Genomic DNA, 144,179 nt, shown 5'->3' on the forward strand with positions numbered 1-144,179 from the left:
ATTGCTTCTTTGCGGAGTAGTGGTGCATCCACATCTCCGCCACGTGTGGATCTATTATGCACAGCAATACCTTGAACACGCAACACATCTGGATTCCCGTCATGTGTCTCACGCACATGACGAAAGACCGTGGTATCCCGTGCATTGCGGATGTCTGATAGGTGTTCGCCAAATCTCCTCCTAAGCTCACGCTTGGTCTTGCCTACATATTGTAGGCCACATTTGCAAGTGATCAAATACACTAGACCCACCGAGGAACATCTAATAAAAGGACCGAATATTATATTTCTCTCCAGTAGAAGAACTGGTAAAGAAAGCTCCTTTATTGATGTACTTGCATATAATGCAAGAACCACAGGGGAAGTTGCCCTTTGCTGTGTTTTTAAGCCAAGTTTCAGGCGTAGGACAAGTATAAAGGCTGTGCACCAGTCGATCATGTAGATTGGAGCCACGTCTATACGTAACCGAAGGACGGTCAGATATAGATGATCCGATGTCTGGATCCGACTGGAGAATAAACCAGTGGTTTTCCAGAATTTCGCGGACCTGACGGTGGGCCTTGTCAAAATTAGCTAGGATACGCGGGGCAGAATCAATATTAGTTCTAATTTTAGGGACCAGCAATTCATTCCGATTCGCACTCATGGTGTGATGATATGCCTTTTTCAAAGTGTGTTCTGGGTAGCCTCTATTTTTAAACCTACATCTTAGGTCCGATGCTGCGGCCTTAAACTCACCAAGCTCTGAACAATTCCTCCTGGCCCTGAGGTACTGTCCTTTCGGAATACCACTTCTCAAGGCCAGGGGGTGTCCACTCTCCCAATGTAGGAGACTATTAGTGGAAGTTTGTTTTCTGAAGAGCTTGGTGGTAATTCTCCTGTCCCTACCTAGAGAAATGGTCAGGTCCAGAAACGTTATCTGGCTCTCTTGCATTTCAGATGTGAAGAAAAGGCCGACCCTATTGGTATTCAGGGTTTCCACAAATTCCAAAAATCCAGTTTTAGTACCATTCCACAGTATCAATACATCATCCAGATATCTAATCCATAACTGGATACAGGATGTGTATTGTTCCATCGTGTCCGTAAACACCACCTCCTTCTCCCACCAGCCCAGGAAGAGGTTTGCGAATGTTGGGGCACAGGGACTGCCCATCGCAACCCCCCTGAGCTGGTGGTAGATACGTTGATCAAAGAGGAAGATATTTTGTGTCAGAATGAAATTCAAGAGTTGCATAATGAAGGCATTATGGTGACGACAATGATCACCCCTCTGTAGGAGGAAGGTCACCACAGCCTCACATCCCAAATCATGGGGTATGGAGGTGTACAGGGCTTCAACGTCCAAACTCGCCAACCATACTCCCTCATCACAATAGATACCATCCAACCGCTGTAACACATCCATGGTGTCACGGGCATAGGATGGCAGGCTCACTACAAATGGACGCAGAATAATGTCCACATACGTACTAATATTTGCAGTGAGACTGCCGATGCCCGAGACAATAGGTCTGCCTTTCAAAAGGGGGCCTTCTTTGTGTAACTTAGGCAGACTATAGAATGTAGCAAGGACAGGGAATTTAGGTAATAGATATTCATACTCTGCCTTGCTAATCAATCTCTCCTCCATTGCATCACTTAATATTGTCACGAGTTGGGCCTTAAAGGTAGATGTAGGGTCAAAACCCAGAATATTGTAAGTCTTTTTATCCTCCAGGAGTCTGAGACACATCATGCGGTATTTGTCCTGGTCCAAGACAACAATATTGCCACCCTTATCTGAGGGCTTAATGACAATATTGGTGTCCCTCTCCAGTTCTTCTAGAGCAACCCTTTCCTCGTGGTACATATTGTCGTGTCCCATAGATAAACCATCAAGTTTCTGGAGATCACGAGTTACCACACTTAAAAAGGTATCAATTGGGGTATTATCATTAAGAGGTGGGAACATTTTTGATGGATTTTTAAGGTCCGTATATGGACCATCACCTATGTTTCTGTCCCCCTCCTCCGATAAACCCACCAGAAGGTTCAGATCCTGGAGCTCCTCAACATCTATCCCCAACTCCTGACACTGTCGTTTATTATGCATGGAGAAAAATTTCTTCCACTTCAGTTTGCGCACATACAATTGTAGATCTTTAATCCAGTAAAACAGATTGAACCCATTGCAAATAGTTGTTCCAATAGCGCTTGTCCATCTATATAGCTACAGAACCGCACACAACTGTTGAACAATACAAATGCACTATAATATACTTTCGGGCGGGGAAGGGGATAGGCCAATTTTAGACTGTTGCGCCGCAAACTGCGCCTGAAATACGCCTAGTATAGGCGGATTTCAGCATCATAAATGACCTCCTATATTGTCTACTGTGCCTTTAAATATTAAAGCTGTGTTTTGTTTTATGCCATCATCCCTTTCAGTAAGGTTAGGGATACAATGACTGTGTTATAGAGCAGTTGTAATATTGCTGTAAGCCTCTTTACTTCCATAGACCATCCATTGATGACCAGATGGTAATTGATCCCTGATCTATTTTGAAGCACCCCGTTCAGGATAAAATGTGGGATCTTATAGGGGGGTGGGATCTGCTATGTTATATCCTTGTTTATAATGTTGCTTCACGTGGTCTTGCCTGTCTTTTTTTGTATTTTTCTTATATTAAAGGAACACTAAAAATTTAATAAAACGTATATTGCAGTAAGCATGCAAACTGTGTTTTTTCCTTGCTAGGGTTATATGTGTGACGGACCTGTGGTCACATGGCCATTCAGTACTCAAGTGGTGAGGTGATTAATGTGGGGTTTGGGACAGGAGGCTCTGTAGCCCACCTAGAACCATTGGTGTTGGGACCCTGCATCCTGATGTTAACGTGGGCAGAGACATAGTGACATATCAGTCAGTGTCCTTGGTGCCAATGGTCATTGGGTACACATCAATAGGCCTTTTGTTATAAATATGAATTTTTTATGGTATATTTTAAAATTCAATACAGAAGCCTTTGGGAAAAATGACAAAAAAAGTCACAAAACACCACAAAAACATCAAAAACTAAATACTGTGTATGTAGACAACAATATCAAATATTTGTACTTTTCTTTTTAAGAGACAGTTTTTTTTCTGTTCCTGTATTTTCTATTTTCTATATCTTTATACATTTTAAAGAACTTTTTTTAAACTTTTTTTTAATATAGTCACACAAGACTTGATCACTAGGGGCTATGTCACATGTCAACTGTAACATGGCATGTTACATTTTGGAAGCATTTTTGAAGCTACTTTTCCCTTCAAAGTCAACAGCACAAAAGGTCAAATACATTGATGAGTGGGAGGTATGCTACTGATCTTCCACTGTGTTGACTATTCCGGCTCGGCACAGCCATCTTACCTGACTGTCAGTCAAGGAGGAGATGGAGGGGCTGTCAGAAGGAGTAAGAGAAAGGGTACACAAAGTGGCTTGGACCCACCCTCATTGCACTTAACTGCTCATTTGCATATGGCTTGAATGTACTTTTTCTCTACAGTGAAGCAGAGGATCACTAAGTAAAATGTATATTTGCATTCAGCTGAGCTAGCCCTACAAGGCATTGTAACTGTGTCAGGTTCCCTTTCATCAAATATTTATTGTAAATTTTCAGTTACCAATTGAACCTTTGTGTTTGAGACCCACAACCCAACAAAGAAATAATGGAGTCACTAGATTTTGAAAGAAGTATGGTTTAGAACATGTAAAGACAAGTCACAGGGGAAATCCCAAAGATTTGAAAAGATGTGAAGGAAATGGCTGAAATCCAATATGTCATGTTACAGTATGAAACTGTATATCAGATTCTGCTGTTTTCCTAACTCCCATAGCAGTGAATGAGAGCTAGACCAACAGCGTAGCACAGCTAGCTATGCCGTTTCTGTAATTAATGAGTTAATAGGTGCAATGTAGCTTGCTGTGCCACGCTATTTGTGCAGCTCCCATTCACTGCTATGGGAGTTAGACCTCATACACGCAACCATTGTTTGGGTCCACTTCTGATCTGAATTTTTTGTCAATCACGCGTGGACACGTTCATTTCTGTCTACAGAAAATATGTCATCTGTGTGCTGTCCGCATCCGTATGGCCATTCCACATATTATAGAATCAGTCCTGTTCTTGTCTGTTTTGCAGGCAAGAATAGGCAGTTCTATTAGTAAAATGTGGACCACAAAATGGATATGGTCATGTGCATGAGGCCTTAGGGAAAAAATAGAGCGCAGCCGGCTTGCACGTTTCCGTATCTCACAGTTTATACAAATGGTTACTAGACTTGCCATGAAAGGATGTGTCACCGCCAGTTCTGTGAGAAGGTCTGGCAGAGGTCCTTCTCTATCTCTTGCATGACATTCTTTGTTTTGGTTTCATTTTGTCATCTCCTTTCCTTCTCCAAGGTGTCACCTATTTAGACTAATCATTTCCCTTTATATTCCCTCCCATACTGCCTCACTTTGCGGTTTATACTACTTCCTGGATGAAGTGTTCACTGCTGGAGGCTGTGTTTCCTTGCTGGCTTGATTCTAGGTGACCCTGACTCCATCCATATTAAGTGCAGGGAGCCGGTGGTCGTTTCCCCTCACTATTATAGGGTTTTCAGGTGTCACACAGTCTTAGGTACGTGGGCATGCAATCGTCTACCATTGAGACCCTTGCATGGGCATAGCAGTCAGGGAGAGCTCTTAGGGTTTTATAGGGCTCACCTATATGCTCCTTAGTTTGGGATCAAGCCAGTCGGACGTTTATTCATAAGTTCCAGCTAGCTACAACATCATCCATGACATTATGAGATGGGAATACCGCTTAAAATTTTGAATTTTTTTTTTTCTCGTGGGGAATTGGTGAATTTATTGTTATATGTTATGTAAAATTTTCAGAACTACATTTGGCTACCACAAAAAAACTAAACTGCTTATGGGATTCTACTCAAAGTCCACAACCAAAAATCCAGCTCACCATATATCCATCTTCATCCCTACACGGAACGAACCAGGCAAGTTCTCAGTCCATAGACAATGTAAAAAAGTTCCAGCACTTGTAAATCATTTCGTTGCTTCGTCTTTATTTTCTGTAACAAATTACAGCATGTGGACACCACCTTTCACCATCGCACAATTGACACATTTTGAACTATAGAGTTATTAGTAGTAACGACTAATAACGCTTTAGTTCGAAATGCGTCAATTGTGCGATGGTGAAAGGTGGTGTCCACATGCTGTAATTTGTTACCGAAAATAAAGACGAAGCAACGAAACGATTTACAAGTGGGGACACACACATCAGGGGACACAAATCCAAAGTTACAATAGTATAGAGTCAAAACAGTAAAAAAACTATCAAATGGTTCAAACATATCGCTGCACCAACAATATTTACTAGTTAGGTGCAGGAAATTGATGGACAATACAGTGTTAGTCAGAAAATTTAAGTGATACTGTATATAAAAAAGCTAGGTGGCCCCCCTCAAAGAGATAACTAAAGATGAACCAACTCGGTAATGATACATATCAATATTGATACAGAGTATATTACCGCACTTATGATCAAACAAATAAGAATGTGGTATGCAATCAATTAGGCCCAATGGCCCACCCATGTATACTCAATATAGGGTGTACAGCCCCACAGCAAAAAATACAAGATGTTGTTAATGTGATATTTGTTGTCCCTGTGGGCAGTACATCCAAAATACTTGCGTGTCCCCGTATTGTAGCCAGACTTGGGTAGATACACCCAGGAGTTCAGAGGTTAGGTCAGATGGCCGAGTAGATAGCAATCACATGGTGTATCAGATACGTAATGCAGGTCAGGAGAGTAGGCTGACCTAGCTAATAAGTGCAGTAATACATGGGATATCGCCGTTTGCTCCTTTGTCTCGTTCTCATAACCGAAAACGACCGCCAGAAGTACAATCGGGAATTCTTGGTGTAGTGCGTCGATGTGTGCGCAATTCCTCCAAAATAACATCACAGAAACATTCTCAAGTAGGATCCAATAATGGGCCTGCTTCCAACAGCTAGGCATGGTTTATTTATACCAGAAGATGGGAGGCAGTCTTACAATCATGACCAATGGAGACAGGTTATGGTATGAAGTAATTGGCTGGAAGGCGGTCTTACAATCATGACCAATGGGGAGACAGGTTATGGTATGAAGTGATTGGCTGAAAGGCTGTCTTACAATCATGACCAATGGGGAGACAGGTTATGGTATGAAGTGATTGGCTGGCGAAGATGTGAATGATCGTGCAAACATAAGTTAATCACTTCATACCATAACCTGTCTCCCCATTGGTCATGATTGTAAGACCGCCTTCCAGCCAATCATTTCATGCCATAAGCTGTCTCCCCATTGGTCATGATTGTAAGACCGCCTTCCAGCCAATCACTTCATACCATAACCTGTCTCCCCATTGGTCATGATTGTAAGACCGCCTTCCAGCCAATCACTTCATACCATAAGTGATTTGCGCCCTTTCCGTTGCCGCGCTTATCCTCGTGGATGAAGAAACCTTTGTTCGACGGTCCCCATCCCTCCCGCCTCAGCCGGCGCCATGACACTGGTATCCTGCAGTAATACCAGGCTGGGCACAAATCAGCTACAGGTCGGGACGATCAGACCATGGTGCAAAAGTTTCTGCGCGATGCGAACGCGAACAAATCTGTGCATCTCCATAGTATAGATGGTGACCATATGGCAAACAATACATTTTCCACAACACATATATAGAACACCAGAAGTCCTCACTGGGCATTTCATGGCCAGTTTGTGGGTGCATAGCAGGTGAATGGTACCGAGTATCGACTTACAAATTACAGATTCTGGAGTCAGAGGTAAGTGTTCTACACATGTAGTATTATACTTAATAGGGCTTGCTGGAGCTGACAGATTCCCTTTAAAGGAGTCCCATTCATCAACTGCTTGTTCTCCCAAACGTCTGCTATACAAATAAAGATGTTGAATGGAACAAGACAGGGGGAGGGAGAGAGGCTGAAGCTCATAAAATAGGAGGACTCAACCAGGTTATGATATACATAAACAAGATGGAACCAACACCTGCTTGATTTCACCACTTATGCACACTTCCAGCACTTTAACTAAAGCAGGTATACAACTTAGGTCAGGTAACTCAATCTTACAAGAGTCCCACTTGGACCAATGCATGCTGTGGGTTCGCCACTCAAGCTGCAAGTGGCATGGTAGAACAGTGAACCCTGAACTACCTATCCCAATGTCCCTACCTACTTGCACAATCTGCCCTAGTCATCGGCCCACCACTGGTCAACAGTCCCTTTCTAGATAAGCGCGAGGGCCTGTAAGGAATAAAGAATCTAGTAACAGCTCGATGACCACACTAAGATACAAGCGGAATAAACAAGCCGGATCAAAACAGCAGATAGCAATAAAAACTGAATTAGAACATCAAAAACTGGATACAGAAATCAAAACCAGGATAGCAATCAGAGCAAACCAGAATCCGAAATGATACCAAGCCAGAAGTCAGAACCAGGAGGGCGCTTTAGGATCCAAATTGTCAGCCAAGGTCTAAGCAGGCTCATAATACCAGCAGAGTCAGGATAAGATTAAAAACAGTAGTGAGGATTATTGGGTCCATGGCCTAGAAACTCCCCAGATCTCAATCCCATTGAGAGGCAGTGGTCATTCCTCAAAAAGCAGGTGAACAAACAAAAATGTAAAATATGTGATGAATTCCAAGCACTAATTAGGCAAGAATGGGTTGCCATCAGTCAGAATTTGGCCCAGAAGCTGATATCCATGCCAGGGTCAATTGCAGAAGCTTTGAAAGGGAAGGGTCAACACTGTAAATACTGAGTCTTTGCCTTAAACCTGATTTATTTGTGAATAAACATATGACATACATATAACTGTGCTTCAGTATACCATAGAAACATCTGACAAAAAGATCTAATAATACTGAAGCAGCAAACCAAAATTTGTTTCAGACTAAAAATGTTTAGCCACAACTTTACTAGGAGCTGTAGCATTGACACTATCTATGGATTGGCTGACCGTTAAGGAATTAAAGCTTACTGTTTGCTTGCTGCCCTGGTTAAAAGACACTCGAACAAAGTGTCTAATGGTGAAAAAAAAAATATACTGGTAAAAAAAATAATACGCAGAGCGCAACATGGAATAATACCCATGTGGTAATGGTGCCAATGAACAGAGAGACAAGGGGGGGGGGGTCATTTGATGTTGTGTTAAGCCACAACAACTGCAGTGGGAGTTTATATGATGCTCTTCAGGCAATAGATCTGCTGTTAGGCTCAACAAAGCACTGAGTATTAAGTAAAGGATCCTGGTTGACCATATCCAGCATTGCTGGAAACTAGTCTTCAGACCCCTTTCCACTAGGAGTCCTAACAGGTCCGGCGGATGACTTGCCCACTCTTACCATCTCCTCCTTCAGCTCCCTCAAGAATTCCAAATGGTCTCAAAGCAACTTGTCAGACTGAGGCACTGCAGCACAACCCTCTGGGTCTTACTTTGATAATTGGTTTCAAAGATTCTTAAGAACTGCTGGAGACTTTTCCCTTCACTTTGAGACTTTGAGCTCTACTATATAATGTTTTGTGCAGTTCAGTTGCACTGCTAAAGTTCCCATAAGGGACTTTAGTTTTTGTATGATGTCATCTAGGGGTGGCCATTGTTTTACAGGTATCACAATCACTTCTTAGCGAGCATTAACTTTCAGCAATTTCAGGCCAGGTCTGATTTGTAGGCCTCTGGGACTCAATACAACTATTTCACATGTTGTAGATATTCAACCCAGTCTGTTAGCAGCATGGCCGCTGCTGCCCCATAAGAAGGGTTGTGCTGATTAGAATTAGCACTACATTGTGTGTCCATCTTCGTACCTGGGTCCAATTTGATTTGTGACACCAACTGTAACCAGATTATGATATGGATAAACAAGAGTACTTCAACACTTTTACCAAAACAGCCACACCATATGTCAATTCAAATAAGTGAACCAGCTTTTAGCTAGGGGCACCTGTCACCAGTTTATGCTGCCTTCATAAAACTAGTAACAGTGGTTTCCTATTCCTGTGCTAGTATGCGAGGGCGCAGAGAAACCAACTCCTCTCCGCTGCCTCTGTGGTGGCCCGCTCTGTTACATCATCCTGTGACAACGGGATTCTATCAACATACTCACCAACATAGGCTCTAAGAAGCAGAATAACGTGTGGCATGTGTGGAGGAGGATTCTACTGAAACTTCGATCAAGCTCCAGGAACTACTCAAGATGGTAGCAAATCTCAATGAGTACGCGGACAACTTGGAAAACCGATCTCGCCACAGTAATCTGCGGCTAGTCGGAGTGCCAGAGACTGTTTCTCTCTGCCATCTGTTTAAACATGAACTGCCTCAGGACTTGGGCCTATCAGACTGGTGGAAGGTGGAGAGGGCACATCGTGTGGATCCCCTCAGAGATCATCCCTCTGATAGGTCTAAAACCTCCTACCAGAGACCGAGGTAAGTAATTTTCAATTATCAGGACTATACGGATAAAGAGGACATACTGAGGGCTTATAGAATGTGGCGGGAGCCTCTGGTGTTGCTGGAAGTTAAGGTACTGCTAGTTGCTGACTACTCTGCAGAAGTTCCAAGGAAGCGTAGAGCCTTTAGTGCTATATGTTCATCTTAATATAAGAAAGGAGCCAGATTCCAGCGCTCCCCACCGGGGAAACAGCACAAATAATCCAGAGCGAAGTGATGCCCGATTCCTGTTCTGCAGAGCTTGGACCTTTCTATCCATCTATATGAGGTACCTAGGACTCTCTGGACATTTGAGAGGTTTGAGGGGACACTTTTCTTTGCTCTGGCTCAAGAGGAGTCTTACAGCTTTTTATATCCAGCTGAGGAGAGGATCTGCTGCGAGTACCAGAAAAAAGGAAGTCGCACAATTTTATATGATTCAGTTATGCTTTTATTATGTTTGTGTTTTTATATCTTTTTTTTTTTACTTTGGGCCTACTGTATTTAGGGGTATATGTGTAGCTGACCTAGTATGACTGATGAGTGGAGTGTTACTTTGCTGGGTTATAATTCAATTTTTCCGGGGTCGTTCTCTGTTGGGCATGTAATATTTCTTTCTCTGATGTTTATAACTCAGGTAATGGATCTTTTTAGGGCACTATATTATGAAAACTTTTTGGAGAAAGTTAAGGGGTTGCGCTCCCCTAATAAGCGACAAAAATTCCAGCGACATCTTAAATGCCTGAAGGCGGATATTGCGCTTTTGCAAGAGACCCATCTCACATTAGAAGACTTCTCTAGAAGGAACAAATTGTGGGTTAGGTCAGTTTATGGCTCACCAGCAGTTGAGCGTAAGGCTGGAGTGCTGGTATTGATAGGGAGACCCCTTTCTCATAAAGTACACCCATTGGAGGCTGATGACCTGGGGAGGGTGGCGCCTTTACAATGTGTATGCTCCTAATAAAGGTCAAAAAGTGTTCTTAGATTCTCTCTGCACTAAGCTGTTAATGGATACACACCTGGCCAAAGTAGTCGGCGGAAATTTTAATTATGTAATGTGCCCACAGGACCTTTTGTGATGGGAGTAGAGGAAAGGAACACTGTATTAACTGATTTTGTATCCACCCTGATCCTCACAGACAGTTGGAGACTTCACAATCCCCATGGCTGAGAGTATACACACTATTCTCACGCTCATGATGCTTGGTCTCATATAGATTACCTGTTTTTTATCTCTGTCGGTTTTAGGTAAGGCATTTTTAGACACATTGGGCCAGATTTATCATTAGCTCAAGTCAGAATAATGGAGTGAAAAAGTCGCAAATTTTTGCGCAATCGCTTAAACTGCGCAAAAATTTGCGACTTTTTTCTGCTCTGCACTATGCTCGTTAGTTTTCTGAAAGTGGGCGTGTTTTCTTATGTAAATGAATCTCAAGACAGATTTACTATTGGGACTATTTAAAAAGTCGCAAAAAAGTCGCAATTTCACTCCAGTGAGGACCATGCTTATCTTATGAGACTTTTTAATAGAACATGCGACTTTTTCATAAAAACGTGTGACTTTTTTGTAAAGATGTGCGACTTTTGTAAAGCTGCTTACTGACGGATAAACTGCTACCGTCAAACCACATTTATTATAGTCTTAAAGGGCCGATCATAAATCTGACTTTAGCCATATGTGAAAGTGGAGTGAGCTGTCAGAGTCGTGATAAATCTGGCCCATTGCCTTTGCCAAAGATCACGGACGTACAGCTGGCTTCTCTGAATGCCCCCTTGACTGCAGCTGAGATCCAAGCAACTATAAAATCCTTTCCATTGGGCAAGGCTCCAAGCCCAGACGGTTACACTTCTGACTTTTACAAGGCAATGAGTGTTCAAATAGTTCCAGTCCTTACTACATTATTTTCCTCTATGTTATCAGGGAGTGGACTGCCCGACCAAATAAACACTGCCTTTAAAACTTTAATTCCGAAGGAAGGAAAGGATCCGGGGAATCTGAAAATCCTTTCCAAATTGCTTGCTAATCGGTTGATCTCCCATGTTCAGGTGGGATTCGTTAAGGGTAGATTGGCGGTCATAAATATCTGAAAGGTGTTAGAGTTGTCGGTTTACGGTCCCCCTCTAATATTGGTGCTACTTTGGAATCAGTTTATCATTTAAACTATCTCCCACTGATTGCCAAAATATTGCAAGAACTGAAACAACGGCACAATCTCCTGTTATCATTGATAGGAAGGAATCATCTTCTTAAAATGATGTCTATGTCCATATTGCTCTATCCCTTGCAGACGATTTGCCTGTTGCTCAGACATACTGATATAACCAAGCTTTTACAGTGTTTCTCTGGCATGGCAAACACCCTAGAATTCAGCTGAATAAGCTCATGGCCTCTAGAGAACACTGTGGTATAACTTTCCCTGATATTAAAGTGTATAACCTGTCATGTATATATGGCTAGGCATATCTCAAATTGGATCAATGAGACTAGCCATTATTTGTCCCTGGAAAAAGGTTTTTGCGCTCCCTGGTCCATAGGGATGCTAGGCTACAGTATATTCCTGTATGGGTCAAACAATCCATAATCATAAAAGATACTATAGCAGCCTGGAAAATTCTCAGGAGAATGAACAGGTTGCCCTATAGGATCTCTAATAAAATCTCCCGGTGTGAAATAATCTGGAGTTCCTTAAGGGGCTTACCAAAAGCCCCTTCGCAGAATGGAGGTCCAAGGGTATTTCTTCAGTAAACACATTCTTCATGATTCTGAGCCAAGAGGTCTCTCGTGAAGGGCTGATCTCCCAATTTTCTCTGCAACCATTTCAGGTCATAAAATGCGCCCACATTAAGGCGGCATTATTATCGACCCTGCTGGTATTGCATAAAAAGACAGCCAGAATGTTTTAGATAAAATGTTACAATTGGGAGGCCATAGGGTGTCAGTCTCCACTATTTATCATAGGATGCATCAGAAGCAAACCCATTTTAGGGGGACTCTGGGACTTTCAAGGATGGTCTGATCAGTTGGGGTATACAGATTTAGATACTAAGATCAGAAAGGACTGGTTGGTGGTGAGGCGCCATATATTAAATGAAGCACAGAGAGATACTCAACTGCAGATCATCCATAGGGCCATTTATGGCTTTAATTTGCCTCTGCATATTTTGGTCAATTGTCCCAAGTGTGGGGTAGGAAAAATTGATTTATACCATGGGTTATGGTTGCACCGAAAAAGTAGGGGAACTTTGGAAGATTTTTAGAAATATATGAGGTCGAAGGATTGATTTGAGTCCTCAACTGTTTCTCTTCATTATGACGACATGGGGGACCTGACGGTATCTCTTCCTCATCTGTTCGGTTTGTTTGGTGACTAAACAATGTGTTTTTCAGAGTTGGTTGCAGACAGAATCCCCTAAGTCTTCGCTATTGTTGACCAATTAAAAAAGCTCTTACATATTGTACGGTTGGAGATGGAAAGACTAAAAGACAAACGTACAAAAGGGCTTTTTCCTAAATCGAGAAGCTTTATTCTTACTCACATGTGCGATTCAGAGATAAAACATCTTATGCAACCCTTTTCTTTGACGGAATGGTATCTGGTGGAGCAGATGAGGGGTAGACTAGGCAGTTTTGTTTTGTCAGGGGAACCGGTCGGGATTTGCTAGAGGGGATAATTGATGTACCGTAAATGCCATTGTGTTATTTTCATTTGCCCTTAATGAGACTTTCTACTTTACTGTGTGGCCGGCTATATCTGAGTATTTACCCCAGAAGTTATGTTATTGTAGGCCTGTGGTTTCCCCCTCCCTTTTATTTTTTTTGTTACCCTTATGGTATTTTATTGTAATCTTCTATTGTACGTGTTATTGTTTAGGGTCTGTGTACACTGCTGTTTTGTTGTGTTAATAAAAATGTAATTATAAAAAATAGTGACAGACTGCCTTTATTTAGGATCTACAGTACTTCTACTTTAGGATCAGTCACCAGATTTCACAAAAATGCTCATTTTATGGATGGTGACAGATCCCCTTTAGGGCTCATGCACACGACCGTTGGTTATTTTCTGTTCTGCAAATTGCGGATATGCAAAACACATATACCGGCCGTGTGCATTTTGCAGAGAGGAACAGCCGGCCCCTAATAGAACAGTCCTATCCTTGTCCACAATTCAGACAATAATAGGACATGTTCTATAATTTTGATGACGGCACGGAATGGACGTGAAGATGCGGACAGCACACAGTGGGCTATCCACATCTTTTGCAGCCCCATTGATGTGGACCAAAAATATGTTTGTGTGCATGAGCCCTTAATATGCCAACTCCCTCCTCCCCTCTGCACCCTGATGCTCTGCTGAGTGGCCCTCCAGTCTCTTCCTGTTACCCCAACCTTGAATGTCAGAAGGAAGACTACTTCTCCTTCTGTGGCAGGACTTTGGCATAGTCACATTGCTAAGCTTCACTGCCATGACAGTACCAACACTATTGGCTCAGAAGTGCCTCTTTCCCACTGTAAGTAAGGTGGAGACACATGAGGAAGTAGAATCATGGACACACTTGGGGCAGATGAATGACAAAGAGGAGCGCACAATAGCACACGTGGACACAAAGAGAAGGGGGCACTTAAAGAGGCTCTGTCAGCATGATCAACCCTATTAAACCAAGCATACTGCCTGCTAGGGATCATCATGCGGATTAAGACTATAACCTTTGTCTGACTGCTGGCGCTGCCAATGCATCAACATAATTTAGCTGGTGAGCCCCCTAAACAAGAAGTGTAAGATGTGATACATAATGATTAGCGGAAACAGCATTTTTCGATAATTTTAACTGTCAGCCTAGCTCAATGGTTTATTACAGTGTTAAGACCAGTTATTTTTGTACATGCACAAAAGATATAGGCAGGCAAGCTAATAAATAAGAAAATAATTTTATTAACGTTCCTAAAAAGATAAATGCACATATAAAAACACACATTTCTGTGCAAAAGAGGAATTTGGGAGTTAACAAAAATGGCGATAAATGTTCTAGTTCATACTTTGTATAAATACAATAAGCACTGCGATTGAGGTGCAGTTGAAAACCCCATCTGAAAAATATCATATGGTTTTATCATAATTTGCTTTGATTTATCAATGCGCTAATTGGCTGCACAATGATTGATCCGTACAAACTGAGCAGGACATTAGTGCATTTCAAACCAGCACCAAATCACAGTAAAACTGCATTCAGTTTTTCAGATGCAGCACCTCAACCTGATATCATATACCAGCTTAAAAGTATGTGCATCATATTAAATGAAGCAGAACTGACTGATTTAGGGTCGGTTCAAGCAAGTCCTAAACTGTCAACATGGAAACAGACGGGGCGGACCGGCGATAGATCCTACATGGAAATCTCCTGGTTGGCTGATGCCCAGGTAGCAGCTCAAGTCCGCCTTACGGTCACCAGCTTATTAACTAATGCTAGGAGCATCTGGTACTCAGGTGCCCTTCTGAACGCAACTGTATCAAGGTCCTCAAGACAGTAATACAGTTGAATACTGTGGTGAAGGCGGCAGTATTTCGTGCTGCTCTGTGATATTTGATTTTGCTAGGGAGTTATTTTGTGCTGCAATACAGTGTTGCAGGCCCTGCCTACTTCTGTTGTCTCTGCCTACTTGTGTTGGCCCTGCCTTCTGTCCTTTTGAACCCACCTACAACATGGGGCCACGTTTATTTTTTTATTTTTCAGGGGCCATTTTAAGTTCCCAGTCCGCCCCTGTAAACAGAACGAAATTACAAGGAATACTTTAAAAAAAAAAACAATATGATAAATACATTTACTAATAATACGTAGTAGCTTCAAGTTTTTGCTTACTTGGATCAATTAATAACAAGGATCTAGTAGTAAAAAGTTGCAAAAGATCAAATAACCCATAAAGATGTTCAGTTTTAAAGATATATCTATAAAACATTATAGATTTTCATGAAAATTGCCAAACCATTAAAACCAATAACTGTGCTTAGAACATGAAGGAAAACATACTAGGATTACAACAACATGATGCATGATGGATGGATCTCACACCGAAGTAATAAAACATACCACCAATAAACTAGCACACCATAACGCTTCACCATTAAGGAGTAAAAATTGATTTGAGGCCATTGAGGGTGGTTTCATACACAGCTTTTTTTTTTTTTTTTTAAAGCGACACCAGTTTTTGAGCCTCAAGCCAGTTTCTACCTATACTTTGGAATCCAATTCTAGCTTGGTTCAAAAACTGCAGCATTTTGTTTCCAAAAACTCCATGTGTGTAACGACTAGGGTTGAGCGAATCGAGCTTCGTATCATAAATCTGAAATTTATTTGTTAAAAAAAAAAAAAAAAAATTGTTGGTAACGCTGTTTCCATTCAGGATTAAACTGTATTTGCTCTGTGTAGCCAAACTTTGTCTCCGCCAAAGTTGTGCAAAACTTCGGTGAATTACTACATTGTTCGCATCTGTGTAATTAAAAAAAAATTATAATCGGAATCTGAAGTGGGTTTTGGTAACAAGGTACAAGCCAGTATTAAAGCCTGCTTCGGATTCCTATTTTTAAATGTTTTTAAATACGCACATAGAAACACTGTAGTCATTCACTGAAGTCTCGTGCAACTTCAGCCAGCAATTGCAGTGGTGAGCAGGTGTAATTACAAGTATGGCATGCCCATTCACTTCTATAGGACAGCTTTGTAGTATTCACTTGAACAAACAGAGCTGTCCCATAGAAGAAGGCTCGGACTGGCCTACAGAGGTATAGGTGAGCAAGGTGATCTCATCAATAGCAAAAAAAAAAAGGATCCTTTAAGGGGCTTCAGCAACTCCTACTTATAAACGCTAATAAGCCATATGTAGTGAAAAAAATAAAATAAAGTAAAAGAGCATGGGTTCTGAAGTCATGACCCACAATCCTCTTTGCTTTCAGCTCTGGGAAACCTTTAAAATTTTACGGAAACACTGAAGCCCTGATTTATCACCGAAAATATAATATCAGGTATTCCATGTCATAGTGTCATCTGGAGCCACAGATTTGGAACATAAGAAAAAAAAAAAAATATTATAGTGTTTTGTAGGTCCCAGCATGTATACTTCCTTTCCTCATTCAGGTCCATGATTCTGCTGCTGCAAACATCTCTAAATATTGGCAATAATGTTCTTTACTAGTTGAGTCTTTGGCAGAGGAGAGTCGATCTTTCCAAACAGTACAATGAATCAGGCTGATTGTCCGATGCCAACCAAGAGTGCTATCAGGAAGGCCAGATTTCCAATAATGAATATGTTAAGAGCCAAAATCTCAACTGGTATCTGCAACAGAAAAAAAATTATATGTGATTATTTAAGTCTCTAGCATTCTAACAGTCTATTCAGTAGGACTATCAGCTGTGTATCCACCTGACTTCTCCACAACGCAACTGATGGTCCCAACCCCATTTATAAGGCAAGAAATCCCACTTATTAAACCTGACTGGGCACACCTGTGAAGTGAAAACCATTTCAGGTGACTACCTCTTGAAGCTCATCAAGAGAATGCCAAGAGTGTGCAAAGCAGTAATCAAAGCAAAAAGGTGGCTACTTTGAAGAACCTAGAATATGACATATTTTCAGTTGTTTCACACTTTTTTGTTATGTATAAAACTCCACATGTGTTAATTCAAGGTTTTGATGCCTTCAGTGTGAATCTACAATTTTCATAGTCATGAAAATAAAGAAAACTCTTTGAATGAGAAGGTGTGTCCAAACTTTTGGTCTGTACTGTACATATATATTATACACACACACACACATATATACACACACAATCACACAAAAAGTTTGAACCTAAAATGCACTCTAACCATTAAAGGTGAACTTAATGTGTCCTTCTCTAAACTTTTGAATGTACATGTCCAACTGCTCAGTGTTTCAGTACTTTTTGCACAACTATCATTATCATATGTTCTATGTGATGTTCAAGATTATGATCTTGTAAGCATAATAAAGAAGCGTTGGTCATTGGTTCAGAGACTAAGACGCTGCAAAGGAGGAAGGATAAGGAGGAGATTGGAAAAAGCAGCATAAAAAGAACCAGTGATTTTTTTGTTACCCCTAAGCTTTACTTTATTGTAGCGCGGACCCTAACCCCTTTTTTTTTTTTTTTTAGGAATGTATTTATAACAAAGTAATATTTAAGTATTTTAATTTTTTTAATTCCTGGAGAGCTCTTTTAAGTCCCCTTTCCTTGTGAAAAGGTGCCTAACCAATAGGTTTGAGTCTGCTAGTGTGCTGCAATGGTGTACCGTTATATGTTTGTCTACCCTTGTACTGACTTCTGCCTATTTCCCAGATCTGACCCTTTGCTGTCTGTTTTTACCCTCGTGTGATCTCTGTACCGACTGTGCTGCCTACCCAGACATTGGACCGCTCGTATTCTGCCTGCCCTGACTTTAGTTTGTCCCAGACTATGGTTTTGACAGATTCCTTGGTGCTTCACACCAGTGTGGGGCAGCAGTCACTTGTATCCCCAAGCCAAATCTGTTCAAGTGATACAGTGGGTCCACACTGGCTGTGTCACACAGATGTTGGTGAAGAGAAAGATTAGTAGTTGGACTGCAAAACACTTACGGTCATGTGCATGAGGCCTGCCAGTCAAATGAGCTTTCAGCAGACAGCTATTTAATATGTATGAACAGCCTTAAATAACTCGATCTGCTGATACATATTGCATGTCTACGGCAAGCTGCTTAGGCATGTATTATACTAGCAGATGAGGCTGATATTTGCCGGAAATTAAGAGTTTCTTCCTGATCGCCTGCTTGTCAATGGAGGAGACATGCAGTGATCTCCTCCACAGTATAGGGAGAAGCGATTACTAATGCCATTGCTTGTACCCATACAAAACCATTATTTGCTGACAGCAGACCATGATTACATGTCACGATTTGCTGCTGCCAAATGATTATTTTTTTAGTCTGCTTAAAAACTGAGATTGCCTGATAAATGAGCACTTGCATCGGGTAATTGGTGGCACTTTTACACAGGCAGATCATTGCTAATGAGCATTCCTGCGAACACTTCTTAGCGATGTTCTGGTCGACTATCCGCAGGTAATACAGCCCTTAGTTGTACTTTATTATTTTGATTTAATCTTCTCATTTAGTACACAAAGTTGTGCAACGTTCAAGGGAATATGTAAAATGGTTGTAATTTATAACCAAAATATTATAGAGATTACCTTACGGTTAACGTTTTCATATATATCTGTGAGGGGGGGAAAAAAAAATAAAAAATCAGAAAAGTTTACAATCATTTGTATTTAATTCAATAGGAAATAAAGAAGCCAAATACTCGTAGGATTATTACATCAAATTGAAAGTGTATGAATAACATGTAGAATGTAACATCTAATCAACATCCAGGATGGGAACAGAGAAGATCAAAATCGGGAGAAGATTTATACATATAGAGTACCACATAAGACATATCTGCCAAGCCGGCCACCCACTGTGATAGCATCTGTTTAACAGTCAGATTAGAATAACCTTATTCAGATACTGGGAATACGTGAAGAGTTGGGTCTGAAGCCAGTGGAGTGGAACCAGGTCTTTGGCCACCACAATCAAATAAGTAACAAGATTAGCACCAGGAGGAACTAAAGCAATCTTTTTAAACATGAAGGTGAAATTGGGAGACCTCTATGTTTTGATGGTTTGTTCAATGTGAGACCAGTAACACTTTATCAAGGGGCTTTGCCACCAAATATGTAGAAAGATATTATCTGCTCAGTGCATTGCCAACATTCATTTGAGGCTGACAGATTATATGCAATCAATCACTCATGTGTATATGCCATTTATAACTAGTGGAGAAACCATAGGAGTGCTTTAGAATTAATTTGGTATCAGAATCTGATAATGTTATTATAAATGTCCTTTGCATTTTTCTTGAAGATACAGATTTAGTAACAAGAACTTTTTCAAACTTTTTGTCCTTTTCCTGAATTATATGAAACTATGAGAGGGGCACAGTGTTAATAGTGTAAAAAAGTAGGTTGACAATTTGTGAAGGGATAAGGTTCGCTGGAGCACAAGGAGAAGAATTAGTAGCCATAGTAGGCTGTAGATTTTCCCAAACCTCACATGAACCCCTCAGTCATGGGTTGAAAGATACCTGTTCACAAACCCTGGATGTGGGGGCTATAAATCATTAAAGGGGTTGGCCACTTTCTGGTTACTGTTGACCACTGTGTTTGTTTGATGATTACGTGACACTTACCAATATAACCTTTGTTGATATTCTGTTTCATTTTCTACATCTCATGGAGGTATGCCCCATTGTTGGCCAAGACTTTTGCACTGTCCACACAGTGGTCCTGTCCATAAAATGGCTGCTGATGGAGGGTCATGTGACCAGGCAAAATAACCCCATAATGTAATGTCTCCTCCATTCAAATACACTGCACTTGTACTTTTGGGAGTGCAGGTGCAGTGTGTTTGAATGGAGAAGACATCACATGGAGGCAATTTGCCTGGTCACATGACTCTTCAGAGGCCATTTTATCCGCAGGACCTCTATGTTGACAGAACTGCGGATTTACCCAGTAAGGGGAAAAACTGCACATTTACCCAGCAAGGGGGACATTCACTTATAAATCAGAGCAAACAGCACAGAATATCAACACAGGCTATATTAGTAAGTGCCATATAGTCATCCCACCTACACATTGGTCAACAGTAACCAGAAAGTGGCTAACCCCTTTAGGAAAGTAGAGGCCGTGGACTAATTGTGGCAATAAAGCCATATTGGGGTTCTTACTAGGGTGAGTGTATTCCAGCCATCCATTTTAGCAGAACAGTAAAGTAGTAAGCCTGGATATCTGGTGATCCAACACCCATAGGTATCTTACGGTGTGTGAGTAAAGAATGTGAAAAGCATTGGTCATAGAGATGTAAAGGGAACACGTTTAATAGCCATCTGCATTAATTATAAAATCTTGATGCAATATACGCCTTCATCAAATGTTTCCTTTATATCAACAAGATCAGAGGAAGGTTATAGTTCAGCTAATAATCGCTTGGTCTACTTTCACACTCGAGTTTTGGCTTTCCGTTTATGAGATCCGTTCAGGGCTCTCACAAGTCACGCAGTCCAAAACGGATCAGTTTGCATTCTGATGCATTGTGAATGGAAAAGGATCTGCTCCGAAAGCATCAGTTTGCATCAGTCCATTCCACTTTGGAGACAGACACCAAAACGCTACTTGCAGCGTTCTGGTGTCTGTCTGATGAAACTGAGCCAAACGGATCCGTCCTGACACACAATGTAAGTCAATGGGGACGGATCCGTTTTCACTGATACAATCTTGCACAATAGAAAACTGATCCGTACTCATTGACTTTCAATGGTGTTCAAGACGCATCCGTCTTGGCTATGTTACAGATATTACAAACGGATCCGTTCTGAATGGATGCAGACGGATGTATTATCTGAACGGATCCGCACAAAACGCAAGTGTGAAAGTAGCCTAGGTTGTGCTAGTCCAAGTGACTGAAATAGAGTGGACCTTTGTATGTATCTGGCTGTCTGCAATGGTAGCATGATATTCAGTACTTCAGATTTAGTCTTCGTTCACATCACCGTTCAGTCTTTCCGTTCTCCTGCCAAACCCAGCTGGCTTACACTAGCGTTAAAGTTTTGAGTTCTGTCATAGGGGCTCAATACTGGAAAAAAAAAACGCTTCAGTTTTGTCCCCATTCATTGTCAATGGAGGAAAAAAAAAAATGAACTGAAGAAAACAGTGCTCCAAAATGCATTCCGTTCCCAGACCGGAGAGAAAACCGCAGGATGCTGCGGTTTTCTTTCTGTCCTGGGACGTGGAGCAAAACGTCATGACCCCCAATGTAAGTCAATGGGGACAGATCAGTTTTCTCTGGCACAATATGCCACAATAGAAAACAGATCCGTCCTCCATTGACTTTCAATGGAGTTCAAAACGGATCCGTTTTGGCAATGCTAAATAAATGTTAAAGATAATATAACCGGATCCATTCAAACGGATGCAGACGCTTGTATCATCTGTAACGGAAGCGTTTTTTGCTGAACCCTGCCGGATCCAGCAAAAACGCTAGTATGAAAGTACCCTAAAATAGGCATAGAAAATGATGAATCAGATGGAACTACTGATCGTTGCGCCTCAATCAGCACCTGAAATACACCCAATATAGGTGTATTTCAGGATAATGAATGACCCCCCTATGTTTTTTCTTCCAGAATTGAGGTTATAAAAGGCAAGCTCGTTCAGTGGGGGTGACGCAGTGCATTTACATACAGTGATCACCTCCACAGTATGAGGATTAGGGATTGCTCGTCCTCATCCAGCTGCATGGTTTCTGGGTAGGAGACTGCTGTTTAGACAACACGATCTGCTGCCCAGAAACAATAACTCCGGTGCCTGCACGAATTTCTGTTTCACCTGATGAACGAGTGTATCGCTCGTTCATTGGGTAATGTGCTGCACCTTTACACGGGCAGATTGTCGGGAAGGCGTGTCCGCAGGAATGTTTGTTCCCGATAATCTGCCCGGTTATCTGCACATTTAAATCCACCTTAAATTTCTAGTGGTCGAATGGGAACGGTTATTTCTTATTATACTGGTACCCCACCAGTGCCGGCCATTAAAATAACATATACAGTTAATTGTACAATGTCAGCTTTGTAGCCTCTGGAAAAAAATTAAATATATTTTGTCCAGCAATCTTTGTACTGAAACAACCTCTTTTCAGATTAAAGCCTCTCACTTCCCAGAGTATAGCTAAAGGGAATGTGTCATCAGAAAATGACCTGCTATCTAAAGCACTTTTTTATGTTTAACATTTTTTAAAACAAAAAATCCTACAGTTTTTGCACTGACCACTAGGTCTAATGATTGGCACCACTTCTTGGTTTGTACAGATTACTTTACTGCAGTTAACTCATTCTAATCCTGCCTGTAATGATATCACCTCTGTGTATAGATTCGACAGGATCCTCTATTCACAGTAGGTGATTTTCATAGCGTATCTCTTCTTTCCTTGTACAATGACCTCTGCACAGGTCACAGAGCATGCCTAGAAAACTCTCCCATAGAAGTCCATGAGATCCCCTCCTGACCATTGTATCTATGGACCATGGGGTTGCAGTAAAGCAATTTGATGCTGGGTAAATGCTGTTAAAAGGGGTATTCCCATCACAGACAATGGGGGCATATCACTAGTATGCCACCTCTGGGACCCACACCTACACTGATAGTGGAGCGGGGAAAGTGGTGGAGGATGCACTGCTCATGCTCAGCCGTCCTCCATTCATTTCTATGAGGCCGCCAAAAATAGCTGAGCACTGCCAGCACAGCGAAGGAACACTATACCGGCACTGCGCATGCGCGAGCTCGCTCATCGCGAGATTACGGCAATCTATAGTTGATGAAAGGAGGAAATTCGGAGGACATAGGCGGTGCTGGGCTCCTTCACAGGCGGGCGTGGCTGGGCACGAGGAAGGTTAGTACAGCCCCTTGGACACATACAAGACTAATGTACATATCTATAAAATCATTTTTTAAAGAAATTAAAACCACACAGCCCTATAGGACAGGTATATTGCGGACATGCTAGCGGCGATCTAGCTGTGCATGTCCGCAGCTCTATAGCCCAAAACTTGGTGACAGAATCCCTTTAAGGTGTTGTCCAACGCTTTTCAAGTGATGACCTATCCTCATGAGAATCCATCACTATTTGATCAGTGGGGGGCCTGACGCCACGCTGATCATCCATTCTGCAGGACCACGAATGCTGGAACTACAGAGCTCCCTATGTCGGATGGAGCTGTGTAATCCTGGTGCAGAAGCGAATGCAAAACAGCTCATTAGTGGAGTGCAGGGTGTCAGACCCCCACTGATTAGATACCGATAGCCTCTCCTCAGGATAGGTCAACGTTTTGTTCAATAACCCCATTAAGAGAATTTGCATTAGAAGAATATTATGTACAGCCATTCCAGTAAAAATAAGTGACCAACATGAGATGTTAGTACTTCTATATAGTAGAAAAATATGTTGTTCCGAAACTTCAGACTGCTGTGCAAGGGGAGCTCAGGAGTCATGCCTTTGGTACGGCATACTTTATTAATACATTATTTCTTTAGCAGAAATTAATATTGACTATTACAGATTAATAACAGTACCAACCTTTTGTTCTTAGGAGCGTGTTGATTTCCAGGATAATATAGAAGAGGACTTCCCATGCAAAGAATCCTCCCATTACCTGGGGCAACCATGGTCTTGGTGATATCATTCGATTAAAGCCAAGAAAGATGGCAGCCACTAGGGGGAATGAGAACATAGCATTATGTGGTAGAAGTAAATTGATTTGTAATTATAGCCATATAACACTGCATTTAAAAATATGTAGCTACTTACTATGTTGTTTATCTTGGCATGTAATATCTTACCTGCTAGGATTTTTATCACAAGGGCATTTATGCTATGTCCCCAGTTGAAGATGAAACGTCTGCAATTATAATAATACATTTACATTTAGAAACTTTATTGTTAGATACATTATCAAAAGAGCACAAGAAATTCAATTCCTAAAACAGTTGCATAAACAAATATTACAGTATCAACATATGTTGAACTCATGAGATAATGGTCGGTCAAACTGGTCAACCCTCTCCTTATCCTCCTATACGTATGCATGCTCCGCTCAGCCAAGGACACATGTAGCTGCTGAAAGACTCGTCTGGCAGCAGCTCATCTCTTAAGAACAAAATAATTGGGCAGTTGAAAGATGCACCTAATTTATTAAGAGGTAGATGCCTCTTAGACTGGAGCTATAACTTACGCCAGTTTCTGCTGCACGTTATAGTAAAATACGGTGAGCTGCGATAGGCCCTGTCCTTCTTCTAATTCCTACCCCTTTCACTTGCAACTTTAGAAAAGTGGTGAGAAACTCAGAAAGTCACACATTATTGAGCAAATATGGCAGGTACCATAATTTGCGACTTTTTTTTTACGTCACAATACTGGCATAAAATGTCCCAAATGTACCCAATCCTTATCTCACTGGACATCCTGTTAAGGGAGAACAGGGAGGCCCCATACACATTAGATGGTCAGCTGAGCTTGTCAAAATCAATCAGTTCGGCCAGCAGATCTAATGTGTATGGCCATCTTTAGAGTGCTCTGTCATAAGACATTTTTATTTTTTTAAAGAGGACCTGTCATCATCTGTTTTAGTAAATGCTTACATTCCCCATGTATTAACAATTCTGGAAAATCTTTTCTTAAAAATCTGCATTGTGTTGTTCCTATGTTTTCCCTTCTGAACTGTATGACCATTCTTGTTTTGCCAATTCGGTGTGTCCTACACTGAGTGACACTGTTACCGCTGCCTGGATGTATGGATGTACTGTATAAGGAAACACCCATTGACAAGGGATATGGTAACGCCTAGTTGTCATTTCTAGGGAGCGTAACAAAGGGCAAAAAAGGAGATTTTTGTATAACTTACCAGTTAAATCTCTTTCTCGCTCTTCCTTGGGGGACACAGACCTTGGGTATAGCTCAGCTCCCTAGGAGGCGTGACACTAAGTAAAACTGTTAAGCCCCTCCTCCATCAGCTATACCCTCAGCCTGGAGATAGAGGCTACCAGTTGCGTGTCCAAGTAGTGAAAGGATAACAACCAATAACGGAAACAACCAGCCAGCAACCCAACGGGGCGCCAGACCATAACCCTGTAACCAAACACAGAAGGGTGGGTGCTGTGTCCCCCAAGGAAGAGCGAGAAAGAGATTTAACTGGTAAGTTATACAAAAATCTCCTTTTCTCGCCCATTTTCCTTGGGGGACACAGACCTTGGGACGTTCAAGAGCAGTCCAAGAAGGGAGGGACCACAAACCCAAGGCGGAACACCACCAGAGCATCAGGAAACCGCTGCCTGCAAAACCAGGCGGCCCAAAGCAGCATCCGCTGATGCATGCGTATGCACCCTATAGAACTTTGTGAAAGTGTGCAGAGAGGACCAAGTGGCTGCTTTGCACAACTGTTCAGCCGAGGCCCGATGCCTCTGCGCCCAGGAAGCTCCGACTGCTCTGGTGGAATGAGCAGTGACGCCGAAAGGCGGAGGTCTGCCCTTGGCTCGATAAGCCTCAGACACCGCCAGTTTAATGAAACGGGCAATAGCCACCTTGGAGACCGCCAACCCTTTGCGCGAACCCTCCGGAACCACAAACAGGGAGTCCGTGCGCCGAAAGGACCCGGTGACCTCCAAGTAAATCCTCAACGCCCTGACCACATCCAGACGGTGCAGTTCCCGTTCTCTGGGGTGGGAAGGAGAGGGACAGAGCGACGGAAGGACGATGTCCTCATTGATGTGAAAGGCGGAGACCACCTTTGGCAGGAAAGTCGGGACAGGCCGAAGCACAACCTTATCCTGGTGGAAGATCAGGAAAGGTTCGGAGCAAGAAAGAGCCGCTAACTCCGACACCCGTCGGAGAGACGTGACGGCCACAAGAAAGATGACCTTGCAGGACAGAAGGCGAAGGGAGACCTCCCGTAAAGGCTCGAAGGGGGCTGATTGGAGCGACGAGAGCACCACATTCAGGTCCCAGGAAGGAACTGGAGGGCGGCACGGCGGAACAGAGTGAGCCACCCCTTGTAAAAAGGTCTTAATTGGCCCTAGAGGGGCCAGGGGACGCTGGAGAAGAATAGACAGCGCCGAAATCTGACCCTTCAGAGAACTGAGGCACAGCCCCAGGTCCAGACCCGACTGGAGGAAGGACAGGATTGTGGGAAGAGAAAACCGGAGAGGTGGGATGCTCCGGGACTCACAGAACCCCAGATAGGACCTCCAAACCCGATAGTAGATCCTAGAGGATACGGGCTTACGAGCCCGGATCATGGTGCGGACTACGTCCGCGGAGAAACCCCGTCGCGTTAAGACGGCGGTCTCAATAGCCACGCCGTCAAACGTAGCGAGCCTAAATGCTCGTGGAAGATCGGTCCCTGAGAGAGAAGGTCTTCCCTGGAGGGCAGTGGCCACGGTGCGTCTGCCAACAGCAACATTAGGTCGGCGTACCAAGACCGGCGGGGCCAATCCGGGGCGATTAGAATCGCGGGGACGCCCTCTGCCGCGATCCTCCGAAGAACCCGTGGCAGGAGGGGAAAAGGAGGAAAGACGTACAGAAGGGAGAATTCGCGCCACGGAAGGACGAGCGCGTCGGCGCCGTATGCCTTCGGGTCCCGTGCCCTGGCCAGGTATAGGGGGACCTTGTGGTTGAATTTGGAGGCCATGAGGTCCACGTCGGGGCGACCCCAGCGAAGACAAAGGGCTTCGAACACCTCTGGGTGCAGGGACCATTCTCCCGGGTCGATGGTGGACCGGCTGAGGAAATCCGCCGCCCAGTTGTCCACCCCCGGGATGTAAATCGCAGATAAGGCCGGCACGTGCGTCTCCGCCCAGAGGAGAATGAGGGTCACCTCTTGCATCGCTGCAGCGCTGCGAGTGCCTCCCTGATGGTTTATGTATGCCACAGCCGTGGCATTGTCCGATTGGATCCGAACAGGGTGGCCCCTCAGCAGATGGGTCCAGTGTCTGAGGGACAGAAGAATCGCCCTCAGTTCCAGAATATTGATTGGAAGTCTGGACTCCGATAGAGACCAAACGCCCTGGACGGACCGGGGAGGGAAAACCCCCCCCCACCCCCGTAAGCTGGCATCTGTGGTAATCACCAGCCAGTTCAGTGGAAGGAAGGACTTCCCCCTTAGAGGGATATGCAACCACCAGCCGAGGGAAGCCCGAGCCAGGGGAGGCAGAAGAAAGGTCCTGTCCAGACTCCTCGGTGATTTGTCCCAGGCCGACAGAATTGCCCTCTGAAAGGTGCGGGATCGGAATTGTGCGAACGGCACCGCTTCGAAACAGGCAACCATCTTTCCCAACAACCGCATGCCGGATCTGAGGGAAGGGCGGTGATGACGGAGGAGACTGCGAACCGACCCGCGAAGGGCCAGACGCTTGTCCGACGGAAGGCGGACCTCCGCCAACTCTGTATCCAGGAGCATCCCCAGGAAGATCAGCCGTCTGGAGGGGGTAAGGGAAGATTTGGGGTGGTTGATAATCCAACCGAACCGCGTCAGGGTCTCCGGAGTGAGTTCCACACTGCGGGATGTCTGAGAGAAGGAGGGTGCCTTGACCAGGATGTCGTCCAAGTATGGGAGAAGAAAAACACTTCTTGAACGTAGAAGGGCCAAGACAGGGGCCAGGACCTTGGTGAACACTCGAGGAGCCGTCGCCAGACCAAAGGGAAGGGCGACGAATTGGAAGTGATCGTCCCCCACCGCGAAGCGCAGGAAGCGGTGATGACATGGAGCAACCGGAACGTGGAGGTATGCATCCTGAATGTCGATTGAGGCCATGAAATCCCCTCTTTCCAGGGAGGCCACTGCGGACCTGAGAGACTCCATCCGGAATCTCTGCAGTCGGAGAAAACGGTTCAGGCGTTTTAGGTCCAAGATCGGACGCACTGAGCCTTCCTTCTTGGGAACCACAAAGAGGTTAGAGTAGAACCCCCTGAACCTTTCCGTCGGAGGCACGGGGGCGACGACACCCTTGTCCATTAGAGAGTGAATGGCCGCGAAGAAGGCGGCCACTCGTACGGGATCTCGCGGAGGACGGGATCGGAAGAAACGGTCTGGCGGAATGGACGCAAATTCGATTTTGTATCCGCAAGATACAATCTCGAGCGCCCATGCGTCTGAGATGTGGGCCCGCCATACGTTCCTGAATAGGAGAAGGCGGCCCCCCACCCGGGTGGGTGGGGGCGCACCTTCAGGCAGAGGGCTGCTGGCCTGTGGGAGCCCATGCAGGCTGGGACTTGCGCCAGGTAGGTTGCGTCCGAAAAAACGGCTTCTTGCGTCTATCCTGGGCTGGGCCAGAGGAAGAAGAACTGGCCGCGGGTCTAGACCCGGTGGGCTTGCGAAAGGACCGAAAACGGGACGAACCAGGGCGACCACGGGGGGCGCCCATTGGCCTGGACTGGGGGAGGTGAGTACTCTTCCCACCCGTGGCCTCTGATATAAGTTCGTCCAGACGGGTTCCGAACAGGCGGGAACCCGTGAATGGTAGGCCGGCCAAAGAGCGTTTGGAAGCGGCGTCCGCCGCCCAAACCTTCAGCCAGAGTTCCCTCCTGACAGAAACTGCCAGGGCAGAGGAACGGGCAATGAGGGCACCCGCATCAAGGGAGGCCTCACAGACGAATTTTCCGGCCTGAACAATTAGTTGGGCTAAGGAACGGAGGTCCTGAACAGGGACGTCCGACCCTAACTCCCGTTCCAGTTGCAAACCCCATTCAGAGACCGTTTTGCCAACCCAGGCGGAGGCAAAGACCGGTCTAAGGGCCGAACCAGAGGCAGTAAATATGGCCTTGGAGAGGGATTCCGTACGACGGTCCTCAACAGACTGGAGGGAAGATCCGTCCTGTACAGGAATAGTAGTGCTTTTGGACAGGCGAGCCACGGGAGGATCAACCTTAGGCGGGGATGTCCACGTGGTCACAGAATCCGCTGGAAAGGGATAACAAATGTCCAGCTTTTTGGGTGTAATAAAGCGGACGTTAGGCCGAGTCCAAGCCTTGGATACCACAGAAGAAAAATCAGCGAGTATGGGAAAAACCTTGGAGGCCTGTTTGGGGCGGAGAAAGGACACGCCGGCCTGTTCAGAGCTGGGGGGGTCATCGTGTAGCTGAAAGGTATCACGGATGCTAGTGACAAGATGCCCCACCGCGGACGCCAATTTGGACGGAAGCTCTGAGTCCATGTCCACGTCCGAATCCGCCAGTTCTCCCTCAGAAAGCGTATCCCTTTGAGAGAATAGACTTGACTGAGCTCGCACGCATGGCGGAGAGAGCGAAGCATCTGGAGAAGATGTGCGCTCAACCCTTGAACGTTTCTGAGTATGCCGGGCCCTGGAAGATTCGCTGCGAGGCAGGGAACCAGTGGGGTCGGCAGAAACGGTAGTCCCAGCGGGTGCGACAGGGATTGTGGCAGCCTGCGGGAGAGGCGGTCTATCCACGAGACGGCCCACTACGTGTGTAAGGCTTTCCACCGCCTGAGACAGAGACCTAGCCCAGTCAGGGGGTTCAGAGGCACCGGGGGGCGCAGCGGGAAGCGGGCCCTGCACCGGGGCCTGACATGCAAGGCAATGCGGCTCAGATTGCCCACGCGGAAAAAGTTCCTTACAGGCGGTACAGGCATGGTACCAGGGTTTGGGGGCACCTGTGGGATCTGACATGCTGAAGTGTGGTTGTACTCTAATATAGAGACCACAAAGGGTTATAGCAGCTATGACCAGGAGGGTTAGGAGAGGGTTAACTGTCCTACCAGTGCCTCAGAAGAACGTCAGGAGATGGCCCAGATCAGCAGCAGCAGAGAAGCAGTGAACAGCAGTGAGCAGCAGAGAGCAGCAGAGAGCGCCCACAGAAGCCGAGCGATGTACACAGGAGGTTAGAGTCCCCCACCGTGTCCCAGCTTCCTGTCAGGAGTGAGGAAGCGCGGGAAACCTCAGCAGAAAGCACGGGGAACAAGCTCCGCCCCCTCCAGCGCTTGAAATGTCTCCTGTGAAGGAGAACGTAGCTCCGCCCCCAAAATGACGCGCGCGTAAGCCCCGCCCCCTACCGGGACCGCTAAGCCCCGCCCCCCGTTCTCGGCGGGAAGGGGGAGAGAGAGAAGAGAAAAATGGAGTCAGCCCTGAATGAGGGGGAGGGGGGGGGAGAAAGATAGCAGCGTGGGGGGGAACGGCGTGGGGGTGCTGAGGATGCTGCTGTGCTGCATTGTCCTGCAGATGAGCGCTCAGAATGAGCGACCACGGGTGCCCCCCTTACCCAGAGGGGTAGATGCTGCAGATAGGGACGGGGTATGGGCTGGAATAGCCATCTCACCGTCCGACGTCTTCACCCTCACGTCCTTTCCAGCAGGGTCGCCCCTTCAGCCACTGGCACCGCAGTGGCAGGAAGCTGGAAGAGGGGCTTGGCGTGCGGGCGACCCCCTAGCTGGCGGGATGTAGGGGAGTCATTGCTGCCCAGATCCTCCTATTGCTTCTGTGGGGGAGGCAGCAGTGCAGATAAGTTGGCACTGGCGCAGCTCAACCCCGGGAGAGCAGAGAGGTCTAATGCGTCTCTGGTATCCCTAGGAAAAAATAAAATAACAAAATTAGAAGAAAAAGTAAAAATAACAAGGAGAAAACAGCCCTGCAGTAGCAGGGAGTGTCTTGCCTCCTTGGACACTAAGCTAAAACTGGTAGCCTCTATCTCCAGGCTGAGGGTATAGCTGATGGAGGAGGGGCTTAACAGTTTTACTTAGTGTCACGCCTCCTAGGGAGCTGAGCTATACCCAAGGTCTGTGTCCCCCAAGGAAAATGGGCGAGAAAGACTTGTTCCAGAATTGTTATTTCATAAGTTGTACATATTGATACTAAAATACACACTTCAGTATAGCTGACAGGTCCTCTAGAAGCATAGGTGTCGCAAACCCCACAGGAGCCAAGAATGGGGTTGGTAGTGGCACTGTTTGAAACTGTTCTTCACAGTGGCAATTCTCACTCCCATTATCCCTAGTGCCAGGGCAGTGTTAGCAGGGTGCACTTTTTTTCCCCTCGGGGCACACCCAGATGTTAGGGCTTCTGCCTGATGGTAGTTGGGGTTCCCTTTGTTTTGTGCATTTGGTGTGGGTGCAAAGCAGGAGATGTAGGAGCAGTGGCCTAATGGGAGTTGTAGAGCATCCAATGGTATCAAACACAGTTCCAAACATTTCACAGGGCAAATAGTCCCAGATATAAATGTATAGATATAAACAAGGATGGGGGTTGTAGTACTCCTACACCCTATCTCACCAAAGTCTCTTTCTCTGCTAAATCTAAGGCATAAATAATGTTCCTACAAGATTTAATGTAATTCCAGAATGAGGGATTAAGATGAGCCTGGCTTTGACAGTGTCCAAGTGTGAAGGGTGTCTTAGCAATGATCCCCTCATTGCAGTAAAGCCTTAAATAGTGAATACTTTACTGACTGACTCCAGTGGTCAGCCATGCCTACTCTGGGCCTTTTTCTCTGTAAATCTCTCATAGTTTGTAGTTCTCTGGGATGCAGGATTAGCACTGTGAGGAGTGAGCACATGTATCTTCTCTCACTTCCTCAGCCAACACACAACTACTCATTAACCTGGGGCGGGATTAAGTCCATCTCCTAGCTTCCTGTGAGGGCAAAAGCAGGATTGTTAACCCCCACAGAACCATACAAAACTATGATGGGTGTGTCCAATACATTAAATATCAATTTGCCAGTACCTTATACTGGGGTACTGCATAGGCATCTATAAAGCCAACAGTTCTTATCATAGTTCCTATCAAGTTTAAAGGTGCCCATATACCTTCAGTAGCTGTCAGCCAGCAGCTATTCTACCATAAAAATACACAAAAATGCATTTTCTAAAGGGAGAGATAAATAAGGCATCTTTCACACATCAGTGATTGATCAGCGATTGTGAGCCAAAACACAGAACAGGTAAAAGTTTGCAAACCTTTCCATTTTGTAGGTTCCATTCCTGGTTTTGGCTTACAATCACTGATCAAACACTCACTGTGTGAACACAGTCTAAGCCACTGTCAGGATCAGGCATGTTAAAATCAAACATGTAGTCCAATTTCTTTCCTCAATATCTGCCATCAGGGGAGAGCTTAGACACCTCATACAGAGTTGGCTGTTCCCACCTAAAATGGTGTTTTGACTGACTCTCCTCTAAGGCTCCATTCACACGTCCGCAAATGGGTTCGCATCCGTTTCGCAATTTTGCGGAATGGGAGAGGAGAATCTCTATGGGGACGGAATGGATGCATCCGCATTTCTGGAGCGCACTCCCGATCTTCTGGCAATTGCGGACAAGAACAAGCATTTCTATGGGAGTGCCGGCCGGGTGTATTGCAGATCCGCAATATACTACGCTCGTGTGAATGGAGCCTTAATGTGAATAGGCACTTTCTAAAGGTTTTATAAATGTCCTGGCCTTTGTGCAGACCTTTCCAGATTTCAGCAATCACAGAAGAACTTTAAGGTAAGCCATGTTTGTTTAGTATAAGCAAAGAACTATAACCTGCCTAGAAAGATTTACCTTTCATGCTTAGGATCTGGGCGGAAAAAAGCAGCAATGGGTTGGAAGAACGACAATATCATAACTATGCAGCCAAGGACTGGATGGGCTCCCTGTAAAGAGAAAGAGTAAAGGCGGTGTGGGCTTCTCTCATTATTATACTGCCGCTTGTGCAGAGAGAACAGGAAATTCAGAGCCCCATGTTATAACAAATATAGCCCCCACCCCTAGATTATATTATATTATAAATTATAATTTTGCGAACATAATTATACAAACAGGGACTTGAGCTTTGGTGTAAAATAATTGCCTACCTGGCCACAGTTCAAATATTTTCGTGGGACTACTCTACAAACCAAAGCTTAAAACGGGTGTAGTTTATGTGAAGTTGATTAAAGGGGTCACCCCATGACTAAAGTAAAAATGAAAATCAGGCATCATATACTACATGACACTGCCCGGTGCCTTCTCAAACAGCTGATCCCGACACCCAGGATACTGATTACCTATGCAGAGGAAACGTCATTGATATTAAAATACTTACCCCACTCCATTCACGAACGTCCGCAAACACCATAATGAATGCTATTATGGTCAGAATTACTGTTAATATCATGAGAATGAGATGAACCTGTAGACAGAACACAAGAGAATGAAATACAAACTTTATATAAAACCAAATTACAGTGTAGGCAGATGGTGAGGTTGTAATCAGGGCTTCCTGAATTTACAGTATAATCACTTCAAAGGGATTAAAATGCGTACGAAAATAACCATACTGTAGGTTTTAGAGGACGGTTACAGTGTTCCTGTGTGCATTCAACACCACATATGCCTGTTTCAGACAAGTCGCGTTGCCATGGCATGACTATTTTAGATTCGAAATTTTTGCTGAAAAAAGAAAAAACCTGTCTTTGTTGCCAAAATCATGTGCAACTTGGGACCAGTGATACAATCTCAACAGCATCAGATATATATATTTTTTTCTGTCACAGTGTCATGGTTGCGTAAGGTCGCTGGTTGCAACACAACCGCCAGATCTCAGTGTCCCCTGACATGTTACCCTAAGGGCTCATTCTCACGACCGTGGTTTGGTTCTGCATCCGAGGCGCCTTTTTTGCAGCTCAGGTGCAGACCCATTCACTTCAATGGGGCCGCAAAAGATGCGGACAGCACTCCGTTCCATGGCCCCGCAAAAAATATAAGTGCTATCCTATTCTTGTGGCCAAGAATAGGCATTTCTATAATGGGCCGCCCCTTCCGTTCTGCAAACTGCGGTAGGTACACGGGCGGCATCCGTGTTTTTGCGGACTGCAAAACACGGCACAGTCGTGTGAACAAGCTTTAAGCCTGAGGCTGACCAAGTTACTGTTAATGAGAAATGTGCGTGTATAAGATCATAAAAGGATAGCAGTAAAATGATCAATTATATGAATAACTTTAAGTATACAGAGTGGTACCTAAGAAAAGATAAAGGTGGAGAATTAGGGAAGTTGAAAGTGTCATAAACAGGAATTTTCTTATTATAATATGAAAAAGTGTGTAGGGGAGAAGAGACGCATTCAGACAGTATAGGGGGAGGGAAGGGGGGGGTAGTTGCCATAGTTACTGTGGGAATGACAAATGCGATGTTTGTATTTTTGGCTAATACTTGCTGTACTTGAGCTATATGTCATACTGTACTTATATCAATGTCCAGATAATCTGTAACTTTAAATCCTCACAAAAATGGAATAAAATGTTATTGAAAAAAAAAAAAAGTGAATAAATTATATATGACAAATGTAGCCCTAAATACTGTAGGTAAACATAATTTAATCACTTCTTGCATGTTGATATCATTTATTTCTGTCAGGATTAACATTATTGTCGATTATAAGTTATAACACTTAACTCCTAAATGGAGATGAGTGAATCTATTCTAAATGAATCAGATTTGTCATGATTTTGACAAAAATGTTCTACCAAACGAATCTGCAGTTTTGGCGATTCCCTTTGGATGAAGTGCTCAATCCAGTACCCGCCTTTTACTGTTACAAGGCAAGGTCTAACAGGACAGGGAAGATAAAGATGGAGAATATGGATAATATCTAGGGATGAGCGATTCGACTTAGGATGAAACATCCGAAGTTGATTTGCATAAAACTTTGTTCTAATAGCAATAACTTCATGAATTAATTTGTACTGTAAAAAAACATTTACCGAATTCTGAGCGGATCTTTATCCATTCAGAATGCATTAAGGGCAAAGCTGATCCGTTTTGGACTGCTTGTGAGATCCCTGAACGGATCTCACTAACGGAAACCAAAATGCCAGTGCCACAAGATAATTGAAGAGGTCCATTGCTCCATCGCCTCACAGAAGACATGTTCCCTTTCGCACCAGCCCAGGTAGAGATTGGCAAAAGTAGGGGCACATGGGCATCCCATTGCCACTCCCCTGAGCTAGTGGTATATCTTGCGATCAAAGGTGAAGATATTATGAGTTAGTATGAATTCAAGCAGTTCGATCACCAATTGATCATGTGAGGACAAATGTGACTCCTTTTCTGCTAAGAATGTTTTTACTGCCTGACAGACCTTATCGTGTGGTATTGAGCTATAGAATGCTTCTACATCAAGGCTGGCTTAGAGTGCATCAGTGTCACAGCAGATGTCATTCAGACGTCTCAGGACATCCATTAAGTCCCTGACATATGATGGAAGAGTCATCACGAATGGCCTCAGTATTTCATCAATATATACACTGATCTTCTCTATGAGACTGCCTACTCCTGACACTATAGGCCTGCCCTTATGCAGAGGAAATCCCTTATGGATTTTCGGTAGGCTGTAGAATACTGCTAGTATTGGATGTGTCGGTAGCACATTCTGCATTGCCTTCTGTAAAATGCTGGTCAGTTTACACTTACAGTTCCATCGGATTGTGGTCAAGCTTTTTATAATATAGTTTATCATCCAGTAAGCGCATACACATTTCCACATAACTTGTATAATCTAGGATCACTATATCCACCCCCCCCCTTATTTAACATTTTCAAAGCCACCAAATCCTTCTTATTGACATCCAGAGGGGAGTATTTATTTATTGGGGGATTTTTCCTTGATGGACCGTCACCTATTTCCCTCCTCCTCTCTTCATAGAGGTCAGCAAGTAGCCCAACATCGCGCAGTTCTTCTGATTCAATGTCTAATTTTTTACACCGTTCTTTGTCATTTGTAAGCAAGAACTTGCGCCATTTAAGTTTTCTAACAAAGAGAATCAGGTCCTTAACCCAATTAAACGGGTTAAAGTGACAGTCTGGGACAAATGAGAGGCCTTTACGTAATAAATCCATCTCTGATTTAGGGGATGTTTAGAGATGTTAATAATCTGCAATTCCTCTATCTCCCCAGTGTGTTTTATGTGCTCCTTCTCTTCCTCAATTGATAGTCCGATATTGGAGGCGTTACTTCTAAAAAAAACACCCTCTATTGACCCTATCACTTCCTCCATGTTCTCGACCTCGACTCTGGTATCTACCTCTCCCTCTCCTTCTTGTAAACAAGCTACTGTTTATTTGTGTGTCTGATTCAGTCTCGTAATCAGATGATGACTGGTCTATCTCACTCTTAATATTAGTCTTGATATCTGGCTTTGCAAATCAAATATTTTCCCTTCTTAAAATCTTTGGTGTCCCTTATGTACTGGAAATGGTTCCTTTCTTTTAGAAAACCTGTGAATCTTTCCACAGCTTTTTGTAACGCTAGTTCCTTTTTACCAAAATCCGCCACAGAGGAGAATTTTTTAGCTGTTTCAATACAGTCTTGAAGTTCAGATGTATTTTTAGCTAATATTTCCCTTTCCTTTTCTAGAAGCAATTTCATAAGGCACAGGGATGACTCTTTTTCCCACTTTCTCATAAACGACTCCGATCGTACCCTTATATTTGGTAGGATTGGGTTTCTTAAGCCATGTGGTACTATTTTTTTTTTCAAGTAGGCCTCTTGTGTCTGCACCTCCCACCAGGAACGTACTTTATTTTTATATACCCTGGTGAAATTTTTAAAAACTGATGTAATACTTAATGTTTTGGGCTGTGCTAGAAGTTCTTTATCTGAGAATACTTCTTTGGGATTTCCAAGCCAACTCTCAGAATCGAAGTCCCCTGACAAGAAGTCTGTCATAACTAAGGACTCAAATATTGAGGATTCACTTAAGAAATGATACATTGGTTTGTGTTACTATCAAAACAAAATTAATTTCTGCCTGAAAAGGAACGCTTAAAAACTTTTTTATTTAAATTATTAAATAAAATAGGGGGCACTGCCTCCGATTGGAGAGGAAAAAGTTCAGTCTCCAGAAGCGTCAAAGCTTGTTTACTGTAAGAACTGTGAAGCTGTGGAATAGACTTCCTCAGGACGTGGTCACAGCAGGAAAAGTAGACAGTCTTAAGGGATTAGACGAATTCTTAAAAGTAAAAAACATTAATGCTTATGAAAAAGTGTAGAAATCTGAGTCTCAATTCCTTTTGGGATTCGCATCCCAACCTATCCCTTGGTTGAACTTGACGGACGTATGTCTTTTTTCAACCATATTAACTATGCAACTAATATCTTTAAAAACTTGGCTATCCGCCAAAATACTTTGATCAGGCCGAGTACAGAAGGGTGGATACTGTCAGTTTAAATATTTGTCACATAGTCACCCTTCTGTCACACAAACATTGCTGCCCATTATGGAGATATATGAAGACATACTAAGATAGGTGTGTTGTATCCTTAGATACTAAATCCAGGGGGCATAGAAACGTGCCGAGTAGACGCAGAATTATACAAGGATTTATGTAGAAGTAGGACAGTGGCGTACGGGAGTGATTGGAGCTTGCGGTTAGCGATGCTGGAGGCTTTATAAGTAGAAAACAATAGCACTCACCACTATATAAAACATCCCAGTATAGCTCCCTAAGAGTCATTTGTTATCCATGTTACAAAAGAGCAGAGACATTGTGTGGGGATATAGTTTTTAAGCGTTCCTTTTCAGGCAGTAAGTCAATAATTGCTGCATAATAAATATATTGCCTTAATCTCAAGTGATAAGATTTTTGGATACAGTCAGCAGAGTCAGCTTCCACTCCTGTTCAGGACATTCTACAGTGAGAAAATCATGTACAGTACACTACAAATGATGGGGCAGAGAAAGTGCCAGTAAATGGTTTGATGGCTCTTACTTCCTTTTGGCTTTACCAAGTAAGAATAATACAAAACAGCCCCAACCCCAAAAAGTCAAACAACTTTATCAATATGTTAAAGGAAGGAAGGAAGGAAGGAAATGCTTAAATTTCGAGTCTTCATCTCCTGTATTTTACCTGAAACCATGCTGCCTTCCCAAGGAATGGTTTTCCAGCCGCACTCTTCATATAGCGAGCCATCATCATCCCAATGGTCCCAGTGGTCATCCAGGCAATTAGCATAAGGGCACCTGAAAAACAGATGGGCCAATGTGTCCCGAGTAAAGATTTGTTTTGGGTCTGATTCTATCAAATCGGTTGGAAGATTCAGTTGAGGTCTGAATATAATAATATATAAAATTCGACCAGAATCAAAACTGATACATTTATTTTTAGAATTTCCTCTCTTCCTTTTAAACCTTTTAATGCAAACACAACATTAGTAAATCATTTTAGCTATGCAAAAACACATGGTTGATAGAGGTCACAAACAGCCTGAAAAATGCTGCACAGTCAGATTCGTTATGCTTTTTAAAATTAAAAACTTTCCAAAAACTCTCTTATTGGGTGAAGATGCACTCACAGTAGTATTGGAAGAAGCAGTAGCTAGTTTTGAACAATCAGTCCAAAAATTTTGCTTTAACAGGGGCAGATGCTTATTAACTGTAGAATAATTTACAAACTGGAGAAGGTTTGCAACAGTTTTTGTTTAGTTTTTTTTAAAGGCAGCATAAAAAAGGACTCTCTTTAGTTGATAGCGGTAACAAACAACCTGTTTAAAAACACTGTCAGATTCATTATGCTTTTCAAACTTAAAAACTTTCCAAAAGTTGTCTCTTATACTCACCATGACCAAGCACTACTTTACTTTCTCCACTCTCTGCCACAGTTGCCAAAAAACTTCTCAGGTCAATTTTACTGTCCGTTATCAACTCCTTTGTATTTTTCTGGATTTGACCTGTGCACAAAACATTACATTCTTAATAACATTTATTGAATACACTTAAAAAGGACTGTATTACTCATTAAAACCAGATACTTAAATACATCAATATCTCTTTCTTCTTTTCATACATGAACTTCTATTTTGCTCTATAAACAGCAGTTCATAGATTTGCTTTACAGCAGCCACATTGACTACTGAGGTTAGTGTCTGGCAATGACTTATTGAGGAAGAATTATCAAAACTGGCACAAAGGAGCTCTGAAAAATAATAGAGGGAATCTGGGCAACTAAGCCTTTTTTTTTTTTTGCATCAGTCTTGATTAATCTTTCCCATTGACTTCCATGGGATAGTTTTGTGTGCATAGTCATTGACTCATGCAGAGTTCACTGTTTGGGGAGGGGGAGGAGGTGAGCCATCCCATCATCTACTGTCAATAATGGATTCTGTGTCATCTGCCTCTAGATTCAGAATAGATGCGTTACCTGTCATTGTAATCCTGGTTTTGATAATGAAATGTGAAGTGATCTCTACATAACAAGGAAGCGTTGGCTAATTATGACATGACTACTCAGAAATGATCTCAACAGAACAAAGGTAATTATGAAGCTCAGTGGTCAGCGTGAAAACTGCACAATTTCTTGATTTTCAAAAGAAAAATATTTTGTGTTGGAGAAAAATGAATTGCTGCATTAATTCACAGTATAGCACTGACATTAAAATGCAATGCACGGAGGGGTGGGGCCTGGCAGCGTTGGTGAATGCAAGCAGCTAAGTGAGCTCTGCTGTGGACCGACTAGGAGCGGGTAATAAGCTTTCCAAGTGAGCCAAAATGGGGAAACTTAACAAAAAACAAGTCCAGAGACACCCCTAGCTGAAGCACTTGATTCCCTGGTGCAAGAGCTATCACTCGTCACTGGAAGCAGGACTTCCAGTGGCAAGTGATAGAGTAGAGGCGGTGGAAACATCACAGGGCGCCATGGCCACGATTAAATAGGCGGTCTCCAAAACCCTTGAGCACTCCCAAGCCCACTTAAACTACTTCTACAACCTCAGGACAACCGTGGAAGGTGGAACAACCTGAGGCTCAAAGGCTTCCAGGAGTCTATTCTACCCGACGCCATCATGGAAATCGTAACGCGTTTCTTTGCAGACCTACTGGGCACAGACCTAGCGACTGACCTCATATTAGACAGAGTGCACAGGTGACTGGAAAGGCGATGACCATGTTGCAGCTGGTATTCCACTACTGCCCTCTACTGCTCACAAAGCCTGGCCACCATGTGGAACGTGGAGTTCCAGCGCGTGCTCACATCGCACAACAGTTGGTGCGCTGGCAATTGCAAACGCTGCTGCAGCGTTGCCAGATTGGCAGCAGCTGTAAATGACTTTCGGAAATGGGCACACACGTGGCACACCTTCACCAGTAGCTCAGACAAATTGGGGTAGGTTTTGAGAAAAAGCTGAACCACTAAGTTGAACACGTGGGCTAGGCATGGTATATGTGTGAGCTTGCCGAGCTCCAAAGCTGCCACCAAGTTATGGCCATTATCAGACACAACCATGCCTGGTTGTAGGTTGAGTGGCGAGAGCCACAGCTCAGTCTGGTCCCTTATACACTGCCACAGCTCTGCGGCGGTGTGCGGTTTGTCACCTAAGCAAATTAGTTTCAGTAGGCCTGTTGACGCTTCCCCACTGCAGTGCTACAATGTTTCCAGCTACTGACTGATGGCTGATTGGTGCTGCAAGATGAGAATTCAGAGGTGGAAGTGGAGGAGAAGAGGGGGGGGGGGGGGAGGTTGCAGGGTTGCAGCCACTAATGTAGGTGGTAGAAATCCTGATGAAAGTAGGACCCGCAATCCTTGGCGTCAGTAGCATCTGTGCCATACCAGGGTATGACTCGCTCCCGGCCTCTACAACGTTCAACCAGTGTGCCGTCAGGGAAATGTAGCGTCCCTGGCCAAAAGCACTTGTCCATGTGTCAGTCGTTAAGTGGACCTTGCAAATAACTGCTTTGGTCAGGGCACAGGTGATGTTACGGGGCACATGCTGGTGTAAGGCAGGGACGGCACACAGGGAAAAATAGTGGCGGCTGGGGACTGAGTAACGAGGGACCGCTGTCGCCATCAGGCTGCGGAAAGCCTAAGTGTCCACAAGCCTAAATGGCAAAATTTCCAGGGCCAGCAATTTGGAAAGGTGTGCATTTAGTGCTATGGCCTGTGGGTGGGTGGCTGGGTATTTGCACTTTAGTTCAAAGGACTGGGGTATGGACATCTGGATGTGCTAGCTGATGGTGCTTGCGACAGTACAGGTGCAGGGCGGGAGGCATCCGGGCCTGCATCTTTGACAGGGGATTGGCCAGCACGTAACACAGGGGAAGAGGCAGTGGTGTGACCTGCAGACACTGATTGTGGACCCAGGCGTTCGGCCCACCTATTAGGGTGCTTTGATGCCATTGGCGGATCATTTTGGTGGTGGTGAGGTTGCTAGTGTTCACGCCCATGCTCATTTTGGTACGGCACAGGTTGCAAATAACAATTCTTTTATTGTTCGCACTTTTCTCAAAAAAGCGCCAGGCTGCTGAACACCTACCCCATGGCAAGCGAGGTTGCCACAAGTGCTCCGGGGAACATTTGCGGGCCTGTTAGACTGATTGCCACCAGCAGCGAAAAAAAATTATACTGAATGTCACTGATATTTAGGATGGGCAAACGTTATACAGGAGATGTAGCACAGGTAATGTCGCTGCCACCAGCGGCCAAACAATTGCGCTGAATTTCACAGCACAAATGTGACAACAGATGTAGCAGAGGTTGTGTCGCTGTCGGCAGCGACCAAATAATAGCATGCAATTTAGCGCAGGTTGCACTAATAATATATATTGCAGCCAGATAAAGCAATAGTTAAAATGACTTTTGGGTCTCTAACACCTTTCACCAGTAAACCCTGCCTAAAAAACAAAACCAATACCTTTCCCTACGCCATCTATCCCTTCTGCTGCAGCTCTCCCTGACTAAGACTGAGCCGAACCACGGGTCATCGGGTGCTATATAGCACCTGACGACGCCTTCCGGCAAGCCAATCACTGTAATGCCAGTAGCCAACATGGCTGCAGCATTACAGTGAGTGCCAGTACCCCCGAGCACGTTTATTGGCTGCGTAGCAGGCAACAAACGTGCGGCAAGGAGACTCGAGCATCGCGCTCGTGCACACCGCGGTGTTCAGCCGAACACCGCGATGTGCTTAGCATCGCGATGCTCGAGTAAAAAAACAGTTTGGCCGAGCATGCTCACCCAACACTAGTCATTATACAAGAAAAGAATAGACAAGCTTTGACAATTACCTATGGTAAATTTTGGATCCAGTGTTATCTATTCATAGAGGTCATATATGCCATTCTAAACCCCCCTGTCATGATAAGCAGATAACTGCAGTACAGTGATCTGTCTAGACCAAGAAGTGATACCTATTATTGGGTTTAGTGGCCAGTGCGAAAACTGCTGGATTTTTTTTGTTTAATTATAAATTATGACATGGGATGTTAAAAACAACAAAAAATTCTTCAACAAATATGTACAACAGATCATTTTCTGATGACACATTCCCTTTAGGAACTCACTCAAATATCAAGATCTAAATAATTTAGTGATTTTTTTATTTTTTTGACTATTTTATTGTGTAAGCAACTCAATAGGTTTACTCACCATCAGCACTTGATGGGCCACTGACCAGGAAGATATAGTAGGTGGGATTTCCACTTGATCGTTGTTGTAGTAAGATGCTCTCTGCAGTAATAATGGAACATTTCAATACGCCATCTTTGTAGGATGACACTATTGATCCGGCTATGCTCTGCAACACAAATAAAATGCCATTTAATGATGAATTTCAAAAATAATTGGGAAGTTTTACCAAGACTAGTGTTCCCATACAACAGTCTTTATCCCCTGTGTGTTAAACTTATTAAAGGGGTTCTCCGGGAATTAATTAAATAAAATTGCCACAGAGACTCAGCTGAAGATGTTATCAGCTGTATTCAGAGACATAATCCATGACAAGCAGAGCAGAGAGGAGGATGAGGCAGCTCTTTAACTCAGTGATGTGAAGTAACTCGTCCTGTGTGATTAGGGCAGGTTTTGTGTATACTAATAGGACGGCGGCCATTTTATTTCCCATGATGACTGCTGCCCAGACAAACAAGCCATTATAGCTAATGAAATGGATTTGGATATATATTTATAATAAAGTCATATTTAAGTATTTTTCATTTTCTTAATTCCTAGAGAACCCCTTTAAGAGGCAGATGCCTATTATTAATTCAGGCATATCTCTGCCCCCCTCCTTGCACAAAAAATCTAAAATCTACAAAGAACCCCAGTGAGTGTTAGCCTACTCTCACATTACCGTCAGCAGGGTCCGGCAGGCTGTTTCGGCAGGATCTGTACTAACACTAGCCCATGCGTGCCGCTGGAGGTCCGCTCCAGCCCCATTCACCATAATAAGTATTTTCACTTTCTTAATTCCCAAAGAAACCTTTAAAGGGCAGATGCCCATTATTAATTCAGGCATGTCTCACGTCTCCTTGCACCATAAACTCAAATCTACGAGAGCCCCAGTGAGTGTTGACTGATTATCTACATCTGACAGTCCAAGGTGCTTCCACACAGTTTTCTGTGATATTCAGAAAAAAGTGGCCTCATCCTAAACTAAGGTATAACTTACAGGGCAATCATCTGTTAACTAAACAGCCAGCTTCCGCAGCATGAAATGCTATTATACATCTCAATTGGTAAGATCATATGTATAAAGCAGGGACAGGATGTATAATTGGGCAGAGAGTTAAATGGTTTTATTGGGTATAGTAGTTTGGTAATAGGTGGCAATTTCAAGAAAATAGCTGAGACCTGTAGTTTCATATGTCATTCTAGTAGCATGTGTTGTATGGCCCAGTCCATAAACCGTCTTGGATGAAAAAGGTCTTAAAAACTGCCCTATATGTGCAAGGTCTAAAGTTACAGCAATCTGATTGGTACTATCTGAATGGTTTGCTAGTAGGAATTGTAAAAGAAAATATAGCCTGACCCTTTAGAAATGAGAGGTACGTTCTTTAAATCCTAGTATTCAATGCATATTTTTAAAACAGACTTACAATGTTTCTGAGTGTTGGAGCGACAGTTCCTGTAGTGTTAGCTCTCTGTACCAAAATGGATCCTGTAGAGTTCGTTGTGCAAATATAAAAATCATCGTTCCCCTAGAAAACATAATGGGATATATTGTAACTTTTCATTTTGTTTAAAAAAAATTGCAGTAAACTCTACAATATGTTCAGTATTTGAATCTCAACATATACAGTCAAGTCACATTCTTATGACCACCAGCTAATATCCAGGGTAACCCCCATGTGCAGCATGGACAGCATCTGGGAGTGACTCAGTAAGGTCCTAGTAGGTCACAGGTATATGGGACCATGCTGACTGCAGTGCATCCCACAGCTGCTGGAGGGTCCTATTATTACCTCCTCCTCTGCCTACAGCCGGCGGACGTCACGAGCGGCAAGAGAAGAAGTCAGACTGGGAACTGGCCCGCACCTGCTCACTCCTCTGCCCATTATGGGCAGAGGAACAGTTTTTCCTATTGCGCATGCACTGGCCAACTAAAGACAGCTGGCCCGCCGTCCTCTGGTGCCACTCGTGACGTCCGCCGGCTGGAGGCAGAGGAGGAGGTAATAATAATAGGACAGAAGGGCGGGCCAGAGGGCTGAAAGAGGTGTGTTTTTCTGGGCCCATCGCCCAGTAACGCCGCCCCCGGGCACCTTCAGAAGCTCATTTGCATACGTTTTCCATGATCTGGACGAGGGACACAGAAAAGAAAGGTAACATTGTAATGAGGGTCAAAGAGTCTATCACCTGATCTGAGCGGTCTAAAACGCTCAGATTAGGTGAAAAACTCCCTTTAACAGTGGAATTTTGACACGGATAGCTGTGCTGAAATTCTGCCTATAACTCACTGCCGGCCACATCCCTTCTGCCTCCCAATTATTTCAATGGGAGGCAGTGTTGAGGATCATGGAGCGACAGCTTAAAGCTGCAGAAAGAAGGGACATGCAATATATCTTATTTCAGACAATAAAATTAAAGGGTCACTGCGTTTTCATAAAACTTTTGATATACCATAGAGACATATAAAAAGTTTAGATAGGAGGGGACCTGATTGCCGAGACCCCCACTGATCGCTAGAGTGAAGAGAAAGAAGCATTTGTATATCTCTGTCTCTCCTCACTGCAGGAGATGAAAGGGAGATGGGCCCATGGACTTCTACTGAGCCCACCTCCTACAGTGAAGACAGTGTCTCAGCGCGCAGACTCCCACCAGTCAAAGTTGTTGATGCTGCAGCCAGGGCCGATTCTATCTTGTGCTGTCAATCCAACATTCCCCCAGCCAGAAAAATGCAGCACTAAATATCGCTTATGTCCCCTCCTCTGATGTAGACGTCTCTGCAGAGTTTGCTCTACAGACATCTTAAGTTCCTAACTTTTCATCCTCCCCAACATAGTGCCCCAACAGCATTATCCTGCTGCTACCCCCAATACTGTACCCACTGTGCACCCAAATGCCCCCAAATACTATCATGAAAACAAAAATAGTGATATATATATATATATAATCCTCCCATATAAAATCCTCCCCACAGTAGTAGTGCCCCTACAGTGATTATGCTCCCCAAAAGTGCCTCCATTAGTAGACGAGCCCTCCATATTGTACCCAATAATAATAATGCCCCTATATTAGTAATAATGCTACTAGAGCCACCGACAAAAATAAGGCCCCCTATAGTGCTTCCAAAGGTAATAAGGCTCCCTTAGCACCCACAGCAGTAATAATGCCTATAATGGTGCCCTTAGGAGAAATAAGCCTGATCTATAAGGCACTCCTATAGAGCTCCCAGGAGTAATAAGGACCCCTATAATGACTGCAGTAGTTTTACTGCCCCTTACAGTTCCCCCAGTATTTATAATGCTCCCTGTAGTAGCCCCAGTAATTATTCCCTCCGTAGTGCCCCCAGTATTTATAATGCCCCTCTGCAGTGCACACCTGTCATTATAATGCACCCTGCTGTTATAATGTTCTCTCTGTAGTGCCCCAGAAATTATTATGCCCCAGCCCCTCCAACATACAGTTGCATGTAAATAATATTACATCCGCTCTCCAGCCACCTCCAATATCATCACATCACTGGTCCTTCATTCCAACTGAGCTCTGCCTCCTGCACTGATCACATGATGGAGATGTCATCACGGGTCCTTTAGCTCCTGCAGTGCAAGTCCTAGTCTGTAGTCACTGTTGTTGCAGCGTGCCACACAATATTCACTGTGCACAGTGGATGCAATGTTCCCAGTATCAGTGGTGCAGCTGAGCAGGTGGCCCCCCCTTAGGGATGGGGACCCTGGGTAATTGCCCAATTTGCCCCCCTAATGCCAGGCCTAGATGCCCCTGTACAAACATGATCAGATGCCGCTGTAGGTAGAAAATAATTGATATCTTCTGCTCTTCAATAAACCATTATGAACCTCCCTTTACATGCACTCTAGTTCATGCCTTTTTGGCATCATATGGGTTAGACCTACTGCTAGTCCAGAAAAGTTGAACAGCATTCATCTGGCTAAACCTAGAACCAAGAGTCAGTGCTCATGCACGCTGGGGTATATTGGCTCCATACAAGGCATCATGTAGCACCTATAGTAGCCCAAATACTGTACATCTGTAAGTCTTTTATTCAAGACAGAATATGTCTCTTGTTTTTGTGTGAATTTTTCTAAAGAGAACATTTTACAAAAACTGAACCAGTATCTCAAATGACAGTGACTCAGACTGATGCCAGACAGTATGTAAAGGTGGAAAAAAAGTTAAAAGGCTAAATAAAAGGCAATAAATTATTAAAAAAATATATATAAAATGTTCACGCACCATTTCTTGATCATCAGAAAACCCAATAGCCACATATCCAGTTGTAGGGCCGCTCATCTCAAACACATATCCAACGTTAGCGGGAACTGCGGACATGAAGAGGCAGTTGTTGTCATCAGGACTGCAGTTTGTTGGATCAGACAAGCAGAACTTCTGAGAACCACATGGGGTGTTAGACATCTTCAACTATACAAATAAAAGGAAATGAGGATTATTGTCATTCTCAGCACATTATTTTAAATCTAACACAATGCAGAACCTCCTCATAAATATGCAATCAATTAACTATGGACAACAGAACAAGAAAAGGACTTGGGGTATTCTGGTTACAAGTAAATTAAACAGCAGCACACAATGCCAGATAGCAGCTGCAAAAGCAAATAAGATTGCATTTTACTCATTTTGGGCTAAAAATCATTTTTTCTAATTGATATTTAAACAATATTGAGCTGTTCCGTCACAAAGGGTTAACTATCTGTCTAGCTGTGAGAATCATACTCTCGTCTTCACTGTGTCTAATGAACCTTATCTCTATGGCGAATCAATTACTATAAGGTCATAAACACTTCTTTAAAGAGGACCTGTCATCACCACAAAATGCAATACAATCTGACAGCACCATATTATAGAGCAGGAGGAGCTGAGCAGATTGATATACATTTCTGTGGGAAAAGATTCAGTAAAACTTGTAATTTACACATTTATATGTCTGCATTTTTGCAGCTCTGTAAAAACCTATTGGTACAGGAGGGAGGAGTAATCAGTGACTGACTACTATCTCTGTAGGCTCACTTATACACACAATGCTATCAATTACTGATAACACCCCATCCTGCAAAAATATAAATGTATAAGTTACAAGTTTTACTGAATCATTTCCCCACAGAACTGTATATCAATCTGCTCAGCACCGTCTGCTCTGTGTCCCCCTGCAGATTTCGCGCTCAGTATGCCAATACTGAGCATCGGTACAGGGAGGAGGAGACAACGGTTTCTTAATGGGTGTCTACTTCTCCCTGACTGTGCCGCGATCCAATCACAGCGGAGAGCATCACAGCCAGGGAGAAGGCGAGTTTTTTTTCTCCCTGGCTGTGATGCTCTCTGCTGTGATTGGATCGCGGCACAGTCAGGGAGAAGCATACTGAGCGTGAAAATTACAGGGGGGCACAGGAGCGATATATATATATTTTTTAAATCAGGCAGGGTGGCAGCATTAGCTACACTGCAAGTATTTATCCCAATTAATATAAACCCATGAAAGGTACTCTTTAAGGAGCCAATAGCTGAGCTGCTGGACGGAACAGAGAGAAAATTCAGAGCCTGCTACAAGAGAAACTCAAGGCTGCACAGAGACAGGGGTTCAAAATGTTTAATAAAGACCAGTTAAAAATTTTTTTTTTTTTTATTTCAAAATGAGTACAATGCAATACTAATAATAAAAAATTGTCCCCAAAGGTGTACACAGCTTTTAAGGAGTATAAAAGTGATAAAACCTTGTAATCTCAACGTAATATTACTCCTTTATAAATCCCTGGTAAGGCCTCATCTTGAATATGGGAGTCAGTTTTGGGCTCCATATACTCTAATCATTATAGCAGAGCTGGAAAGAGTTCAGAGATGGGTAAACCAGAATATTAAATGGGGTGAACTGTCTTTCTTATTATAGAGGCTTATAAAAATTGGGCTTGTTCAGTTTGGAAGCAAAGATGCCTTAAAGGGCTTCTGTCACCCCACTAAAGTCATTATTATTTTTTTGGGCTACTTAAATTCCTTATCCTGCGATATATCAATATATAATGTTCTTACTCATTTTCCTTCAGCAGTTTCTTAAAAAAACTGACTTTTATAATATGTAAATGACCTCTCTACCAGCAAGTAGGGCGGCTACTTGCTGGTAGCAGCCGCATCCTCCTTTCATAAAGACGCCCCCTCCTCATGTTGATTGACAGGGCCAGCGAACGTGCTCGTCTTCTGGCTGGCCCTGTCTGCGTTCAAAATCTGGCGCCTGAGCCGTACCTGTCTTCAGTCGGCGCAGGCGCACTGAGAGGAGGACACTCGCTCGGCCGCTCCATCCTCAATGCGCCTGTGCCGATGACGTCACATCTACACCCGGTGCAGGCGCACTGAGGAAGGAGTGGCCAAGCGAGCGTCCTCCTCTCAGTGCGCCTGCGCTGATTGAATACCGTTACGGCGCAGGCGCCAGATTTTGAACGCAGACAGGGCCAGCCAGAAGACGAGCGCGTTCGCTGGCCCTGTCAATCAACATGAGGAGGGGGCGTCTTTATGAAAGGAGGATACGGCTGCTACCAGCAAGTAGCCGCCCTACTTGCTGGTAGACAGGTAATTTGCATATTATAAAAGTCAGTTTTTTGAAGAAACTGCTGAAGGAAAATGAGTAAGAACATTATATATTGATATATCGCAGTATAAGGAATTTAAGTAGCCAAAAAATAATAATATATGACTTTAGTGGGGTGACAGAAGCCCTTTAAATGAGACCTTATGTACATGTATAAATACATATGTGGTCAATACAAAGAACTGGCACTGGATTTCTTCATTCCAGGATTTTACAAAAAGCATTGATAGTTACAATTATTCTTGTATAATTTTTATGAGGAATGTTGAACTTGTTGTTGCCTATGTAACTCCATGCATTGCATTGGTAAGAGGACTGTGTTCATTTTTAATATTTGATCCCGCTCATTCACAGTTATGTACGCCATTTCTAGACTTACTGCTTCTATGATGTCACTCTCCACTCCAGTCCAGAAGGTGTCGTAACTAAGCAAAACTGTTGCTCTGAAAATAAAGGCAATAGTTCAGTGACACCATTTGTGCTGTGTACATCAGTGTGTGCAGCTTTTGAGCATTTACATAGCATTTGTTGCCAGCCTTAGGCCACCACAACCAAATGGGAGGGATAGGGATTTATAACATAATTGAAGAAGCACACATTAAAATGTCTTAAATGCCTGCTATAGCCCCTCACCCCATTATAGCTACACTGACATTTTAAAATTATATTTTGGTCTTTTTTGACCATACTAACCAATGACAGTGCAACTTTCATTTCTTTTATGGCTCTTGGAAAATGAAAGTTGCACTGTGATTGGCTGCTATGGACAAATAGTTTATTTAGACCTGTTTCATATGTCTTCCCCAATTTGCAGACCACAACATAACGCTAGAGGCATTAGGATAGCACAACAGAACAAACGTCTTTGATTGAGAGACGTGCCCATGGGGGACCACCTCTCAGTAACTCCCAATGATCAGCCTCTGGTCTTGAACTCCCACTGAAATATGACAATCTGCATGAACCTGGCCCTGTCAATCAAGAAGGAAAGGGAAGGGCTGGCAGAGGAATCAGCAGAGCAATGGCGCACAGGGTGGCTTGGGCTCGCCTTTTACTGCTTATTTTACATATGGATTCAAAGTATTTTTTTCCAGAATGAAGCAACCAATTTGAATAACAAAGGAATTCTTTTAAAGCAGTAGGATCAACCCTACCAGCTATTTGCCTGGTTTAATAGAGTTCATAATGCTGACATATGTACTTAAAGGAAAAATCCTACAACAGAGAAACAATACCTCCTGAGCACAAAGATAAGACAAAACAAATGTGAACTTGCCCTCAATTTGTTTGACATTTTTACTGCTTATTATGCAAAAAGATCAGTGTCCCCTCCATAATTGACAATAAGGGCAGCATAGTACCATTTCACAGTCAGAGATTCGGCTGTGACTCTCCATAAATAATAATGGTACCTGAAGGTCTCATTCATTTCAATAGAGGGTTGGTGTGCATGCCCGGTCACAAACCGAGACTCTGAGCCCCTCATCCTTGGTAACAGACAGGATAATTGACAGTTTACAGAAGAAATAAAAAGTTATGGTGAAACAACCCATTTATGGATACACAATTTAAAAGAGGAGCTGTCACCTCTCCTGACATGTCTGTTTTAGTAACTACTCGCATTCCCAATGTAATAACAATTCTGGAGCGTCGATTCTTATGACTGCATGATGTGCCGTTCCTTAATTATTCCTGCTAGGAGTTATAAATCAATTATTAGCAAACTGCTAATGAAGGGAAAGTCCAGATGGGTGTTGTTACCAATTTGGGGGGGGGGGGGGGGGGGGGGTGTCCCTGCACAGTCTGACATTGGCTTCCTGTCCTTTAAAACTTTATTCACATGACAGCGAAAAAAATGGCCATGAAAAACAGTCACACTGTCAGTTTTTCATGGTCGTAAATTTTTTGACCTTCTGTTCATTTTTAATGGCTGTTAAAACTGCAATTGCCTTTTTTTTATTGCAACCCCTGCTGTGCCCTCTGTATACAAAATACCCCCCATGGTGCCGGCTGGACATCACACCCCTATAGTGCCACCAGTATGATTAATATCCCTTTAGTTGCCACTGATATTACTAATGCCCCCTTTAGCAGCCTTCAGTATTATGAACGTACCCATTAGTGTCCCCCAGTATTAAGGCCGCATTTAGTTTCGCCTAGTATGATCAATACCCTATTAGTGCCCCTACTTTTATTAAAGTCCCTTTTAGTGGCCCCCCATGTATTATGAATGCCCCCATTAGTTGCCCCCAGTATTATTAAGGCCACCTTTAGTGGTCCCCAGAATGATTACTACCTCATTAGTGCCCCCCACTATTATTAAGGTCCCCTAATTGTGCGATGTATGAGGTGAGTATTTCTTTTTTTTTACTCAAGTCAAAGGCTGTACTAATGAGCGCTACACAAACTAAAGCGCTCATTAGTTATAGTGGCCACCTGGTGACGCCAGCATTCCGGACATTTCTAGCTACTTTATGCTACTAGGGTGAGCAGACGGCCTAAAAAGGATGTCTGCTCACCCTAGGTAACCCCCATCTGGACCTTCACTGCAAAATGCTACTAGTTCATTCATTACATCTTGCAGTATTAATAAAGGAATGGCACAACACTGAGTCATAGGAATAGACGCTACAGAATTGGTATTACATGTGGGATGCAAGTAGCTACAGGAGAAGTTACCGGTCCACTTGAACATTGTGTAATTGTGTAGTTGCCTTTTCCGATTATACTGGTCATCAACATCTGTACAAAAAAAATAGAGCAGATTTATAAAACACAACTAAAAAGTTATTGTACAGATTTCTGGAGACTGGATTCCAAGAGGCAGAACACCTAAAAAACAGCCTGTGTTCCTGGGATCGAGGCACACATGCATATTTAGGTTTCGTTATGCAGACAAGACTATACACGTCGCACATACGATACATGTGCCTCGTAAAGTTTTATGAGCCTGCAATACGACACCCATAGAAGTTTACAGTACCTCCATACAGTGGCAGTGCTATAGAAGTATGTAGGACACGTATGTGTCCGAGCCCCTAAACTTTGGGTGCAGGGCCAAAAGCTCCCTTGCCACAATGTACTATTGCTTCTTTAATGAGCTACTCCTTGCCAGCTTGTGCATCTTGAATCCTCCTCCCTGTCTTTTACTCGCCCTGAGGCGCTGGAGTGGAGGAGACGGGAGGATGGTTCAGGAAGGAGCTCATTCAAGTAGTAATAGTACAGCCAGGAATAAACCAACTGCAGGGAATAAACCAATTGCTGCATAAAGGGACACAGAGGGGCTGCTCTTAGTTGGGAATGGGAAGGGGGGGGGGCAAAGAATAAGGATCATTAGTATATTTTGGGGGACACTAACATTGTGACCACAAATGGGAATTATTACTGTGGCAGATGCACAGAGTGGGACTGTTAATGTGCAGGAGCACAAAGGGGGCAGCTGTGTGGGGCCACAAAGGAGGACACTAAGGGCTCATGCACATGACCGGTGGGAAGTGGACTCAATCACTTCTATGGCACTGCAAAATATCCGGACAGCACACCTGTGTGCTGTCCACATCCATAAGTCCGTTACGTGTGCCCCACAAAAAAATAAAATAAAATAAAATAGAACACACCCTATACTTGTCTGTTTTGCGCATAGGACATTTGTGAAGGAGCAAAAAAGGGCAGCAGGTTCTCGGCCGTTATCCATGTTTTGGGTGAGGTGAATTAGGGCGGATAGCAGGAAGGGGATTTTGTTCTGTTAGGTGACTATATTATCTTTTTTTTGGTGACGGTATTATTTAGAGCTGTACTATTATATGTAAAGCTGAGCTGCTGTATGATATGCTAGAAAAGTTGTTTTATGAATAGGCTGTGTGTTATATAGGTTTTTTTAAGGAGGGAGGGGTAGATATGTCTTTGGGTTTCAGTCCCTGATCTCTCAAGATTTACGCCTCCTGCACACAAACCATTTTTTTTCCCGTTTCCGTTCCGTATACGGAACCATTTATTTCAATGGCTCCGCAAAAAATAAAAATATTTAAACAAACACGAAATGTACTCCATATTTCTTTCTTTTCCGGATTTCCGTACATAGAAAATGTCTTATTATTGGCCGCAAATCACGTTCCGTGGCTCTATTCAAGTCAATGGGTCTACAAAAACAAACAAAAAATAAATAAACTGAATTCAAACGGAATGCATCTGTATGTCTTCCGTATCCATTCTGTTTTTGCGGAGCCATCTATTGAAAATGTTTATGCCCAGCCCTATTTTTTAACGTACTCACTGTTATTGTATGCTTCCGTTTGTGATCTGCAAAAAAAGGATCACAAATAGAAACCAAGCGGAAAAACGGAACCGCAAAACAGAACGGAAGCGAAACGGAAAAATAGATCAGTTTAAAACGGAACTCAAAACCATACGGTTGTGTGCAGGAGGCCTTAAAATGCCCCAACCTGCTAGTGCTGCATCGATAGGTCACTTAAGACACCGAGCAATGCAGGTGAGAATTACAGACGGCCGTGATGAGCAGTGGGAAGAGTAAGACTTAAAGGGGTTGTCCGGGATCAGGGACCATTGTTTAATAGCATTGCACATACACACACTTTACATACACCCATGTCCTACCTTTTCAGCATGTTTCTAAGTACCCTTTTTACCAAAAACCTTTATGGCAGGAAGTAACTGATTTCTTTCAGTCAGTGACGTACCGGGTTCCTTGCAGAGGAGGAAATCTTCCTCTTCCGCTGCTCCGGGAGCCCGGTGACGTCACTGACAGCCTAATTAATTATTCAAAAATCTAGGAGGGGCAGTAGCTCTCCTGGCCAAGACTGCGCTAAGCTCCGCCCCTCCAGTCCGGTGACGTCAAAGTGAAATAAAGTGCCTCCCCTAAAATGCTCCACTCCTTTCTGCCCCCATTGTCCCATATATAACAAATGCCCCCCCCCCCCCATGCGTCCGCTCCTTGTGGTGCAGATATTGATGGCAGCGGCTAAGGAACGGAGCCGCTGCCATCAGCAGAGAGCGTTAGCTGTAACTGTAACAGCTAACACTCTGTAACAGGTGCGCGGCATCCAGATCCATGTGGTTGAGAAGGAGGAAGCTCCCTCTCTCTACCATCGCGCCCCTGCTGCTGCAATTGCAGCGGCCGATCGTTGCCATGGCAACCGGACGCCTAACAAAGGTGTCCTGGTTGCTATGGACCTAAGGCTAATCAGACCCTGAGGTCTGATTAGCCTTAGTCAGGGCTCCAGATGGCGACCAAAATGCCACCAATGAAGAAAACTGACCTGTAATACAAATATAGGAGGCGGTGCCGGAATCAAATAGCCGGCACCCGACCTCTGTGACAGGGAGCTGCGATCAGCTGCAGTTGAGTTAACCCTTCAGGTGCGGTACCTGAGGGGTTAACTGTCGCTGATCGCAGCTCCCTGTCACAGAGGTCGGGTGTCGGCTATTTGATTCCGGCACCCGCCTCCTGTATTTGTATAAGAAACAGTGTGCCCCCCCCAACACCCCAGTATAAGAAACATTGGTGGCACAGTGTGCCCCCCCCAACACCCCAGTATAAGAAACATTGGTGGCACAGTGTGCCCCCCCCCCCAACACCCCAGTATAAGAAACATTGGTGGCTCAGTGGGAAGTGCCAATGAGGGTTAAAAAAAATTAACTCACCTCCTCCAGTTGATCGCGTAGCTGCCGGTCTCCTGTTCATTCTTCAGGACCTGTGGTGACGTCACTGAGCTCATCACACGGTCCATTACCATGGTGATGGATCATGTGATGTATCATGTGATGAGCACAGTGATGTCACCACAGGTCCATTGCCAGGTCCCGAAGAAAGTACAGAAGACGATCTATTGGAGGAGGTGAGTTAATAATTTTTTTTATTTTTTAACCCTCATTGGCACTGCCCACTGTGCCACCAATGTTCATTATACTGAGGGGGGACGCACTGCGCCACCAATGTTCATTATACTGAGGGGGGACGCACTGCGCCACCAATGTTCATTATACTGAGGGGGGACGCACTGCGCCACCAATGTTCATTATACTGAGGGGGGACGCACTGCGCCACCAATGTTCATTATACTGAGGGGGGACGCACTGCGCCACCAATGTTCATTATACTGAGGGGGGACGCACTGCGCCACCAATGTTCATTATACTGAGGGGGGACGCACTGCGCCACCAATGTTCATTATACTGAGGGGGGACGCACTGCGCCACCAATGTTCATTATACTGAGGGGGGACGCACTGCGCCACCAATGTTCATTATACTGAGGGGGGACGCACTGCGCCACCAATGTTCATTATACTGAGGGGGGACGCACTGCGCCACCAATGTTCATTATACTGAGGGGGGACGCACTGCGCCACCAATGTTCATTATACTGAGGGGGGACGCACTGCGCCACCAATGTTCATTATACTGAGGGGGGACGCACTGCGCCACCAATGTTCATTATACTGAGGGGGGACGCACTGCGCCACCAATGTTCATTATATTGAGGGGGGACGCACTGCGCCACCAATGTTCATTATATTGAGGGGGGACGCACTGCGCCACCAATGTTCATTATATTGAGGGGGGACGCACTGCGCCACCAATGCTTATTATATTGAGGGGGGGCACACTGCGCCACCAATGTTCATTATATTGAGGGGGGGGGGCGCACTGCGCCACCAATGTTCATTATATTGAGGGGGGGGGCGCACTGCGCCACCAATGCTTATTATATTGAGGGGGGGCGCACTGCGCCACCAATGTTTATTATATTGAGGGGGGGTGCACTGCGCCACCAATGCTTATTATATTGAGGGGGGCGCACCCCTTTACAAAATTTGAATTAGAAATAAAATAAAAATTGTCTTTTATCCGTTCATTTATTACATAAAAAAAATTGAATGAATAAAAAAACCTACACATATTTGGTATTGCCTTGTCTGTAACAACCAGCTCCATAAATATATCACATTACACACCATGTCCGAAAAGCACCTTAAAAATAATATCATAAAAACTGTTTTAAAAAAAAGCCTTTTTTTTTTACCTAACATCACATAAAGTGCAACAACAAGCGTTTAAAAAGGCGCATGTCCCCCAAAATAGTACTAATCAAACCGTCACCTCAACCCGCAAAAAATGAATCCCTAAGGCTACTTTCACACTAGCGTTCGGAGTGGGTCCGTCTGATGTTTCATCAGACGGATCCGCTCCTATAATGCAGACGTTTGCATCCGTTCCGAACGGATCCGCTCATATTAATGCAGACGGTGGCTCCGTTAAGAACGGATCCGTCTGCATTATAACTTAGAAAAATTTTGAAGTGTGAAAGTAGCCTGAGCGGATCCGTTCAGACTTTACATTGAAAGTCAATGGGGGACGGATCTGCTTGAAGATTGAGCCATATGGTGTCATCTTCAAGCGGATCCGTCCCCATTGACTTCCATTATAAGTCGGAACGGATCCGCTCGCCTCCGCACGGCCAGGCGGACACCCGAACGCTGCTTGCTGCGTTCAGGTGTCCGCTCACTGAGCGGAGCGGAGGCTGAGCGCTGGCAGGCGGATGCATTCTCAGTGGATCCGCCTCCACTGAGAATGCATTAGGGCCAGACGGCTGCGTTCAGGGCCACTTGTGAGCCCCTTCAAACGGAGCTCACGAGCGGACACCTGAACGCAGGTGTGAAAGGAGCCTAACTAAGACAATCGGTCAAAAAAAAAGGTGGTTCTCAGACTATGGACACACTAAAACAATATTTTTTTTGTTTAAAAGCTGCTATAATTGTGTAAAGCTCTCAGTCATGTTTAGGGATCTATATGTGAGCGTGGCCCTTATAGTGTGACGCTGTCAGCGATGTTTATGGATAGATGTGAGAGCGTGGCCCTTATAGTGTGACGCTGTCAGCGATGTTTATAGATACAGGGAGTGCAGAATTATTAGGCAAGTTGTATTTTTGAGGATTCATTTTATTATTGAACAACAACCATGTTCTCAATGAACCCAAAAAACTCATTAAAATCAAAGCTGAATATTTTTGGAAGTAGTTTTTAGTTTGTTTTTAGTTTTAGCTATTTTAGGGGGATATCTGTGTGTGCAGGTGACTATTACTGTGCATAATTATTAGGCAACTTAACAAAAAACAAATATATACCCATTTCAATTATTTATTTTTACCAGTGAAACCAATATAACATCTCAACATTCACAAATATACATTTCTGACATTCAAAACCAAAACAAAAACCAAAATCAGTGACCAATATAGCCACCTTTCTTTGCAAGGACACTCAAAAGCCTGCCATCCATGGATTCTGTCAGTGTTTTGATCTGTTCACCATCAACATTGCGTGCAGCAGCAACCACAGCCTCCCAGACACTGTTCAGAGAGGTGTACTGTTTTCCCTCCTTGTAAATCTCACATTTGATGATGGACCACAGGTTCTCAATGGGGTTCAGATCAGGTGAACAAGGAGGCCATGTCATTAGACTTCTTTTATACCCTTTCTTGCCAACCACGCTGTGGAGAACTTGGACGCGTGTGATGGAGCATTGTCCTGCATGAAAAGCATGTTTTTCTTACCTTGCAGACTTCTTCCTGTACCACTGCTTGAAGAAGGTGTCTTCCAGAAACTGGCAGTAGGACTGGGAGTTGAGCTTGACTCCATCCTCACCTTAAAAAGGCCCCACAAGCTCATCTTTGATAAAACCAGCCCAAACCAGTACTCCACCTCCACCTTGCTGGCGTCTGAGCCGGACTGGAGCTCTCTGCCCTTTACCAATCCAGCCACGGGCCCATCCATCTGGCCCATCAAGACTCACTCTCATTTCATCAGTCCATAAAACCTTAGAAAAATCAGTCTTGAGATATTTCTTGGCCCAGTCTTCACGTTTCAGCTTGTGTGTCTTGTTCAGTGGTGGTCGTCTTTCAGCCTTTCTTACCTTGGCCATGTCTCTGAGTATTGCACACCTTGTGCTTTTGGGCTCTCCAGTGATGTTGCAGCTCTGAAATATGGCCAAACTGGTGGCAAGTGGCATCTTGGCAGCTGCACGCTTGACTTTTCTCAGTTCATGGCCAGTTATTTTGCGCCTTGGTTTTTCCACACGCTTCTTGCGACCCTGTTGACTATTTTGAATGAAACGCTTGATTGTTCGATGATCACGCTTCAGAAGCTTTGCAATTTTTAGAGTGCTGCATCCCTCTGCAAGATATCTCACTATTTTTGACTTTTCTGAGCCTGTCAAGTCCTTCTTTTGACCCATTTTGCCAAAGGAAAGGAAGTTGCCTAATAATTATGCACACCTGATATAGGGTGTTGATGTCATTAGACCACACCCCCTTCTCATTACAGAGATGCACATCACCTAATATGCTTAATTGGTAGTAGGCTTTCGAGCCTATACAGCTTGGAGTAAGACAACATGCATAAAGAGGATGATGTGGTCAAAATACTCATTTGCCTAATAATTCTGCACGTAGTGTAGATGTGGGAACGTGGCCCTTAAAGTGGGACACTGTCAGCGATGTTTATGGATAGATGTGAGAGCGTGGCCCTTATAGTTTGTTGCAGTCTGCTATCCCTAAGGTTGTATACTATGAGTAACTAGCACAAGCATAAAAATGATCTACCATTGTGGAAAGATGGAGCTGCTCCCTGTTAGTTCACTGTCTGCAAACACTGAGCACATGAAGTGCAAGAGACAGAGCAAGGAGGAGTTTATGTAAAAGGTGGGCGGATCTATGGAGGAGGCTGAATATGTAAAAGGTGGGCGGATCTATGGAGGAGGCTGAATATGTATGAGGGGGGCGGGTGCAGGGAGGTGATCTTACACTGTAGAAACCAGGAGCTGCTGATCTGCACTGGGAGCCACAATGCACTGCAGCAGGAAGTGATGGCATACATAAACAGATATGTACACAGTCTGCTGGGGACTGTAGGAGCCATGCAGCAGTGCAAAAGCTACCTAAAAACATCTTAGGAAGATAGATTTGGCTACTAACAGTGAGTAAGCAGTTAAAAAAAAAAAAATAATTTGATCCCGGACAACCCCTTTAAGAATCTGAGCACCATCCCCAGAGTCCGGCGATTGCCTTGCTAGACAAATAGCAGCATCCGGCCCGTTTTGTAACACAAGCTAACCACACATTGCACTCGGCCTACTTACACACAGGGACAGGGTAGTTTGTGCAATGTATTTAACTATTTCTTTTATTGCGTCTGTGCAGAAGTGATGAAACATCCTGCTTTGCAAAGAAAAATGAGCAATTCAGTAAAAATGTTAACTCTTCAAAGTTTGTGTACGCTACCAAGACATGCCTGGTAATAAAATATCTATAAAATAAACATTGTAAATAGGAAATGTGTGTGAGAATGGCCGTGCACACACAAATGCCCCATCAGCTAGGCACTGCCAGTACATACCTGAATCGCACAGGTCCTGCTCCCTCTGGCGCGGTCCACTGGGCGGTGACGCTCTCTTTAAAGTTATCATTCGTATGACTGACAGCAGCAGACTAAACAGAAGAAAACAAGCACGTGGTTTATCAAGGCCATCATTTTTAGCAACTATAATTCTGCCCACCGAAAGGTAATGGTGCGCCACTCTTTATTTCCCCACAGACTAAAGGGCCCATTAGACAGAGCAATTATCGTTTGATTTTCTGTATAATCGTTGCAATTTCAGAAGCGATCGAATGTCAAGCAATAATCCGTTAGATTTGTCCAATCCACAGAAAACTATTTTAAAGATTATTATTATCTGCTGCCACAGCCCCTCATCTAATAAGAAATCTACCAGTTGTTAGCAGTGTAAAGCTATAGGGGCGAACGACTAAAACAATCACAATAATGAGCAAACAGCAAAAATATTTAGCCATTTTGTTTTTGTCTTTTAAATCACTGCCTGCTGCTCATTTATAGGAACTCTCTGCCTGTCCAATAGGACCCTTAGGGCTTATTCATACGAGCGGATCCCGTGCGGGTAAGGCATCATGCACACGGCCGTTATTTTGGTCCGCATCCGAGGCGCAGTTTTGGCGGCTTGGATGCGGACCCATTCACTTCAATGGGGCCGCAAAAGATGCGGACAGCACTCCGTGTGCTGTCTGCATCTGTTGCTCCGTTCCGTGGTCCGCAAAAAAATAAAATAAAAATATATAACATGTCCTATTCTTGTCCATGCTTTGCGGACAAGAATCGGCGGTTATGTTAAAGGCTGTCCGTGGCCGTTCCGCAAAATCGCGGAACGCACACGGACGCCATCCGTGTTTTACGGATCCGCTGTTTGCGGACCGCAAAACACACAACGGCCGTGTGCATGAGGCGTGAAAGAGAGCCAAAGCCCGTTCCGGACAGCAGATTAACATAATTGATAATGCTCCGTGCCTCTCGGTGACCTTTTTACTACAAAAACACGGTGACAACTTTATCTCAGTTGAATCACATACACTTACAGTCTGTTGTCCATGGTCAGCACCTGTATCCACTGATATTTTATGTGTATACTCACACGCCCAGAGAATTGCAATACGTTGTTCCATTTCAAACATGAACCCATAGAAGTCTAAGGCCTCTTTCACACGGGCGTTGCGGGAAAATGTGCGGGTGCGTTGCGGGAACACGCGCGATTTTTCCGCACGAGTGCAAAACATTGAAAAATCACGCATGTTTGGTACCCAAACCCGAACTTCTTCACAGAAGTTCGGGCTTGGGATCAGTGTTCTGTAGATTGTATTATTTTACCTTATAACATGGTTATAAGGGAAAATAATAGCATTCTGAATACAGCATGCATAGTAAAATAGCGCTGGAGGGGTTAAAAAAATAAATAAAAAATAATTTAACTCACCTTAATCCACTTGATCGCGCAGCCGGCATCTCCTTCTGTCTTCATCTTTGCTGTGTGCAGTAACAGGACCTGTGGTGACGTCACTCCGGTCATCACATGATCCATCACATGATCTTTTACCATGGTAATGGATCATGTGATGACCGGAGTGACTTTACCACAGGTCCTGTTACTGCACACAGCTAAGATGAAGACAGAAGGAGATGCCGGCTGCGCGATCAAGTGGATTAAGGAGAGTTAAAAATTTTAAAAACATTTTTTAACCCCTCCAGCCCTATTGTACTATGAATTCTGTATTCAGAATGCTATTATTTTCCCTTATAACCATGTCTTCTAGCAACCGTGCGTGAAAATCGCACCGCATCCGCACTTGCTTGCGGATGCTTGCGATTTTCACGCAGCCCCATTCATTTCTATGGAGCCTGCGTTACGTGAAAAACGCACAAAATAGAGCATGCTGTGATTTTCACGCAACGTACAAGTGATGCGTGAAAATCACCGCTCATGTGAACAGCCCCATAGAAATGAATGGGTCGGTATTCAGTGCGGGTGCAATGCGTTCCGCACGGAATACTCGCCCGTGTGAAAGGGGCCTAAGGGTTCATGAAGACCACAGACAGAGCATTGATGCCATATATTTTCTGTCCATTTTTCACTGATTTATTGGATAGAAAAGTGTTAAAAACTTTGGAACACAAGGGGTCCACATTTGCTTGATACCAATGACACATGCACAAAAATGAAACGTGCATTACAGACAAATAACTTACTGCTTGCGAGCCACATGTTAATGTTTGAGCGACTCCTGAATCTGAGGGCTGAAAAGTTCCAGTAATCCTATTTCCTCCTACCAATCGGGCTTGAAGAAGGAATCCTTTAAATGAACTGGAGGCAGAGGATTTTTTGCTTATAGTTACTGAAATAAAAGAATTTAACAACTGGAGATCAGTTAGGGTCAATCATGGATGGAATATTTCTTAGGGTGGTTTCACATCACGTTTTTGTCGAACGTTTAACGCACAGAAAAAAAAGATATATGTTAACGGATGCCCCAAACAGATGCCATACCGTGGCCTCCATTACCATAGTAGAGTTTTTTTTTTTTTACGTGTAAGGCTACTTGAGATCAGTCATAGAATCACTTCAGTTTTGTCCCAATTCGTTGTCAATGAGGACAAAACTGTACTGAAGAGAATGGAGAGCCCCAGAATGCATTCCGTTCCGTTTCATTGCGTTCCCATGACGTCACAAAGGCGTTGCAAGCAGCGTTTTGGGGTGCATCCTGGGATGCTGAGCAAGACGGATCCGTCATAACTCACAATGTAAGTCAACGGAGACAAATCCGTTTTTCTCTGATACAAAAGAAAACGGATCCGTCCCGGATTGACTTCCAAATGGTTTTAGAGACGGATCTGTTGTCGCTATATATGTACATATTCTAAGAAAAAGAATAGGTTCCTGCGTCACCGGATGCTGAAGTATTATGGCTCTGTCCTCCTCTAGAGACACCATATAGCAGCACATGGAGTGCACACAAGCTCTGCAGAGACTCCGTTTGCCACCGTGACGCCTGGGTTTGTGGGACTACATGGTCTTGTTTTATGCATAAAGCAGGATTGTTCCAGCACATCGTCGTCATCACTAGGTTTAGCCTGTTCTATATAGACCTGCATTGTGTGTTTCACCTTAGTCCGCTCGTACATGCAGCAGTTGTGCTGTGGTAACTTGCGCACGTGAGAGAACTGGATTTATGGCAAGGTGAGGTACATAACCATGTGTCTCACCTGTACAGCCTGCGGTACAGCTACGTGCACAAGCAGCCTAATAATGCCTTTGCTCCCTAACCACCTCCCATAGCTTTAAAAATAACCCGTCACAAATGCAAGTCTCCATTTTTCCCCTCTGGGTCCGATGCCCATTAAGGCTAGGTCTACACGACGACATTTGTCGCGCGACAAAAAGTCGCACGACAGATAGGGCGCAACAGTTGTCGCGCGACATTTTGTTGCACTTGGGCCTCATGCACACGACCGTTGTGTGCATCCGTGGCCGTTGTGCCGTTTTTTTTCACGGACCCATTGACTTTCAATGGGTCCGTGGAAAAATCGGAAACTGCACCGTTTGGCAGCCGCATCCGTGATCCGTTTTTCCTGGCCGTGAAAAAAATATGACCTGTCCTATTTTTTTTCACGGCCAACGGTTCATGGACCCATTCAAGTCAACGGGTCCGTGAAAATCACGGATGCACACAAGATTATCATCCGTGTCCGTGATCCGTGTCCGTTTTTTCCTATCATTTCAATGGCAAACTTGACTTAGATTTTTTTTTCATTTTTCATGTCCGTGGATCCTCCAAAAATCAAGGAAGACCCACGGACGAAAAAACGGTCACGGATCACGGACCCGCGGACCGTGAAAAAAAAACTGTCGTGTGCATGAGGCCTAATGTCGCGCGTCAATTTTTATAATGGCAGTCTATGGTGTCGCACTGCAACATGCAACATGTTGCAACTGCGACGCGACAGTCGCAGAAAAATCCATCTTGAATGTATATTATAAAAATTGTCGCGCGACATTGGTGCAACAAAATAGCCTAACACTCAGACGCACACAGTACACCAGACCCAGCTGACTCCTAACATGGTGTCGTCAGTGTAATCTCACTCACATGACTGCATTCTTCTTCTTCCACATCCATTCCACATTTTTTTCAGATCACTCACAGACCCTTTCATTTCTAGGCGGCTGCAAAAAATGTGGCATGCACGCGGCCAGTATCCGTATTTTGCAGATCACAAAGTACATATGGTCCTGTGCACGTAGACTAAGGCCTCTTTCACACTGGCGCGTTTTCCGCATGAGGTGAACGCAATGCACACGCCCTGAATCCGGACCCATTCATTTCTATGGGGATGTGCACATGAGCGGTGATTTTCACGCAATGCAGGCCCCATAGAAGTGAATGGGTCCGCGTGAAAATCGCAAGCATCCGCATCTTTGATGTAGCAGTGAAGGGAAGCCTATGATTAATTAACCAAACTCACTGCTATTACTCATGTCTATATCTGGCTGCAGCATTGGGGCTGTTTGCTCTTGACAATCCTCTTACATTAGAAGGGTCTCCCAACAATAAACTAGTCATAAGGTGCCCCTAACCCCAATGATGAGCGGTAATTTGTGAAGGAATCAGCCTGCAAGTGTATAATTCACCTCTTATTCCACCACAGGAGAAATTACGTATTAAGGTCCCTTAACAATTTAGCAGATGATTGTCGGTTAAGGAAGCATTCCTTCCCATCAATCACCTGCTGGTCAGTGAAGGAGACCGCTGTATTTACATGCGGCGATCTCCTCCACAGTACAGGTAGCAGTGGTCGCTAATGCCATCGCTTGATCTATGATTTATTACCTGATGAACGAGCGTTTTGCTTGTTCATCGAGTAATCGGCGACACCTTTACACTGTCAGATAATCGCTAATAAAAGTTCCTATAAACGCTCATTAGTAATTATCTGGCGAACGCTTGGCCCGTGTAAAGGGCTCTTTAGTTCCGAATTAAATCAATTTGCTGTTGAAATCTCCAGGACTAGTCATGCCACGGCCAGAAGTGCATGCCACCATTTTTATTTTTCACTCCTGCAGAGATGTCCTATGGTTGTCTGCAAAACGGACAAAAATAGGCCGTATGCAAGGGCCGCAGAATGGACTTATAGATGCAGACAGCGGGATGGGTGTGCTGTCCGCATCTTTTGTGGCCCCATGGAGAATAACGGGTCCATGTGTGATCTGCAAAGAATGCAGATCAGATACGGACCAAAACTACGGACATGTGTACGAGCCCTAAATAGGGAAAAAAAAGGTTTGGGTGAAGGTTTATGTAGATCGCGCCATAGGTTGAATTGGTCCATGTTCAAGTGGCATATTTGCTGTGGATTGTGCCACAATGCAGTACAGTGCAGTACATGTGAATGGGCTTAACATGGATCAGTGACCTCAGTCTTCATGCCATACAGGTCAGAGTCGCCAGTAATTAGCTGCAGACGACGTGTTTCTCTCGGCACATCACTGCTGCAGGAAATCAAAAAATCCAGGGGGAAATTTATCAGCTGAGAAATTGTCTCTCAATTTTATGCCAGTCTCATTAGCCTAATTGTTTACATTTATTTTTTTTTATTTTTTTAACTAGCATTGATTTTTCTAATCCTTATAAGAAGCCTATGGAAAAAAGTACCAAAAAAAAAACAACAAAAAAAAAAACAAAACACTCAGTACCTACAACATCCTGGAGGAGATTTATCAAACCGGTGTAAAGTAAAACTGGTTTAGTTGCCCATAGAAACCAATCAGTTTTCACTTTTCATTTTCCAGAATTCTGAAAAATGAAAGGTGGGATCTGATCGGTTGCTATGGACAACTTAGGCTACTTTCACACCTGCGTTCAGGTGTCCGCTCGTGAGCTCCGTTTGAAGGGGCTCACAAGTGGCCCTGAACGCAGCCGTCTGGCCCTAATGCATTCTCAGTGGAGGCGGATCCACTGAGAATGCATCCTCCTGCCAGCGCTCAGCCTCAGCTCCGCTCAGTGAGCGGACACCTGAACGCTGCAAGCAGCTTTCGGGTGTCCGCCTGGCCGTGCGGAGGCGAGCGGATCCGTCCAGACTTATAATGGAAGTCAATGGGGACGGATCCGCTTGAAGATGACACCATATGGCTCAATCTTCAAGCGGATCCGTCCCCCATTGACTTTCAATGTAAAGTCTGAACGGATCCGCTCAGGCTACTTTCACACTTAGAAATTTTTCTAAGTTATAATGCAGACCGATCCGTTCTGAACGGATGCAAACGTCTGCATTATAGGAGCGGATCCGTTCAGAACGGATGCAAACGTCTGCATTATAGGAGCGGATCCGTCTGATGAAACATCAGACGGACCCGCTCCGAACGCTAGTGTGAAAGTAGCCTAAGCCACTTTCTTTTTTTGATAACCCCCCCCCCCCCCCACACACACACACACACACACACACATTTTGAACAAATGCCAGAGATCCAAAAAAAAAAAAAAAAAAAAAATTATATATATATATATATATATATATATATATATATATATATATATATATATATATATATATATTTGTAGTGCTTTTCATTACAGAGCACAGTAAGGCTACATGCACACGACCGTGCTGTTTTTTGTGGTCCGCAAACTGCGGATCCGCAAATAACAGAAGCCGCCCGTGTGCCTTCCGCAATTTACGGAACGGGCGGCCATTGATATAACTGCCTATTCTTGTCCATTTTGCGCACAAGAATATGACATGTTATATTTTTTTTTGCAGGGCCACCTGAACAGAGCAGCGGATGCGGACAGCACACAGAGTGCTGTCCGCATCTTTTGTGGCCCCATTGAGCCACCGATGCAGACCCAAACAACGGCCGTGTGCATGAGGCCTAAGGCCTTATGCACACGACCGTTGTGTGCATCCGTGTCCGTTGTTCCGTTGTCCGTGATTTTCTGCGGACCCATTGACTTTCAATGGGTCCGCTGAAAAAACTCGGAAAATGCACAGTTTGTCATCCGCGTCCGTTATCTGTGTTTCCTGTCCGTCCAAAAAATAGGATCTGTCCTATTTTTTTGACGGACAACGGTTCGCGGACCCATTCAAGTCAATGGGTCCGTTAAAAAACACAGAGGCACACAAGATTGTCATCCGCGTCCGTGATCCGTGTAGGATCCCGTAGGCTACTTTTGCACAGACGGATGCGCAGATCCGTCTGCATAACAGAGGTGTTCCCATAGTGATGGGGACGCGTCAAGTTAGAATATACTAAGAACTGTGTACATAACTGCCCCCTGCTGCCTGGCAGCACCCGATCTCTTACAGGGGGCTGTGATCCGCACAATTAACCCCTCTGTGTTAGAATATACTGTCGGATCTGAGTTTTCACGATCTAACTCAAATCCGATGGTAAATTCTAACATAGGGGCGTTCCCATGGTGATGGGGACGCTTCAAGTTAAAATATACCATCGGATTGGAGAAAACTCAGATCCGATGGTATATTAATAGGGACGCCTGACTTTACATTGAAAGTCAATGGGGGAACGGATCGTTTGCAATTGCACCATATTGTGTCAACATCAAACGGATCCGTCCCCATTGACTTGCATTGTAAGTCAGGATGGATCCGTTTGGCTCTGCACGGCCAGGCGGACACCAAAACGACTTTTTTTTTTTACTTTCCTTCAGGTCTGCTGATCCTCCAAAAATCAAGGAAGACACATGGAAACAAAAACGGATCACGGAACAACGAAACCCCGTTTTGCGGACCGTGAAAAAATAATGTTGTGTGCATGAGGCCTAAGGCTGAGTTCACACTTCAGTTATTTGATCAGTTATTTCCATCAGTTATTGTGAGCCAAAACCTGTAATAAAGCCCACTCAGAGATAAGCTATAGTGGAAAGATATCCACCTGTGTTTCTGACCTGCACCTGGTTTTGGCTCACAATAACTGATGGAAATAACTGATCAAAAAATAACTGAAGTGTGAACTCAGCCTAAAAGTCAGCAGTAAAATGGCAGAATTATCCGTTTTTGGTCAACACCCAAAAAAAGTTATAAAAAAAAAAAATAATCAAAAGGTTGCATATCCTAAGGCTACTTTCACACTAGCGTTCGGGCGGATCCGTTCTGAACGGATCCGCCCATAATAATGCAGACGGAGGCTCCGTTCAGAACGGATCCGTCTGCATTATTTTAGCATATAAAAGCTAAGTGTGAAAATAGCCTCGTACGGATCCGTCCAGACTTTCAATGTAAAGTCAATGGGGGACGGATCCGCTTGAAGATTGAGCCACATTGTGGCATCTTCAAACGGATCCGTCCCCATTGACTTGCATTGTAAGTCTGGACGGATCCGCACGCCTCCGCACGGCCAGGCGGACACCCGAACGCTGCAAGCAGCGTTCAGCTGTCCGCCTGTCCGTGCGGAGGCGAGCGGAGCGGAGGCTGAACGCCGCCAGACTGATGCAGTCTGAGCGGATCCGCCTCCATTCAGACTGCATCAGGGCTGGACGGCTGCGTTCGGGTCCGCTCGTGAGCTCCTTCAAACGGAGCTCACGAACGGAAACCCGAACGCTAGTGTGAAAGCAGCCTAAAACGTATCGATAAAATCTATAGGTCGCCTCACAAATGAGGCCTTAGGCTACTTTCACACTAGCGTTCGTCGGTCCGCTCGTGAGCTCAATTTGAAGGGGCTCACGAGCGGACCCGAACGCAGCCGTCCAGCCCTGATGCAGTCTGAATGGAGCGGATCCGCTCAGACTGCATCAGTCTGGCGGCGTTCAGCCTCCGCTCCGCTCGCCTCCGCACGGACAGGCGGACAGCTGAACAGGTGTCCGCCTGGCCGTGCGGAGGCGTGCGGATCCGTCCAGACTTACAATGTAAGTCAATGGGGACGGATCCGTTTGAAGATGCCACAATATGGCTCAATCTTCAGGCGGATCCGTCCCCCATTGACTTTACATTGAAAGTCTGGACGGATCCGTACGAGGCTATTTTCACACTTAGCTTTTATATGCTAAAATAATGCAGACGGATCCGTTCTGAACGGAGCCTCCGTCTGCATTATTATGATCGGATCCGTTCAGAACGGATCCGATCGAACGCTAGTGTGAAAGTAGCCTTACCAAGCTCCACATGCAGAAAATAATTTTATATATATATATATATATATATATATATATATATATATATATATTTTTTTTTTTATATTATCTTGGTGTCAGAACATGGAAGCACAAAAAAAAAAAAAAACTTTTTCAGGCTTTTGCCCTTTTTTAGGATGCATGATTCGGAATGTTCGGAGCCATCTATATAATAAATGCTATACATTATTCTGCTTAAGAATCTCAGAATCTCAGAGACCACTCAAGTGTCACTTGCATTATCTCTCCAGAGCTGGATCACATATGATATCAGGGATAGCCTTCCATGCGTAATTCCTTACCTGTAATAATATCCCCTGGAAGAAAAGTTGTTTTAGACACAGTGATGATATACGGGGACTCCGATGACTGAGGGGCACTGTTCCCATGAGATGGAAGCATGCTGTCACAGGAGGGACTTATTTGTCCACTTGGGTATCCAAAAACCGTCACCAAACATCCAGCAAGGCAAAAGAGGAATGTTCTAAAATGCTCCATTTCTGCCTGTAGAGAAACATGGAAAATAAATGCCATAAGGCAGTATTCCTCAACAGTGATGGCCAAATCGCATTATATGCCCGCGAACATATGCGGGCTGCCATCTTTTTTTACAAGTCCGGCGAGGCACAGGTAAGCCCTTACCTGTGCCTGTGCGTGAGCCAGTCTGAAAACAAGTGCGGTCACCGGGAGCAGGCAGTTCCGAAAACAGCCCGATGAAGGCCCCCCGGTGGCTGTTCTCAGAACTGCCTGCTCCCACTGACCGCACTTGTTTTCAGGGCGAGGCAAGGGATTACCTGTGCCTCGCCCGACTTGTGAAAAAAAGATGGCAGCCCGCATATGTTCGCGGGAAAATAATGCAAACTGGCCATCACTGTTCCTCAACTACCAGTCATGATTTGAGCATATCCCACAGAATGAATACCTGTGCTAAGTCCTGATGCATGGACACTACTTATATCACCTGCTCAATACTAAGGAAATCCAGAAAACATGACTGGCAGGTGAGCCCTGACAACTGGAGTTGAGGAACACTGCCATAAGGTACTATATATATATATATATATATATATATATATATATATATATATATATATATTAAACAAGAATACAGGTGGTGAGTACATGAGCCTCAGTGCACGAAATCAATTGCCATATGTTCTATATGTTCTATTAACCCCTCAGTCACCATCCTTATGCCTTTTTACGGCAGTCACTAAGAGGTTAATCTTCTATAGATTTTAGATTTAGTGTGCAGTGCAATCTGCAGGCAGCCTGGTATAGCGCAGGAGGAGCTGAGCGATTGATATATAGTTTTATGGAAAAAGATTCTGTATAACTAGTTAAACCTGTTGTTCTCCATCAGAGCTGGCTGACAGCCAAGGCATGACTAAGCAAACAGGGAGGACTGCCAATCACTTCTCCGGTCTGCTGCCTGCAGACTGCACTCAATTAAATAATAATCAAAGGGGCTTTCAAAGTGGCAAATTAGCGTTAATTAATACCATGTTTGGCCTTCACATTTATAACATGTAGCCTAACATATGTTCATATAGGGCAGGCATAGCCGCAGGATGCCATGCTTACGACGTGATATAACCTTACTTTACCGAGTAAGGGTCCATTCACACGTCCGTTTTTTCTTTCCTGATCTGTTCCGTTTTTTCAGGAACAGATCAGGACCAGATCTGGACCCATTCATTTTCAATGGGTCCTGGAAAAAATCGGACAGCACAATGTGTGCTGTCCGTTTCCGTTGTTCCGTTCCGCATGTCCTGTTTAAATATAAAACATGTCCTATTCTTGTCCTGAAAAATCGGATCCTGGTACAATACAAAGTCAATGGATCCGCAAAAAATGGATGACATTCGGATGTCATTCCGTATGTCTTCCGTTTTTTGCGGAATCCGTTCCTGGAAACACATAGCAAATTTTTTTTATTTTTTTTTTTCATTTTTTTTTCAAAGAAATCCAAACAACTTTATTTGATTATTGAATGTATACATGTTTCCGTTTTTTGCGGATCCGCAAAAAACGGATGACATACGGATGACATACGGAAACATTTTCAGGAACAACGGGTCCGCAAAAAACGGACTGAAATTCGAATTATAGAAAAATACTGACGTGTGAATGTAGCCTAAGAAAGTGTCGTCTACTGTACTTTCCTATATAGATTATTTTCCTCCCATGCTGGCACTACTTGTATCACACATGGAGGATTGTACATACACCAGGTACTTCCACAGTATTGGTGTTGCGCTGTCATAAGGTTTGAAAATATTACAACTAATGGCACACATAATGGCACCGTGATAAAACATAGGGATACATGACACAGCTGTAGGTCAGCGTTTCCTTCCTGTCCCATGCTGTCGTTTTAAAGCAAGCTCTGTATAGAATGAGTAATATTATGAATACAGTACATTTCGGATGATTCCCTCCAAATGGACAAAAAAATTAAAAATAAAAATAGATTCTGGTATGAATCAATTGTACCCGAATCTAAAATACTTTGGTTGGAAATTCTCTCCCTCAAATCAAAATTTGCCTCAATTTTGATTGCTTTATTTTGCTCCCTCATATAGCGCTAACATTCCACAGCGCTTTATAGACATACAAGTTCCCTATCAGTATGTTTGGAGGACCTTGCAGCAAACTCTATGCTGCAAGGAAAGAGCGCTATCCGGTGACCCACCGCGCTGAACAAATTCTAACGAATCAGAATTTTTGATTCTTAGGAACTGATTTACTGATCTCCACTAAGCAGCAATTTTTTTTATCCCCTTAGTGACTGCCGATAAAAAGGCGTATTAGTGGTCACTAAGGGGTTAAATGGATTCCACATATACCTACAACGTGGCATACACTGCAGCCTTGTATCAGAGGAATATGTCAGGGAATCCTCCCGATATATATGTGTAAGTGTAACTGTCTTTTCCGTTTGTATTTAATGCAGTGTAGGGACAGAGACGTTAAACATTTTTGTAGTTTATGTACTTTATTAGGGAAATATGTTTCTTGTATTAGAAATCAGGGTGTAAAGAGTCTTCTCAGCAAAGCTCGAATTGAGAATTGCTAAGGAGAGTCTGTCTAAGCCTCTTGCACACGGCCGTTGTGGGTCCGTTCCGTGCATTGGGGACTGCAATTTGCGGTCCCCAATGCACAGGCAACGTCCGTGCGGCAGCCGGGACGGATCGAGACCTATTCAACTTGAATGGGTCCGTGATCCGTCCGCACCGCATAAATAATAGACACACGGACAGAAACACCAAGGAAGCACTCCGTAGTGCTTCTGTGGGGTTCCAATCCGTGCTTCCGTTCCGCATCTCCATGACTGCGGACCCATTCAAGTGCCTGTGTATTGCGGACCCACAATATTAAGGCCATAATACGGCCACGGGCACACAACGGTCATGTGCAAGAGGCCTTAAAGGGGTTGTCTCACTTCAGTAAATGGCATTTATCATGTAGAGAAAGTTCCAAGGCACTTACTAATGTATTGTGATTGAAGCCAGTAAAGGAGGCAATATGGATATTCATTTTTCCATCACATTAGGCACTGCTCGTTTCTAGGGGTTACAACCGCCCTGTAATCCAGCAGCACTGGTCGTGCCTGCACACTATAGGAAAAAGTGCCATTTCCTATAGATGCATACATTACTAAATGCCTTGTATTAAAGAGGTATTCCTGTTACATTAAGTTATCCCCTACCCACAAGATCGGGCATGTGCGTTGATGCTCTATTCATTTCTATGGAAGTTCTGGAGATAGACGAGTACAGCACCCCAGTATCTCCAGAATTCCCATAGAAATGAATGGAGCACCAGCATGCATGCTTGACCGGATGCTCTCCTATCTTCAGGGGGCATGGAGCCCCCATTCTCATGATTGGTGGCAGGGGTGTAGCTAAAGGATTATGGGCCCTGGTGCAAGAGTTCGGCTTGGGCCCCCTTCCCTCAGTGCTCTGTGGCCAGGGGCAGGGGAGCATAAAACCTTCGTGCTGCCTGAGGCAAAAATTGAAACGGCAGACCCCAAGCTAAATTCTCAACCTAAGGCCTCCTGCACACAACCTTTTTTTTCCCCGTTTACTATCCGTTTTTTGCGTTCCGTATATGGAACCATTCATTTCAATGGTTCTGCAAAAAAAAAAAAAATGAATGTACTCCGTATGCATTCCATTTCCGTATTTCAATTTTTCTGTTCCGTTTAAAGATAGAACATGTCCTATTAGTGCCCGCGAATCACGTTCCGTGGCTCCAATGGGTCAAGTCAATGGGTCCGCAAAAAAACGGAACACATACGGAAATGCATCCGTATGTCTTCCGTTTAGTTTTTTGCGAAACCATCTATTGAAAATGTTATTCCCAGCCCAATTTTATCTATGTAATTACTGTATATGCCATATGGAAAAACGGAACAGAAACGGAAACACAACAGAAACAAAAAACAGAAAAACAGATCTGTTAAAAACAGACCGCAAAACACTGAAAAAGCCATACAGTCGTCGTGTGCAGAAGGCCCAACCCCTTCCCTCCAGCCAGAGATGTGACGATCAAGCACTTTCTATAATATCAGTGTCTTCTTATGTGACACAAGGGTCTTTGGGCCCCCTCAGGCTCCTGGGCCCAGTAGTGACTGCTACCTATGCACCCCCTATAGCTACGCCCCTGATTGGTGGGGTCCTACCGGTGGGATAGTGGATAACTTAACCCCTTCAACCACCTTGATCTACAGGTACGTCACGTGGTTGAGATAATGTATGGAGCGGGCTGCTACAGTGAGCCTGTTCCATACGTGGCGGGTGCTGGCTGTAGCATACAGTAGACACCTGGCTTCAATGTTGGGGAACAGCGATCCCACCAAACCTTGGCATTTAACCCCTCAGGTGCCGCGATCAACACCGATTGCGGCACCTGTGAGGTAAGGAGGTATGCAGCTCCCTCTGCCTTCTGATTGGAGCCACCGCAGTAAAATTGCTGGGCTCCGATCGGTTACCATGGCAGCCTGGATGCTTCTGAAGCCTTCCACACCTCCCATGGTAAGCTCAGTTCTGCTGTGTGCACAAAGGACAGCATAGCAGTGAAAGTGTGAAACTCCTATTCACCCTAATAGATCTCTAGTAAAAAAAAAAAAAATTATAAAAGATCTATACATGTTTGGCATCGCTGTATTCATATTGCGTTGCAGAATAAGATCATTCCATTTTTAGCGCACAGTGAAGGCTGGGATGTCAAAATGCCCAAAACCTTTTTGTCATTGCCCCAGTCCCTATCAATACTCATCCCCCTGCCTATGTGACTTACTACGTACAGGCATCTTTAGCGCCTTTAGTAAATACCTGAAGACAGGCTCTCCTTAGAAATGCTAGGGTTACATTAACACTTGCATTGTTGTTTTCCGGTATTGAGATCCGGCAGAGGATCTCAATATCGGAATAAAACGTTTCCGTTTAGTCCTCACTCATTCTGAATGGAAAGAGTTCAGTTCAGGATGCATCAGAATGTCTTCCGTTCCGGCAGCGTTCCGTTTTGTGACTGGACACAAAACCACTGCAAGCTGCGGTTTTGTGTCCGGTCATAAAAACGGGGGGGGGGGGGGGGAAATGGATCTGTCACTGAAAACAACGAGGAGCCTAGAAAAAACGGATCCGTCAACTATTGACTTTCAATGTATTTAGTGACAGATACGTTTTTTTTTTGTTTTTTTTCTATTTTAATTTCACACAACTGCACCCTATCGTACAGATACATCCTGATGTGCAAAATCTTAACGGATCCGTTTAATTCCTGATCCTCTGCTTGATCTCAATACTGGAATTAACAATGCAAGTCTGAAAGAAGACTAGTTACACCCGGCTTTCTAGTAACTAGAAAGAATGTTCCAAAAATGTTTATTATCCCTGTACCTACACTCTATTAAAAATTAACTGAGATAACAGCAACACTTACAAATCATAAACTAAACACATCGGCAACAGTTCATCTTTCCTCTTCCTACTTCTCTGTTGTAACAGTTTGATACATTGTATCAATGTTGATAAAAATGTATAAACACTAATGTTCAGGGACTATTAGATCTGCAGAGGTTTTCAGCTTCTAGCTATAAACAAGACCAAACGGAGATCTTAGAAAGTTAATACAAATGTGTATAAAAAAGTTACATCATTTTCATTATATAATAAGTTTTTCCCCTGCCCTTCTGTAAATCATTGAATCGATTCCTTCCTCTTCCCCATCATTGTTTCTCCTGTACAAACCTTGCCCATTATTCCCTCTGCATTAAGGTTACTTGTGTCTAAATATCTTTCACATTCTAAATCCTCTGACAGTAACAGACAGTTAGCGACCTCAGAACACTTACCTTTGATAATTGTCCTATCTGCAAATACACTACCAGGTCCAGTACATTCAGTAGGTACAGGGGATAGGAGATGTAACCTAATACAGTCTGAAACTATGGGAGGATCAGCCTCAGGTGTTGTAGACAGGAGTGGTGTGTGGAAATACACAGGGAGTGGTGTATGGAAATGAAGCTGCCCTTAGTGACAACATCCACAGCTTACCTCATTTAAATGTCCATGGGAGGTCACATGAATAATAAGATGAAGCAACATTTGTTAGGGATTTTGCATTGTAGCCATTGACCCAGAAGGTACTTCACTTGGTACTCATTCTTCTGAGCTTTTTAGAAATGTAGTTTTGATGTGCAGTCCAAGAAGTTTCTGGCGTTAGAAGACATCTGCATTATAGAAGACTGCACTGCCCTCTATTCTCTGCTTTGTGAAAGACTCCAAGGGCTTCTGTCAGCAGTTTTGTACCTATGAGACTGGCTGACCTGTTACATGTGCACTTGACAGCTGAGGGCATCTGTGTTGGTCTCATGTTCATATGTGCCCGCATGGCTGAGAATAAAATATGTTTTAATATATGTAAATGATCCTCTAGGAGCAACGGAGGGATTACCACGGCCGTCCCAGTGCCGCAGGCTGCGTGTCTACACGGTATGCATGAGCGTACAGAGTCAAGTGTTTGTGTTTCGCTTCTAAATACCACTCTGTGCTCCTGATGACTAAGTTGCACAATATAGCAACTAAGAGACACGTCCAGCAGAATAGACTTAGATACCTAGAGTGATGCAGAGGCTAATACCCTAATGATAGGAAGCAATACTACATTGTAGCCAGCCGTTATGAGTAGGTGTGCTGAGGGCAGCAGCTCAGGGTTCAGTGATGGAGTCCAACCCTGTGAATTTGCTGTGTGTTGGAGCACAGTGTGTGGGGGTCTAGTTGAGCGTTTACCGCCATCTATACACCCCGCTGATCTTCAGACACACAGTCTGCTCCCTGTGTGTGTACACAGTCCTAGGATCCGGTTTGAGTAGATGACACAATGCTCATACCTAGTGTTAGTGTGATCCAGGACGGCTCATAGATAAATAAACTATGTACTTTATTGAATTGCCCACATTTTAATTATCAGAATAAGGCCTCATGCACACGACAGTATTTTTTTGCAGTCCGCAAAAAGGGGTTCCGTTGTTCCGTGATCCGTGTCCGTTTTTGTTTCCGTGTGTCTTCCTTTATTATTGGAGGATCACCAGACATGGAGGAAAGTAAAAAAAAAATCTAAGTCAAGTTTGCCATGCAAATGATAGGAAAAAAACAGACGCGGACGACAATCTTGTGTGCCTCCGTGTTTTTTCACGGACTCATTGACTTGAATGGGTCTGCGAACCATTGTCCGCGAAAAAAATAGGACAGGTCATTTTTTTCACTGACGCGGATGACAAACGGAGCATTAGCCAAGTTTTCCACGGACCCATTGAAAGTCATTGGGTCCGCAGAAAATCACGGAAAACAGAACTACAGACACGGGACACAACAACAGTCGTGTGCATGAGGCCTTAAAGCTATATTTTAGCGACAGTCAAACGTTACCATTACACCTAGAGGCTCTGCTCTCTCTGCTGCACCCTCAGCACTGCCACATCATCACACCGTCTGGCCCTGTCAATCAAAGTGCAGAGGGCGCGGCCGTCACAGAGAGCGCAGAACCTCTAGGTGTAACAACAACCCCCGTTGCTCCTAGAGGCTCATTTGCACAAAATAATTTTTTCTCAACAATATGGGCACATATGAAAATGGCGCCAACACAGATGCCCAGTGCACATGTAACAGGTACAAACCTGCTGACAGAAGCCCTTGGAGTCTTTCACAAAGCAGAGACTAGAGGGCAGTGCAGTCTTCTATAATGCAGATGTGTTCTAACTTCAGAAACTTCTTGTACTGCACATGGAAACAACATCTCTGTAAGTCGTTCTAAATCTTGAGCATGTATGGAATTTTGGAAACTTAAAAGGGGCTCTCTAGGATTTACATATTGATGACCTATCCTCAGGATTGGTCATCAATATGAGATTAATGGGGGTCCAACTCTTGGCAGTAGATGCAAGGTCTGGCAGAGACACACAGGATCCTAAATCATTATACCGCTGTGCGTTCCTGTGAAAGGAGCAGTGTCCATAATGTGAAGTCAAGTCACGCTCCATGCGGAATGTGTTTTCTGCAATGGACAGTCAGAAATTACCCTGAAAGGGGTAGTCCGGTCAGAGAAAATTATCTCCCATCCTATGAATAGGGGATAACTAGTAGAGGTCCTACCGCCAAGACCCACACGATCACCATAATGGGGGCCCCATACCCTGTGGAGCCCCCTGAAATGGACGGAGTGTCTGGTCGAAAATGTGTGCCGCAGTTCCATTCAGATAGCAGAGTAGAGTTCTTAGCCATCGCTGGCGCTCCCATAGAAATGAATGGAGTGGTGATGTGCATTTCCGACTAGCCGCTAAGCCATTTTAGGGGGATCCACAGGGTAAGGAGCCCCCGTTTTCATGACTGGTGGGGGTCCTTGTGGTAGGACCCTTACTGATCTAATAGTTCGTCCCTAATCTGTGGATAACGCTCTCTCTTATAGTTCATGCACACAAACGTATTTTTTGTCCCCATCTGATCCATATTTTGCATGGGTTGGCAAAAAAGATATGTCCATTGACATGCTGCAGATTTCAAAATCCGCACTGCAGGTCAGTTTTCACACAGAACAAAAAGTATACGTGAAATCACTGCGGTTTTTCAGAGCGTAATGTCATTTTAACGAAGCGGAGTTTTTCTCCCCCCAAAAAACGCATTGTTTTACATTTTTATGTTCTTTTATACTCTTTTGATGCAATAAAGAGTTCTGCATTTTACTTTGGAGTCTGAAGACCCGTAATTTGCCCCAAGGTAACAACTGCTATCCTCAGGACAGGTCATCAATATCAGATCGGCAGAGCCGGACTGCCGGCACCCCACCCCAGCCAATCAAATATTTGAGGAGGCCATGGCACTTCTTTGATTGCTGATGGTCCAGTGTAAATTGTCAACTATGATTGAACAATGTAATGTGAAAATAAATCCTTTTATATAAAAAGTCTAATTCATGTATAAAATAATTGAGCTGTGATATGCAAATGATAACCCTCTGTTCCTTCTTCTCCAGGATGTGTGAAGATTTCAAGAACTGGGATCAGGAAGCTGAGGTAACAACATGGGTGGATTCCGGCCGTTGACTCTACAGGAAGAAATCCAGGCTGGCTGGTCAGCTTATGTTAGATTTTCCTCCAGGGCCCAGTCTGTTCCTGCACTGCTCTCTGCTTCTGACATAGCTGTTTTCTCTTCATCTATGATTTGCTATCAGGTCCCTGATGCCTCAGTCCAGCATCACATGAGCAGCTGGAATTAGTACTAATTCAACCTGCTGGAAGGACAAAGTAATTATATCCACTCTATATTCTTCTAAATAAGCCAAGAGTAGGGATGAGCAAACCCGAACTGCAAAGTTTGGTTTCGTACCGAACGTAGCGAGTCCTGGACCCGAACCCGGACTTTTTCACTTTTTCAGTGTTCGGGTGATTTTATTATTTTCCCTTAAAACATGGTGATAGCGGAAAATAATAACATTCTTAGGCCTCATGCACACGACAGTATTTTTTCACTGTCTGCAAAACGGGGTTCCGTTGGTCCATGATCCGTGACCGTTTTTTCGTCAGTGGGTCTTCCTTGATTTTTGAAGGATCCACGGACACACCTGGCCGTGCGGAGCCAAACGGATCCGTCCTGAATTACAATGCAAGTCAATGGGGACGGATCCGTTTGACGTTGACACAATATGGTGCAATTGCAAATGGATCCATCCCCCATTGACTTTCAATGTAAAGTCTGAAGTCCCTTTATACCATCTGATCGGAGTTTTCTCCAATCCGATGGTATATTTTAACTTGAAGCGTCCCCATCACCATGGGAACGCCTCTATGTTAGAATATACTGTCGGATATGAGTTACATCGTGAAAACTCATATCCGACAGTATATTCTAACACAGAGGCGTTCCCATGGTGATGGGAACGCTTCTAGTTAGAATATACTACAAACTGTGTACATGACTGCCCCCTGCTGCCTGGCAGCACCCGATCTCTTACAGGGGGCCGTGATCAGCACAATTAACCCCTCAGGTGCCGCTCCTGAAGGGGTTAATTGTGCGTATCATAGCCCCCTGTAAGAGATCCGGGGCTGCCAGGCAGCAGGGGGCAGACCCCCCCCTCCCCAGTTTCATTGGTGGCCAGTGCGACCCCCCCCCGCCCCCTCCCTCCCTCTATTGTAATAATAGCATTGGTGGCACAGTGTGCGCCCCCCCTCCCTCTATTGTAATAATAGCATTGGGGGCACAGTGTGCGCCCCCCTCCCTCTATTGCATTAACATTGGTGGCAGTGTGCGCCCCCCCGCCCCTCCCCTTCCTCCCTCTATTGTTTTAATACATTGGTGGCAGTGTGAGGCCTCCCCTCCCCATCCCCCCCCCCCGATCATTGGTGGCAGTGGAGTAGAAGCATCATACTTACCTGGCTGCTGGCTGCTGCGATGTCTGTGTCCGGCCGAGAGCTCCTCCTACTGGTAAGTGACAGGTCCGTGCGGCGCATTGCTGTCACTTACCAGTAGGAGGAGCTCCCAGCCGGACACAGACATCGCAGCAGCCAGCAGGTAAGTAAGATGCTTCTACTATTGCTAAGACTAAGTAACCATGGCAACCAGGACTGCAGTAGCGTCCTCGTTGCCATGGTTACCGATCGGAGCCCCAGCGATTAAACTGGGACTCTGATCGGAACTCCGCTGCCACCAATGATCGGGGGGGGGGGGGGGAAGAGGGGAGGCCGCACACTGCCACCAATGTATTAAAAGAATAGAGGGAGGAAGGGGGGGGGGCGCACACTGTGCCACCAATGCTATTATTACAATAGAGGGAGGGAGGGGGGGGCGGGGGGGCCACACTGGCCACCAATTAAATTTAAACTGGGGAGGGAGGGGGGTCTGCCCCCTGCTGCCTGGCAGCCCCGGATCTCTTACAGGGGGCTATGATACGCACAATTAACCCCTTCAGGTGCAGCACCTGAGGGGTTAATTGTACGGATCACGGCCCCCTGTAAGAGATCGGGTGCTGCCAGGCAGCAGGGGCAGTCATGTACACAGTTCGTTGTATATTCTAACTAGAAGCGTGAAAACTCAGCTCTGAAAAAGCTTTTATGCAGACGGATCTTCGGATCCGTCTGTATGAAAGTAACCTACGGCCACGGATCACGGACACGGATGCCAATCTTGTGTGCATCCGTGTTCTTTCACGGACCCATTGACTTGAATGGGTCCGTGAACCGTTGTCCGTCAAAAAAATAGGACAGGTCCTATTTTTTTTGACGGACAGGATACACTGATCACGTTCTTGGCTGCAAAACGGTGCATTTTCCGATTTTTTTCCACAGACCCATTGAAAGTCAACGGGTCCGCGAAAAAAAACGGAAAATGGCACAACGGTCGTGTGCATGAGGCTTCAGGCTGGGTTCACACGGGCGTTGTGGGTGACGTGCGGCAAAAGATGCGGGCGCGAATTTTCCCCGCGAGTGCAAAGCGTTCTAATGCATTTTGCACGCGCGTGAGAAAAATCGGCATGTTTGGTACCCGAACCTGGACTTCTTCACAGAAGTTCGGGTTTGGGTTAGGTGTTGTGTAGATTTTATTATTTTCCTTTATAACAACGCAACGTCACCCGCAACGCCCGGGTGATTCCAGCCTAAAGGGGTTTTCCCATCTTGCAAATTCCTCCTCACCTGCAGCCAGCTCTGCTGTTCACTTCCTGGTTTCAGTATGAAGAGGAAATATAGTGGCTCACCCGTTTTCATTTCTGGATCTAGGTGCACTGTTATCAGACTACCCCACGGTCTATAAGTAAAAAATTGTGTTTAAAAGCGTTAACAGGCACTCAATCACCGGGAACTGTACCGAAAACCAGTATTTTATTATACCAAGTGTAAACAAATCAATACAAACAATAAAAATATCTAAAAAAATATACAAAAAAGATAAATAAATTGGTAAATATTGACATAAAATTAAGAGTTTAAAAACAAGTACATGTCACAAATTGTGTGTTATTCTATGTTAGTCTGAGTTCACATCACTGTAACTTTCCGTTCTTCTGATCCGTCAGAAAAAGAGAGAGAAAAAAAACAACTGGATCCTGTATGCTCTCTATTCAGAATGCATTGGGATAAAACCGTTTTTTTTCCAGCATTGAGCTCCTGTGACGGAACTCAACACCGGAAAACAAAAACGCTAGTGTGAAAGTACCCTTAGGGCGAGTTCATACAAACGTGTGTGACCCTTGTCCGTGAATGCACGATCGCCGGCCGTAGGTCAGCCGCATCGGATCGCGGACCCATTCACTTTAATGGGTCCACGATCCACCCGTTCCGCAAAAAGATAGGACATGTTCTATCTTTTTGCGGAACGGAAGTACGGGACGAAACCCCACGGAAGCACTCCGTAGTGCTTCCGAGAGTCCCGTTCCGTGTGGCTGTTCCACAATTCCGGATTTGCGAACCCACAGAAGTGAATGGGTCCGCATCTGTGATGCGGAATGCACACGGAACTGTGGCCGTGTATTGCGGCCTGCAATTTTCGGGCCACAATACGGCCACGGATCACACACGTTCGTGTGAACTCGCCCCTTTTGCATAGGCTCAGTTTTTTTTAACAGGATCCAATAAAAAAACTGATCCTGTTGCATCAGTTGTCATCCGTTTGAGCCATTTCTATCTGAGATCCGTTTTTTTTTTACGCAGAAAAATGTCCTGCATGCAGTACTTTTGTTTCCGTCTAAAAAACGGATCTCAGACGGAAATAGCTCAAACGGATGACAACTGATGCAACAGGATCCGTTTTTTTACTGGATCCTGTAAAAAAACGGATCTTATGCAATCCTATGCATAAGGCCTCATGCACACGACAGTATTTTTTCACGGTCCGCAAAACGGGGTTCCGTGATCCGTGTCTGTTTTTGTTTCCGTGTGTCTTCCTTGATTTTTGGAGGATCACCAGACATGAAGGAAAGTGAAAAAAAATCTAAGTCAAGTTTGCCTTGCAAATGATAGGAAAAAAAACTGACACAGATCATGGATGCGCAGGGCCGGCCTTTGGGGTGTGCGAGCTGTGCGGCCGCACAGGGCGCCATGGCAACTGGGGTGCGCGGCAGCCGACACAGCTTGCAGTCCGTCTCTACAGGCTACAGCAGCCGGCCGGCCCGACCTGAGCCGAGATTAGGTGCAAAATTGCAGGGGGCGCCAGGCAGCAAACACAAAAATGAGGATCATGGGAGCCTATGGCTCCCGTCCCCTCTGTTCTTCCTTATAGGCTTCAGGCTAGTGGCCTGAAGCCTATGAGGCAGTAGAGCGAGCGTAGTGTGTAGAATGTAGTTGATCCTAGGAGGTATGATGTCAGGGGAAGAGGCGGAGTCTCGTCATCCAGGGGGCGTGGCCTAACTATGTGCGGGAGATTCTACAGAGCAGGAGCAGAGTGTGCAGGTAAGTATGTGGAGGAGAATAGTGACTGTTATTTTTACTTGGGGGGCTTTTTGCAGGGGCTGAAGGGAGAAGGAATCATCTTTGTACTGGAGACTGTATGTTAGAGGGGTCTGAAGAGAGGGTAGTTGGGGTGATATTATTTACATGGGACTGTATGCTGAAGAGGCTGAAGGCAGGGAAGTGATATTATTTTACATTTGGCTGTATGCTGGAGGGGCTAAGGCAGGGAAGTGATGTGTCTTACATGGGACTGTATGCTGGAGGGGCGTTGTATCTTACATGGGACTGTATGCTGGAGGAGCTGAAGGCAGGGGGAGTGATATATTTTACATTGGACTGTATGCTGGAGGGGCTGAAGGCAGGATGAGTGATACATTTTACATGGGACATATTTTCAGTTGTTTCACACTTTTTTGTTATGCATATAATTCCACATGTGTTAATTCATAGTTTTGATGCCTTCAGTGTGAATCTACAATTTTCATAGTCATGAAAATAAAGAAAACTCTTTGAATGAGGTGTGTCCAAACTTTTGGTCTGTACTGTATATACAGTATATAAAAGAAAAGTTGGATTGTACTCCTGTAGACTTTCCAAATGGTCAGTGAAGAAACTTTATTCGCCCATAAAGTGGCAAAGTAGCTCTTTGCCACTTTATGGGTGAATAAAGTTTCTTCACTGACCATTTGGAAAGTCTACAGGAGTGCAGTCCAATTTTTCTTTTTATATTTGTGGGTAAGCACCTATTGCCACACTTGGGCTCTGCACCTGTTCCCTTCTCCCTTTTTTTCTGGATGGTGCTGCTGGTGTTTTTTTTCTTTTGTGTGTGTATATACAGTACAGACCAAAAGTTTGGACACACCTTCTCATTCAAAGAGTTTTCTTTATTTTCATGACTATGAAAATTGTAGATTCACACTGAAGGCTTAAAAACTATGAATTAACACATGTGGAATTATATACATAACAAAAAAGTGTGAAACAACTGAAAATATGTCATATTCTAGGTTCTTCAAAGTAGCCACCTTTTGCTTTGATTACTGCTTTGCACACTCTTGGCATTCTCTTGATGAGCTTCAAGAGGTAGTCACCTTAAATGGTCTTCCAACAGTCTTGAAGGAGTTCCCAGAGATGCGTAGCACTTGTTGGCCCTTTTTGCCTTCACTCTGCGGTCCAGCTCACCCCAAACCATCTCGATTGGGTTCAGGTCCGGTGACTGTGGAGGCCAGGTCATCTGGCGCAGCACCCCATCACTCTCCTTCATGGTCAAATAGCCCTTACACAGCCTGGAGGTGTGTTTGGGGTCATTGTCCTGTTGAAAAATAAATGATGGTCCAACTAAACGCAAACCGGATGGAATAGCATGCCGCTGCAAGATGCTGTGGTAGCCATGCTGGTTCAGTATGCCTTCAATTTTGAATAAATCCCCAACAGTGTCCCCAGCAAAACACCCCCACACCATCACACCTCCTCTTCCATGCTTCACGATGGGAACCAGGCATGTAGAGTCCATCTGTTCACCTTTTCTGCGTCGCACAAAGACACGGTGGTTGGAACCAAAGATCTCAAATTTGGACTCATCAGGCCAAAGCACAGATTTCCACTGGTCTAATGTCCATTCCTTGTGTTCTTTAGCCCAAACAAGTCTCTTCTGCTTGTTGCCTGTCCTTAGCAGTGGTTTCCTAGCAGATATTCTACCATGAAGGCCTGATTCACACAGTCTCCTCTTAACAGTTGTTCTAGAGATGTGTCTGCTGCTAGAACTCTGTGTGGCATTGACCTGATCTCTAATCTGAGCTGCTGTTAACCTGCGATTTCTGAGGCTGGTGACTCGGATGAACTTATCCTCCGCAGCAGAGGTGACTCTTGGTCTTCCTTTCCTGGGGCGGTCCGCATGTGAGCCAGTTTTTTTGTAGCACTTGATTGTTTTTGTGACTGCACTTGGGGACACTTTCAAAGTTTTTCGGACTGACTGACCTTCATTTCTTAAAGTAACGATGGCCACTCATTTTTCTTTACTTAGCTGCTTTTTTCTTGCCATAATACAAATTCTAACAGTCTATTCAGTAGGACTATCAGCTGTGTATCCACCTGACGGTCCCAACCCCATTTATAAGGCAAAAAATCCCATTTATTAAACCTGACAGGGCACACCTGTGAAGTGAAAACAATTTCAGGTGACTACCTCTTGAAGCTCATCAAGAGAATGCCAAGAGTGTGCAAAGCAGTAATCAAAGCAAAAGGTGGCTACTTTGAAGAACCTAGAATATGACATTTTCAGTTGTTTCACACTTTTTTGTTATGTACAGTCATGTGAAAAAATTAGGACACCCTTTGAAAGCATGTGGTTTTTTGGAACATTTTTAATAAAAGGTTATTTCATCTCCGTTTCAACAATACAGAGAGATTAAAGTAATCCAACTAAACAAAGAAAACTGAAGAAAAGTCTTTTCAAGATCTTCTGTAAATGTCATTCTACAAAAATGCCTATTCTAACTGAGGAAAAAGATAGGACACCCTCACATGTATTCCCTCTTAAATTGGCTCAGATCTCACACAGGTATATCACACCAGGTGCACATAATTAGTAGATCGTTACTCTGCATGTTGAATGAGGCTTGCCCTATTTAAACCTCAGACATTTAGTTTGGTGTGCTCCTGACTGTTGAAGTGAGAGTGAGCACCATGGTGAGAGCAAAAGAGCTGTCAGAGGACTTCAGAAAAAAGATTGTAGCAGCCTATGAGTCTGGGAAGGGATTTAAAAAGATCTCAAAAGATTTTGAAATCAGCCATTCCACTGTCCGGAAGATAGTCTACAAGTGGAGGGCTTTCAAAACAACTGCCAACATGCCCAGGACTGGTCGCCCCAGCAAGTTCACCCCAAGAGCAGACCGCAAGATGCTAAAAGAGGTCTCCAAAAACCCTAAAGTGTCATCTCGAGAACTACAGCAGGCTCTGGCTACTGTTGATGTAGAAGTACATGCCTCTACAATCAGAAAGAGACTGTACAAGTTTAACTTGCATGGGAGGTGTGCAAGGAGGAAACCTTTGCTTTCCAAGAGAAACATCGAGGCCAGACTGACATTTGCCAGAGATAAAGTTGACAAAGACCAGGACTTCTGGAATAATGTTCTTTGGACAGATGAGTCCAAAATTGAATTATTTGGACACAACAGCAGAGGACATGTTTGGCGTAAACCAAACACAGCATTCCAAGAAAAGAACCTCATACCAACTGTGAAGCATGGAGGTGGAAGTGTCATGGTTTGGGGCTGCTTTGCTGCAGCAGGACCTGGTCAGCTCACCATCATAGAATCCACGATGAATTCTACTGTGTATCAGAAGGTGCTTGAAGAACATGTGAGACCATCAGTTAGAAAATTAAAGCTGAAGCGGAACTGGACCATGCAACATGACAATGACCCAAAACATACTAGTAAATCAACCAAAGATTGGCTGAAAAAGAAGAAATGGAGAGTCCTGGAATGGCCAAGTCAAAGTCCAGATTTGAATCCCATTGAGATGCTGTGGGGTGACTTGAAAAGGGCTGTACGTGCAAGAAACCCCTCAAACATCTCACAGCTGAAAAAGTTCTGCATTGAGGAGTGGGGTAAAATTTCCTCAGACCGATGTCGAAGACTGGTAGATGGCTACAAGAACCGTCTCACTGCAGTTATTTCAGCCAAAGGAGGTAACACTCGCTATTAGGGGCAAGGGTGTCCTATCTTTTTCCTCAGTTAGAATAGGCATTTTTGTAGAATGACATTTACAGAAGATCTTGAAAAGACTTTTCTTCAGTTTTCTTTGTTTAGTCGGATTACTTTAATCTCTCTGTATTGTTGAAACGGAGATGAAATAACCTTTTATTAAAAATGTTACAAAAAACTACATGCTTTCAAAGGGTGTCCTAATTTTTTCACATGACTGTATATAATTCCACATGTGTTAATTCATAGTTTTGATGCCTTCAGTGTGAATCTACAATTTTCATAGTCATGAAAATAAAGAAAACTCTTTTGAATGAGAATATATATAGAAACACATAAGTAATAGCTCATCGCGTCCTCCATCAAATGTGATGGTAATGTACAAGTACAAGAATGCTATAAAAATCACTGAAGGGAGCACTGGTTGTTAGCTCCCAAATACAGAACAATGAAAAAGCCTTCAAAATGTGAAGCGGGAATGTGCATTAAAACATAACGTTTACTAAATATGCAATAAAATATAGCAATTAAATATCAAAACACCACTAATACAATACGTATATGTATCCGGTTGTTGCCAAACTCACAATGGAGTATAATTGCTTATTCATTTTCTTCATAGAAGTAAACTGTTAATACAAACTTGTATCAATGTGCTGGTATTAATAATCAACTTTTCACTCTATCTAGATACAACCAGTCTGGTTATACATGTCTAGCACACCTCAGTAAATTCCTGTGTTTGCCCCAGGAGGAACGTCAGGCAGAAAATACTGGCATGGAGAGTTGATATGTACAAGTCCTATGACAACCACATTGCTGTATACCAAATATTTCAATCAAATTGTATATAAACAGGGAAAAATGGTAATACAAACCGGATTCCCAAAAAGTTGGGACACTATACAAATCGTGAATAAAAACTGAATGCAATCATGTGGAGATGGCAAATGTCAATATTTTATTTGTAATAGAACGTAGATGACAGATCAAACGTTTAATCCGAGTAAATGTATCATTTTAAAGGAAAAATACGTTGATTCAAAATTTCACGGTGTCAACAAATCCCCAAAAAGTTGGGACAAATAGCAATAAGAAGCTGGAAAAAGTAAATTTGAGCATAACGAAGAGCTGGAAGACCAATTAACACTAATTAGGTCAATTGGCAACATGATTGGGTATAAAAAGAGCTTCTCAGAGTGGCAGTGTCTCTCAGAAGCCAAGATGGGTAGAGGATCACCAATTCCCACAATGTTGCGCAGAAAGATAGTGGAGCAATATCAGAAAGGTGTTACCCACCGAAAAATTGCAAAGACTTTGCATCTATCATCATCAACTGTGCATAACATCATGCGAAGATTCAGAGAATCTGGAACAATCTCTGTGCGTAAGGGTCAAGGCCGTAAAACCATACTGGATGCCCGTGATCTCCGGGCCCTTAAACGACACTGCACCACAAACAGGAATGCTACTGTAAAGGAAATCACAGAATGGGCTCAGGAATACTTCCAGAAACCATTGTCAGTGAACACAATCCACCGTGCAATCCGCCGTTGCCAGCTGAAACTCTACAGTGCAAAGAAGAAGCCATTTCTAAGCAAGATCCACAAGCTCAGGCGTTTTCACTGGGCCAGGGATCATTTAAAATGGAGTGTGCCAAAATGGAAGACTGTTCTGTGGTCAGACGAGTCACGATTCAAAGTTATTTTTGGAAATCTGGGACGCCATGTCATCTGGACCAAAGAGGACAAGGACAACCCAAGTTGTTATCAACGCTCAGTTCAGAAGCCTGCATCTCTGATGGTATGGGGTTGCATGAGTGCGTGTGGCATGGGCAGCTTGCATGTCTGGAAAGGCACCATCAATGCAGAAAAATATATTCAGGTTCTAGAACAACATATGCTCCCATCCAGACGTCATCTCTTTCAGGGAAGACCCTGCATTTTTCAACAAGATAATGCCAGTCCACATTCTGCATCAATCACAACATCATGGCTGCGTAGGAGAAGGATCCGGGTACTGAAATGGCCAGTCTGCAGTCCAGATCTTTCACCTATAGAGAACATTTGGCGCATCATAAAGAGGAAGGTGCAACAAAGAAGGCCCAAGACGATTGAACAGTTAGAGGCCTGTATTAGACAAGAATGGGAGAGCATTCCTATTTCTAAACTTGAGAAACTGGTCTCCTCGGTCCCCAGACGTCTGAGTGTTGCAAGAAGAAGGGGAGATAACACACAGTGGTGAAAATGGCCTTGTCCCAACTTTTTGGGGATTTGTTGACGCCATGAAATTCAGATTCAACATATTTTTCCCTTTAAAATGGTACATTTTCTCAGTTTAAACTTTTGTTCCGTGATTTATGTTCTATTCTGAATAAAATATTAGAAGTTGGCATCTCCACATCATTGCATTCAGTTTTTATTCATGATTTGTATAGTGTCCCAACTTTTTTGGAATCCGGTTTGTATTAATGAGGGGTTGTTATGATAATATATATATGTACAGTTGTTTTATGGTATTAGGGATATAGATATACATGTATACAATTTCAATACTATGGTTGCGTTTGTGTATCCAAGATATGGAGGAGGACATGTCAGACAATTGTGATTCAACACTATTCGCGAATATGAATATATAGCACTATATTCTAAATATTCTCGAATTCTCAAAGTGGCGATATTCGCGATTAAAATTAGCGATTCGAATATTCGCACTCAACACTAGTGATGGAATACCCAGGAACCATGATCATCATTATCGCTCACCAAACCAGTTCCTTGGTGTAAAAGCCCAAGAAACAATATCAGATTTGTTTAGTGGTAGCTAGGGGACAAATCATAAATGTCAGTAAAGCATTATGCGATATAGCAGGCTCGATAAAAACTGTAATAAAACAGATGTGCGCACCATAGGGTAATTCTGTGCAGACCATTAGATGAGTAGATTACAAGGCTCACCTTGCGTGGTTGTGCAGATGTAGGCACAACACTAATAACAGCTTAACAGGAGGATCTGGACGCCTGAGAATGGCAGTATGCAGCCACGGGATCACAAGAAATCTTCTTGAAGGAGACGCCTGAAGTCCCCAGGAAGGCAAATAGCATAAAGAAAGCAAAAAGTCCCTCGGCGCAAAAATCCGTCAAACAGGTGCCAGGATCAGATGTAAAATCTTTTATTGCAGCGATACAACGTGTTTCGGGGAATCACTCCCATTCATCAGGTACAAAGGAGCTGCACATGTTTTAGTAACAGAAAGACACACATATTTATACCTGTAAGCACCACCCACCAGGGAGGGGGTTGGGGGTCACAGGTCAAATGAGGTGTTCCCTACATGAATTCATAACAGGTGTATTATACATTATTAAACAAGCCTCATAGTCAACTGATCGTATCCATAAGCTTGATTTTCTCTCACCGTAATAGATCGAAAATAAACAATGCTCACTGTTGGTTAGCAGCAAGTTCCGTAGTCACATGACAAAAAAAGGGGCCGACGCTTGAATAAAGAACAATTAGCAGCGCATCAGAGAGCGCAACTGGAGCGCCCTGTATAGCGCATATTGATGATGTAATTCTACTACAGGTTCCAGACCCGCATCACATGAGCGGGGCCGGACCACGTGAGGACCGTTACTAGGTGACAGAGACGCTGTAGTGGTGCGGGAGCGGTCTGCTGTCTAAGGTTTTGTCACGTGTTCCGGCCGGCATCAGATGATCGGGGCCGTGTCACGTGAAGATCGCTGCTAAGTAACAGGAATGCTTCTGTAGTATAGAAGCGATCTGCTGTTACGGAAACACAAACAAAGTATAAGGGCCATACAGCCGAAGATGGGAAAACCAAATTACCGGTAAGTCATGATTATAGTGAAGCTCCTAAATGTATGGAAAAGAGTGGCATTTATGAATAATCTAATTAAAATCACAGGGGATAAGCTATTACAATTAAATACATACTATAAAACGAAATAAAATGTAAACAAATAGTAATATAACAATAAAATGCAGATATGTCTCGCTAATAAAAACATGAATATGAATATAAAATACCACGTAAAAAGTTACACTAAATAATTTGTGCTGCCAATATTTGACCTCACCAGGCTGTAAATCAGCCCAGCAGCACATGCTGGGAAAAAATAACTGTTTTCCCAGACCAAACCTCTCACTGTGTCACAATATCTAAATAAGGCAAGTTGGAGTATGCCATAATTCTTTACTATTTTTACTAATTCTTTTTTCTTTCTGGTGGCGCAAACATCGGAGCACATCCAGAAAGAATAATGATGGTTGTTGGATGATAATAAAAAGGTCTTGATGAAACAATCACCACCGTACCATCTCTTAACTAAGGAAGGAATCATGGACACACGTGTGTATGTATGGAATTGTACAGGCGCACAGATACACAAACACACCCTCCCCAAAGAGGTGCCGGGCAGTACAATAGTGACCAGATCTACTGGTAGAGCCCAATAATGATACCATCTGATTATATGGGGCGGGGACTGAAAAGCCAGAGAATCTCTCTAAACTACAGATTAACAATTATCTTGGTCTGGTATGGACGGCGAACAGTATTATAAAGAACTTTTTTACTCTGCTTTGGTGGCGTACATGTGTTAGTTGAGGTAGCCATAGTACAATGTACCTGGAAATTATAAATTAATTTCGAAAGCCTCATTTAAGCCCTGAGGATTCAAACTGTTCAGTCTGTAGATCCAGAACATTTCACGTCTTTTGATTGTTTGCATAATATTCCGGCTGTCTATATGAATCTGTTCTATGGGCAAAACAGAAATACTCGAAAAAAGACCCTGATGTTTATCAGTAACATGTCTTGACACGCTATGCTGCATAAATTTCTTTTTAATATTTGAGTGGTGCTTGTTCAGCCTATTACGCAATGTTTGTGTCCCACATACTGTAATCCACACTGACATTCAAGTATGTAGATCACGCTTTTTTATCCACAATCCAATTGTATTTGTGGGTAAGCACCTATTGCCACACTTGGGCTCTGCACCCGTTCCCTTCTCCCTTTTTTTCTGGATGGTGCTGCTGGTGGTTTTTTCTTGTGTGTGTGTGTGTGTGTGTGTGTGTGTATATATATATATATATATATCAAGAAAAAATGGCGGCACTGATGCAAAAACCGTTATGGTAAGGGTGCACGTCTCCAGGGGAATAGGTTTCTTACCCCAATAGATAATCAAAAAAAGATGGGCGGCACTCCGATGAAAAGAGCAAAGGAACTTTAATCACCGTGGGTGATTAAAGTTCCTTTGCTCTTTTCATCGGAGTGCCGCCCATCTTTTTTTGATTATATATATATATATATATATATATATATGTGTACTAAGGCTGAAGCTCAGCCTGTGTTTGTGGGAGGGGCGGAGGTGGCCTATTTAGCGCCGCCTCACGCTCCCATCAGAGACGCCGCGCTTTCACGTGACGTCTCTGCGCATCGAGGACTCAGTGCCGCTGCTGTTTGCCCACGCTGCTGCTCCTTCAGCCTCCGCTCGATACAGTACCTCCCCTGGAACCACGCTCCCCCGGTAAGCCAAGCGGCGCCTTGAGCTGCTCCCTGTTTGGGAGCCTCGGCGCCGCGCTCTCACATACCCACATACCCACATGTCGCTTCCTGGCCGCCTCTCGCTGATCGCCAGGCAGCATCAAAACCGGGTCCCCAGCGCTCCCACTCACCGCGCATGTCCGCAACCTGGCCCCACCTCCTGCACCGGCTGGTCTCCAGGCAGCACGGACGCCGGCCGCCCCCCCCCCCTTTCCCCCCTCTCCACCATTAACCCCTTCACCTGGCAACAGCATCCTGGCTTCATCTGGGTGCTTAAAAATGTGCACTCAAAATGCTCAACTTGCAAACCTGACAGCTGAGGCCTCCCCACAAGCGGGGGCCTCAGCAAAAACAGCACACTGCATATTTCATTTCACGCCATTATCTGCCAGCAGAGTCATGTCAATGTTTTTCTTCCTTAAAATTTCATCCACGTTATCGTCTGCCACGCAGCAGATTCATGTCATTTTTTCCTCAGGTTCGCTTACGCTATTGTCTGCCATGCAGCAGATTCATGTCATTTTTCCTTAGGTTCGCTTACGCTATCGTCTGCCACGCAGCAGATTCATGTCTTTTTTCCTCAGGTTCGCTCACGCTATTGTCTGCCACGCAGCAGATTCATGTCATTTTTCCTTAGGTTCGCTCACGCTATTGTCTGCCACGCAGCAGATTCATGTCACTTTTCCTCATGTTCGCTCACGCTATTGTCTGCCACGCAGCAGATTCATGTCATTTTTCCTTAGGTTCGCTCACGCTATTGTCTGCCACGCAGCAGATTCACGTCACTTTTCCTCATGTTCGCTCACGCTATTGTCTGCCACGCAGCAGATTCATGTCACTTTTCCTCATGTTCGCTCACGCTATTGTCTGCCACGCAGCAGATTCATGTCAATTTTCCTTCCTTAAGTTCCATCCACGCTATTGTCTGCCACGCAGCAGATTCAGGTCTACTTCCTCATGTTCGCTCACGCTATTATCTGCCACGCAGCAATTCATGTCACTTTTTTCTCATGCTCGCTCACGCTATTGTCTGCCACGCAGCAGATTCATGTCAATTTTCCTTCCTTAAACGCTATTGTCTGCCACGCAGCAGATTCATGTCACTTTCCTCAGGTTCGCTCACGCTATTATCTGCCACGCAGCAGATTCATGTCAATTTTCCTCCTTAAAGTTCCATCCACGCTATTGTCTGCCACGCAGCAGATTCAGGTCAACTTCCTCATGTTCGCTCACGCTATTATCTGCCACGCAGCAGATTCATGTCACTTTCCTCAGGTTCGCTCACGCTATTATCTGCCACGCAGCAGATTCATGTCAATTTTCCTTCCTTAAAGCTTCATCCACGCTATTGTCTGCCACGCAGCAGACTCATGTCGAATTTCTTCCTTAAGTTTTATCCACGCTATGGTTTACCACGCAGCAGAACACCTCAGTTCTTGAGCATGTTTCAGATTTCATCCACCGCCTCGACACGTATCAGGCACAGGTTCGCACGCTCACGCACCACTCACCCGCCCCGTCCCGACCCAGGCGCTTCAACGCGCCTCACGAGCTTCACTTCCAGCCCGCAGCTAGTTCACGGGTTCGGCCGCCTGTAAGGCATCGGATCATTCAGGGGCCGTCCTTCGCACCCTGATTCACGCCAGGATTTCACCTTCTCCTGCTTATCTCAACATCACCCCATGTTTCTAGGGTCCCTCCGGAGGCCTGCTCGTGTCAAAATTCGCTAGGCGAATTCCCCAAGGTACCAGTCCTAGGTCACCTTTTTCATCCAGGTCGTTTTCATTTACGATTTCATCAGCCGAGTCCAGGTAAGTTGGTTTCACTACTTCAGTTCTTAGGGTAAGGCCAGCATCAACAGGTCCTTCTTTCGGGGGGCTGAGGCCAGCGCATCAGGTAGGTTGGGCCTCTTAACCTCTTCCTGGTAACGGATTGGGTCACTCTTCGGTGTCATTCAGAGGGTTTCACGGACTCACTCACTGGTGTCAAGTGGCTCAACCACCCTTCTCACTCTCCATTTTCCTTTTCACAGCATAATGTCCCACGCATCGGATATCGCCGAGACTCGCTCCATCCCGGAATCACCCGGCTCAGCCCACGGAAGCAACTTTTCAGGCAGGCAATGGACCATCCCTAAACTTATGGCCGAATTAACCAGGAGAGGCATCCGCTATCCTGCCACAGCCCGCAAAGCGGACTTGTATAGGCTGCTAACGGCAAGGCCTATCCCAGCGGCTGCAGAGCAGGTGTCTCTGTCCACGGTCCAGACTGCGCTGACCCAGCTTCATGCGGCGATCAACACTCTCACCAGCTCAGTGTCCGACATGCAGACCAGGTTGCTAGCGGTGGAGACCAGGCCATCAAGCCCAAGCACTCCCATCTCTCCAGTTCCAGGCCCGTCTACCGTCCATGCCCCAACCCCGAGCCAAGCCCCCAGCTCCTTCACAATTTCCCCATCACATTTTGTTCCCGACAATGTCCGGAAGGATATTTTGGCAGGTAAAGACGTTAATTTGGCTTCCATACTTATTTCCACCCACGACTTTGACGAGAACAGGACCATTGCCTGTGGAGATATATCGGTGGTTCTCAAGTCCAAGGATGCCTGGCTGCACAAAAAACTCTCCATCCCAGAGTTTGTGTTGGCCTTCAGCCTTTTCCGAGACATCTTATGCTCGGCCCAACCGCACCGCAGAGAGGAACTTGACACCTACCTCTACAGGGTCACTGATTTGGGACACAAGTACGGAGGTCACGCATTTTACGACTACCATCGTTCCTTCTCGGCCAAAGCCGCCGCTGCTCTGTCCCAGTTCCGGCACATCACGGACTGGTCCATACTAGACATGGAGCTCTTCTGCAGGCACTTCGCTGGCCTCAAAGCTCCCACCTGCGCCAACTGCCAGTCCATCCTGCATTCCTCCGACTGGTGTCCCAACTCAGGGGCCCTGGCCCAAGGCAGACCCTCCGCTCTCCCTTCCACCTCTTCAAGTTCAGGGCAGAACGCAGACAAATGGGGCAGGCCCATAGTGTTTTTGGGCAGAAGCCAAATCTGCAACAATTTCAATTGGTCCGACTGCTATTTTTCAAAATGCAAGGCCCTGCATATTTGCACTATCTGTTTCAGGGCCCACCCCCAGTCGTCTTGTCCGCAAAGGTCATCAAAACAGCTATGACTAGCCGGAGTCAACATTGATCTGCTAGCCGCCCTCCTGCTGCATCACCACGATCCCGCCTTTGTGCAGTTTTTGGTCTCCGGGTTCTCACAAGGGTTCCATACAGGGCTAGTTTCCTACCCGCAAACCACTTGGGAAGGCCCCAATCTTCGTTCTGCCTTGGCGGATCCCGAATCAGTAGACTCCCTCATCCAGTCCGAGATCAGCAAGGGTTTCCTCCTGGGTCCATTCACAGTCCCCCCCTTCGACATCTGGAGGGCCAACCCCATTGGCCTAGTTACGAAAAAAAATTCAAATAAAAAAAGGCTGATATTTGACCTCTCTGCTCCTCATGTTTCCAGCAAGCCTAGCTTAAATTCGCTCATCCCTTCAGAAGATTTCTCCATGCGGTACTCCACCTTGGACGACGCCATTCGGTTGATCCTCCAGCTGGGGTCGGGCGCGTGGCTTTCCAAGGCGGACATCGCCGACGCATTTAAGCTGCTTCCGGTCTCACCCCATTTGTGGAAATACTACGGCATCAAGTGGAGGGAACGGTACTATTTTTCAGACAGACTGACATTTGGTTCAAAGAGCAGTCCCTGGCTCTTTGATCAACTAGCCACAGCTCTTCACTGGGTCTTGGTCAACCACGGCAGATGCTCCAGGGTCATCCATTATCTCGATGATTTCCTGTTGATCGAGAACCGCAGACCAGGCACCCAATCAGCTCCAGGTACTCCTCGACTTGTTCTCCAAGTTAAACGTCCCGATTGCCCCAACAAAAGTCGAAGGTCCATCTTCAGTTATAACATTCCTGGGGGTCATCTTAGATACCGGCAAGATGGAAGCCCGCTTGCCGGACGAAAAACTCCTAAAAATCCAGGATTCCATCAGGAGGTCTGTCGCGGCCAGGACCCTCACTAAGGTCGAACTCCAGTCAATTCTGGGGATGTTAAATTTTGCTTCCAAGATTATGCCCCAGGGGCGGGCATTTACCTCCAGACTGCTGCAACTTTTACCTGCTGCTTCGGATCAGGACTCTTTGATCCACCTTGACGCCGCCGCAACGGCCGATCTTCACATGTGGCACCATTTCCTGACCAGCTGGAATGGCATCTCCCTCTTCGTCCCTTCTTGGGACGATAATTCTCCCACCGTGTTTTCCGACGCAGCAGGTTCAAAAGGGTTTGCAGCCATTTTCAAGACCCACTGGTTCGCAGGTCCCTGGCCGCTTCAGATATCTTCCACCCAGAGTTCCATCAGATCCTCTCCACTGTTAGAGATTTATCCCATCGTGGCAGCTGCCCAGACCTGGGGGGAAATCTGGAAGAACAAGCCAGTCGTCTTCGTCACGGACAATCAGGCAGTGGTAGAAATTCTCACCAAAGGCCGCTCCTCCTCCCCACAAATCATGCCCTTCGTCCGCAGATTAGTATGCCTCGCCTTAGAATATAACTTTCATTTTTCATGTCGTTTCATACAGGGTTCAGCAAACACAGCAGCTGATGCCCTCTCCCGTTTCAACTTCCCGGTTTTCTTTCAGGTGATGCCAGACGCCGATCCATCAGGAGTTCCTCCACCCGCCATAGAGACACTGATGATGGATTGAGCAAACACGTCAGAACTGCCAAGTTACTCATCCACAACTCCCTATCCCTCAATACAGCCAGGAACTACAAGACCGGGTGGGAAACCTTCTCTCGATTTTCCATCAAGCACCCACAAGGACATCTGGATCAAATAACTCATCTCATGGCGTTCCTGGCTTATTGTCACACAGACCTTCACCTATCTTTTAGCACCATCAAATTGTACCTGGCAGGGGTACAGCATTACCTCACTTTAGATTTCCCAAGCAGCCAGTCCCTATTTTCTTCCCAGGCCATCAAGTCCACCCTTAGAGGGATCCAAAAGAGCAGCAGCAAGCCAGAGTCCCGCAGGAAACCAGTCACCAGGGCAATGTTCAGAGCTTTTTCCACTTCCCTAGATAACGATCCTTTCGGGCCATACAAAGGCATTGTGATCAAAGCTGCCATGTATCTCTGTTTCTACGGATTCTTACGGCCCGGGGAATTCACTAGCTCTCCAGGACATGCAGGCCCCACTTCAGACCAGCTGGTCTGGCAGCAGACTCATTGCACCCTGTCTCTCCCTTCCACCAAAACTTCCCAGGTAGGTCCTCCAGTCAAAATCATTTACTTCCCGACCTTCAATGATTGGTGCCCGGTGGCCGTATTCAGCAAGCTTCTCGCTATCTCAACAGTTTCTGCGCCAGGCAGCCCTCTCTTTCCCTTCAACTCCAAAGGTCTCTCAACTTCTCAGTTCATCCATCACATCAGAACTTTAGCTTCCGGGCTGGGGTTCGATGCCAAGGCCATCTCAGGGCATTCGTTCCGCATAGGCGCAGCTTCCGCAGCATCAAGTCACGGGGTCCCAGCACACGTCATCCAGAAAATGGGTAGATGGCAATCCTCTTGCTTCACGCACTACATTCCCAATCCAAGAGCCGAGATCGCCAAGGCTTTCACCAACTTAGCCCTATGAGTTCTACCCTCACATCTTCCTACCCGTTGACTTTTGCCCCTCATTTAGTTCGCACCCGGCCATGGCTTCCCGCACACCCCAGCCATCTGTAGCAGACAGCCGCCATCCCCTCCCCCCCCCCCCCCCCCCCGTCCTCAGCCACGGTCTCTCACCGTAGCCAGGACCACAAGTACTAAGGCTGAAGCTCAGCCTGTGTTTGTGGGAGGGGCGGAGGAGGCCTATTTAGCGCCGCCTCACGCTCCCATCAGAGACGCCGCGCTTTCACCCCTCCCACCCTTCCCCTTCCTTCACCTTTCACCATCAGGCATGCCCCTCATTTAGTTCGCACCCGGCCATGGCTTCCCGCACACCCCAGCCATCTGTAGCAGACAGCCGCCATCCCCTCCCCCCCCCCCCCCCCCCGTCCTCAGCCACGGTCTCTCACCGTAGCCAGGACCACAAATATATATAGAAACACATAAGTAATAGCTCACTGCGTCCTCCATCAAATGTGATGGTAATGTACAAGTACAAGAATGCTATAAAAATCACTGAAGGGAGCACTGGTTGTTAGCTCCCAAATACAGAACAATGAAAAAGCCTTCAAAAAGTGAAGCGGGAATGTGCATTAAAACATAACGTTTACTAAATATGCAATAAAATATAGCAATTAAATATCAAAACACCACTAATACAATACATATATGTATCCGGTTGTTACCAAACTCACAATGGAGTATAATTGCTTATTCATTTTCTTCATAGAAGTAAACTGTTAATACAAACTCGTATCAATGTGCTTGTATTAATAGTCAACTTTTCACTCTACCAAGATACAACCAGTCTGGTTATACATGTCTAGCACACCTCAGTAAATTCCTGTGTTTGTGTTTGTTTGTATACAATTTCAATACTATGGTTGCGTTTGTGTATCCAAGATATGGAGGGGGACATGACAGACAATTGTGATTCAACACTATTCGCGAATATGAATATATAGCACTATATTCTAAATATTCTCAAATTCTCAAAGTGGCGATATTCGCGATTAAAATTTGCGATTCGAATATTCGCACTCATCACTAGTGGTGGAATACCCAGGAACCATGATCATCATTATCACTTACCAAACCAGTTCCTTGGTGTAAAAGCCCAAGAAACAATATCAGATTTGTTTAGTGGTAGCTAGGGGACAAATCATAAATGTCAGTAAAGAATTATGGCATACTCCAACCTGCCTTATTTAGATATTGTGACAGTGAGAGGTTTGGTCTGGGAAAAAAGGTATTTTTTCCCAGCATGTGCTGCTGGTCTGAGTTACAGCCTGGTGAGGTCAAATACCGGACAGGATTTTAAATGCCGGTCCGGGTTTTGGCAGCACCTGAAGGCTGGTGGTGGTGGTGTGGGGGATGTTTTTTGGGCACACTTTAGGCCCCCTAGTGCCAATTGGCCATCGTTTAAATGCCACGGGCTACCTGAGCATTGTTTCTGACCATGTCCATCCCTTCATGACCACCATGTACCCATCCTCTCATGGCTACTTCCAGCAGGATAATGCACCATGTCACAAAGCTCGAATCATTTCAAATTGGTTTCTTGAACATGACAATGGGTTCACTGTACTAAAATGGCCCCCACAGTCACCAGATCTCAACCCAATAGAGCATCTTTGGGATGTGGTGGAACGGGATCTTCGTGCCCTGGATGTGCATCCCTCAAATCTCCATACACTGCAAGATGCTATCCTATCAATATTTCTAAAGAATGCTATCAGCACCTTGTTGAATCAATGTCACGTAGAATTAAGGCAGTTCTGAAGGCAAAAGGGGGTCCAACACCGTATTAGTATGGTGTTCCTAATAATTCTTTAGGTGAGTGTATATTATCATAACAACCCCTCATTACTATTACCATTTTTCCCTGTTTATATACATCTATATACATTATGATTTAAATATTTGGTATACAGTAATGTGGTTGTCATAAGACTTGTACATATCAACTCTCCACGCCTGTATTTTCTGCCTGACGTTCCTCCTGGGGCAAATACAAACACAGGAATTTACTGAGGTGTGCTAGACATGTATAACCAGACTGGTTGTATCTAGGTAGAGTGAAAAGTTGATTATTAATACCAGCACATTGATACGAGTTTGTATTAACAGTTTACTTCTATGAAGAAAATGAATAAGCAATTATACTCCATTGTGAGTTTGGTAACAACCGGATACATATATGTATTGTATTAGTGGTGTTTTGATATTTAATTGCTATATTTTATTGCATATTTAGTAAACGTTATGTTTTAATGCACATTCCCGCTTCACTTTTTGAAGGCTTTTTCATTGTTCTGTATTTGGGAGCTAACAACCAGTGCTCTCTTCAGTGATTTTTATAGCATTTTTGTACTTGTACATTACCATCACATTTGATGGAGGACGCGGTGAGCTATTACTTATGTGTTTATATATTATATAGAAACACATAAGTAATAGCTCACCGCATCCTCCATCAAATGTGATGGTAATGTACAAGTACAAAAATGCTATAAAAATCACTGAAGAGAGCACTGGTTGTTAGCTCCCAAATACAGAACAACGAAAAAGCCTTCAAAAAGTGAAGCGGGAATGTTAAAAAACGTTAAAACGCTAAAACAAACGTTAAAACATAACGTTACTAAATATGCAATAAAATATAGCAATTAAATATCAAAACACCACTAATTCAATACATATATGTATCCGGTTGTTACCAAACTCACAATGGAGTATAATTGCTTATTCATTTTCTTCATAGAAGTAAACTGTTAATACAAACTCGTATCAATGTGCTGGTATTAATAATCAACTTTTCACTCTACCTAGATACAACCAGTCTGGTTATACATGTCTAGCACACCTCAGTAAAATCAGGCAGAAAATACAGGTGTGGAGAGTTGATATGTACAAGTCCTATGACAACCACATTACTGTATACCAAATATTTCAATCAAATTGTATATAGATGTATACAAACAGGGAAAAATGGTAATAGTAATGAGGGGTTGTTATGATAATATATATGTACAGTTGTTTTATGGTATTAGGGATATAGATATACATGTATACAATTTCAATACTATGGTTGCGTTTGTGTATCCAAGATATGGAGGAGGACATGTCAGACAATTCAACACTATTCGCGAATATGAATATATAGCACTATATTCTAAATATTCTCGAATTCTCAAAGTGGCGATATTCGCAATTAAAATTTGCGATTCGAATATTCGCACTCAACACTAGTGATGATGGAATACCCAGGAACCATGATCATCATTATCACTCACCAAACCAGTTCCTTGGTGTAAAAGCCCAAGAAACAATATCAGATTTGTTTAGTGGTAGCTAGGGGACAAATCATAAATGTCAGTAAAGAAATATGGCATACTCCAACCTGCCTTATTTAGATATTGTGACACAGTGAGAGGTTTGGTCTGGGGAAAAAAGGTATTTTTTTCCCAGCATGTGCTGCTGGGCTGATTTACAGCCTGGTGAGGTCAAATACCGGACCGGAATTTAAATGCCGGTCCGGGTTCTGGCAGCACCTGGCTGTCCTTAAATAGGCAGCTGGGCTCAGAGGCCATGTCTCTGTGTTGGGATCTGGGAGCCTTGTGTCTGTATGAAGGCTTGCTACCTGTTTGGAGTGAAAACAGGTTGGTACTGCTATCAGAAAGGACTCTTTGAGGCAGAATTGCTGCATGGTGTGAATTACCACCAACACCGCAAGGTGACTTTTTGTTTGAATATGACTGCTTGTTTTGTGACTTGCCTAAAGTGTGAATAAAACACTGAACTGTTTGATTTAAATAACTTTTTGTTGCCTCTATACTGCGTCCACTAATCCTGTCTACCAGAGCGAGGCCCCACAATTGGTGGAGGATGCGGGCACGAGCAGTGAGGCTGGCGTGAACGCCGATATTTTTGGTTTCGGCATTTTTCAGGCACGGTTGTAGGTCTTACATTAAACCAGCTTTATTACAACCAGCATCCCACGACAAAATGTAGGCTGCTGTGAAGGCCCTCATGGAGGCTAATCTGCAGCAGCGAGAGACAAACCTGCAGCAATGCGAGGCTTATAAGTAGCAGCAGGAGACTAACCAGTTGCTGCTACAACACGTGATGGCTTTGCAGACAGCAGGAGCAACCCTGAGCATCCACAATGCCCAGAAAGCATTCTGTGCCGCGATTCCTAACATGACATCAAACCCTACCTGGCAATGTGCGAGAAAGTGACCATCAGGGAAAAGCTACCACGTGACTAGTGGGCTGAGGTCGTCACTCCATTCCTGGCATCCGATTCCCAGCGGGTGTATTTCGACTTGCTGGACGATCAAGCGGCCAACTAGCAAAGAGTAAAGGGTGAGATTTTGGCAAGACTGGGGGTGAATGTGTTGGTCTGGGTCTAGCGGCTACATCAGTGGGGGTTTAAGACGTCTGAGCATGCGAGGACCCAGTATTATGACTTACTCCACCTCTTGCAAAAGTGGCTACAGCCTGATGTGCCGAGTCCCCCGGCCATGCTGGATAGACTATTAGCTGAAATGTTCTGGAGGGCTTTGCCATACCCTCTCCAGCACTGGATCGGTCAGGTGTCTCCTGGCAATGCCCTTGAGATGGTAGACCTGGTGGAATGCTATGAAGCTACCAGGAATCTAAAGGAGGGTTCTGTTCAGAGTGGGATTGGCAAACCCTTGAAATCTCCACCCCAGGCCCAGAGATTTGAGCCGATAAAACCTGCCCGGGATGTACCCACGGCGGACCTGGCTCCGATAGTCTGCTGATGGTTTCAGGAGCCTGGCTATGTAAGGGCTGACTGTCCCGATCGGGTTGAGCCCATGGACATTAACTATAGCTAACGTCGCTATATGCCAGGAGGCTGTGTGCAACAGGTACCCCAGAGTCTCTAGATCACTTGTGCCAGGTGGAAGTGGGAGACACTCCACTTGAGGTTCTGCTGGACCCTGGTGCAGTCCACAGAGTATACTGGCCGGAAATCAGGGTGTTGTGCATCCGTGGAGACTGAAAAGACTACCCCACCGCTCTGGTGTCTCTAACCACAGTGGCTGGTAGATGGACCTACGAGGTGGCTGTCGCCACAATTCTACATTATAAACTAATAATAGAGAGAGCCTTCCGGGCACTGTGGCCTGCTATGAGAGTGATTGATACCCATGAGACAGGGGTAACCCTAGCAGACTGGCTCGGCTCAGGGGGGGAGACCAGAACCCTGGAAAACTAAAAACCAAAGGACCAGCGGTAGGGGTGACCGCCACTTCGGTGGAAGAGGGGCAGACAACCCCGCTAAGTGTGATGATGGGAGACGTGTCTCTGGGGATCATTTTGGTACCGCCCAACATCGGGACCCAATCCTATCCCGCGCCTGGGAAAATGTGTTAATAGTAGATGTGAACCACAACAACCTGGGACAAAGTCAGTGTTTTCCCGTTTTGTGGTTCATCAAGATATGTTGTATAGGGTAAACCAACTACAAGGTGAGCCTATTGTTGGTGGTCCCTAAGGCTTATCGCAAGCTTGTGTTAGATATAGCCCACCAACACGTTTTCGGAGGTCACCTGGAGCTGCAGAAAACACAGGATCCTATTCTACAGCGGTTTTACTGGTCCAGCATAGTCAAAGAAGTGGAAGAGTTTTGCCCAACCTGCCAGATAACTAGCCCCCAGCTAAATTTCCGTAGTCCCCTAGTACCTCTCCCGATTATCGAAGTACTGTTTGACCGAATAGCTATGGACCTCATAGGCCCAGTCCCGAAGTCCGCCAGAGGGCATCAACACATCTTAGTCATTCTAGACTACGCCACTCGGTACCCGGAGGTGGTGCCACTGCGACATACCTCGGCCAAACTTATAGTTAAGGAGTTAATGGAGATGTTTTCCCTAGTAGGACTACCTAAAGGGGTTCTGACTGACCAAGGAACCCCTTTTATGTCCAAGGTGATGAGGGAACTCTGTAAGTTGCTGCACATAAAACAACTACGGACGTCCGTTTACCATCCGCAAACTGACAGTCTGGTAGAACGGTTTAGCCAAACATTAAAAAATATGTTGAAAAAGGTAGTGTCTAAAGATGGGAAGGACTGGGACCTCCTTCTGCCCTATCTCATGTTTGCAGTGCGAGAGGAACCCCAAGCCTCTACTGGGTTCTCGACATTCGAACTGCCATATGGCAGACACCCTCGCGGTCTCTTGGACGTGGCCAAAGTGGCGTGGGAACAACAACCCACTCCACATAAAAGTGTCATTGAGGATGTTATCCAGATGCAAGATCGGATAGAGACAGTGTTGCCTCTTGTTAGGGAGCATATGGAGGCAGCTCAGCAAGCCCAGAGTCGGGTCTACAATTGGCAGGCTCGGTTACGGATCTTTAACCCGGTGATCGGGTTTTTGTTCTGGTGCCGATCGTGGGAAGATAGGTAAACCTGTACAGAAGACAGCCTGCGGCCGGGTTTTCTAGGAGAAGAGGTACCGGACCCTCTGTCTGATGCAAGAGAGGCGGCTGCCACAGCAAAAATTGCTGACAGACTCTCCTCTAAACAGACTCAGGAGGCCAGGGAGTTCATTAGTTGGAACAGGGTGTTCTCGGACCTCCCTGGACGCACTTCCATAATCCAGCATGACATTGTCACTGAGCCTCAGGCAAAGGTCCAATTAAAACCATATTGGGTGCCCGAGGCACGGTGACAAGCCAGATCGGAGGAAGTGCAGCTAATGTTGCAGCTAGACATCAATTAAGGAGTCAAAAAGTGAGTGGGCCAGTCCTATAGTAATGATACCCAAGCCGGATGGGACGTTACAATTTTGTAATGACTTTCGAACACTTAACGAGGTTTCCAAATTCGATGTGTATCCCATGCACCGGGTGGATGTGCTCATCGAGAGGTTAGGATAAGCTCGGTTTTTTTTCTGTTTTGGACCTCACGAAAGGGTACTGGCTGGTGCCCTTAACAGAGGCTGCCAAAGAGAAAACTGCCTTCATCACGCCTGAGGGGCTGTATTAATATAAGGTCTTACCCTTTGGTCTGCATGGCACCCCCGTCACTTTTCAGCGACTAATGGACATTGTGCCTTGTCCACATTGTCGATACGCTTCGGCTTACCTGGACAATATCATCATCCACAGTACCGACTGGGTAAGTCCCCTACCCAAAGTGCACGCTGTAGTGGACTCCCTTCTGAAAGCTGGCCTAACCGCTAACCCAAAAAAAGTGCAATAGGGTTAGAAGAGACTAAGTACCTGGGGTATGTCATTGGGCGCGGAGTCATCAAACCAGAAGTGAACAACATAGAGGTGATACGGAATTGGCCCCGACCTGTCACCACTAGGCAAATAAAGTAATTCCTGGGAATGGTGGGCTATTACATGAGGTTTGTTCCCCACTTTGCTACTCTAGCCACGCCCTTGACAAGAATCTTGAAAGGACACAAGTTAATGATGGTTCGCTGGGATGATCGGGCAGAAGAGGCTTTCTCCACTTTGAAGTCGGCCCTGTGCAGGTCCCCGGTTTTGGTGATGCCTGACTTCAAAAGGGAGTTTATAGTACAGACCGATGCCTCCGAAGTAGGCCTGTACTGTCTCAGGCAGTCAATAGGGAGGAGCATCCCATTGTCTTCCTCAGCCGTAAGCTCACCCCAGTTGAGACCCGGTATAGTATAGTGGAGAGAGAGTGCCTGGCTATCAAGTGGGCACTAGAATCTCTCCGCTATTATTTATTGGGGAGAAAATTCCGCCTGGTGACTGACCACCCCCCTCTCAAGTGGATGAGCCAGGCCAAGGACAGAAATGCCCGGGTTACCCGATGGTTTCTCTCCTTACAAAACTTTAAGTTTTTGGTTGAACACTGGGCAGGCCGGTTACAGGGAAACGCAGATGCCATGTCCCGGGTACACTGTCTGGCGTGTGTTCACCCCCTCAGGATATGTGACACAGTGAGAGGTTTGGTCTGGGAAAATAGGTATTTTCCTCCCAGCAGGGGCGTAGCTATAGGGGAAGCAGGGGAAGCGGCTGCTTTAGGGCCCTGACCCAGAAGGGACCCATCCAGGAGGAGGAGGACTAAAAGATTTTGTCAGGGCCCCCTCAACAGTATTACACAATTAAATTATATACAGTGGCAGTATAGATGGATGGAACAGCTGCTGGGCCTGGCCTGAGAGAGTGACCTTTACTAGCCACAGGAATGGGGGCGGCATGAAAGGAAGGGGTTGCAAACAAATTACTGGGGTAGGAGGGGCCCCATTCAAAAATTTGCTGTGGGGCCCAGTCATTTCTAGATACCCCACTGCCTTCCAGCATGTGCTGCTGGGCTGATTTACAAGAGAAGGAAGTGTGCATGTTTCAGCAGGAGGGAGGTTCTTCTCAGGCATAAAGGTAGAATTAATATATGATATTGGTTGGATAAAAGTTTATCTAATGTTTTTCATGTTTTAGTATATTTATGATAAAGATTAGTTTTAGGATAGATAGGTTAAGAACACTTAAGGGCGGGTTGTGAATTTAGTATAGAGTTGACCCTGACGAAGCAAGCGAAAGCAAAACCAGGGTCGGGCAGGTGATACAACCAGTGAACTTATGTGATTTTATACGCGATTTGTGATTTCTATTTTGTAAGTATATTAAAACAAGCGTGAATTATACCAGTCTGGCGGTGCTTCACTATGTCAAGTTTTCTTGAATAACATCTAGGAAAAAAAAGAAATCATGACTGTGGAAAAAGCCCACAGTGATCAACCATATTGAAGGAACTTTCTCTGCATACCTTTTTCATCACCATCTTTCCTATGGATGGCTAGGAGGTGTGCAGTCTCTTCTATGAAATTCAGGACTAAGTGTGAATGTGACCCTACCTCACCATAGACCTGCTGCTCTCCAAACAAGATTGTGGTTTGAGACTTTTTTGTTTTGATTTTTGAATCAATTTATTTGGGCTGATTTACAGTCTGGTGTATGAAGGCTTGCTACCTCTTTGGCATGAAAACAGGATGTACTGCTATCAGAAAGGACTCTTTGAGGCAGAATTGCCGCATGGTGTGAATTACCACCAACACCGCAAGGTGACTTTTTGTTTGAATATGACTGCTTATTTTGTCATTTGCCTAAAGTGTGAATTAAACAATTGTTTGATCCAAAGAACTTGTTGTTGCCTCTATACTGCGTCCGCTAATCCTATCTACCAGATCGAGTCCCTACAATATATACAAACACAATCCATCACAAATATACAATTATCCATGATATGACCAATCAGAGCAGGCCACATTATAGTTAATGGCTAAAATGTGTATAAAAAGAGAGTCCAGTGAGTAGAGAGATATAGGGAAGAAGGAGCAAGAGCAGGAGGAGAAGGAACATCACATAGCTGTGTAAAAAAGACCGCTGGATGGTAGATATGATGATATCCCTTGATTAATAGTATTGTGCACATGTATGTCTACACAGTGGATATAAAAAGTCTACACACCCCTGTTAAAATGTCAGGTTTCTGGGATGTAAAAAAAATTTGACAAAGATAAATCATTTCAGAACTTTTTCCACCTTTAATGTGACCTATAAACTGTACAACTCAATTGAAAAACAAACTGAAATCTTTTAGGTAGAGGGAAGAAAAAAATATAAAAATAAAATAATATGGTTGCAAAAGTGTGCACACCCTTAAATTAATACTTTTGTTGAAGCACCTTTTGATTTTATTACATCACTCAGTCTTTTTGGGAATGAGGCTATCAGCTGAAAGATGAAGTTCCTCTTCATGTTCAGCTTTCTAGCAGAAGCCTGAAGGTTTTGTGCCAATATTGACTGGTATTTGGAACTGTTCATAATTCCCTCTAGTTTAACTAAGGCCCCAGTTCCAGCTGAAGAAAAACAGCCCCAAAGCATAATGCTGCCACCACCATGCTTCACTGTGGGTATGGTGTTCTTTTGGTGATGTGCAGTGTTGTTTTTGCGCCAAACATATCTTTTGGAATTATGGCCAAAAAGTTCAACCTTGGTTTCATCAGACCATAACACCTTTTCCCACATGCTTTTGGGAGACTTCTGATGTGTTTTTGCAAAATGTAAGTAGTGAAGCTTATACAGACGTGGACAAAATTGTTGGTACCCTTTGGTCAATGAAAGAAAAAGTCACAATGGTCACAGAAATAACTTTAATCTGACAAAAGTAATAATAAATTAAAATTCTATAAATGTTAACCAATGAAAGTCAGACATTGTTTTTCAACCATGCTTCAACAGAATTATGTAAAAAAATAAACTCATGAAACAGGCATGGACAAAAATGATGGTACCCCTAACTTAATATTTTGTTGCGCAACCTTTTGAGGCAATCACTGCAATCAAACGCTTCCTGTAACTGTCAATGAGACATCTGCACCTCTCAGCAGGTATTTTGGCCCACTCCTCATGAGCAAACTGCTCCAGTTGTGTCCGGTTTGAAGGGTGCCTTTTCCAGACTGCATGTTTCAGCTCCTTCCAAAGATGCTCAATAGGATTGAGGTCAGGGCTCATAGAAGGCCACTTTAGAATAGTCCAATTTTTTCCTCTTAGCCATTCTTGGGTGTTTTTAGCGGTGTGTTTTGGGTCATTGTCCTGTTGCAAGACCCATGACCTGCGACTGAGACCAAGCTTTCTGACACTGGCTAGTACATTTCTCTCTAGAATTCCTTGATAGTCTTGAGATTTCATTGTACCCTGCACAGATTCAAGACACCCTGTGCCAGACGCAGCAAAGCAGCCCCAGAACATAACAGAGCCTCCTCCATGTTTCACAGTAGGGACAGTGTTCTTTTCTTGATATGCTTCATTTTTTCGTCTGTGAACATACAGCTGATGTGCCTTGGCAAAAACTTCGATTTTTGTCTCATCTGTCCACAGGACATTCTCCCAGAAGCTTTGTGGCTTGTCAACATGTAGTTTGGCATATTCCAGTCTTGCTTTTTTATGATTCGTTTTCAACAATGGTGTCCTCCTTGGTCGTCTCCCATGTAGTCCACTTTGGCTCAAACAACGACGGATGGTGCGATCTGACACTGATGTTCCTTGAGCATGAAGTTCACCTTGAATCTCTTTAGAAGTCTTTCTAGGCTCTTTTGTTACCATTCGGATTATCCGTCTCTTAGATTTGTCATCAATTTTCCTCCTGCGGCCACGTCCAGGGAGGTTGGCTACAGTCCCATGGATCTTAAACTTATGAATAATATGTGCAACTGTACTCACAGGAACATCTAGTTGCTTGGAGATGGTCTTATAGCCTTTACCTTTAACATGCTTGTCTATAATTTTCTTTCTGATCTCTTGAGACAGCTCTTTCCTTTGCTTCCTCTGGTCCATGTCGAGTGTGGTACACACCATATCACCAAACAACACAGTGATTACCTGGAGCCATATATATAGGCCCAATGGCTGATTACAAGGTTGTAGACACCTGTGATGCTAATTAGTGGACACACCTTGAATTAACATGTCCCTTTGGTCACATTATGTTCTGTGTTTTCTAGGGGTACCATCATTTTTGTCCATGCCTGTTTCATGAGTTTATTTTTTTACATAATTCTGTTGAAGCATGGTTGAAAAACAATGTCTGACTTTCATTGGTTAACATTTATAGAATTTTAATTTATTATTACTTTTGTTAGATTAAAGTTATTTCTGTGACCATTGTGACTTTTTCTTTCATTGACCAAAGGGTACCAACAATTTTGTCCACGTCTGTATATTATTCGTCAAAAAGTGACAGGTACCACGCCCCTTTTCATTGTCTACCAAAACCCCTTTCGTCAACACGCCCCTTTCGTCCTCTTGTTTTTTGACAGTCTATGGTTTTGCGTCGCATTGCGCACAAGATCCATCATGTTAGAACCAGGAATAACATCACCCTTATAAATAAATTCACCTTTTTCATTCCATGTTGTAACACTGGCATTCTGCTTCAACCTGCTTAACAAAAGTTCAGCATTTTTCTTAAAACGGGGGTTGACATGTGTTACAATTTCAAGGACAGAATCGTATTTATTAGCAGGTGTATTTGGCAGTTGTTGATGATCAGGATCAGATTGGTTAACAAGGTTTAAAGTCGCTAGCTCTTTAGTCTCCTGTTTGGCTAGAACCAAGTATCTTTGCATTATATCGGTGTATCTTTTAATTTTCACATCATCTGGCAATCCAGAGCTGTGTAAAATACCGTTAATTTCATCATCCAAGCGTTGTATCACGCTCTGCCTTACACCGGTCGGTGGTGTAAAGACCTGACTCATCCGCATGAGCTCGTGTTTTGGAACCAAGTAAATTTTCTCCGCATGATTCATTATTTGTTAAAAAGCAAACTCGTTATTAACGGAATTGCAAACCCCAATAGCGGTCTTATGAAACCACCTGTCTGATTCACTAAGTGCTTCTTTTTCATTATTGGGATTGTTTAATCACACATCCGCCTTATAGCCTTACGCCACTTCTTTAGTATCTTTTTCTGACGTTCCTTTAGCGGAATTCGTCCTTTTAGGATGTTTAGGGCGATCTCCCCTATGGCGGGTATTAAATCATCGCTCGCATGGCGCAAAATAGATTTTCTGACAGATGGTTTCGCTTTTACAAGCGTTTTTAAGAGATCCCAATTACAGCGTAATCTCTCCGACATCTTGTCGCTGATGTGTAAACGTCCTAGAATGCGGGTAACCTCCTAAACCACTTTTTAAAACTATTTCTCTTCTGGATATACACAGCCGGCAATGCTGGCGGTAAGAACCCCAACCTTAAACGAAGTTGCTCTGATGTAGTAGCCCTTAAATCTACTAGCAGGTGTCCATAAAGATCCCGCGTAGCATCCTCAAAAGCATCCAAGATGAAGTGTGTTTTCCCAGGATACATTTGTCTCGCTAATGTTAGAATTTGCAATTTATCACGAGGATTATTAAAGAGAACCATGTACTTGGTGTTTAAATTTATCGTTCTACTCTTTTTACCCTGACAAAATATGTTCTGCACCAGATACAATATACTTAGATTTCTATGATGCACGTACTTGGTGAATGCCTTTTCAAGATCGCAGTTTTCACTAGCGGAATCCATAAGATCATCAACAATAGTCAAATTTACCTTAGTTCGCCCAAATAATCGCCTAAAGGGGGAAGCCAGTCACCTTCATGATGAACAAAAATGACAGAATCCGTGTCCTGATAAAGACACCTTTCCTGCAGTCTGTCCAAAAGGGAGTAGAGTTCTAGTCTGGCGTAGGCTGTTGCAAAACATGCTATAAAAATGTTTGCTAAAGGAACGTCAGAAAAAGATACTAAAGAAGTGGCGTAAGGCTATAAGGCGGATGTGTGATAAAACAATCCCCATAATGAAAATGAAGCGCTTAGTGAATCAGACAGGTGGTTTCATAGGACCGCTATTGGGGTTTGCAATTCTGTCAATAACGAGTTTGCTTTTTAACAAATAATGGATCATGCGGAGAAAATGTACTTGGTTCCAAAACACGAGCTCATGCGGATGAGTCAGGTCTTTACACCACCACCCGGTGTAAGGCAGAGCGTGATATAACGCTTGGATGATGAAATTAGCGGTATTTTACACAGCTCTGGATTGCGGGATGATGTGAAAATTAAAAGATACACCGATATAATGCAAAGATACTTGGTTCTAGCCAAACAGGAGACTAAAGAGCTAGCGACTTTAAACCTTGTTAACCAATCTGATCCTGATCATCAACAACTGCCAAATACACCTGTCAAGAGGACGAAAGGGGCGTGTTGACGAAAGGGGTTTTGGTAGACAATGAAAAGGGGCGTGGCACCTGTCACTTTTTGACTAATAATATATAAGCTTCACTACTAATGTAGCCTGGCTTGGAAGTTTTTCTTCGTAAGAAAAGACTTTCGTCTTGCCACTCTACCCCATAGCCCAGACATACGAAGAATATGGGAGATTGTTGTCACATGTACCACACTGCCACTACTTGCCAGATATTCCTGTAGCTCCGTGCTGCAAGAGCCTTTTTAAGTGCGGTGGCCGGGCCCGCCCTATATTTTAAGCGATGAGTGCGCTTTATTCTACTCCTGTCACTGCAAGACCTGCCGCGGGGGGTCACGGGTCTCACTGGATCACACACCGCAGGACAGGATTGAGCACCAAAGTGACTGAACTCATGCCCGCGCAGCCTATAAGTATGGAGTGGATCAACTGAACAAGTACTTAGTGGTAGTTAAGTCTTTTTTTTTTTTTATGTATGCACACACTGGCTTCATAGCGGGGAAGGGGGGCATTGGGAGTTATCTGTGGTGCGACCGGCCCAGCACTAATGTCTGAATTCAGAAAGGGAAGGCCCGCGTCGGCCATATGAGGGCAGAGGCAGAAAATAATGAGGGGGCAAAATGAAAATGATTATGAAATATATACAGAGAGGGGCAAAAAGAGGAAATATACAGAGGGAGTGGGGGCAACCACTGACAAAACTTTGGCAATAATAACCACCGTCATGCCCCACCACCAGCCATATAAGGGCAGGGCACAGAACTGGCAGCAAATCCTTCATAGAGGCCCGGCCCCGGGGGCAAAATCATTAAAATATATAGGGGCAAACAATGAAATATATACAGTGGGGGCAAAAAATTGAATATATACAGAGGGGGCAAAATAAAATATATACGGTGAGAGAGTATAGTATAGTGGGCTGAGGCTCGTGGGGGGGGGGGGGGGGGGCAATTCAAAGTTTGCCCTGGGTCCCATAGAACTCTAGTTACGCCACTAAAGCATAGATTTATGTACTTTGTGATCTAAGACTTTTGGATGTTATGACTAATAAAGTTGCTGACTGGGGCTAATTGATGCAGTTCTGAATCTTTAATATCCCAATATAGCTGTAGGTATCCATGTGTGATTAGCATATGAATACAAACATCTATATAGTTTAGGGTAACAAGATCTACCCCCATGCTGTACAGGCCCCCCAGAGCGTTTCCCTTGGGGGACACATGGGAGCAATGACACAAATTTTTAGTATATTGGTATGGTTTTTGCTTCTCCCCCCCCCTTTTTTGTTTTTCCCGCTTTTTTTTATTACAGATTTACCTCAAGTTGAGTTACCTCTTCAACCAGCACTGTGTCAGAACAGCCACATATTCAGCTCTGCTACATCAGTTTCTCTCTTCTACCAGCATTGATGCTGACCCGCCACATATACAGCTCTGCTACATCTGTCTATTCCCTTTATCATTAGAACTGTCTCTGAACAGCAGCATATTCAGCACTGCTACATCCGTTTTTCTCTTCCACGAGCATTGATGCTGAACTGCCACATATACAGCTCTGCTACATCTGTCTATTCCCTTCCCCATTAGAACTATGGCTGAGCAGCAGCATATTCAGCTCTGCTACATCCATCATGCCCCACATATGCATCCATCAGCCCCCATTGTGCCTCCATCAGCCCCCATTGTGCCTCCATCAGCTCCCATTGTGCCTCCATCAGCCCCCCAAGTCCCCCCAATCGTTGGTGGAATTGGTGGTGCATGTAAACAAAATACTCACCCCTTCTGAAGTTGAGTCCCGGTCCTCCGCTGGCTCTCCAACTCTGTCCGGACATCTCTTCCTCCTACGAACTGTTCGGGCTGCCGCGCATGCGCGAAACTATCTTCCTTTGTGCTGCGTTGGAGTCGCACATGTGCGGCTCTATTTTAGACGCGGCTCAAAGGAAAATGGATCAGCACATGTGTGGCCGGCCAGCGACGTGCGCTCTGCCGGATAGAATGGAGGCCGGCAACTGGATCACCAGGGAAAGATCTGCACAAGCGCGGCCCATGGATGCGGCCGGCGAGCGGTGGCCGCATACATGGGCAGCGCAGATCAACAATGAATTTGAAAAATAAGATTTTACAGAGAAGAGTAGGTTTTTTAAATGAATATATTTTGGAAACAGTTCACTGGGGGTATATAATTTAATAAAATAGGATGAGGAAGATGGGAATACCCCTTTAAGGAGAGGATTTGGCGTATGGAGTATGTGGACATTATGTCGCTATCTCCATCAGCTAAAGAGCATGTGGCTAGGGCTGATAAAAAGGATGATAAAGTTGATGATGAAAGAAAACATGTCATGCCAAGATCGCTTAACTGGTTTGAAGCTTTTTGTATATTTTCAGCTGTACTGGGTGAGAAGCATCCAGAATTCTGTTCTGGCTTATTCCAACATCTGGATATCATCATTGAGGCCTATCATAATTTTGGAGGCCTGGTTTGGGGTTTTATTATGACGAAACCTTTCATCAGAAACTAGCAGTTCATCCCTTTAGATGGGGGGTAAAGGACATAGGTTTGTGGGTGAATCTAATGTAAATCACTGAAATAGTAACCTTTAATTATATTCTTTAAAATCCAACATAAAATAAACAAACAATAAATCCAGATACTATATATATTTATATATATATATATATATATATATATATATATATATATATATATGGGATTCAGCCCGCACAACCCTATGCAGGTGCACATTGCTATGGCGAAATACAGATACAAACGCAAAAACACAAAATGCGATCGCACACTGCAACCAGCACTCTGCCCTGCCTCTATGCTGGATGTTGAATGAGGCATTGGTGTACATTTTGGCCAAAGCATAATAAGCCACTCACCACGTCAAGGTCGCCTTAATAAGTGGTCCCTAACACTAGTTCCTACCTGTTATGGGCCACGACAGCCACACAAAGTCCAGGGAGCGCAGGTACCGCATGCACGCCAAGCACACTATGCTTTTAACCCCGTCCGGTGCCATTACAGCTTTCATCGGATCCAGGGATGCAAGTACCAACATGCATGCTGAGCCCACTATATACTTCTCCTGGAGCCAAATGGCTACTGGTAGGTGCTATATAAGCAGACTCAGTTTTAGGCCTCATGCACACGACCGTTGTGTGCATCCGTGGCCGTTGTGCCGTTTTCCGTTTTTTTTTCGCGGACCCATTGACTTTCAATGGGTCAGTGGAAAAATCTGAAAATGCACCGTTTTGCAGCCGAGACCGTGATCCGTGTTTCCTGTCCGTCAAAAAAATACGACCTGTCCTATTTTTTTGACGGACAACGGTTCATGGACCCATTCAAGTCAATGGGTCCGTGAAAGAACACGGATGCACACAAGATTGGCATCCGTGTCCGTGATCCGTGGCCGTAGGTTACTTTCATACAGACAGATCCGAAGATCCGTCTGCATAAAAGCTTTTTTAGAGGTGAGTTTTCACTTCGTAAAAAATCAGATCCGACAGTATATTCTAACACAGAGGCGTTCCCATGGTGATGGGGACGCTTCAGGTTAGAATATACTGAAAAACTGTGTACATGACTGCCCCCTGCTGCCTGGCAGGTGCTGCCAGGCAGCAGGGGGCACACCCCCCCTGTTTTTAACTCATTGGTGGCCAGTGCGGCCGCCACCCCCCTCCCCTGTAGTTAACTCATTGGTGTCCAGTGGGCCCCCCCTCCCTCCCCTGTAGTTAACTCATTGGTGTCCAGTGCCCCCCCCTCTCTCCCCTGTAATTAACTCATTGGTGTCCAGTGGGCCCCCCTCCCTCCCCTGTAGTTAACTCATTGGTGTCCAGTGGGCCCCCCCTCCCTCCGCTGTAGATAACTCGTTGGTGGCCAGTGGGCCCTCTCCCCTCCCTCTCCCTCCTAATTAAAATCGCCCCCCCCTATCATTGGTGGCAGTGGAGAGTACCGATCGGAGTCCCAGTGTAATCGGGAGTGGATTTTGGCAATTTTTTTTGTTTTTAATGGTTGTTTATTAAATGAAATTGAAGGTTTTTATTATTTATTAATTTATTAAAGTGTGCTGCTATTTTAAGGTTACTCTTAATAAAGCATTGCGGCCATTTTTTTTCCAAAGTAAGTCATGTCATTATTTATTAGATGTTATAGGTTATATACTAAGTTTGAAGGGGTGTCATTTGCCTCCATGGTAATTAGTCACTCACAAATTACTAGAGATGTCCAAAATAGAGGTATATATTTGAACACTCTTACTGGATCCAGTGCAGGTCACTCATATGAGATCCGATGTGTCCCAGGGGACCAGTTGAGGATATTGCGGAGGTCCTAGAGTCCGTGTAGCAATGATAGATGTCACTGGGAGGGATATTGTCCTTAGTTTGCCCTAAAGATAAGGGAGGCAGCTGGTTAAACCCTGCCTATCTATGCAGAGCACTCGCCCTAAAAGCTGCGAACCTGTCCAGATACCTACCCCTACGTTCAGCCAATTGCCTAAAAAGTAGTTCCTAATGCCCTGACGTGACGTGACAAGTTTCTGTCAAAGGTGACTCATCAGGGGAAAATAGGGAGAGTCATAGACTGCAGCAATAATAGAAAAATAAGCTACATAATTATTTTGGGATATTGCAGTGGCCAATGCAAACAAACAATTACTAAAAAAAAAAAAAAAAAAGGGTAGCATGCCATCTGCCAGTGGGATCGGGCATGTCAATGGTATGCTCCTAGAAAACGCATACCGTACCTGTCAGCTTAGGGGGTGCGCCTACCAGAAGCCGAATGTAGGTGATTGTGGTGTTTAAAAGACTCCCCAGTCGCTCCTCTTTCTCCAGGCATGTCACGAGGGTGTGACGTCAAATGCATGTCCCGCGATCACGTGGAGCGGAAGATCACGTGGCGCACCCTGGGGAAGGGCGGAAAAATGTGACATGGAGGGGGAGAAATGTGACATGGGGGTCTGATGGCTGACATTGGGGGCTGATGGCTGGGGGATGATGTCTGACATGGGGTTCTGATCTGAGGTCTGATTAACATTGGGGGTCTGATTGGGGCTGTGAGCTGAGGTCTGATTAACATTGGGGGTCTGATTGCTGGTCTGACCTGAGGTGTAATGAAAAATATTTTTTTCTTATTATCCTCCTCTAAAACCTAGGTGTGTCTTAGAGGGCGAGAAATATGGTCCTTAAACCAGCCATTGTCTGAAGCAGAGAGAAGATACCAGGACCACAGAGAGGAGAAGCGTGGGGGGGGGGGGGGGGGCGCCAAAATGTAGCTTCGCTTGTGTTGGCAAAAATCCTTGCACCGGCCCTGAGCGGAACACCAATTAGAAGATAGACGAAGGTTGCGCGCTCGCTGCATATTATCCAGGATACCAACGGCGTCCTGGAAACCCAAGTGCCGCCACTGATGATATGCGTCCATAGCAACAAGCCCCAGTACTTAGGGCAATGTAGAGGCAGAGACCTATTTGGTAGGTAATTCTAATTGGGCAAATGCCTATAATCATCCAGTGGCATGAGAGTTATTCTAATGGTAGAATAATTCATTTCAGCCTACTGAGAGAAAGGGTAAAAATACAGAAATTATACCAAATAAAAATGGAAATAAAGTTGAATAATTGGGAATATGCCATCAACTTCCCTTCCCCCCACCCCCAACTCCTGTTTGTGCTCACTTGTCACAATGTGTGAAGAGTTAGCAGTCTAGATGTAAAAGAGTCAGTGGGGGAGGAGGGATGTACCTGATCACGGACCTCCTTCTGTTATTAATGCAATCTGAGGTCCTGAAGCTAGTGACAGTAGGGGAACAATGGAAGGCTAAACGAAGCAGCTAAAGTTGAGTCGCTCATTCAATCCTAAGGGGGCTGAAGTTCTGAGATCCACCAAGCTTCCCGCTGTGGTAGTTCTCTGTCCCAGTTACCACCCCTTATCGGTGGTTTAACCAAATCAATACCCATGAAAAGAACCTTGGCTCTTCCACTGTGGTTTTGATGAACATGTTTAGATATCCGTGTCTCCCTCTTATTAAGAATGTCACTCAAGTCTTCCCCCACTCTCCTGCAGAATTCTTGTATGGTCTTACCTACGTATTCCATACCGCATTCACATGTTAGGCGGTATATAACCCCCCGCAACTTGTAATTGATGTCATTCTGAATAGTGTATTGTCTGCCAGTTAAATTGCTTGTGAATGTTTTCCCTGTCTATATGTGGTTACAGGCTATGCAGTTACCACATCTGTAATTGCCTTTTGGTTTTAGTCTGGAGCCAGGAGGAGTGTGTGGGTGATGGTGACGTGAAGTGACTGTGCACCAGTCTGTCTCTGAGACTCTTCCCGCGCCGGTACATGATTTGGGGAGTGTCTCCTATAACTTTACTGGGATCAGTAAAGATGTCCCAATGTTTGCTCAGGATGTCCCAATGTTTGCTCAGGTTTTCACAAGTGTGTTTGGCCAACATATTATAGCTGATAATCAGTCGCACCACCTTTGAGCCTTTGTCCCCCATTTCTTTGGGGGTCAACAGGGCGGACCTCTCTTTTGCTAATGCTGCCCTATAGGCAGGTCTCAGGACCTCATCAGGATATCCTCTTTGTTGGAACCACCTCCTAAGGTCGGCAGCTTGTGAAACGAAACCGGGAAATTGATATAGTTAATCCGTCTGTTAGTCAGGTGCACGTCATATACCCATTTATTGTGTGAAGTACACCTGCACTGCATACGTGACAGGGAAAATAATATAGTTAATCTGTTTGTTAGTTAGGTGCGCGTTATATACCCATTTATTGCGTGAAGTACACCTGCACTGCATACGTGACAGGGAAAATAATATAGTTAAGCAGTCTGTTAGTTCAGTGGGTGACCTCAAAGAATGAGGAGAGCATCAAATAAGGGACATGGCCCTGGACGTGGTGCTGCTGGGGTTGGTGGAGCTCCTGTTGCAGGAAGAGGACTAGGTCAATCTGTGCCAGCTACACGCCCAAATGAAACATCTCCCTTTAGGTGCACGTAGAAGGCGACAGAACGTTCAGTGTTATTTTGTAGGCCCGAATACCAGTGTACGAATGGTGAGGCCAGAACAAGTAGAGGCGGTAGTAGATTGGGTTGCTGACAGTGCCTCCAGTTCCTTCACATTGTCTCCTACCCAGTCTCCTGCTGAAAGCTCAGAGTTGGCACCTGCAGCCCATAGCCATCTGTCTTTCACCTCACCCCCTTGCAAATCAGCCAAGCAGTCTGAGCCCCAAGTCATGCAGCAGTCTCTTATGCTTTATGATGACTCTGCTGATGGGGTTTCTGAGGGCCATCCACATAGTCCTGCCCCAGAAGTGGAAGAGATTGAGTGCATTGATGCCCAACCACTTATGTTTCAGGATGAGTACATGGGAGGACCACTGCAGCACGTCTCTGATGATGACGAAACATAGGTGCCAACTGATGCGGCTTTCTGCAGTGTGCAGACGGGCAAGGAGAGCAGGGGTGAAGAGTGGGTGGCAGATGATGTGGAGGATGATGAGGTACTAGATCCCACATGGAATGAAGGTCATGCGAGTGACGTGTGCAGTTCGGAGGAAGAGGTGATGGTCACACAGCACCAGCCGCACAGCAAAAGAGGGAGCAGTGTGCAAAAGCAGAGTGGCCATCCCCTAGCCAGTACACCTGCTACTGCCCGCCGCACCCAAGGACTGAGCACACCAAAGCCAGCTCCAAGGAGTTCCTTGGCGTGGCAGTTCTTCAGACAATGTGCTGACGACAAGACACGAGTGGTTTCCACGCTTTGCAATCAGAGCCTGAAGCAAGGCATAAATGTTCTAAACCTGAGCACAACCTCCATGACCAGGCATCTAAGTGCAAAGCACGAGCTGCAGACGAGTAGACACCTTAAAAACAAAGAAAGGTCTCTGGCTCCTCCTGCTTCCACTTCTGCTGCAGTCTCGGCCTCTTCCTCCCCCTCTGGAGTGACAGTGGCACCTGCCATCCCGCAATCAGAGGATGTGGCAGCAACACCACCACGTCCGTCACCGTCACCAAGAATCTCGAAAGTGTCCCATGGAAGTGTTCAGCTATCCATCTCCCAAACACTAGAGAGAAAGAGGAAGTACCCCCCTACCCACCTGCGATCCCTGGCCCTGAATGCCAGCATTTCAAAATTCCTGGCCTTTGAAATGCTGTCATTCCATCTGGTGGAGACGGAGGCTCAGCCGCCAATACTTTTCCAGGCGAGCTATCTCCTCCCTGCACAACCAAGTGGCAGACAAAATCAGGTGTGCACTGTGCAACGCTATCTGTGGCAAAGTCCACATAACCAACGATACATGGACCAGTAAGCACAAGCAGGGACAATATATCTTCTTCCTAACTGCACACTGGGTAAATACGGTGGTGGCTGGGCCTGAGGCGGATAGCAGTTTGGCGCATGTCCTTCCACCACCGAGGACTGCAAGGCTTTTTTCTTTGCCTCCTGTTGCTTCTTCCTCCTACTCCGCTTCCTCATCCTCTACCGCCTCCTCATCCAGTCAGCATAACACCTTCACTACCACTTTAGCACAGCCAGGGGGAAACGACAGCAGGCTGTTTTGAAACTATTCTGTTTAGGGGGGGAAAAAAACACACCGTGCAGGAGCTGTTTCGGGCATGGAACAACAGACCGATAAGTGGTTGGTGCCACTGAGCCTCAAGCCCGGCCTAGTGGTGTGCGATAATGGGCGAGATCTCGTAGCAGCTCTGGGCCTAGCCGATTTGACGCACATCCCTTGCCTGGCGCATGTGAATTTGGTGGTGCAGAGGTTCCTGAAAAATCTCCCGATATGTCAGAGCTGCTGCAGAAAGTGCGAGCAATATGTGCGCGCTTTCGGCGTTCTCACCCTTCTGCAGCTCGCCTGTCTGTGCTGCAGAGTAACTTCGGTCTTCCCCCTCACTGCCTCATATGCGACGTCCCCAAAAGGTGGAACGCCACCTTGCACATGCTGGAGAGACTGTGCAAGCAGCATCAGGCGATAGTGGAGTTTCAGATGCAGCACGCACAGGTGAGTGGCTCTGCGGAACAGCACCACTTCACCACCATGGGCCTCCATGCAGGACGTGTGTGCCGTGTTACGCTGTTTCGAGTACTCCACCAACATGGCCAGTGCCGATGACGCCGTCCTCAGTGTTACTATCCCACTTCTATGTATCATTGAAAAAACAATTCTGGCGATGATGGAATAGGATGTGGCACAGGAGGAAGAGGGATCACCTTGACCTCCGCCTCCTAGTTCAAGATCATTATTTACTTTTTATTTTTTATTTTATGTTATTTTTATTCATTTCCCTCTCCACATTTGTTTGCAGGGCAGTTGTCATGATCTTACCCCTATTTTGCTTTCTTTTGCAGCTCTCTAGCCCTTTCTATGACTTTTTTAAAGCCATTTTAGTGCTCCAAAGTTCAGGTCCCTATTGACTTCAATGGGGTTCGGGTTCTGACAAAGATTCCCCAACCCAGACACTATGTGCCTGCCCTTTAGTGGTGACAACCCATTATGAATCTTTGGGAGGCAATAAAAGGTGGACATATGGGGGAATGATGGATATAGAAAAGTGTATTCATCCTGTGTAATCAGATGAAGATGTTTAGCTTCATCTAAGATACTTTGACAGAAATGTGTCACGTCGGGAGCAGGCATTAGGGGCCGCTTTTTAGGGAATTGGCCAAACGTAGAGGCAGGTATTCAGATGGGGTCGTTCCTTTCAGGGCGGGTGCTCTATATAGAAAGGTAGGGTTTAACTAGCTGCCTCCCTTATCTTTAGGGCAAACAAGGGACAATATCCCTCCCAGTGACAACTATTGCTCCTACAATCATAATGAGGTGGTTATTATGGGGGACTTCAACTACCCAGAAATAGACTGGGAAACTGAAACTTGTATATCTCATAAAGGAAACGGGTTCTGGGCAATAACCAAAGACAATTACCTCTCCCAACCGGTTCAGGACCTGACTAGAGGGACGACCATACTGGACTTAGCATTAAGCAATAGGCCTGACAGAACAACAGATGTGCAGGTTGGGGGACACCTGGGAAATAGTGACCATAAAGTAATAACCTTCCAATTATCATTCAAAAGAGCGTTTCTACAGGGAGGAACAAAAATACCAAACTTCAAAAAAGCTAAATTTAGCCAACTAAGAGAGGCCATAGGCCTAACTAAATGGGATAAAGTCCTCACAAATAAAAATACAGCCACAAAATGGGATATCTTTAACCCCTTAAGGACACAGCCTTATTTCACCTTAGGACCAGGCCATTTTTTGCAAATCTGACCAGTGTCACTTTAAGTGGTGATAACTTTAAAACGATTTGACTTATCCAGGCCATTCTGAGATTGTTTTTTCGTCACATATTGTACTACATGACACTGGTAAAATGAAGTGAAAAAAATTATTTTGTTTCAATAAAAAAATACCTAATTTACCAAAAATTGGGAAGAATTAGCAAATTTCAAAGTTTCAGTTTCTCTACTTCTGTAATACATAGTAATACCCTTAACACTGTGATGACTTTACATTCCCCATATGTCTATTTCATGTTTGAATTATTTTGGGAATGATATTTTATTTTTTGGGGATGTTACAAGGCTTAGAAGTTTAGAAGCAAATCTTGAAATTTTTCAGAAATTTACAAAAACCCAATTTTAGGGACCACTACAGCTCTGAAGTCACTTTGCGAGGCTTACAGAATAGAAACTGTCACGGATGATCCGCGAGAATATTGAACTGTCCTCCCAATATTATCAATATTACTCTGCCTTATTGAACAGTGGGTCTATTAAACAGTAATTATTTCCCTAGGCCCCAGAACCTACAATTTGATTATTCAGAGCATCTCCTTCTGTTGTACCCAGAGAACAACATAGTCCTTTTGTTCAAGTCAGTCAATAGATGCCCAGCAGATAACGCAATTACAGCTGGCTTCCTTAGGTTGACAAAAGAACTTCCCTGTCTGAAGAGATATCACAGCTAGGTGTGAAGACGGCACCTGGGGGGAGCCGATTGGTGTCGCTGCCATAAGGGTCTGTAAGATAACTTGATTCAGACGGCCGGCACCAAGGTTCCCAGATTGACACATGAATCTGAGATATGATTTTTACCTTTTTAAGAGAGACCATGCATCTTACGGACGTAAAAATTACATCATCGTGTCACTCAGAATTCACTGGACGTTTACATAGGACAAACATACAAACCGGATTCCAAAAAAGTTGGGACACTAAACAAATTGTGAATAAAAACTGAATGCAATGATGTGGAGGTGGCAAATGTCAATATTTTATTTGTAATAGAACGTAGATGACAGATCAAACGTTTAATCCGAGTAAATATATCATTTTAAAGGAAAAATACGTTGATTCAAATTTTCACGGTGTCAACAAATCCCAAAAAAGTTGGGACAAGTAGCAATAAGAGGCTGGAAAAAGTAAACTTGAGCATAACGAAGAGCTGGAAGACCAATTAACACTAATTAGGTCAATTGGCAACATGATTGGGTATAAAAATAGCTTCTCAGAGTGGCAGTGTCTCTCAGAAGCCAAGATGGGTAGAGGATCACCAATTCCCACAATGTTGCGCAGAAAGATAGTGGAGCAATACCAGAAAGGTGTTACCCAGCGAAAAATTGCAAAGACTTTGCATCTATCATCATCAACTGTGCATAACATCATCCGAAGATTCAGAGAATCTGGAACAATCTCTGTGCGTAAGGGTCAAGGCCGTAAAACCATACTGGATGCCCGTGATCTCCGGGCCCTTAAACGACACTGAACCACAAACAGGAATGCTACTGTAAAGGAAATCACAGAATGGGCTCAGGAATACTTCCAGAAACCACCGTGCCATCCGCCGTTGCCAGCTGAAACTCTACAGTGCAAAGAAGAAGCCATTTCTAAGCAAGATCCACAAGCTCAGGTGTTTTCACTGGGCCAGGGATCATTTAAAATGGAGTGTTGCAAAATGGAAGACTGTTCTGTGGTCAGACGAGTCACGATTCAAAGTTCTTTTTGGAAATCTGGGACGCCATGTCATCCGGACTAAAGAGGACAAGGACAACCCAAGTTGTTATCAATGCTCAGTTCAGAAGCCTGCATCTCTGATGGTATGGGGTTGCATGAGTGCGTGTGACATGGGCAGCTTGCATGTCTAGAAAGGCACCATCAATGCAGAAAAATATATTCAGGTTCTAGAACAACATATGCTCCCATCCAGACGTCATCTCTTTCAGGGAAGACCCTGCATTTTTCAACAAGATAATGCCAGACCACATTCTGCATCAATCACAACATCATGGCTGCGTAGGAGAAGGATCCGGGTACTGAAATGGCCAGTCTGCAGTCCAGATCTTTCACCTATAGAGAACATTTGGCGCATCATAAAGAGGAAGGTGCAACAAAGAAGGCCCAAGACGATTGAACAGTTAGAGGCCTGTATTAGACAAGAATGGGAGAGCATTCCTATTTCTAAACTTGAGAAACTGGTCTCCTCGGTCCCCAGACGTCTGTTGAGTGTTGTAAGAAGAAGGAGAGATGCCACACAGTGGTGAAAATGGCCTTGTCCCAACTTTTTGGGGATTTGTTGACACCATGAAATTCTGATTCAACATATTTTTCCCTTAAAATGGTACATTTTCTCAGTTTAAACTTTTGTTCCGTGATTTATGTTTTATTCTGAATAAAATATTACAAGTTGGCACCTCCACATCATTGCATTCAGTTTTTATTCACGATTTGTATAGTGTCCCAACTTTTTTGGAATCCGGTTTGTAACTCTAAGATGTACCCAGGTAAAGTTATGGTGTTACCCCATCATAGAACCAGTTATAATAGTAATATTTGGTATCCCTGAACTCCATATTTTGTGGGGAATGTGAATATGTGCTTGTTACTTGTGTACAGCGGAGACATCCCACGATATGGCACATGCCATATTTCAGAACTGACATTCACCTCAGGAATACAGCCTGCCCAGCAGGCGGACTCTCAATTCCCCGCCTTGATTCTAGGACCCTTTATAACACAGACCTAGGATCTGCTAAATGAGTTCTCCACTTTTAACAACACCTAAAGAGGGCCTCAGCCAGAGAACCTGTGGGCTGAAGGCATATTACACTGGACAAAGGCTTCTTGGACTTTACCCCTGCAACGGACTATTTCACCAACGGACATCTTTTCTGCGGAAACTAAGTATTTTCTTCCTTTTCTCTCTTTTTGTTTATTGGACTATACTTTCCTTGATTATTGTGTTAATAATTACTGTGCATCGTGATAATTTGTATTGTATATAGATATATAATAAATGACCTCCAAGTCATTTCTCTAGCCATATGCCTGTTTTCAAACACTGCAAAAACTTACCCTAGCCTCTCCGAAGAGAAAGCTACTCGGTTGTGTTATCTAGATAGTGGGTTCCTCGCCCCCATAAATTGTGAGGTGGTGGCAGTTAAACTACCCTGTGTGTAGTTCCGGTTGCAGTTCGTCGCACGCTTACTTGCGGTCAATCGGAGGTCCACTCCCTGCGCTTTCAGCCTATCGACTGTACGGACTCAAGTTAGACTGTCGGTGTGCTGAAAGTGGCTGGGAGGCCTGTTTGCGGATTGACCACTAGGGGCGCTGTGACGGTTTCGTGACGTATTGTTGCCGCGGCGGTCGCAGTTCGTCACATATTGGTAGGCAGCTACTGGGATTCCTTTTTGCATGTGTTTAGAACATCTGAACAGAGATTAACTAATTTACCTCTGTCAGAACCAAACCAATTTGGTGGTGGTGTGGCTGAGTGCAATACATTTATCTGTGTGTACAGAGAGACTGTGTAGTCCAGTACCCTCCCCGAAATCTTGTTTTCTTTATCTATCTTTTATTTGGCGTGAAAATGTCCGGGGAATACAAGAAAATGGCTTTGGCAGATCTGGAAAATCTGTGCCAAGAACGGGGCATTGAAGTCGGTCGCAAGACGAAGACCGACCTGATAAAAGACTTGTTCCGATGGGATAACCAACAACTGCGGCTGTTGGATGTGTCTACTGCGGGAGACACCGGCCCATCTGACTCAAGTCCTGAGGAACCGGAGACTGAGAATCCTGACTACTCGGAGGGGGAACATCCTGCGGGCCCTGTTGGCCCCCCAGCGCAGTATTTCAGTACGGATCCTAATTTTTCTTTTAGTACTCGCCCGGAAGCGGCCAGTACCGGACTATCTATTTGTACGGACCCTATGATGCAGCAGGCCCTCCAAAAACGAATGGACACTGACCCGGTAAAGTACCTACAGTACATGGCTGAGCGCGAAGAAAGCCAACGTCGGCATGAACTGAGCATGGCCAGAATACATCAACCCAGCCGAAGCTCATCACCCAATTTTCCTGCAGAAGGAGCAGCATCACACGTGAGTGCAAAATTTAAATTTGCTCCCATTGAAAAGGACACTGACATAGACTTGTTTTTGCGATCCTTTGAGAAAGCCTGCCGTCAGTATCGTCTGCCCCAAGAGCAGTGGGCCAGACACCTGACCCCCCTGTTGCGCTACAAAGCGCTGGACGCGTTTGCGGAGTTATCCATGGAGCAGGATGAAGATTATTCCGCCATAAAAGACGCTATCATTGCTAAATACCAGCTGACCCCTGAAGTCTATCGGAAAAGGTTTAGGTCCTTACAAAAGGATCGTACGGACTCTTATCCGGATGTGGTCAGCAGCTTACGCACTACATTCCGCCAGTGGACTTTAGGCCTAACAAAAGGGTCTTATGACATCCTAGAGGACTTGATGGTGCTAGACCAGCTTCTTTGTATTTGCCCTGCGGATGTGAGACAATTCGTGCTAGAATGGAAGCCTGCGTCAGCAACCGCTGCTGCAGACTTAGCTGAGACTTTTGTCACAACCCGAGTGCCCGATCTGCGTAAATCTGCTCCATCTCACTGGAGAGGAGGTCTGCCCAATGTCAGGGCAGACCCCCTCTGCCTCTGTGGGCCGTCCACCACAGAGACCACCAAGTGCAGCTACTGCTTCCAGACCTGGGGCACCTAATGGAATCACCTGTCACTACTGCCGCAAGCCTGGACATATGAAATTCAACTGTCCTGAGCGGAGACAGCCACAGCCAGCATCTGAACCACCTGTACCTCGCCCACGACAGACACAGCCAGCCAGCGCATCCCAGCGTGAACCATCATCCTCAACTGTTTTGTTCGCCGGTGGGGAGATTGTTACAGTGAATGACCAGCTAGTCACCGGTTTCCGGGACACGGGAGCCGATGTCACCCTGGTGCGTCCGCACCTTGTGCCCACAAAGGACATCATCCCAGACAAGTATCTCACCCTCACTGGGGTGGGGGGCACTCTTTCTCACATTCCCCAAGCCCGGGTTTCCATCGACTGGGGGGTGGGTGTTCAAGAAAAGGTAGTTGGTATCCTAGACCAGCTACCAGTTCCTGTTTTGTTGGGGTCCGATCTAGGCAAGCTGGTATCCTATTATGAACCCGCCACGAACCCCTCGGGATCCCAGGAAGGGGGTCCGCCCTCTGCCCCCACCCAGGTGCTTGGCACCCGGGGGCAAGAGTCTGGGGGAGGGGGGGTGAATGTATCCAATATTAATGTTGATGATATGCATGACGTACCTGCTAATGTGATTTCTACATGTGATATTGAAAATGCTAATCTGCCTTGCTCCGAAGTCATACCTGTCCTAGCTGTGACTTGGAGTCGGGCCACCCAAAACTTGAACTCAGAACAGGGGGAAGAGGCTCCGGTCTCCTCCCACTCCTCTGACCCCAGGGAGGTTGACTGTCAGCCACAGGCCTCGTACGCCACGGGCCAGCTGGCTGAAACGGATCAGGCGGCCTTCGAGCACGCACTTCGAACCGATCCTAGCCTCGAGGGTCTCAGAAGACAGGCTGCTGAGCCCCTCGCGGATGGGGCCGGGTTCAAAGTGTACTGGGAAGGTGGGAAGTTGTATAGTGAGGCGATACAACCCACCATAGGCGAAATGACCGTGAGTACCAAGTCGCTTGTGGTACCTAGTGCCTTCCGGGGGCATGTGCTGAAATCCGCACATGACATCCCCTTGGCAGGGCACCTAGGAGTTCGCAGGACACTTGACCGTATTCAGGGGCATTTCTACTGGCCTAGAATGAGGATAGATGTCATCAATTATTGTCGCTCCTGTACGGTTTGTCAGAGGGTTAAACGAGCTGGGAATCCGCGCAAGGCTCCCCTGTGTCCACTGCCAATCATAAGTGAGCCATTTCACAGACCTCTGCCCATTCCCAGCCACAGCGGCAAGAGGTACATCTTGACGCTGGTGGATTACGCGACTCGCTACCCAGATGCGGTCGCCCTCTCCTCCCTGAGGGCAGACAAGGTAGCAGACGCGCTAATTTCCATATTTTCCCGTGTAGGGTTCCCTGCGGAGATGCTCACAGATCAGGGACCCCAGTTTATGTCTGAACTGATGGACGCCCTGGCGGCAAAGATCCAGATGACGCACCTCGTCTCCAGTCCATACCACCCGCAAACCAACGGCCTCTGCGAGCGCTTTAACGCGTCATTAAAGCATAAGCTGGCCACATTCGTTGAGTCGCAGGGTGGGGACTGGGAACGGTACCTGCCTCATCTGCTGTTTGCCTACAGGGAAGTACCGCAAGAGTCCACCGGGTTCTCCCCGTTTGAGCTCCTGTATGGCAGGAACGTCCGAGGGCCACTACAGCTGATGCGAGAGACGTGGGAAGGCAAAGGTGATCCCACGGATGTCTCTGTAGTGGATTACGTCCTGAAGTTCAGAGACAAAATGGAGTCACTCTCTGCCATGGTAACTGAGAATCTGGCCTAGGCCCAGGCCAAACAGAAACTATGGTACGACCGCACCGCGGGAGACCGGGCATTTGAAACTGGAGACAAGGTCTATGCCCTTCTTCCCATATGGCACAATAAGTTACAGGCGGCATGGGAGGGGCCATACACCATAGAGAAGCGTTTAAACCCCCTGACATACTTGGTGAACATGGGGTGTAGAAAACAGAAGGCCTTTCACATTAACATGCTGAAGGCTCACCACGATAGAACCCAGTATGTACTCCCAGTGTGCAGCCGGTTAGAACAGGGCGAGACAGACCCTCTGGTAGATCTGCTGGCTGACACCCGGGAGACAGACGGGGACATAAATGTCAACCCGCAGCTCTCCCCGTCCCAGAGAGAGCAGTTACAGGAGGTGCTAGGTCGGTACCACCGGACCTTCTCAGGTATCCCGGGACGGACCAATCTGGTCGCTCACCGGTTAGATACCGGAGCACATCCCCCCATCAAGCAATCCGCCTATCGCGTCTCTCCGGAGGTGCAGGCGGACATGCAGCGTGAGGTGGGGGAAATGCTAGAACTGGGGGTCGTTCAGCGGTCCTGTAGTCCATGGGCGGCACCCGTCGTCTTGGTACCCAAGAAAGACAAGACAACGCGGTTCTGCGTGGACTACCGGAAGTTGAACGCTGTAACCACTACGGACGCCTACCCCATGCCTCGCATCGATGAGATGCTAGATAAGCTGGCGGCTGCCAGCTATCTATCAATCATGGATCTGAGCCGGGGGTACTGGCAGATCCCTCTTGCCCCGGACGTGCGGCAGAAATCGGCCTTTATTACTCCCTTCGGGCTCTTCGAATTTACGACGATGCCCTTTGGAATGAAAAACGCGCCTGCCACGTTCCAGCGGGCTATGAATGACCTTCTGGAGGGAATGCAACCGTTCGCTGCAGCATATTTGGACGATATTGGGGTGTTTAGCCCCACCTGGGAAGAACACCTCAAACATCTGACCCAGGTACTGCAACGGCTGGCTGCAGCCAATTTGACAGTTAAGCCAAGGAAGTGTCAGATTGGCATGACGGAAGTCCAGTATTTAGGGCACCGAGTGGGAGGGAACACCCTGAAACCGGACACGGGATAGGTCGACGCCATCTTAGCGTGGCCTCGGCCTATCACCAAGCGACAGGTTCAGGCATTCCTGGGGACCGCGGGCTACTATAGGAAGTTTGTACCGGCCTATAGTGCCATCGCAAAGCCCCTAACAGATGCCACTAGGAAGAAGGAACCAAAAACCATTAGTTGGACACCTGAGTGTGAGAACGCCTTCCGGGCCTTGAAGCAGGTGTTAGCTAGTGCCCCTGTGCTTCAAGCCCCAGATTTCAGTCGTCGGTTCATAGTGCAAACCGACGCATCAGATTACGGTCTCGGCGCTGTCTTAAGCCAGGTGGATGGAAAAGGGGACGAGCATCCGCTTCTGTACCTGAGCCGGAAACTTCTTCCCCGAGAAGTCTCCTACTCAACTACAGAAAAGGAGTGTCTGGCGATTGTGTGGGCCCTCGCCCCCATAAATTGTGAGGTGGTGGCAGTTAAACTACCCTGTGTGTAGTTCCGGTCGCAGTTCGTCGCACGCTTACTTGCGGTCAATCGAAGGTCCACTCCCTGCGCTTTCAGCCTATCGACTGTACGGACTCAAGTTAGACTGTCGGTGTGCTGAAAGTGGCTGGGAGGCCTGTTTGCGGATTGACCACTAGGGGCGCTGTGACGGTTTTGTGACGTATTGTGGCCGCGGCGGTCGCAGTTCGTCACAGAAACCACCCAAAAATGACCCCATTCTATAAACTACACCCCTCAAGGTATTCAAAACTGATTTTACAAACTTTGTTAACCCTTTAGGTGTTGCACAAGAGTTATTGGCAAATGGGGATGAAATTTGAGAATTTCATTTTTTTGCCTAATTTTCCATTTTGACCCATTTTTTCCACTAACAAAGCAAGGGTTAACAGCCAAACAAGACTGTATCTTTATTGCCCTGACTCTGCCGTTTACAGAAACACCCCATATGTGGCCGTAAACTACTGTACGGCCACACAGCGGGGCGTAGAGTGAAAGGTGCACCGTTTGGTTTTTGGAAGGCAGGTTTTGCTGATTTTACAAACTTTGTTAACCCTTTAGGTGTTGCACAATATTTAATGGAAAATAGAGATACACTTTCAAAATTTCACTTTTTTGGCAGATTTTCCATTTTAATATTTATTTTCCAGTTACAAAGCAAGGGTTAACAGCCAAACAAAACTCTTTATTTATAGCCCTGATTCTGAAGTTTACAGAAACACCCCATATGTGGTCGTAAACTGCTGTACGGGCACACGGCAGGGCGCAGAAGGAAAGGAATGCCATACGGTTTTTGGAAGGCAGATTTTGCTGGACTGTTTTTTTTGACACCATGTCCCATTTGAAGCCCCCCTGATGCACCCCTAGAGTAGAAACTCCATAAAAGTGACCCTATCTAAGAAACTACACCCCTCAAGGTATTCAAAACTAATTTTACAAACGCTGTTAACCCTTTAGGTGTTGCACAAGATTTAATGGAAAATAGAGATACAATTTCAAAATTTCACTTTTTGGCAGATTTTCCATTTTAATATTTTTTTTCCAGTTACAAAGCAAGGGTTAACAGCCAAACAAAACTCATTATTTATGGCCCTGATTCTGTAGTTTACAGAAACACCCCATATGTGGTCATAAACTGCTGTACGGGCACACGGCAGGGCACAGAAGGAAAGGAATGCCATACGGTTTTTGGAAGGCAGATTTTGCTGGACTGGTTTATTTACACAATGTCCCATTTGAAGCCCCCCTGATGCACTCCTAGAGTAGAAACTCCAAAAAAGTGACCCGATTTTAGAAACTACAGGATAGGGTGGCAGTTTTGTTGGTACTAGTTTAGGGTACATATGAGTACATATGGATACATTTTGGTTGCTCTATATTACACTTTTTGCGCGGCAAGGTAACAAGAAATAGCTTTTTTGGCACCGTTTTTTTTTGTTATTTATAACATTCATCTGACAGGTTAGATCATGTGGTAATTTTATAGAGCAGGTTGTCCTGGATGCGGCGATACCTAATATGTATACAATTTTTTTTATTTATGTAAGTTTTACACAATGAATTCATTTTCAAAACAAAAAAAAGTTTTAGTGTCTCCATAGTCTAAGAGCCATAGTTTTTTCAGTTTTTGGGCGATTATCTTAAGTAGGGTCTCATTTTTTGCGGGATGAGATGACGGTTTGATTGTTACAATATTGGCGTACATGTGATATTTTTATAGAGCCGGTCGATACGGACGCAGAGATACCTAATATGTATACAATTTTTTTTATTTATGTAAGTTTTACACAATAAATTCATTTTCAAAACAAAAAAAAGTTTTAGTGTTTCCATAGTCTAAGAGCCATAGTTTTTTTCAGTTTTTGGTCGATTATCTTGGGTAGGGTATGATTTTTGCGGGATGAGATGACGGTTTGATTGTTACAATTTTGGCGCACATGCGACTTTTTACTTTTTTTTTACCTTTTTTGGGAAGTAAAGTGGGCAAAATTTCAATTTCATCATAGTTTTTTATTTTTTATTTTTATGGCGTTCAACATTCGGGTAAAGTAACATGACCGTTTCATAGAACAGGTCGTTACGGACGCGGCAATACCAAACATGTGTAGGGAATTTTATTTATTTCATTTTTAATCAGTGATAAATATGTTTTTGGATTTTTACTTTATTTTCACTTTTTTTTTTACCCAGACCCACTTGGTTCTTGAAGATCCAGTGGGTCTGATGTCTGTATATTATAGTACAGTACACTATATAGTGTTTTGTACTGTATTTTACTTACACTTTGTCTGAACAGATCTATGCCTTTAGCACAGATCTGTTCAGCACCATGGACAGCAGGATGCCTGAGAAGGCATCCTGTTGCCATGGGAACCTTCCCCATCTGCTCAGTAGTGGCCAGAACTGCGCAGACGGGGAAGGGTAAGGAGGGGGGCTGTCTGGGGGCTCTCTCCCTCTCCATCGGGGGGCTGCAAAGGCACAGCAGCCCCCCGATGGGAGAGGGAGGGAGCCTCCCTGAGCTGTTAACCTTTTCCATACAGCGGTCCGTACATCAAATCACAGATGTCAGCTGTTTATACCAGGGTGTCAATGTGCTGACACCCTGTTAATCCCGCCTGCCGCACCGCCTGCCTCCCGCACCGCCCGCAACCCTCCCCCTGCACCTCCCACCGGGCTTAAATCACTCAGGGGTGCAGGGGGGGAGATTCTGATATATTTTAGGAATACAGAAACTGCAGAAATCGCAGCAAACCGCAGGTCTGAATTGACCTGTGGTTTGCCGCGATCGCCGACATGGGGGGGGGGGTCACGGGACCCCCCCGCGCCTTTAGCTTAGGTGCCTTCTCAATGATTTGAGCAGGCACCGGGTTCCGATCACTGCCAGCCGCATGGCAGTGATCGAAAATACACAGGGCGTACATGTACTGTGTCCTTAAGTACCAGGACACAAGGGCGTACCTGTACGCCCTATGTCCTTAAGGGGTTAAAAGCATCCTAAAATCTCATTGTGAGAGGTACATACCGTATGGGAATAAAAGGTTAAGGAACAAAAAGAAACCAATGTGGATAAACAGAACTGTAAAGAAAGCAATAAATGACAAAAAGAAAGCATATAAAACACTAAAACAGGAGGGTAGCACGGAAGCACGGAAAAACTATAAGGAAAAAAATATAACATGTAAAAAACAAATAAAAGCAGCCAAACTGGAGACCGAGAGATTAATTGCCAAAGAAAGTAAAACTAACCCTAAAATGTTCTTCAATGATATAAATGTTAAAAAGTATAAATCTGAAGGTGTCGGCCCTTTAAAAAGTAATGAGGGGGGAGTCGCAGAGAGCGACGAGGAGAAAGCAAAGCTGTTAAATATTTTTTTCTCCAATGTATTCACTGAGGAAAATAAACTGTCAGATGAAATGCTGAATGTTGAAATAAATTCCCCATTAAAAGTGTCCTGTCTGACCCAGGAAGAAGTACAACAGCGACTTAAAAAGATTAAAATAGACAAATCACCAGGACCGGATGGCATACACCCCCGGATCCTAAGGGAATTAAGTAATGTCATAGCCAGACCCTTATTTCTGATATTTGCAGACTCTATACTGACAGGGAATGTCCCACAGGATTGGCACATGGCAAATGTGGTGCCAATATTCAAAAAGGGTCCAAAAACAGAGCCTGGACACTATAGGCCGGTAAGTTTAACATCTGTTGTGGGTAAACTGTTTGAAGGTTTTCTGAGAGATGCTATCTTAGAGCATCTTAACGGAAATAAGCAAATAACGCCATATCAGCATGGCTTCGTGAGGGATCGGTCATGTCAAACTAATTTAATCAGTTTCTATGAGGAGGTAAGTTCTAGACTTGACAGCGGCGAATCAATGGATGTCGTGTATCTGAACTTCTCCAAAGCATTTGACACTGTACCGCATAAAAGGTTAGTATATAAAATGAGAATGCTCGGACTAGGAGAAAACGTCTGTATGTGGGTAAGTAACTGGCTCAGTGATAGAAAACAGAGGGTGGTTATTAGTGGTACATACTCAGATTGGGTCACTGTCACTAGTGGGGTAACTCAGGGGTCAGTATTGGGCCCAATTCTCTTCAATATATTTATTACTGATCTTGTAGAAGGCTTGCATAGTAAAGTATCAATTTTCGCAGATGACACTAAACTGTGTAAAGTAATTTACACTGAAGAGGACAGTATACTACTATAGAGGGATCTGGATAGATTGGAGGCTTGGGCAGATAAGTGGCAGATGAGGTTTAACACTGACAAATGTAAAGTTATGCACATGGGAAGGAATAAAGCAAGGCACCCGTACTTACTAAATGGTAAAACACTCGGTAACACTGACATGGAAAAAGATCTAGGAATTTTAATAAACAGCAAACTAAGCTACAAAAACCAGTGTCAGGCAGCTGCTGCCAAGGCCAATAAGATAATTGGTTGCATTAAAAGGGGCATAGATGCCCGTGATGAGAACATAGTCCTACCACTTTACAAATCATTAGTCAGACCACACATGGAGTACTGTGTACAGTTCTGGGCTCCAGTGAACAAGGCAGACATAGCAGAGCTGGAGAGGGTCCAGAGGAGGGCAACTAAAGTAATAACTGGATTGGGGCAACTACAGTACCCTGAAAGATTATCAAAATTAGGGTTATTCACTTTAGTAAAAAAACGACTGAGGGGAGATCTAATTACTATGTATAAATATATCAGGGGTCAGTACAGAGATCTATCCCATCATCTATTCATTTCCAGGACTGTGACTGTGACGAGGGGACATCCTCTGCGTCTGGAAGAAAGAAGGTTTGTACACAAACATAGAAAAGGATTCTTTACGGTAAGAGCGGTGAGACTATGGAACTCTCTGCCTGAGGAGGTGGTGATGGTGAGTACAATAAAGGAATTCAAGAGGGGCCTGGATGTATTTCTGGAGTGTAATAATATTACAGGCTATAGCTACTAGAGAGGGGTCGTTGATCCAGGGAGTTATTCTGATTTCCTGATTGGAGTCGGGAAGGAATTTTTTATTCCCCTAATGTGAGGAAAATTGGCTTCTAACTCAGTTTTTTTTTTTTGCCTTCCTCTGGATCAACTTGTAGGATGACAGGCCGAACTGGATGGACAAATGTCTTTTTTCGGCCTTATGTACTATGTTACTATGTTACTATGTTACACGGACATCCGTGTTACACGGATAAGAGTGTTCAAATATATACCTCTATTTTGGACATCGCTAGTAATTTGTGAGTGACTAATTACCAGCATGGGGGTAGACCTGATTGTATTATTGCATATTTAGTAAAAGTTATGTTTTAATTCACATTTCCCCTCTACTTTTTGAAGTCTTTTTCATTGTACAAGTATGTTACACTGGCACATCAAGTCCATATAGAAAAAGGCCTTCCTATGAAAAAGTTATTTGTTTATTTGAGATCTATTAGAAGTTTAAAGGCTATGGTCAAACATACATGCTTAAACATCTTTTCCCACAGCTATATGAACGTTTAACCCCTTAGTGACCACCCATACGTGTTTTTACAGCAGTCACTAAGGGGCCTTTGGCTGGTTCGCCTTTTTTTTACAGTGGCCCAGTCTAAGCTCTGCACGGGAGAGAGGGGACCAGCAGGCTGAGCCTCTCTGTCGCAGCCTGCTGGTCAATGTCAGAATTGCAATTGCTATTAAAATGCAATACACTTTAGGGACAGTGCATTGCATTTTAAAAGAAATCAAAATACTGTCTGTTATAGTCCCTTTGTGGAACTATTAAGTGGTAAAAAAACAAAAAAAAAACACATCTATTAAATAAAAAAATAATATTAAAAAAGCTTATTTTTCTATTGAAATCTTCTCCCTATGTTTGGTATTGATGCATCTGTAACGACTCGGACTACATAAATATCATGTAAATTATCCCCTGCGGTGAACGCCGTAAAAAAAAAAAGGAAAAAAAATAACATAATGGCTAATTTATTCTCAGTTGCCACCAAAAAAACTTAATAACATGCGATCAAAAAGCGTCATTTACTCCAAAATGATACCACTGAAAAATACAAGTCTTCCTGCAAAAATCAAGCCCTCCAGTGAAAGAAAAATAAAAAAGTTATAGGTCTTGGGTACGTGCAATGCAAAAACATTTTTTTCTTTTAAAAAGGGGGTTTTATTGCAAAAAAGTAGTAACTGCAATCGTACTGACCCATAGAATAAAGATATTATGTTATTTATACCGAAAGATGAACGCCGTAAAATTTGCTGTGGCAGTGGCAGAATTGCTGTTTTTCCCATCTCCCTCCCAGAAAGAGTTAATAAAAGTTAATCAGAATTTTTTGTGTACTCTAAAATGGCGATATTAAAAACTACAACTTTTCCCGCAAAAAATAAGCCCTCCTACAGCTATATAGACGGAAAAATAAAAAAATTACTGTATAGCTCTTGGAACGCGACGATTAAAAAAAGAAGACAAATGCTTGGTCAGTAAGGCCAAAAACAGGTTGGTCTAAGTGTTTAACTAAGGGTTTAATGGACTGCAAATAAATGAAAGCTTTTATCAGAGTCAAAGGCTTTTGTTTTTTAGTAGTTTATCTGGAGGTGAATTCTTCAGTGCTGGACGTCTAAACAACATGTGGACAGGTACACATATTGATGCAAATGTAAGCTTGGCGTGATAAATACACCACTCATATTTAACGGATTGTCCGGGTTCAGAGCTGAACCTAGACATTTCCCCTTCTTTACCCAAGCAGCCCCTGTGAGATGGATATTGGAGCATTTCATGCTAAGATACTCTCCCTTGCCCTGAGCTGTATTTTACAGGGCAAGGGCTTTTTGTTTACAAGCTTACACTGCTACGTGGAGGCTTCCATTTTACAGGCGAGGGCAGCACTAAAGACTGCCCATTAGTGCCGGCGACGTCACTGGGAACAAAACTAGCAGAGACCCGCTATTCCACCAGAAATTAAATGAAAAAGCCCTTAACCTGTGTAGTTCAGTGCCGGCCAAGAGAAAGCATTGAAGCATGAAATGCTCTGATGCTAATCTCAGAGGGACTGCCTGGGTGAAGAAGGGGATATGTCCGTGTCCAGCTCTGAACCCAGACAACCCCTTTAAGTGTCATGTTAATGTTTTCAACATCTCTCTGTAAGATCTATCAATTTTTCTCCATGTCTCCCGCATAGACTTTCTTTGACATTAAAGGGGTTTTCCAGGATTGGTATTTAGATGATCTGTCTTTAGGAGAAATCATCAATATCTGTTTGGTAAGGGAGTCTAACTCCCAAAACCCCCACAGATCAGCTGTTTGAAGAAGCCATGGTGCTCTGATGAATGCCACAGCCTCTTCTAGGCCAGTGAATTCATGTTCATTAGTCACATGGCCTATTTGCGCTCCGTCTCATTCAAATGAATGAGCCTGGGCTGCAATACCAAACAAAGCCACTATACAGTGTACTGCACTGTGCTTGGTATGTTGTGAGTATACTACAGAGCTCACTGAAGAGCTGCGATCTCTTCATATATCCAATCAATGGGTTGCCAGGATTTGGGCCCCCCACTAATTAGATATTGATGACTTAGCCCGAGGATAGGCCATCAATATTTAAAATTTCTTTAAAGTTCATCTGTCAGCAGATTTGTACCTATAAAACCTGTTGCATTATTTTGCCATTATTGCTAAATAATGGCAAACAAGTCACATTCACTTTGGACCACATCACAGGTAATTGTTAAAACTATATCTTTTATATAAAATATAAATTTCTTTTATATAAGATAAAATGTCAATAAAATATGGAAATCAGTCAGGAAATCCACTAGGCGGACATAAAAACGCCTTTTCTTTTATCTTGAGACTCTAAATTTAATTTATGCAATTAATGAAAAAAAAGGGCAATTAATTATGCAAAAATAAAAAATTGGATGTCTGTAAAATACCGACAATTTTCCGACATACAGACTTTAAACTGTGATACTACTCACCACCACTAGATGGTGCTGTAACCAAACACCATCACTTCACCAATACAGAACGACTTAAAGTTACATATGATAAAATGCAAATGCAATATTTTTAGCAAACAGACCAATAATTAATATATCAAGAGAAACTCAGGATCTTCTATTTACCAACCAGTTATAACATGACAAAACACAGATTAATACATAATTGTTGTCCCTTGACTCTGTCTCAGCCTATGATGATCAAAAATATATATGATATTAATATGATAATTTATTCACTTCGGCAATCAGACTACGGAATATAACTTTCCAAAGGTTTAGCCCTCTTTTCAAATAATGCCAAATTTCCCATTAGCATAATGCATCTTTTCTAATAGAATACTAAACATTATGGAGGCGCGTAACACTATATATTCCCACAATATGGAGATTTTTATCTATATACCGATAGAAGTATGTTATTAATACCGCTCTTTCACACCCAGGCCATCCCGCTCCCCAGCCTGTGCAGCTGATGTCTACTTGCTAGCCAGCAATAAAGTTTTGTTGAAGAACTGACCCTGGTGAGTGCCGCGTCTACCTGTCCTCTACCGTCTATGTTATTAATATCACAAGCAAAAAGTATAACATACGCTGCCAAGTCAAGGATGGGCAGAGTCTCGGATGGGACTAGTTCTCAGGCGTTCTCTAGTAGTCAAAATATAATTCAAGTTTCTTCTGGTATATCTTTCTTATGATCAGCTTCCTTTATGGATCTTTTCTTTCTTGCGAGTACCCTGTTCTTTGAGATGATTTGATGGTTTGCTGATCCTGTGAAGATCTGATCCTCTGTGAATATCTGATGATCTGATCCCCCTATGTTCCTACCCCAGCAGTACTTATCCTCCCTGATATCTTACGTTACCTCCTCCTGGATTATGATCTCCCAACTGAGGAGGGGTGTAACATATGTTAATACTACTATGATTTCACCTTAATTCTTGATATGTTAAACGGGATGCTGTCCACCTGTTGCACTGCAGATGAATATCACAACTTTAAACATGAATTCTAAATACCTAATAATACATTCACATGACCTTATTAACCTCTCCAATATACATCAGTAATAAGGTTTTCTTCCTGACATTTTTAATTACCAATAATCTAGACATGTTGGAGTCACTATCTTCTACTGTCTTTTTAAATTCATGATAATTGACAACGGGACAATGGGCCTTCTTACTTGGCATCCGGGTTTATATATTTAACTTGTCCACATGGATGACTAATAACATTCAGCTCTCCTCATAAAATCCAATTAGTAGGAAGACAACTTTAATACTTTCTAAGGCTATATTCAGTCAGTGAGATACACACGCCATAAAATATATATTCTAAATGACACATATATGGTATAATATATATGCATATATATATAGACACACTGTTACACATAAATGACACATTATATAAATAATTTGTTAAGATATGTTGCAAATCTAAATATACCACACAGAAATATATAGAATATAATTATGAATACATGAATTGGACATCACACACCAAATGTTTCCCATAAGGCATGACTTCCTTAATGACCTTGTGATGAAGTAAAAAAATACATTGTTATTTAAATGGTTATCTTTCACAGACACATGTCTGTAGGACCCATTATAGTATTAACTGATACGCCACATCTGCTCACAATAATTTTTAAGAGACAATACACTCCATGTCCGCTACAAACATTTTACCCAAACTGAACTCAGCATAAACTCATCTCGGCCTATTTCAATCCTACAGAAATATTTTAGACTCTGGTTCAGTCTGTCTTTACACTTAAAGGCAATGAGCATTGATATTTAGACCATAATATCTTCAGATAAGACTGTACACTTATGAAACTGCATGACATAATACAACAGCAAAATAATATACCTGCCCATCTGGTGCTAACTAAACATATCAATCTTTCTCACCTCACACACTGCAGAATTCAGTAGCACAGATCTCTTACAGCAGACTGCTGTCTCCTCACGCGTTCAGGCCCTAACTGAATTAACCAGCAGTCAGTGTTTTATCCCCAGTAACAATCCCAAGCTACATTACCTGTGCATTGCGCTAGGGAAAACCATGTACTAGAGTGGGGTTGGAATGGCAGGTCCTACTTCCAACTTACCAGCCTATCTATAGAAATAAAACCCAACTATCCTGTGTTTTTCACCTCATTTTTTTTAGCAGCCTGGGTAAAACATGGCAACACCATCACAAATATAATGAAAATAATTGTATTGTTGTATTCACCCAAGTGGCCGTGATGTTTCAGCTGGATTTGTATAAAGGACAGATTTGACTTGTTTTAATGGTAAACACAAGAATTTCTGAAAACCCTATTCAAGTTGTAACAGCGACTGCTGTGCGCCGCTGTTCCCCTGCTTACCGCCGCGGTCCCAGGCAACGTGTTCAGTGGTGATCTGCTGCCAGTGTTTCCTTTCAGCCCTGGCCACAGCATGCTTGCTGCTTCACTTCCTGTGTTTTATGGGTTGGATCATGTGACCTCGTCCTGCTAAGGTTCCTGATATCCGCTTGTGTTCCTGACTCATACTTGTGTTCCTGGTCTCTGCTACCTGTTTGATCCCTGCCTGCTTGCCTTAACTCTCCTGTTGCTGATCCGGATTGCATGACCTGTACCTGTGCAGCCTGCCCTTTCCTATTGCCTGTCTGACTTCACCTCTGCCCCATCCTTCAGTCCTGCATTGTTGCTCCTGATAATGACTCAGCCTGCTAACAATGCCTGTACCTCTGGTACCTTTCTCAGGTACCTCCTGGTCTGCCTGGACCAGCTACCTCGTGTGCCTATCCTCCTCAAGAGTTAGTAACCTAGTGTTCCCCTCGGGAAAGTCTATCCCCACCATCAGGGGTACTGTGAAGATCGAGGGGTTCACTTAGACAACGCCCTTACACAGTGGGTTCACACCCGCTGGTTCGTGAAACAAGGGAATGTAACTGATTTTCATAAATATCAATAAATAAACATATCACATGATGGGGTATTGGCTAGTCATTTGCCCTCCACCCATCATCTCCTACTCCTTACCTTTTAATAAAGACTTGGACCCCAGGCTGGAATGAATTGGCCACAGCAGCCGTTTTTATTAACAAACAACATAAAATATAAATAACCATATAAATAACCATAACTCTACAGGGAGTGCAGAATTATTAGGCAAATGAGTATTTTGACCACATCATCCTCTTTATGCATGTTGTCTTACTCCAAGCTGCATAGGCTCGAAAGCCTACTACCAATTAAGCATATTAGGTGATGTGCATCTCTGTAATGAGAAGGGGTGTGGTCTAATTACATCAACACCCTATATCAGGTGTGCATAATTATTAGGCAACTTCCTTTCCTTTGGCAAAATGGGTCAAAAGAAGGACTTGACAGGCTCTGAAAAGTCAAAAATAGTGAGATATCTTGCAGAGGGATGCAGCACTCTTAAAATTGCAAAGCTTCTGAAGCGTGATCATCGAACAATCAAGCATTTCATTCAAAATAGTCAACAGGGTCGCAAGAAGCGTGTGGAAAAACCAAGGCGCAAAATAACTGCCCATGAAGTGAGAAAAGTCAAGCGTGCAGCTGCCAAGATGCCACTTGCCACCAGTTTGGCCATATTTCAGAGCTGCAACATCACTGGAGTACCCAAAAGCACAAGGTGTGCAATACTCAGAGACATGGCCAAGGTAAGAAAGGCTGAAAGACGACCACCACTGAACAAGACACACAAGCTGAAACGTCAAGACTGGGCCAAGAAATATCTCAAGACTGATTTTTCTAAGGTTTTATGGACTGATGAAATGAGAGTGAGTCTTGATGGGCCAGATGGATGGGCCCGTGGCTGGATTGGTAAAGGGCAGAGAGCTCCAGTCCGACTCAGACGCCAGCAAGGTGGAGGTGGAGTACTGGTTTGGGCTGGTATCATCAAAGATGAGCTTGTGGGGTCTTTTCGGGTTGAGGATGGAGTCAAGCTCAACTCCCAGTCCTACTGCCAGTTTCTATAAGACACCTTCTTCAAGCAGTGGTACAGGATGAAGTCTGTATCCTTCAAGTAAAACATGATTTTCATGCAGGATAATTCTCCATCACACACGTCCAAGTACTCCACAGCGTGGCTGGCAAGAAAGGGTATAAAAGAAGAAAATCTAATGACATGGCCTCCTTGTTCACCTGATCTGAACCCCATTGAGAACCTGTGGTCCATCATCAAATGTGATATTTGCAAGGAGGGAAAACAGTACACCTCTCTGAACAGTGTCTGGGATGTCTGTGGTTGCTGCTGCACGCAATGTTGATGGTGAACAGATCAAAACACTGACAGAATCCATGGATGGCAGGCTTTTGAGTGTCCTTGCAAAGAAAGGTGGCTATATTGGTCACTGATTTGTTTTTGTTTTGTTTTTGAATGTCAGAAATGTATATTTGTGAATGTTGAGATGTTATATTGGTTTCACTGGTAAAAATAAATAATTGAAATGGGTATATATTTGTTTTTTGTTAAGTTGCCTAATAATTATGTACAGTAATAGTCACCTGCACACACAGATATCCCCCTAAAATAGCTAAAACTAAAACCAAACTAAAAACTACATCCAAAAAAATTCAGCTTTGATATTAATGAGTTTTTTGGGTTCATTGAGAACATGGTTGTTGTTCAATAATAAAATTAATCCTCAAAAATACAACTTGCCTAATAATTCTGCACTCCCTGTATATTCAGTTCCTTCCAAGGGGAGGTCCTTAAAGCCCCAAATAACAGAAATACCTCACAGGGGTGCCATCTTGCCTCCAGCCGTTGCCCACCAGCTCAGAAGCACCACTGAATGGCCCCCCTCTTCAATTCCGCCACCTCTTGGAGTCCCTAACCGCAGAGCCCTCCCATCCTCCTCACCAGTGAATAAACTGACTTCAAGGACCTCCCCCTCCACCAACGCGTAGACTTGACGCCTTAAGTCTGCGCGGCCCTCGATACTCCCAAGGCCCTCTCAATACCTTCCTGCAGGGCCAAACTCCACATGTCCAACCTGACCGCATTGAGTTGTACCCTGTCAGACCTCCAAAACTTCCTAAACCCTTTTTCCAGCTCTATATGCCTCACCGCCACCGCTCTATTCCTGGCCATAAAACGACCCATCGCCCTGTTCAACTTTATTCTAGCTGTATTCACCCCCTCAACCAATCTAGCCCCTCTCCAGACCGTCCTTGGAACTATGTCCGACCAAACTGTTACTAACCTTGGAAACAAAGCCCACAGCCGTAACAAATCAAATTTCATGGTACTCAACAGCTCCCTCAATGGCCGCGCCACCAAATCATTGCCGCCAACATGCAGCACAAGAACATCTGGCACCCTATGCACCCTAACTGGCGCCAACGATGCCTGAACCAGCTCGGCTACGGTCCCTCCAGAAACTCCCAAAGACAGCTTGGGCACTCCCTCCCAGACTCTTCCGCCTCTGGGGCCAGCTGCCGAAATCGATCCCACTGTGAACGAGAGAGTGGCTCAGCCATACCGTTGTCAAGCCCTGGTACATGTGCCGCCACATCCCAAGCGTTGATCTCCAAACACTCCAAGACTAGTCTCTGTAGCAGACGAGGCAGATAACCCTTTTATCACCTGAACCACCCCCAAGTTATCACAGTGCAAACAAACCTTCTTATCCCTGAAACACTCCCCCACAACATGACTGATACCACAATGGGAAACAGCTCCAATAGGGCTAAATTCTTTAACCACCCCCTCTCCGGCCAACTAGCCGTCCATTCCCCAACGCACCATTGTCCCCCCCAGTAAACGCTGAAACCAAACCCCCGCCGCATCACAAAACAACTCACAATCAAATGAGTTCACCACTTCACCCATGAATAGCGAGTGACCGTTATACCGTTCCAGGAAGGAATTCCAAACCTTTAAGTCCGCTCTCAATTCCCTACCCAAGCGAGTGTAGTGATGTGGTGAAATCACGCCTGCCATTGCCCCCGCCAACCTTCTACAAAAAACCCTCCCCATGGGCATAATCTGACACGCAAAATTGAGTTTTCCCAGGAGTGACTGAAGCTCCCGCAATTTTAACTTCTTCAAATGAGTCGCCCTCCCCACCTCCCTTTTCGAATCCTCCAACTTGTCCTCCGGCAACCTGCACTCCATTCCTATGGTGTCAACAACAATCCTCAGAAAACTCAATTCCGTAACCAGCCCTACAGTCTTTTCCGTTGCCAACAGGACCCCAAACGCCACGAACACCGTAGCCAGTTTTTGCAGCAATAATGCGCACACTTTCGAACCCGGAGGACCTATACAAAGGAAGTCGTCTAAATAGTGAATA

The 144,179-nt window shown here is 44.6% G+C and overlaps 1 protein-coding gene across 1 annotated transcript; it reads right to left on the bottom strand.

Annotated features, from left to right (window-relative positions):
- Positions 1 to 15,671: 15,671 nt before the first annotated feature.
- On the bottom strand, positions 15,672 to 75,209 carry LOC122943501 (putative ferric-chelate reductase 1). Its single transcript, XM_044301287.1, has 16 exons — positions 75,075 to 75,209; positions 69,016 to 69,217; positions 61,779 to 61,924; positions 59,583 to 59,674; positions 49,549 to 49,612; positions 46,811 to 46,996; positions 43,996 to 44,097; positions 42,551 to 42,698; positions 38,751 to 38,861; positions 38,042 to 38,154; positions 33,239 to 33,325; positions 32,716 to 32,807; positions 24,008 to 24,066; positions 23,745 to 23,879; positions 18,764 to 18,789; positions 15,672 to 16,857 (listed from the first exon to the last, which is right to left on the bottom strand). The coding sequence occupies exons 2-16, from the start codon at positions 69,209 to 69,211 to the stop codon at positions 16,765 to 16,767; spliced, it is 1,650 nt and encodes a 549-aa protein (XP_044157222.1). The 5' UTR covers positions 69,212 to 69,217; positions 75,075 to 75,209; the 3' UTR covers positions 15,672 to 16,764.
- Positions 75,210 to 144,179: the final 68,970 nt, after the last annotated feature.

The sequence above is a fragment of the Bufo gargarizans genome, chromosome 7, assembly GCF_014858855.1.
Source record: "Bufo gargarizans isolate SCDJY-AF-19 chromosome 7, ASM1485885v1, whole genome shotgun sequence".
Lineage (NCBI taxonomy): Eukaryota > Metazoa > Chordata > Amphibia > Anura > Bufonidae > Bufo > Bufo gargarizans.

Excerpts from the sequence above, each read along its gene's own strand:
- LOC122943501 (XM_044301287.1), bottom strand. The coding sequence starts at position 69,211 with ATGGAGCATTTTAGAACATTCCTCTTTTGCCTTGCTGGATGTTTGGTG. Across the intron at positions 46,997-49,548 it reads AGAGTGACATCATAGAAGCA|TTGAAGATGTCTAACACCCC; the intron begins GTAAGTCTAGAA and ends TTATTTGTATAG. Across the intron at positions 16,858-18,763 it reads ATGAAAACGTTAACCGTAAG|ATACCAGTTGAGATTTTGGC; the intron begins GTAATCTCTATA and ends TTTCTGTTGCAG.